Source organism: Motacilla alba, chromosome 10, assembly GCF_015832195.1.
Source record: "Motacilla alba alba isolate MOTALB_02 chromosome 10, Motacilla_alba_V1.0_pri, whole genome shotgun sequence".
NCBI lineage: Eukaryota > Metazoa > Chordata > Aves > Passeriformes > Motacillidae > Motacilla > Motacilla alba.
In genome coordinates, this window is record NC_052025.1 from 14,236,331 (window position 1) to 14,380,509 (window position 144,179).

General features: G+C 44.5%; 1 protein-coding gene across 4 annotated transcripts; it reads left to right on the plus strand.

The window, feature by feature from the left end:
- The first annotated feature begins 50,512 nt into the window (after positions 1 to 50,512).
- SV2B (synaptic vesicle glycoprotein 2B) lies at positions 50,513 to 111,303 on the plus strand. Of its 4 annotated transcripts, XM_038147057.1 has the most exons (15): positions 55,684 to 56,172; positions 60,898 to 62,960; positions 64,161 to 64,304; positions 83,513 to 84,360; positions 94,412 to 94,592; positions 95,203 to 95,354; positions 97,197 to 97,330; positions 98,063 to 98,152; positions 100,274 to 100,384; positions 101,484 to 101,572; positions 102,294 to 102,458; positions 104,985 to 105,118; positions 105,848 to 106,048; positions 108,306 to 108,465; positions 109,484 to 111,303. In XM_038147057.1, exons 4-15 carry the CDS (start codon positions 83,877 to 83,879, stop codon positions 109,665 to 109,667), a joined length of 2,085 nt encoding a protein of 694 aa, XP_038002985.1. In that variant the 5' UTR covers positions 55,684 to 56,172; positions 60,898 to 62,960; positions 64,161 to 64,304; positions 83,513 to 83,876; the 3' UTR covers positions 109,668 to 111,303. The 4 variants fall into 4 exon arrangements, with proteins under 4 accessions (XP_038002986.1, XP_038002985.1, XP_038002983.1 ...); XM_038147058.1 differs by lacking the exons at positions 55,684 to 56,172; positions 60,898 to 62,960; positions 64,161 to 64,304 and adding an exon at positions 50,513 to 50,682; XM_038147055.1 differs by lacking the exons at positions 60,898 to 62,960; positions 64,161 to 64,304.
- Positions 111,304 to 144,179: the final 32,876 nt, after the last annotated feature.

Consider the following 144,179-nt stretch of genomic DNA (forward strand, 5'->3'; position numbering starts at 1 on the left):
GATCAGAGCCATACCCATAAGAGTTTTAAATTTTACCACCACTTAGAGGCAAAGGCTTCCCCCCAGTCCCTCACGCATCTGCAAATCTGTACATTTTTGAAAAGCCTGAAGAACTAAAAAAACTCATACACCCTCCATCTATGAAGCTACTCAATTCCCTCTTGGATTACCAGCTGAACTCAGGCATTGAAAGGATTGTGAACTCCTCCACCCTCTGAAATGAAGTTCCTCAAAGGCAAAATTTTACATTTTACATACAAAAAAATAATAGCTACTTGGTAAGTTAAATTAGAGGTCACTTCATTACCAGGAACACTATATTCTTCTCCCCATTCCTTCCCATATTCATCAGCATCTGTTTTTTTCCAAGGCCTAAGCTTTATTTTTCAAAAAGTTAACACTGGCTCATAAAAAGACAATTAATTTGGAAGTACAAGGTTCCTGGCACCCAGACAAGTAGTTGATCATTCAGTTGTCACATCTAATGTGATAGAGCTTCATCTGAGTTGGAAAACTTTATAAAATAAGGGGCTTCTTCCTATCTAATTAACACAGCAATGAAATTTAACAGTCTGGCATGGAAATTTCTTTCCAGCATTATGTTTTTGAAATAACTCATCTACTCCCACAGTCTACAAGACCTTTTACAACACACTAAACAGTAATTTACCCTTTCCAGCTCAAAGGCTTAAATTTGAAATCCTCTGTATCAAACCAACCAGGGCAGCAAATATGCTGCACCACAAGACTGCAAACATCTACTCACCCTGCATGCTTTTGCATCTATTCTGTAACTGTAGCACTAAAATTTGTCCATTGCAACATTTATCCATTTTATCACTGACATAAATTTAAAAAGGTATTAATTAGGTGCAGAATGCTTTAAATTTAACAGGGAAATGGACAAAAAGTGCACAGGCTACATCCAAGTAGGTCTGTCTTTCAGGTCCCTGGGCTGGGAACTTGTGTTGTTTGTATACTATCTTGATTTACGTTTATTTAAATAATGCCAAATATTAGTTTTAAATTTACAGTGATTGCTTTATAAGATGTCTCAAATCCTACCAGGATAAAGAGCTTACACTAAACAAAACAGTTTGTTTATACTAGTAATGCATCTCATAGGAAATACTAAAATCCCACATGTTCAAAGCAGAACAAAATTACAGCCTATCTTTCCACAGAGAGTTGCTATCTCCTGCTACCAAGAGCCAGAAGGACCACGTGCAGATCACAAGGCCTCAAAGTTCCAATCGGGAGAGGCTGGTCAGTAAAGCTGAAAGTGAGTTTCAATGCTACCTTAACCATTCCCACATGCAAACCAATTACTGGTGCAGGTACTTAAGTGTGAAAGCAAAGGCAGAGCATACCTTGTCCTTCTCCGAAGTACACTAAATATTTAAACATTCCTATAAAGATGCCTCTGCATATCCAAGTCCTGTATTTTTCGCTCTGGAACTATGCTTGTACAAGGACTAGCAGAGCAGAGCCCTCCTCCTACAGCTGATGCTCTTTTGTGCTGGGATCACAACTTAAGAAGTGGAGGAGATAAATACTCAAAATCATGGATCCTTAGTGAAATCTCCTCAGCACACTTTACAGCCTCTCATGTCCAGTGACCGCACAAATTTTCTCCTCTCTCTATAGACTGAAAAAATATTCCCCCAGTTTGTACACAAATGACAGCAGGTCAGTTTTGAAGGGGAAAGAAGGAGAAAGGCAGCACTCAAAACTCTAAGGATTATTTACGAACAAGCTGAAGCCCTATAAACTTGGCTATTGAAGAAAGACAATCCTCTCTAGCTTATGCCAAGTGGGTCAGACAGAGGAAGAACCTCAGCAGTCTTCAAAGTCAAAGCAGATGGGGAAGTGAATAACTGCCCATGTGAGCAAAGAGGAAACAAGATTCTATTCATTTTAGCTTGTTTCAGAGCTTCAGTTTTCTAGATAACATTGACTGACACAAACAGCAGAGCTCACTTCTGTAACAAGTATTAGAACTGCAGAGTAATTACTTAAGACTGCTATAGATGAAAAAAAAAAATAATAAAGTCCCAGTGTGTGCAGATTGAGGATTGAGGATGTTGCTTAGCTCAGTAGGAGGGAAGGAGGTGAAGTGGAAGAAAGAGGCAGAGAATGGAAGAAATCTTCCTTGCTTTGTAGCTATGAAAAAAACCTCTTGGGATTCTTTATCATTAGTGTTTCAGTATCAGAGATATAAATATTTATGTAGCTGTAAAGTAGGTTCTACTTTAGAGCTAATTGTAGCTCTAATTAGTGTGTTTTTAAAAAAAAAAAACACATAAGCTTGCAAGTACATTTTTTTATCCTTTTTGAAATAAAAAAGCAGCAGTCCACACATGCCACAAAATGACCATACATCACATTCCTTAAAAAGCTGAAGCTGACCTCTTGCTCCTTTCTCAGGCTTTACATCACCAGACAAGATCTGGGCCAGGACCATTTCCATACACAGGGATGCATCTCTGTCTCAGGCTAACCTCATCATCCAAGTGGTGAAACCTAAAACCAGCTAATCTCCCCCAGGGTCATGATTGTGGAGCTGGGAATCCCTCCATCTGCCTCAGCAATATAAAAACATCACTGGCTGCAAAATAAACAGCACATGAACCACAGAACAATTGCCCCTCCAGTCAACGCTGTTCATGCCACCCACCAAGGGCTAATAATTTTTTAAGAGATCCCTCCCCCTAAAAAATACTTCATACTTTGAAGAAAGACCTTGCCCAAGCTGACAACATGCAACTTCTTTTCAATCCATCCAAAGGAAGGACTCCCTCTCCAAATTCCTGCAATCAGACAGAGCACACCTTGAAGGACCACAGAAATACTTTGAATGAAGAGCTTTTAAACTGAGCTGGGAACAGTGGAAGGAGTATTCAGTGCTGCAGCTTGCTAGGGAGACACAGAAGCCAAGGACATGCTGAGGAGATGCTCATCTTCCAAAGAAAATACTGAGAAGAGAAACAGGCATCCTTCCACCACTTATTTTAGGAGGTGGCTGCTGAGCTGCATCAGCTATTCCACTGGTGTCTCCGTGAGTGTTTTTTGTCCAAGACTTCTGCTGGAAGAGCCAGAGCTGCAAAACTTGTAAGAAAATTCAACAGAAAGAGGCACTGAGGGGTTGAACAACACCAACCCACTTTGGATGCACAAATCTTCACTTATGCAAACTCAAGTGATCTGATATCCAGGGTGGGTCATGTGGAGCACAGTCAAGATAGAAACATGTATATAAAGTCTTTGCTTGTTTTTCTGTGTTTGTAACTATACATTAAGAAATTTGCTAATATGAGAGGTATGAAGGAGAAGAGAGGCTGTGCTATGAGTAACAGCAAGCAGGGGGAACTCCAAACTACAAACTCTTTAGCTCTTTTCCTATTGCTTTTTATCATACATGCTGAAAAGTTAACTACCTTGCTTTAAGTAACTTTTTACCATGACAACTCTTCCTTTTAGCAAATATATCACCATTCTCACAGCAACTTCAGATGCTGTAAGATGCAAAGCAAGGACTCCCCCAAATCCCTCTCCCCACTAAAAGAGATCCAAACATATTAACCCTGAAGGACCATGCAAAGCTGCATTTGCTGAAGTCAAATCTTTCTCTGCATACTGGTGTAGTGTGAGGACAAAAAAAAAAAAAAATATATATATATATACAAGGTAATTGGCTGGCTTTTTAACAGCATCTGCAGAAAAAAGATTTTTTTTCTATGTGCCATGTACAGTTGACCTGGGTTAACACTGCAGTGTGGGGAGTTGAAAAGGGATCACCTGATGAAACAGAAATACCTCCCTCCAAACTATATTGCAGGAATTCCAGCCAAGCACCCCAACCACAGCAAACAGTAAGAGCTTTCTGGAACAGCACACGTTCTGTGTCAGCAAAGCAGCATTAATACAAAACTCAACTCAAATAAAGGAGCACTGACCCTTTGGAACGGGTGGGGCTTCATCAGGCTCCTACCACACCAAAGACCACCAAAGATACTCCAAGCATTGCAAAAAAATTATTATATCAAAAGGAGGAAAACAATGTCAGCCTTGTGCATGTTTTGTTGCTGAATAATGACAGTGTTTACCTTCCCAGCCTAACACATTACTGCTCTGGACCTAACTTTAAAACAGAGTACATGACAGAATTAATTATGCCCTTTCCTCTTAACTACCATTCCCTGGTTATTTATTAGCTCGGTGTGCACGTATTCATAGATGTGTCTAATATACAGTGTTAAAAGGACTTAAGACTGATGCCTAAATACTTCCCTGATTTGCAGACTCCTCTCCATCCTCTGGACAGGCAGTGGCATCGACAAACACAGCCTCAGGCTGCAAATTAGTCACTTCTCAAGCAGTTGAGACAGACACGGGGGAACCTCAAGCAAACTGCAATGGTATGTCTCAAGAGCAATACATTGCTGGATCCCAATCTATCTCAGACGTTCTCAGAGGGTTCTGATAAGGACTTTTCCACCTTTTTGGCTCACTCACAATTTGGAGTCCACCAGCCCATCCCCACGTGTTTCTGGAAAAGACAAAAGCTATGCCACACAAAGTATCCTGAGTTCAGCACCCTGGCAAAGGAATGGCAGATAGATAAACCCCGATGAGCTACCTAAAAGGAAAACTAAAGGGAACTCAAAAGCCTCTCTGTAGGCGTCTGTCTTCACTCTCCTAAAGTCCTCCCTGAAGAGGGACAAACACCAGGGAAAAGCAGATTTGGAGTAGACTTCTGGTTTAAGACAATCAATTTTATTTCACCGAGGTCCCTCATCCCAAGGAGAGAAGCTGCTGTGCTGACCCATTCACTGGAAGGAGATCAAAAGGAAGAGAGGGTGGGTACTGCAGAAAGCAGAGACAGGAGAAAAAAGAGAAGCCTTTCAGAGACACTTTGCAAAGAGCAGCAGCACTTCTGTCAGGGTAGATGTTAGAATACTATATTCCCACCTGAACACTGCAGGTGCTTTTGGCCTCCTCCGGGATCAACAAGCAACTCCAACAGATATATCAAATTAGCTGTATGTCTAGGGATTAACTTCTTGTCTTGCACCAGAGGTCAATCAAGTCTTCTCTCCACCACAAAGTAAAATACAATACATTTTGGTACAGCAGCACATTTAGCTCTTCCACCCATCATCCATGGCACCGTGGCACTGGATTTGTGCTCAGAATGCCCCAAAGATAGACAAAATTTAGAAATAGACAAGACCAGGTGCTTTCAATCAACACTCAGATCCTGTCAATGACCAATTATGTGGAATCTGCATTTTAGAGGTGGAGATGGGATTCAGTAGATCAAAGTGGGGTGTTAATTTTGTTCACGTTCTCCCCGTCTTTTGGGCTAAAAAATATAAAACTCTCAAGCTTTTTATGATTTTTCCATACCAGAAGCTCCTGCCTAAGGGTAAAGGGGAAGAGAAAGGGATGGAGGAAGAGCAACTGTATCTAAGAAACTGGAACCATGAAGGTTGCATTTCATGACAAAATGATGTCAAGTGATAGCAACAAGTTTACTTTCCAGTGGAAAAAAAAATGCAGAGCATCTCCTGAAAAAAAGTTATAAACTGATGAGATCATGCAGTAATATGCAGATATAACCTGTATTTCATTATTCTGCACGACGTCCACTTCATCTGATTTAATGAATAAATGAGGTCCTTATGTCACACTAGAGGCATTACCCCACTTTTGTTTACAACATCTTTCTAGCCTTTAACCACAGCACACGCAGCACAGCTGGCTGGCAGCTCAACATTACAACTGAACATGCAAAAGACGTTAAGATAGGGGAAGTGATTCTAAAAAAATCCACAGGAAAAAAAATCTTGCTTCACTTACCTAAGCAAAGTTGTCATTAGAGAGCTTTCCAGTAATAAAATCCAAGGGAAAAAAAAAAGCCTGAAAGAAAACACAGAACAAGGCAAAGGTTTAGTACATAGAATATTACTCTTACTCACATGTTTTTGTCTTGGGAATTGGAAAAGTCAGTGATTTAAAGAAAAAGTAACTTCACTCCATTAGTTGCCTTTCTGATAGTTATTTGTAACAAAAAGCTCCTCCTCAGACAGTGAATGTATCAGAAACAATAGGGCAGATTTTTCACTGCTGCTGCCAGCATTATACCAGTGCAATTCCCCAAATGTCAATCACGTCGGGCTGCAATAAAACTAGTGTTATCCAGCAGACGAGTCAGGCCTAAGGCAATTAGCTAAGCTGCCCCATTTAGATTTTCAGCCATCTCTCCCTCCCACTGAGCTGGATTATCAGAAAGTTTGGACCAAGTTGTGTGGTGGGAATCAAGGAGTCACCCATGTTCACATACAGAGTAAGGCTGAAGGTGGCCAGAAACAAAAATGCTGCTTATAAAAAAAATAGCCAAACCACCCCAAAGCTAATTGTAAAAGACTGAGGCAGAATAACACATACCAACATTAAGAAAGCTGGGAAATACAAGACCTCATTATAGGCATAAAAATCCAAAGCAAAGTACAGGTTACTGGCAAAAATGGCATGTGGCCATGACAAGTTTCACCAAAATCACTGCTACCAAAAAACCCAAAAGCTTGAGACTCATGAATGCAGACTGGAAGGAAAAAAAAAAAAAAGAAACCACACACCCAAACTAACTGAATATGGATGACTGCAAGCCTCCAAATCAAAGAGGGAGTTGACCACTGTTTAGGAGGAAGAAATCATTGCTTGTTCCAAGATTAAAAACTTATAATTCTGGCCCCAGCTGAAGCACTATCATTCACTAATCTGCTGCAATTTAGTCGGGCTGATCCCCCGCTCAGACAGACGGGGCATTATCAAAAGTTCCTCCATTCATTTCGCTTCCTGTTAGGCAGTGAAAGCCCCTTTCATACCCTCCTCCAGAGGCTGCTAAAGCCAGGGAAGACTTTCTGATAGAGAAGATAAGGTAGTTGGATTTATTCATGAGAGGAGGAAGGGAAGTTGTACAGGCTGATTACAGCTGCTCCAAAGCTGAAAACTAGAGGTTTGGAGAAGGGAGGTACAAGATGATGGATTTCTTATTAAATAAGCATTATACCACTGCCATTATTGTTAGAAGTAGCATGAACTCTCCTGATACTTAACTACAGAATTGAGATTTTACTCTGAACTTGGCATCATCAAATATGCACAGGTGGTTAAATAATTCAAAAATACATGGATGAGGCAGAATGTGGTATTTTTTAAGAGATTGATTAAATATTTTTTTTAAAAATAGAATACCTAAGAGCAAAGGATAAACTAGCCAGAGTCAGAGGGAAGACACTAGAAATGGTCTCCAGATTGAGACTGTTCACGTATCATTTTCGGGGTCAGATCTTGTTCTTATTGTCGACATGAGCACCCTCAGGCTTTAATGAGGTAGGATGGTGATTTCCACATTACTTAACATGTGTCAGCAATTTTCAACAGTTGCTTTGCAGATTCTTAGAGCAAACCAAGCAAAACCTCACCAGTGAGAGCCCAGTACAGCACTTGGCGGATGAAAAGCTGCCTGGAAACTCTATCAAGTCTCTGAAAAACATTCCCCCATTAATGTTCAAACAATCTGGTATAGTTAGAATAGTTTTTAAATGCAACAAGATGGAAATGCAAACAAAAACACATTTCTCAAGTTTAAAGAGGTCGAGCCAAAGCAGCAAAGCTCTACCAGAAGTTCGAACTAACAATGATGGTTACAGGGGTAAACCTGCCTCTTCCTTCCCCTCTCCCAGACTATTCTTCTCCAAATGAAGGAGCAAAATAAACAAGAATCAAAATATCCAGAGCAGAAAATCACAAACAGCTTTAAAAGAAAGAAAATAACTCAGCTATACCTCATCATTATTCCATCCAGTCCCAATACACATCAAGTCTTTAACTGTTTTCCCCTCTGACAATGCTAAATGAGATAAAAACAAGCAAAAATTACATATTTTTTTAATACACTCTTATGTGAGTGGGAAAACTTAAAGGCACCAGTTTGAATTAGACCAGGATGGAGTGTAAATCTCTGTTGGGCAGAAAGAGGGAATAAGCAAATCTAGAATGGCATGAAGACCCAACAGAGATGGTTCACAGGTCACCACAGGGAGGGAGAAGTATCAATGGTAAATGGGGACAAGGCTGACAAATTAACTCTTGCCTAATAGAATACTCATATGCAATCAAACAGCATCAAGCTACAACAAAATCCAGATCTTATTTTGATCAACCTCCTCCTTTAGGTTATTTTATATATACTAGACAAAACTTGAGTACAAACTGTACAGATCAGTTTGCCCAGTGGTCACATAATTTCTTCTCAGTGATCAAAGAATCAGGGAATGAGGAGACAGCAGCCTCCTTTCTATTCTCACCCCAGCCTGCATCTCTGCAGACACATCTGCAAACAGGCAAAGCTCAGCTGGCACCCCCTCTCCCCACTTTGTGCTGCAGTGGGATCTTGCCTGTTGTAACCATCAACTTCAATCATAAACTACAGCAAACTCTGCAAATGCTCAGATTAAATGGGTACCTCTGAAAAAGCTGCCAAGTCTCAGATTCCCCCTGTAATAAATAAGGTAATATTGCTCCTCTATCTTTACAAACACTTTGCAACACAAATCTGAAGGGACAACAAACTGTTATAAATCTCCAACACACAAAAGCAATTTTACATGTTAATGTGCAGTTTCACACTATGAATAAGGACAAATTTATCAAAGCACAAAGGGTGTTTCCTGCAGTGGGAATGTCATAATGGGATGACAAGACAGCCTGCTTGTTCTGCATGTTTGGTAAGATTGTTGGGTCTTGTCACAAACAACTCTTGTTACACCAACATTTAATTAAAACCAAGCAGAATCCACCCAAAATTTCCCACTTGTTTTCAGGTCCAAGGAACCCACAGTGGCAAGTTAGAGCTGATACTGCAGGACAAGGAAATGAAGAGGCATGAAGGAGATTTTCCTTGGTCTTTTCAGCTTAATAAAGACCCAACTGCAGCAATGTTCCAGCTGATGCAAAGGAATCAGACCAAGTCTGAAACCTTATGTTTCTCATGGGCCTGGGTATGGATATACAGATGCCCAGTTTCTAGCATCTGTACTGTCAGTAGTTACACTTGGACTAGCTGTGACTGAAGGTAATGGAAGATTTCAATAGTAGTTTCACTGTCACACAAGCCTGCAATTCCAGATTCCTGCACACATTGCATGTGGCATTACCATTGGCTGTTAAAGGCAGCTGCAGCAGAGTTTAGAGAGAAAAATCAGCAAAGAAATCCAAAATTTGGAAAGCAATCCTGCACATGAAATTCAGGCTTTGCAAACTCATGACGCACTGCAAGAGGAAGGATTTTCCATCTCAACTCCAAGCACACACTGCGGTGCCAGGAAGGTTAGAGGACTGCCAGAGCATGCACAGGAGGAGGTTTGTCTGCAAACAGAATAAACAGCCTTGACTAAATTCTTGTAACCAATTAAGCAACAATTCTCGACTGAGAAAACAGCATCTCCCAGCTCCCTGCCTAATCCTCAACTCCTGCTTCTTGAGCTGGCTTTAGATTTTTAAGTCTTCCATTTTTCTTCAGAAGCAGAAGACAAATGGGTGCCAGTTCTGCAGACATCGTGGTTGCAAGGCTTTCATTTGCCTTTTAAAGACCATCAGTACTCAGAAGTGACTTAACACTAATGAGCTTTCACCAGCAAGTCTGCAAACATTAATACATGTGAGTAGGCATGCTAAATCCACTCAAATTACCTATCTGCAAGGCTCTCCTCCAGCCTGGACTGGACTTCAAGCCAAGGAATGATGAAACCTGGAAGGTAACTACAGATTTTCTCTCATCTGCATCCCTTTGTTAAGCTACTCAGTGATGCTAAGCAGATGCATTTTGAATGTGCTGGTTCATCTCACGTAAAGGGGTGAGAAAAGGAAAAAGAGTCAAAATAGTACTTATCAGGAAAAAAAGCAAATATTTTAAACTAAGTACTGCTACTGTTTGTAGAATGGCCTGTAAGAAGAGATACAGCTGAAATTCCTTTAAATACCTGTGTTCAGTTTTTGAACTGCAAACAAGTCAATCTGACACACCAGCTCAGTTAGGATTGCTCCAACAAAGCCAAGGGTCTCGCCCCCCACCCTTTTCCTAAGTAAGCCAGCACAAGTTTCTGGCATAGGCACTGGTGTGTGAGATTTTAACATTCCCCTTTCCATAAACAGTCATACATCAAGCTCTAAAAATTTGCTTCACAGAAACATTTGCACAAGTAAAAGTCAATTATTCTAATATTTGTATGACACATGCAGGAGGGGTACATAAAAAGGTTATGGTGAGCTCATTTAAGAATTTAAACAAGAACTTGATAAAAAGGTTTTCAATTATTCACTCAGCTCAACTATTAAATCAGGCTTCCAAAGGAGTCTTTAAACAACAGCCCAGAAGACGCTGTATTTATAACAAAGAGGCAGCACTGAAGCCATCACACTGTCTCACAGCACAAACCATTCATAATTACACTGTAAATGCACACAGGCACACTATCGTGCCTTGGTCACAATCCTGCCAGATTAACTGGACACTTTAAACATTTATACAAATATTCCTGTCTGGAGAGGCAGTACCACTTCTGTCTAAATATCTTAAGTGCTGCCTTTTAGGCTAAGAAAGAGCAATTTCTTCAAGAACATCCAAAGCTGAAACACTCAGGAACAGTACTAAGCAAGACAGAGACAATCTTTCACAAGTATTTATTTACTTTTATACCAGTCCATTTGGGCTGGCACCAAGTATTTTGCTATGCCCCCCAAAGCCTCACAGCCAAACTCAAGTGAAGACATCACCATGCATCTCAGTTACAAACTTCCATGTTAAGTTTACACACAGCACAGCAATTTTTTCAATGCTAGCTGCTCACACACACACACGCCAAACCTTTTTTCCAAACCTCAGGGCCCACTTGAAATAATGGCCATTTATAGAGAGAGGAAAAACAGAGGGCTTGGAAGAGATAACTTAAGTGCTGCTTCACTTCTCTGGTACTCACATCCTCTCACCACCTGCTTCCTTTCTCCCCATCCCTTTTTTTCCACCTCGCAGGCTGCTCTTAGTAGTTCAGCTCCATGAACACGAGCCAAGATTTCCTCTCAAAATAACTACTCCAAGACCATTTCAACTATGAGCATCACCCTCAGAAACATTCCCTTCTGCATATCATCTTCTCTCCTTCATCAGTCTGCTCCCAAATGAATGCATGGGCTGGTGATACAAGGCCATGAAGTTGTGGAAAAAAAAGCAGGATACCCTCCCACTGCATCAACCATGCTCCCAGAGCAAGGGCAGATGAGTCAGACTCCCAATATAGCTGGTCTCAGGCTTTCTGGCAGCATTATTTTAATGACTATTTAATTTCCTTCAGCCATCTCATTGAGACAGCTCAAGTAAAGTATTAATGAAGTGCTTGAACACTCTCACTGTCTGGAGGAGACATGGGGTGTCACCTAACCAGCTGCTCAAGATTCACACTTAGCTGCTCTAGTCACCAACAGAGCCAAAAAAAAAGGATTTTTGCATCAAATGAGCTAAGGAAAGATTTGGGTGTGAGAAGCATGAGGCAAAACTACCACAGTAACAAACACCTCTGAGCCCTGAGCAGAACCAGCAGTACATCAATCTAAGAAAACCATAATCCATTAAAAACAAGTAAAAACCTAAGAGTATCTTGCTGTTTCTGAAGAAAGGGGGTTTGGATGGTTTTGTTTTGCTGTTACAAAGCCGAGCCATTGTAGCTGCCATCAGCAACACATCTCCTGAAACTTTTTTTGTTTTTCAAACCTTTAAATTCAAATCTGCTGATGTACTTTCCTTCAAACCTTCATCCCACCTCCTCACCCACATGTTCTTACAAATCTATCTATCTGAAGCACTGGTTTTCCTGGCTATAGGTAAGGCTCAACACCTGCACCACTGCAAATGTAATTATGGCAAAATACCATGCTATTTGCAGACTTCCTGTTCATCAAATAATATTAGTGTACCTTTGCCTTGAGCAATTATTTACAGAGCTGGAAATCCTGAAGCAACACTAGAGATCACAGAGGCATTCTGCTGTCCACCCCTCCATTATGCAATGATGCTTTGTGTTAGTTTTTGGAAGTACTCAGATGGGAAAATAAAATCATCAGAGTAATTCTTTATAAATCTATCCAATGAAAAGGAGAGGAAAAAAACATAATTCAGTTAAAACTCTGCATTAGCTTACTCCAGTTGAGACTGGGAGGCATTTTACACTTCAGCTGGATTGGCAGCTCAAATTCAACTTCAGGCTCCAATGCAAGCTTTAAGTCAAATTCCTCAGCAGAGTAAAACCCTTATTAGCCTGTCTTCACTGTAATTTTAATCTTACTTAATGCTGAGTATGTAATTTATGTTAGGAATAACCCACTTTTTTCAGAACGGGATATACTGCATGCAGAATTAGTCCCTGGCTAGCACAGTTAAGGTTTCCCTTAAAGAAATAATTTTTTACATATTGACAGCAAAGAAAAAAAACACTGAAAGCTTTAAAAAAAGCAGTTTTTATAAATGCATCACAGATGGCTGTATTAATTCACCTAATATACCCCTAAACCATCAAAACCTGGCCATGCAGCCTCACCTCAAACCAATGTTGTGTGCTAGAAAAATGTTTGATCTATTTAAAAATTGACACTTCTTTTTCACCACTCACACAAGGGGTGAGAGAGGGGAGAAAAAAATTTGGTCTTCCTACATTTCAAAAGGAACAAGAACATCCCTTTTCTTCTCCCATCCATCCTTTCCAATTTATGATTAAAAAAAAATATTTTTTTTAAATTGCCATGAAAACATCTTGTAAGGACATCTCAATTTCATGTTTCACCACCAGGAGAAAATTAATAACAACTTCTCTATTTGAAATGAAAACAACACCAACGCACTGTCTGAAATTTTCAAAGTAAGTTTTAGACTCCAAACTGTCAGTGAACCTGGTCCAGTTTCACAGCACCCACCCATACCAACACAAGCAGTATTTACATCCTGTAACCAACCTAAAGCTCAGAAGCCCAGTTACTATCTCTCCCAATCACAAAACATTCACTACGTATTTCCTGCATTATTTGCATGGTTACTTTACTATTTGCAGGGTTTTGGGGTTTTGTTTGCATTTTTTTTATGGCCACAAAGTAAAAACCTAGTACCATCTCCCACCTAAGCTCAGAGGAAACTCCAAGTGAATTACCAGGGTGGTTTCCCACCCTCCTTCTGCACTTGCTGCTGCAGTTTTGTGTTGTCCCCTTGCCTCCCATTCTTCTTTAAGAGGTAAAAAAATAGTTCAACCCCTATCACCCATCCCCCTGCCCGCAAACCAATAAATCCTTTTTACTGAACCTTACACCCTGCCACAGCCTACTTGTATAATCAGAATAGGAGAGACAGGGAATAGTTAAGCATTTGCCAAGTGAGTGATATGAGAGTGAAATGCAAGAGATGAACACACCAGAGGAGCTGGACTGTGCCAAGAGCACGAGCTCAGGTCTGTCCCACATCACAGGCTAGCATGAGAACAGCAGAAATCTGAATGACTTGCATTAAAATACCCACTATGGGAAAAGAAAAAAAAAAATCCCTTTACACGCTAGATTTTCCTCCATTTTGTGTGGTGCAGAGTTAAGGAGAGGGTTTGCAGGACTTTGCAGCACGTTCTGCAGCACTGTGCTGGAAGCAGGAGCTGTGTGAGGGAAGGGAGCAAGAGAGGCCCTGGACAGATGTTTCCATTCACCAACGCTGCCAAGGAGCAGGGAATGCCGAGTTCACTACCTTGGTGTTATTTACATTTCACAACATCCAGCAATAACCATGCCACAAGCAGTTTAGGAAAGGAAAAAACCAAGCAGCCAAGGAGTTTTATCGTCGTCTTCATGAAAAGGGTGAAAATTAAACTTTTTTATTCCAGCTCTGAAACTTTACCTGGATTCATTTTGCCAATGAAACAGGACACGAGTATCCCAAGCCTCATCCACTTTGAGATAATTACCAGCCACTGCCCTTTTGCACACATGATTGCTTCTGGCATATCAGAGATGGTTAACTGTGCCACCCCTGAACCACCTGGACATTTTCTTTCCATTTTCCAAAATAAACTGATTTTTGATCTAGCAGAGAGGAAAGCTTCTCCTTCAGCAACTGTGCCGGAAACCAAATGCTCCACAGACCAAACCTGAAAATAACCTTGGTGGAAGGATGCATTTCAGAGGCATTCATCCAAACCTCAATCCTGAGACCCAACATGTTTGATAATGAGCTGCCAGATCCAGTCTGGCAACTGGAACAGCTACTCCAAGTGCTGGCCCATCCACCTGAGCACACAGGAGTGTCAGACATGGACCACATGCAGCAATGTGCTCTGCATGTCCCAAGGTGCTCCCTGCAGCAAATGATAGGAAGGGTGATGGGGGAAACAGTTTTCACACAGTATTATGATCCTCCAAGTACTCTCTGAGCCAACAGCAGAGGGATAGAGAAAAGAAAAAGGCCAGTATTACCTGTTTCTAAAAATGTCAGTACTTTCTGGAGCTTTCAAAGGGGTTCTGTATCTCAGCAGAGACACTGTATCATGTTTTTCAGAGTTTCATGCTGGGGAACACTGCCCAGACAGGGCAACTTCACTGGGAGTGAGAGCAAGGCTCCCCTCCTGCCACTGCCACAACGGGACACCTTCCTTCCCAAAGTAAACCACACACTAATGCTATTTATGATCCTGCTGCAGAACCAGACAGGCTTCCCAGCCACTATTCATCAACGTGCAAATAGCTTTTATCCATGGCAGGCAGAAGAGATTTGAAAGAAAAGGTTCTAAAGTTTATTTTTTGAAAGAAATAAATATCTGAAGATTAGTTGGAAACTCAACAGAGAACAGTAACATCTGCAAATAAAGGCTGATCACAGATTCCATGGAGAACACGTTATTTTATAAAAAATTGGCAATTTCAAATTAGCTCCTAAAGGATTACTAAAGGAAAAAAACCATACATGGAAAAGGCAGCCAGTTGATGTACCAAAGGACAGACCCCCTAAGGAACATCAGCTCTATCAGTCCTCCATATCCAGAAGAATGGCAAGGAATATAACTGTGAAATCTTCCTTCCTTTGCACAAAAAGCACAACATCAGTTTCCAGAGACACAGAGATGAACAACATTCAGCAGCACTACTTTTAAACATGAACACAGCAGACTCCACCAACTTGTCTTCCCATGTCTTTGGGGTTTCAGTGGGAACTACAGCTTTGTTCTTACAAGCATTTTCCATGGAAGTACCTTTGCATTTAAAATGTCAACTATAAATGCATCTGCTATTCAGATAAAGCACCCACAAGCACTTAATTTCATATGCAACAAGTTTTACAAAGCTCTCAAAGAGCCCAAGGACATTTGGAAGGATAGATGCAAGTTCAGAATGAGTCTTAGCATATCATCAACCAAAAAAAAAATCTATTCTTAGATATCTCCCTTTGGTGATTCCTATAATCTTCCTTTTTTTTTCCTCCTACTCCTTTGAGAAAGTAAGTTGTTTGGTTATTCGAAAAAAAAAATGGAAGAACCTGTTTTGCAAGGCATACAAACAAAGCAGTATCTTCCAAAAAAAGAAAAGCTCATTCAAAAGTATGTAAATATTAGGGCTGGTAACACAAACAATAAAACCACAGGAAACACAAGAAATTAAGAATAGATCAGGACTCATTCAATTTCCTGGCTGCTGGATATATAAGCACTTTCCTGGGTTGGATGTATGAAACAAAATTTATTTTCTTAATAACAGACATTAGGGAGTTAATACAGATAATTTAAAGAGGCAAAGAGAAACGAGTGTGTGTTCTGATCCTCTGCTCCTTGGCAGGACAAGGACACTGACCAAGCCAGGTACACCCAGAACATCGCACATCAAGCACCAGGGGTTCAGCATCCTGCACTAAGCAGTGAATTCAACTTGCTTAAGTCACAAGGAAGGCAAAAACCAGGATTACTCCTGTGTCATCACAGGATGCTGCTGAGTACCCAATGCACACCCAAAAGGCTGCTCTTCAACAAGGGACAACTCGAAGCTGAGCATGAAGCAGAGGTGACAACTGGTTCCCAACGTGCAGGGTGGTCCCTGCCATCTCCACTCTGCAACTCTCCCTGGCTGGAAGGCACACTCAGAGCTTGACCCTGCATTCCAGCTCGGGTGTATTCCCAAATTGCTCACTGCTACTAGGCTTTCATCTAGCAGCATCCCAACAGTTCTTTCTCTCCTCTCCATCATGGGCATATTTTTTTTTCCCCAACCAGCCAGAAGCAACAAGGTCTCAAGCAGACAGAGTTGTACATCTCTTGTGTGGGAATTTAAAATGCTGCTCTGCCAACAATCATAGCCACATTAACACAACCACACTGCAACAGCTCCTGCCCCTCAGTCAACTTCCACCAAATATTAAACCAAGTCCCCATCACCAAGGTATCCAGTGGCTCAGACTTATCTAGGAATCAAAAAAAACCTGCAAGGAAACAATTTATTTCCTTCACTGCAAACACCAAGTGATGAACCTTTCCAAAGAAAAACTTCAACAAGACTTAGAGCACATTTCCTCCAAAATGGCCTAGGTTTCTCTTAGCACTGAGATATCACAAGCTCAAGGCATTAATACACACAGGTATTTATGCAAACACTATTATTCTTTCTTAATTAATATCAGTAGCACTAATCAGACTAGATTTTCAGTAAAAATTGGCAAAGATTTTACAAATTAGTTCTGGAGAGGGAGAGAGGTGGGAAAATCAGGACTCCTCTAAGCAGAGTATTAAAAAGCTAGATAAGTTTATACTCACTTGATACATTTTATCACAATGCTCAATCTTTTTATATAATGCAATTGTACAGTAACTGTTTGCCATTGATCTGCCATCTCATGGTATTAACTGATATCACAGAGGGGATGGGACCTGCAAATAATCCAGGAAAGAAAGGGTAAAAAGCAAATTCATGTTTTGTAGCTTCAGGAAGAGGTATACATTTCCAAGCACTTTCCTTGCCACAGGTTCTCCATCTTCCTCAAGGAGTTTTGAATTTTCATTTCAAAACTTGCTCTCCACACACTCAAGTGTTTTCTCTGCCTGCTGTAAGGTGTTGCTGGGATAGGATCTCTTATTAGTCTCCAAGAACCTGATGACTTCTGAACTTTGAGATTATAAAGCAAGAAAGTTACTGAACACTCATATGCAAGTCGATTGGCTAAGAAAAAGCAGCACAAAGTCCTGCCAAAATCCCAGCTAATCTGATAAAGGAAAAACCAGGGAGGTCTAAGCACTAAACCCCACAGTTTAAGTAGAACCAATTCCAGCTGCAGAAGGAAGCACATCAGATTCAGCAGAGCACCTTTTCTTCTGAAATGCCATCTGAAAATACAACATTTTACCACTTTACTGCCCATAGGTAAATTACAAAATTCCCAGAACACAGAAAAAAAATGTGTGAGACTGACAGGTAAATTTCATACTGATAACAAACACAACTTGAAACTTACCCATAACAAACACAACTTGAAACTGACTGGAAGGAGGGAGAAAGACATTTACAAGGCCCATGTGACACGAAGCCGGTTAGCACTTAAGTTCTTCTTTAATTCTCACATTTTCAATGCACTTCACAAAAAATTAATCCTCTTAACATCCATGCAAACATATTTATTATCCACAGTAGTAACTTGTAAGCTCTTCACGCAATGGTCTACTTCTTTTTCTAGCTTAATACACTGCCCATGAAAACAAGGATCAAAGCCCTGTTTTAACTGTGGGAGAGCTCTCAAGAAACCTGCTCCTATCATCCCGCTCCCATCAGCATCTTGCACCGGGACAAGAAAGGCACCCACTCACGAAAATGCATTTATATGCTAGTTAAAAGCATTTTATGCTATTAAAGTGCTCAGATCTCAGCCTCCATGCTACACACAAACTCTTCTTCAGGCTACATAACCAAAAGACTCTTCCAAAATTCATTAGTAGCTCTGGCCAGGGTGGAAAAGCAGCTCCAAATTTTGGAGACTCCCCACGGCACAAATGGATTCACACTCATGTGCCCAACTCAGCAGGAGCCACCAGCACTCAAATGCAGCCACACAGTGGGTACCAACATAACCCCCAGCATCCTCCCACAATGGGTCTGAGGACAAATGTGTATTTTCCTGTTGGCATCTGCACCACAATAGAGAAAAAACCTGCGGTTAACAAACATGTGCAGCAACCTTTCGCCTTGAATCACGCAAAAGTGTAAAGAGACACCTGGACCTTGTGAAATGAATGTTTATTACACAAGGCCTTCTTTTATGACAGTACATATAAAAAGGGTTTAGTCTTTATTTCTATACCCAGCTGAGACAACCTACTTTCTCTGCAGCTGCTAGGAGAAGAGAAACTATAAGCATTTACATTTAATGTAACAAAAGGTTTGCTCACCACCTCTTGTGTTCCACTGTGCTCTTTGACAATGATCACTCATCATAAAAATGGGTGGAGTGGCTGCAAAACACTCAGTGATGGAAAAACTGACTCCCATGTTCAAGAGAGGTTCCTGCACAGGCTGAAAACCCCACTGCGATGGAGTGCTGTCATTACTCCCAGGATGGGAAATCTTTGGGCATTGGATGCAAACACATCTACTACACAGCGCGTGAAGCAGCCTGTTTTATTTTATCTCAGAATCACCATCCGCACCAACTCAAAGACCTTCAGATCACACTACAGAAACTGTTTTAATCTAGGCCACAAGTAAACTCAATCAGCTCCAGTTTGGTTTTAAACAATTAAAAACCAGCACTCCCCAAGTACAAAGTGCAGACTTGAAGATGTCCAGTGCTGTCAGCACTGCAGCCCTGCTGCTGCAGTGAAAGATTTATGGTAACAGGGAACAAAACAACAGAATTCATCACGTAACACCAGAGGTACATCACGTAAACCTCACTCCTTGGCTGACTCACTAAGTGATATTAACTCAAAAAAAAAAAAAAAAAGCAAGTCCCAGTTTTGCTGCCATCTTACTTGCAGGTTCAGCAATTAGGAAGCGTGCTGTGCACAAGCTCATGAGCCAAAAGAAATTAGTCTGTATAAGAGGCAAATATGGTCAGGCCGTCCTCCCCTTCCCCCCAAAATAAATCACTTCCCCCCTTCCTTTAACACCTGCTTCCTCCATCCAAGCATTCATTGTCCCACAGCTATTATGAGAGCAAAGGCTTAAGCATCCCAGAGGAAACTCAGGAGGGAAAACAGCATGTGTAAAGTGACCAAGACTCATTCACTTCAGCAATCTCACCCCCACCATCCCTTATTTTCCCTCTTTTCCTATTGACAGCAAGTTTCAAGAGTTGGCAGGCTGTTGATAGCCACACGTGCTGGGAAGCCAAATGTGCCACACATCCTGGTATTGAACCCCACTGTGCCCACAGTCACTGGTGCGGACTATCCTTGCTCTCACAACACCCCCAAGAACCCACAACCAACACCATGGGGCAGGAAACAAGGCCAGACAACCCACGGCCCGACCCAGCACAGCTTTTTGTATTGCTGCCCTGAAGGGAGAGACTTCACACAAGCAGCCACTCTGTGCATCCCTAAAAAGCGGCAGAAGCAGAGCAACATCAGGCACATGGCAAAAGAAGCCTTTGGACAAACTCATCCTCAGCCAGAGGATCAACCTCCACCAGGGGCTTTTAACTGCAGGAGGTCACTGTGCACACTCCCACTCCTACTTCAGTCTTCCCTCCACTGGAAACAGGGATACCTGCAAGAACAGGATGACTCGGCCAGCATCCATGTGTGACATATGCCAGGTGTGTTAATCCATGGAACAAGAATGGGTGAGTCAGTAGTTTGAGTCTGAAGACAGTCCGGTTTAGAACAACTGCTCCGTGCCAGAATCTTTGTTTGTAATGGTTTTACTGAGTGTAGCATTCAGAACAGAACAGTTACACCACTGAGGGCAGAGACGCACTGGGAAAAAGATTTACTTTCCCAAGTGACTTTGCCAGGAACCTCAGATACGGTTTAGACGAAGATACAAATATGTCACAGATTTTAGCATAACTTGCTGCTCCAGTTTGCATTAGTCATGAGTGATAAAAAGCACAGAAGACTCCAAGATGACACATGGGGCACTTTCTCTCCACACGAAGTTTTGATCATCATCATCATCATCATCATCAAATGACCTTTAAGATGACCACCTTAAATCATGCTCACAGAGAAAAAAGTCTCACCAAAATTCAGCCTCATTTTTAAATGAATAATACGTCACTTATTTTCTTTTCCCTGCAGAAATAAAACCTGAAGGAGCTTGCTACAGAAGAAAATCCTTAAATCCTTCCTTTTACAGTGGATCAAGCTAATCTCAGAGGTGCTGCCACACTGTAAATAACATCTCACATTAAAAAACAATTTGGGGAGATGTCTCACCGTGTATTTTGCAAATGTAACATTAAAGTAAAAACAGTTCAGCAGTGAGACTAACAGGAAAGTTAGATCAGCCACCTGAAAGTAATCAAAAAATACAAAAAGAGACCAGAAGCAGTCAGAAGTTGTGGAAAATTTTGCATAGTCTATTAGAAAATGTCACAAGTGCTTGAAACAAAGACACAATGGATCAGGTGCCACCTGTGCTCATACATTTTAAATATTATCTCAGAAGAGCAGCTCCACAGAATCCAATTAGCAATCAGCCTACACCCCATGATTTTCAAGGAAATCAAAAGGTGATCGCATGAAAGGATCAAACCTACAAGAAAACTATGACAGTTCAGTTGCCACATTGACTGAACAAAATACTATGACCAGTTTTGGAAAGATAAGAGCGGCCAAACAGGAAAATTATTTATTATTAGTAACTTACAGAATCACAAAAATAAAAAAGAAGAAAAATTTGACTGAAGAGATTGGATCATTTAGAATATAAAAGCAAATTCACAGTCTTTATAAGGGGAAAGAGATTCAAGAAAAATCCAAGAGGTCCAGAGGAATTAACTTTGTCAAGAAAACCTACAGAATTATGAGGTCACTGGTGAAGAAGCACCACTCTGGATTCTGCAGCCAAGGCCACAGTCAAGGTCATCCACCAGCCATGGAAGCCCCTAAGGCCCATACCACCAGCAGACCTCACCCAGAGGCATCAAACCCAACCTCACACCCAAAACATGCTTGGAATATACTGTATTTCAAACCCTCAGCAAAAGTGCTATAGAAGGTGCTGATATTAGCTTCAGGGGTAATTTTTCCTTATGTTTTCTCCAATCATAGATTAAGTATTTGAGCATTTGGACTGTGAGAACTTCATTGCTATGCCAGCAAAGAATTCACCTTTTTCTCACGCATATTACAAACCACCCAATAAGGTCTTCAGCATCAGATTTGTAAGTTTCTTCTCAATATATATAAAACAATCTTGTTAGACTGCCTGACCATGTCACAACAATAGATCATGCGATCTATTACAGCTACAACAGAACTAAAGTTTACTTTTTCCAAGGTATCACACTTAGTACTTTTTAAAGACTGCTGACTACTTAAAAATATTTTTGATTGCACCTTCTTCCCCTGTTCCTCAACAACCTAGAAACCTATCTAAAGTGGTGATTTAAAAAATTTTAAAAAGTTATTAAAATGGCAGAACTTATTTTGCAGAGATTTCTCTTTGCTCTTGAAATGCTATCTTACACAACTTAAAAATTAAACACTTTGACTTTTAGTTCACTGGCTTATCTCAGAAACATCTATCTCCCATGTCATCTTCACATGCTATAAAAAAGGGATGGGCACCACAGTCAAATGCCTACTTTGCAAATGGAAAAGCACTTCCAAGAGTTTAGGTTTCTCCTGGTGGAAGCATCCAACCCTCTGCCACAGCAGCTGCTTGTGGTAACACAAAGGAACATGAGTCAGGTAAACGAACTTATTTTCTTAATTGATACAAGTTACGGATTGTATACACAAAAACCAATAATGTATTCTTATCTGGGATCCATTTCCCAGTCTGGTTTGCTGAACAGACCCAAAAAACCCCAGTAGGGCCCAGCTGGGGAACTGGAAGAGGCTGCTTATGCTACGCCAACACACAAAAGAGATGAGATGACAAAACTGCAGTTCAAGCTTAGCACGATACTGAAACTTTTACCTACTGCATGGCTCCACCAGCCGTCTCCAGGAGGACAATAAACTCTTTACGGGATTTGTGGCGTCACAGCTTATTTGTCCTGCAGACATTATGAGAGGAGTCACCCTGTTTCCCTGACAAAGCACTATAAATATACAGAGGTATATGGTTCTGAAAAAGATCTGTATAGCTTCACTGCAGCAACAAGTTCCCAGCATAGCTGCTTTTTCTGGAGCACTGCCATCATATTTTCTTATCAGTAACTGAAGTAACTAACCAGCTAACTCCCAGTGATGGGCTTTGCCTTCTAGATCTGCACAAAGGTCATTTGCAAAGGGAAAAAGGCAGGCTTGATAAATAAATAAATAAAAAGCCATTGTGCCACATCCACGGTTTTGTTTCCAAAAGCCACTAAGAAGAGCAATACCAGGCTGAAGTGTCTGACTATTCAGTAAGTACAAGGAGTGGCCGATTCCCTCCCCACAGTGAGATTGTTGACAGCTGTTTTAGAAGAGGGAAAAAAAAAGTGAGCATGACTAAGCTATTCATAAAAATCACATTATATCCAACACCCTAAAAACAAGTTTTGTTTTAGAAAAGGAGCAGGACTTCCTGGACGTGACTGACCAGGTGGTACATGCCAGCCCTAACCAGGCTCCCAGCTGGATTATATCCCCTGTGGCAAACCCCAGATCAGCAAAGAAGGACTCTACACCAGAGCTATCAGCTGCTTCAGAACGTCACTCATTACCTTTATCTGTCCTACAGGTGATCAATGCAAGCAAGCACATGAGCACTTGGCACCAAACAGCACTCAGTAATCACAAGGTGCAGGCTGCAAGGTGTTTTCCTCCCCAGCTTTCCACATCCAGCCTCTCAAGTGCCTGCAAACAGGAGTTACCCTCCAGCTGGAAACCACGCCAACTGCCAACTCCCTGTGCAGGAGACCGGTAAAACATGGGGCCACAATCACACAGGGAGGCCGTATCATGCCTTTATGGCCTCCTGGACTAGCCAGCCTTCTCCTCAAGTTTTTAACCTCTTAGCAGTGCCTTCCACCAGTAGAGGCAAGCCAAAACCAAAAAGTTCCTCCATACCAATCAGCTGTGTGGTTTAGCTGACTTCAGGCTATTTATTGCCTGTGTGGGGAACCCCTATAGAAATAGCATTTAACAGCACTCAAGTAGATTGCATAGATAACCAGATACAGTAATAAGCAGAAAAGCTTCCAAGCTGCTTCAAGGTCGGTTTTATTGGCGAGTGGATCACCACCAAATAGCAGGCAGAGAAAACTGATACGTTGGTGTCCTGGAAACAGTGGAAAAGAAATAGGTACCGCAGGCACTGCAGTTTCTACTGATGATTTTTTTGTTAAGTAGCCATTTATTAAAACTTACTATTCCAGCAGAAAATTATATGAAAGAACTCCACTGCTTTTGTAACACAGGAGCATGTGAACGCCACCAACAAACCTACCAATGTTTTTTTCCTCAAGGATAATTTATTGACTGCTGTTCTTAATTCATGCTTTGGATAGAATAACCAGATTCCTTTAACAGTACTTAATCCTCCTCTTAGCACAGGAGTGTACCCTAGACCAGAACACGGCTTACTCACAAGTATATCCTGCTGAGAGATTAGTGAGTTCTGCATATGCCTGAGTCTCAAAGCTGCGCTACACAGACTGTGTTTAAAAACATCCATCATCGCGTAGTACCTGGCAGAGCTCTGTTCCTTTGAGAAGCTTTGAGCTCTTAAATGTGTTTCCCTCCTTTGATGCAGCGAAGCTGTAAATCAGGAACATCGAGCTCCTGCCTTTCTCTCTGGCTGCAGTCCCTGGTTGGACTCTCTCCCTTCGGACACGTCGTGTCCTCACCTCTCGGGCTATGCCGGCCATCCGTGGCCGCCGGAGCTGGGCAGGAAATCCAGGCTGGAACGCTGTCACACAGCACAGCTCATCCACACTACCTGCGGGGGACTCGTCATTCAGGCTACCTACAAAACCTGTCTGCCTGGCAGAACTCAACACCCGTGCCCTTCTAGCAACAGCCCCAGGCTAGCCCGTCTGTCCAGCACTGGGCAGCGCTGCAAGGACAGACGGGCAACACAGAGGCTCAACCCATGAAATGGACAACAGGTACACACTTGAACTCCTGCCAAGGGAAAACACACGACCAGATGATCCTCACCTTGCCCAATGCACCTTTACTCTGCTACTAGGCTTGTAAAAAAGGCAACCAAAACAAAAAAAAAAACCAAACAAACCCAATTTCAAGTGTACGATCAAGACACTGTTACCATGTCCCAAAGCACAGCAAATGCCCCTCTACTACAGACAGCAGTTTTTATCCACAGGCAGGGATATTATGAGGTTAACATCAATCTACTACCACTGCTAAGGTATCTAGATATAGAAATGCATCTCCTCTAACACCACAATAAATGGCATCTTACCTTCAAGGACCCATGTGGAACTTGGTTCACCCTTACAATTCCACAACAGCTCACCAAGGGCGTGCAAAACATGAGAAACACACCCAACAAGGGACTCAAGGAGAATCACCACAAACAGAACTAATGTCGCTTGGCTCTTTAAAACCGATTAGATTACATTAGCCAAAACTCCCAGTACACAAGACATCCATAGATCTCAGACCAACTGTCTAAACTCAGCTCTGAAGCTACATGCTTTACATATTTCTACTGCATCGCATATCTCCATGAGTACCTAAAGTTTTACGGCTGACGGAGATTACAGAGAGCCACAGTGACCAACTGTCCTACAGCAGTGCAGGATTTCTAATCCCTTTATCGAATCCCTATCTGGTCATCCACAGCAGAACTTATGGTACAGCACACTCTTTAAAAAAATTAAATTTTTATAAATCACTTTTTTCCCACTTCCAGTCTCCAGCTAACATGAAGCCCTGTAAAGGACACTGGGGCAGAACCAATTCCAGAGGTCAGCAAAATCAGATTCTACAAATCCCCACTCCTCTATATGACTTGCGGTTACAACACAGTCACAGAATTAATAAACCCCAACAGTTTACAGGTTCAGAAAAACTACAATTTTGCAATCCTCATCCAGAAACTACTGCATTTGCTTCAGAAGAAGGGTCTGCACTAGAGAAGGAAAAAAAATAATTATATTTTCAAGCAACAGAGTGAACACATGAAATAGACTCCACGGCAATGACCCTCTGAGTGACACCAAAGGCCACTGAGACCCAAAGGTGACACACACCAACACCAGCGCGTTGCGGAGGGCTCTTCATAAGAAACCGCGGTGACTTTCCGTGCAATAAACTGAGATACAAAGTTGTGTCTGTGAGCCTGGAGGGGGGTTCCGACCAGGGTATCAGTATTGCAGTGTGGAGAGAGCTGGGGGCCAGGCGGGAGCGTGTTCCCGGCACACTCCAGGCACAGCGGGGCTCGTTCCCCCCGGCAGCGGGGCCGCCACCCCCGCCCGGCTGCGGGGGGACCGCGCCCGGCCCCGGCCCGCAGACAATAGCGGCGGGGAGCAGCCGCGCGAGAAAACACTGCAAATAAATGAAAAACTACCAAGAGCTCTAAAATGAAAAGGAATAAAGCCACGCGGAGGACAGAGGAGCCGCCCGGAGCGGCTCCACGCGAAGTTGCGCGGAGAAAAACCCCCCGAGAACGAGGAAGGGCGGGGGAAGCGTGCGAGGGAGCGGGAAGGGGCGGGGGGCTCCCGCACACCCCCGGCCCCGGGGAGCGCCCACCCCTCCGCCCCCGCCGGCGGCCTCCCCAAACTTTCCCACCCCTTCGCCCAACTCCGGCGGGGCAAACTCACCGCGGGGCCCGGCGGGCGGCTTCGCCCCTGGCAGCGGGGCCAGGAGGGAAGGGAGAGGGACGGGGACGGGGAGGGGGCGGAGGAGGCGGCCGGGCCGGTGCTCTCCGCCCGGGGAGGCGGGCAGGAAGGAGAGGAGGAGGGCTGGGGGCTGCCGCCTCGCAACCTGAGCCGCCGCCGCCGCGCCCGCCCGGCCCGGCCACCCCGCATGCGCCGCCCCGGCGGGGCCGCTCTGGGCCGGGCCGTGCGGGGCCGAGCGGGGCCGAGCGGGTCCGGGCCGGGCCGGGCCGGCGGTACTCGCTGGGGCTGAGATCCGGCCGTGCCTGCCGTGAGCAGCGCTGGGGAAAACCCCGCTCCCTGCCCCGGGGGCTTCTCCCTCGTCTGCGCCCCTTCCCGGTTGCTCGGCTGCTGAGGGAGAGGTGGTAACATGGTGGTGCGGGTGTGAGAGAGCGCCGGCAGCTGCTTAGGCTGCGGGTTTGTTTATATCGAAGGGGAACGTGGGGATTGCTTCATGCCTGGAAGAGTTCAAGGCCAGGCTGGATGGGGCTTTGAGCAGCCTGTGCTAGCGGGAGGTGTCCCTTCCCATGGCGGGGAGGTTGGAGCTGGATGGTGTTGGAGGTCCCTTCCAACCCAAGCCATTCCGGAATTTTAGGATCCTGCCTTCCCACGTGCTGAGCTCCGTCTGTAGGGCCTGTTCTGGTGGGTGTTGGAGTTCTGGCGTCCCCACTTCCAGCGGCTGAAGCCTCTCCTGTTGCCCAGAGCACGAGCTGTCCAGCTGTGAACGGAATCCACTGCACATCTGTACCTGTCACAAACCCAGCAGCTCCACCTGAGTCCCACAGCCCAGCCCGCGGCCTCATCCTGCTCCTCACCCTCTTTCCTGGTTTTCCCATGGCTGTGTAGGTTTGATGGAGGAACATCTCCCGTACGGTTCCCACGCCTTTCCCTGGAAAAGCAGTGGAAACGCACCCCACCATTAGCAAATGAGCTCATGTGGTCTGTGGTCCGTGTGCGGCTGGGCTGGAGGAGGCCCTGCAGAGTGAAGATGCCTGATCTCTTGTGGTGGTGACTTGCCTTCAGTTACCGTTTTTGTTGGAAGCTCTTTGGAAATGTGTACATGTGGTGGCCCAGCATTTCCACTTGGCTTTTTTCTACAGCACACGTGTGTGTCCCGCTAGCCCTGGCAGTGGCTGGATGATGATGTGCACAAAGGCAGTATCAGCACTGAGCTTAATATGTGTCACTTCATGAGAACCAGCCCAAAAGCACTTCTCAACACTTTCAAGAGATTTTGCTCCTGATCAGAGCACTGAGCGAAGGCTGCAGGTAATTCCCATACATGATGTTCTCTCTAAGTAGAACAGAAAAACCAGCACTGTGCATGGTGCAGAAGATTATCTCCTGAAAATCCTGCACATGAACTTGGCATTGGCTTCCAAAATATGCACTGTTGATTCAGCTGAAAGCAACTGAAACAATAAAAATGGTTCCAGTGCTTGTGCATTTTGGTCGTTTTGGAGACTGGAATGTACCAGCGTTGTACACCCTTAACAATAAAGCAGTAGTTTTTATCTTATATGGCTCCAATAAAATAAGGCACATGCGAGCAGGGGCTCTGGAAAAATAATTTCCTTTGCCTTGGTGTCATCTGTACAAGAAAGGCTTTTGGGGCAGATCACTTGGAAGTTCCCAGCTCCAAGAAGAGGGGTCAGACACAGCGATGGCTCAGCAAAGAGCACCATCTAGTGAAAGGCCACGTCTTGGAACTGTCCCCTCCAGGGCTCCCAGCAAACAATGTCTGACACAGCCCAGCCCAGCCTGCCTCATCGCGTCTGAAGCAATCACGAGTGAGGTAGCGTGGTAACAGATAACACCTGCCTAAAATTTTCCATAACAAGAACACCGGGATCTTTAGCTCTACCCTCTTGGTTGTCCATCAATGGAATATTCCTGTCAGCTCCATCCTGGCAAATCAATCTCTGTCTTCTGCTGCCTCACCTGGAGCTGACACAGCCCTGGTTTTGCTGTAGGTGCCCCCCTGTCACGTAGTGAGGGTCAGAAGTCCCAAAGCAGGGATTCCCTGAGTCTGTACCAGCTGTGTACATGCCTGTGTGCATGGGCTCATGTGCACTGCTCTTGCAAAGAGTTTGGAAATGCTTTTGGGGTGTAGAGTGTGAAGATCATCTGTCATCAAGGCTGCCCAGGAGCATTTAGCATAGTCATAATATTCCATACTGAGTGGCAAGAAAATTAGCATGGAAAATATTGAGAAAAGACAGTGCAGCAGCTTAGCACCAAACCAGGAGGATCAGCTGGTTGGTCCCATTCATGGAAGATCTTCTGGCCCATGCAGTCACAGAAGGTGAATCAAAACACAGGCAGAGATGGTGTAATTTTCCCTAAGAGAAATGCTCCTTGCCAAAGTGGGCTTCTCCAGCCTCCTACATATCCCTGGTGTGCCAGGGGCTGGTGGTAGCTCAGGAAAGGAATTAGCAGAGGTAGACAGCACTGTGGGATGGGTAGGCAGCTCCCCAGAGTGCCAAGGGATTGGACAGGATGCCAGTTTTGATTTGATCTCATGTCCCCCTGGCCTGTGGGCGGGCTCCTGATGCCCCAGGAGCAGAGACCACCGAGCATGTGCCACAAAAAGGCTGTATTGGCCACTTCAAATGCCCAGCCCTTGCTCTCAGCAGCAGTTAACACATCATTTTACCTTGCATTTCCCCAAGATTAGTCTGGACTGTACTTTAGTCTTTAAATTATCCACACCCAAATTGTCTATATCAAAATATCCTATCTGCAAACACATATCATCACAAGCCAAAACAGGGAGGCAGTAGATTAAGGGAAATTTGTGCAGGACTCTGTGGATGCCAACCTCCTGACAAATAATTTGCCTTCAAATCAACTCTGACACTAGCTCCCCTGGGTTCCATCCTCTGCTGTATGTCCAGGTCTGCTTTTCAAACCTTATGAAAAAATAATAAAATATATCAGATGTTCTTTCAGTGCCTCTTTCTAATTTTAATTTGTCACAAGCTTTGCTGCAGGGCTCCCTGCTTCTTGCTAGGGAACTGGATTGAAGTGCCAGTTGCACTCATGAATGAGACTGGAATTTGGTTGTGCACAACATAATCTGAACATTTGTGTGTAGTGGCATGAATTAGCAATATGAGCACATTGTTCCTGTTTGCTGGAAATGAGCTGCCCTTGCAACTGAATAGAAAACAGAGTGCAGTGCAATGATGGAAGCAGCAGCTATTAAAGATTTGTTTTCATCATATCCAAGCAGCTACAAAACTGAGACACTGAGCATTAGTGTGTGGTGTTTTCTTTGTGTCCCTGCTTGTTTGAAGCCAGTGCCTGGTAGCTGAGAATAACAGCAGCTACACCTGAAGAGACTTTCATATCATTTTCCTTCTTGAAACTCCACCATTGTAATCTCTAAAGTACAGTAAGAGGTGCAATATTTGCTGCAAAATTATGGACTGTAGCTGAAAGCAGCCTTCAGGAGAAGTTAACCCATTCCTGTGTACTGTATATATATCCCAGTTGAAATGTAAAAATTCTTAGTGTCTCACAATTTTCAGACATAAGAGTTCACCCTTGGCACAGGAGATGGTGTGGAATGGGTGGACTGCAATAAAACCCAGCCAAAACACAAACACCTAATGACCTGGAAAATTAAGTTAATGAATTAAAAGCAACTTCCCTGGGTTCTTCTGCCCCTCTGGGGAAAGTTTGGGGGGCTCTGCTGGGAAGAGAAGGAGTGCAGGCTTGCAGGTAGGTGTCACCCACCATGTACCCCAGCTGCTCATCACAGCTCTTTGTGATGATTTCTCAATTCTGAGAGGCAGTGCTTATCAGTTGCTCATGCAGATGTCATTTTAGTTGCTCAATTGGTGGGGCACATCTAGCAGGTCCACCTCTGCAGCTCACAGGGCCCCTCCATATGCTGATAAGCTGTGCTAACACCAAGCTCTCAAAACTCCCCTTTGCTTATATCACTGGAACCTCTGCCATAAATACTGGTTTTTCTTCTGGTCAAAACTTTCCAGTTACTATTGTCTAAAGGACATGCAAAGAGGTCAGGGACCATCTCTGCTGACAGCCCCAGCAGAAGCACAGCCACATGAATTTATGACAGGTACAAATCATCTTATTTCATGTCATCTTTACACATCCTCCAGACCAAAGAAATCTTCTGGTGAAGTCCATGTGGTACCTGTACCTGCTGCCTTGCTACATCTGTATGTGTAACTTCACTGAATCATCAAAAGTGCTGTGTTGGAATCATTGAGTCCAACTATCAGAATCATTGAGTCCAACTCCTGGCCCTGTGCAGGATACCCCCAGAATCCCACCATGGGCCTGAGAATGTTGTCCAAACACTCCTTGAACTCTTGGAGGCTTGGAACTGTAACACAGAAATAAGAAATTAAGAAATAAAAGCAAGCAAAGAACAAGAACTCCACAGTCACCTTTGCAATCCCACAGGGATAAGATCTGTGCAGGTGTGTTGCAAAAAAGGTGACATTTCATGCCCTCCTGCCTGGTCTAATAAATAATATCCAGATTGGATGGGGCCTTTGAGCAGCCTGGTCTAGTGGAATGTGTCCCTGCCCATAGCAGGGGGTGGGAGCTACATGGTCTTTAAGGTGCCTTCCAACACAAACCATTCTGTGATTCTGTGCTAACAGCAACTACAGAAGTCACTAACACAGCCTCCTTCTGCCTGTGCCAGACCTTTGAAGAACAGACAGTGTTTCTTTGTCCCAGAAGAGGCTCAAGATCTAACTGCAGGCTTGCCCTCCATTCAGCCCTGTGGGATGGATGGTAGATAGAGCAGAAGAAGGGATGAAAGGGGACTTGCAGACTGCAAAAACTGTCTTTAATCCTCCTGGGACAGTTTTCTCTTTCACTTGGGCTTTATACTTCATGCTTTGTCAAAGCACACTGTTTACAACAGTGGCTCTGGCCATCCTGTTCTTTTCAATACACCTTTTAATTTAATACAGATCTATTTCTGTCTTCAACAAGCGTTGTCCAGGTATGTGCAGAGCAAGGGATAGGCAAATCTGTGCCAAAAGGTTTTATTGAAGTATCAGAAAACATCCATTAAATCAGTTTATAAAACTGAATTATGTGGGACCCCAGGAGTGAAAAATGACAAACACAGAGAGTTATGTTGATAGCAGACTAGGATAAAAGCTTTTATCAACACAAGCTATAAAATTAATCAAATTCAGTATACTCCCAAAAAAATACTCCCTACACTCTAGTCAATTTCAGATCTAAATAGCATACAAAGTAGATTAAAATTAATCAATACAGCAGATCAGTAAAGCAACTAATCAAGAAAGCAACACGTGCATTTGCAACCAACTATTTATTGCTATCACCACGTGTGGCCAGGATATAAATGCATATGGCACCCCTGGCTTCTCTTGAATCCGTGCCAGAGCTGATGGGTGTATTTGTTTTTTGTGTGAGGCAGCAAGAGAAACTGTCAACATCTAGGTCACTTGACAATATTTGTTTGAGTCTTGTAACCATTATGAAGGGTGAAACAGGATGAAATTGAATGTACAATGTGGATGTGCAACAGTATCTTTTTCTCTGTCTAGGACCTGGGTGCCCCATCCTTGGCCTGTACTATGCAGATTTTCTCTGCAGCTGTTTATGGACTGGATGAGACCCCCCAAACTAGAGAATGTGAGAGAGGAGAGTCCTCCAGCTGCTGGGAACCGTGGGTGATGGCAAATATTTCCACCTGATCCAAACACGCAAGCACTTTCTCCCATTCATATCCTTGCATGAAATACCTGCCCAAACTTTTCCTATGGATCTTCACAAACCTGCCAAAGGAAAAATAAGTACCAAGAGAGATGCCTTCCTCAGGAAGGCAAAGAGGGACTGTATGTAATTCACAGAGATCCAAGTGTAGGGTGGAAACTCCCATCACAGACCATCCACTTCAGGCACATGAACAAAACCTATGGCTTGAACATGATCTGCTTTAAAAACTGCTCTGAATTTCCATCATCAGCCGCCCACCAACTGTTTTGCCAACACCTGTGTGTTACAACATGTACCTGTAGCAGACTGTTGTGGTTGGCTTCATATCTTGAAAAAAAAACCAGACTCCTTTTATAGAGATTTCCAGTGCTAGACAGCCAGAAAGTTCCTCAGCTCGTCTCATGAAGCCTCATTTTCTCACACATAAGTTCTGTATCCATTGCCAGTCAGCCCAGCTCTGCAAGCTGACATGCACCCACCAGATGGTCCTTGTACTTCTGCACCAGAACTGCTGATGTGCACAAGGGTCAGCAAAAATGCACCGTGGTTTTCCTCAGCTTAACACACTTTCAAGTCACAGAAAAGCACAAAAGGACATTGGGCATCTCTGTTCAGCAGCACAAACAGTTGGCCTGTCAACAAGTGCAGATCTCTTGTAGAAGTAGGTTAAAATAACCTCAGCTCTCAAGAGGTGAAAAGGAAGCTGCTTTATCATGTGCTGTATAAAAATGCAGTGTAGGTCCTGGGAAATCAAAGGTATGCTGGCACAAATCCTACTGTCAGGAAGGACAACAGAGATTTGGACATTTACTAGAGGCTGTGCATGTGTGTAGTGATGGAATATGGTTCAGCATAGCAGGCTCTGAAGAGTTAATTCTGAATATGCACATGTCTTTGGTAGGGTGGTAGTCCTTTGTGCCAAAGGAGGTTCTCAAAGAGAAACCAGGCCACAGACACTCATGTCTCCACATTCCCCAGACCAGGAGAGCCAGCATAAAAAGATAATTTCTCCATTTCTCTCTCTGCCTCCAGTTGCAATGGCTCTGGCTGCTGAGACAGCATGGGCTTGGCTGGCTATTTGCAGCAGCAAGCCTGTGGGACATGCTGTGAGATTGCCATGCTGCAGGGTTGGCATTTTGGCTGTCAGGGTCTCCCCTCACTCTGTAACACTAGATTGCCTCTCAATTATTTCTCAGGAGCTTGGGCTAAGAAGCCCATGTCAAGCATGGGGTATGGCATCTCTGGCATCCCAGGCTGAGCAAGTTGTGTTTTGCAGCACTGACGTGCTTTTGTGTGGAAGGGATCTCTTTCCCACTAAGCAGCCGTCACACGGTATTTTTGATCACCACCTGTAAATAAATCCAAGCACAGCTCATTCCAAGGTCAGCTGGGCATTTCTGCAGACTTATCTCCAGCCTTGCAGGCTGCAGAACAGGCCACTGCACTGGTCATTTAAACCTCTGATAGATCAAACAGAGACAGAACTGATCCAGACTGGCAAGAAAGAGATTAGGATCAAACAGCCTCCTCAGTCCCTGCAGCTCTTCATTGACAGGTGTCCAGGATGTCATTACAGTCAGCAGACAACTTCAGCTAATGAGGTCTTTGTCTTCACAACTATTTTATAATTATTTTTTTTTTTCTGGTCAACACAGAGCAGTTAACCCATCCTCAGACATCTCTGAGTTTGCTCTCAGTGAAGCTGATGCAGTGTACCATGGCATACCTGCCCTGGGTAGCAGGGGCTGTGGTTGTGGCTGTCTTGGGTAACCTGTTTGCCCAGAGAACTCATTTGTGACTGATTAAATGGCTGTGACATCTGAGAACTTCAGCAAAAGCTGTGTTTCCCTTTTTATTAACTTCTCCCTCCTCCCACTGCCTGCCTGGGTTAGCAAAAAGTCACTTGTGTGCTTACAGTAACAGATCAGAAAGTTGAGAGAGGCATCTCATCAAGCAAGATCACTTAACAAAATAGGAGATTAAATGCTTCACATAATTAAGGTCTTAAATATAAAAAATCTACCCTTTGATGCTACACAGATAGACCTAAGATTTGGTTCTCATCCATAACTATGTCCTTCAAAATCATTTCCGTTGATTTTGACTCTCTGTTTTGCACTAAGTTTTCAAATGTTGGCATCCATTTTCTCATGTTTGTCACAAGCCAAAGCATTGGTGCATGTATATAGTCAATTCCAAACCACATCTGAGGGATTAGTGTTACATGGGCAGAGAATCAAGTTAACATCCCTGAAAATAGCCCCTATTTATTGCACCAAGTTGGGAATAAAGGTGCCCATGGCAAACTTTGTCCTGCAAAGCATTAATTGTCTTGGAATGGTGTTAACATGACTGTTTCTCATTGAAGACATTAAACTTTTTAAACATTGGGAACAGTTTATTTGATTGGCTCATGAAAAATTGCTGAAAGCCTATATGAACATAGACAAACAGATCTCTCCCTCTATCATTAATCTGATTTACCTACTATTCCAAATAACAATAAAACTATTTGCAATTCCTTTACAACTGTGTAATTATTCAAACCACAGACACTCCTGCCACACAAAGTGTCTCATTTCAAAAATGAAACAGGAGGCTCATCCCTCTGTGCAAATGTAAGGCCCCATCAGGTTACTCCTGTAATCACATTCGGTTCCTTTTCCGAGCATCTCTAAAATAAAAAAAGGAACTGACTTACTCTTTCAGCTGTTGTAGTGGGCAGAAGAATAAAGCAAATATTGCAGCTTATGCTGAAATCACTGGGCAAAGAAAATAGCCTGGGGTCAGAAGTTTACAGCTGTGTATGAAGACATCTTGCTGTGCATATATGAGGCTATTTGGAAAAAAATCTGTAGTTTTAAAACAATTTTAAAGCTAAGAATTCATGGGCAGAATTTGCCTGCTCATTAACTGTGACTGTATACGCCATCTGATAGTTACTTCTGCAAATGTTTGTTTAAATATGTTTGTTCTCACACACAATTTAATTGTGTTTTCCCATCTCTCCTTGATTTCAGATAAATCGAGGCGATCCCCTCTTCCCATCTGTGGCCATTGCATCCTCTCAGCTACTGGCATCAGTCAGCACCAGTCTGGAGAATAACCTGTGCTGTTCCCTGCTCCTCAGACCTGAGCATGCTGCTTTCAGCACCCATCCGTTCTAGCACTGGCAGCAAGAACCTGGAAACTCAATGCCCTGCAGGCCCCTGAGGGGTTTTCCTACCAGCAGCAAACATCTAACTACTCACCCTGATATAATTAATCAGGAGTCTAGAAGAGAGAAGGAGAGGCAGAAACTTAATGGACTATGGAGGGGTTCATTCTTTGTGCATAATGCTTTGCTGTGCATTGGAACAGAGCACTGGGATGGTTATTATAAAAGTGAAAATGAAGATGTAGAGAATCACCTTCCCTTATCTAGAAAGGGTGTTGGTTGTTTTCAGGGGTTTACTGTATGTATGGTTTGTGCAATATGGCAGATGGAGAGTGTGCTGAGAGGCTGAGTGAGGAAGGGAGCTGGTTGTGTTTGACAGGGAGAGGCACATGATGTGTCTCATTACTATAGCTTTGTAGGATCACAGAAGTTAACATACATTAGATCACATATCAGGCTTTCCCACACCCTCACACTACTTCTACTTCAGTTAGCTCCCCAGCATCTATTTTTAGTGTTTTATCAGTTGAACTTGAAGTATCTCAAGCAATGAAGATTCCATTCTCTTTTCCCCTTGGAGATTTCTGCCATCTAACACCTTGCAGAGCTGTGTCTGACTCTCCTGCCTGAAACCCTTTTCTTCGACAGCCATTTGTGTGTGACCCACACTCACTAGATGGAGAGCAGCACTTTATTTTCTTTGCAGCCATTACTGGGCTCTTGTTTGGCTCTCAGCCCCCCAGGGCCAGTCACGATAAAGCCATTACCTCCACACACGTGCACACCACATGCATTCCCTGGGCAATTTCCACTCTAACTCTGCATCAGCAGCTTAACTCAATGGTTGAAACAAGTACAAGGAATTAAAAAAGTAGTGTTATTAGTCCCCCGGGGGTTTGCTGCCTCCCGAAGCACTAATTCCTAAAGCTTTTAGAGCAGATCTTGCTGCTGTTGCTTTTTTCTCCTCCCGCTGTCATAAGGATCCCAACATCTTCTGCACTTTTCCCATCAATTACTTATTGACCCCTGGACTCCTGTCCAACCAGCCATTGTCTCTCCTTGCCACTTGCCCTAGAAGGTTCTCTAAACCAAGCTTACACCCCACATTTGTGCCATCTTTTAGCAGTGCAGGTCAGAGGGATCCTCTCAATAAACTCTGGTTGAGTGTGCAGAGGCAGAAGGATTATCACTTCTGGTGCTTTGACGGAACAGAAGCAAAAGCCAGATCCAGTTCCATTTTATGGGTTAGAAGTAGCATTTTAAGGTTGTCTGAGCATTTCAGGCACAGCACGGAGGGTGTAGCATCAGTGATTAAGGTTAATTCTTCACTCAATACACCCACACCACTTCTTGATTCAAACTGGAAAAGCAGAGACTGCAAATACACAAATATTCACAAGGAGAAAAGTGTTGATAGTTATCTCTGGACCTAATTTCCTGTGACAGGGGACTGAAAGTTTGGACTTATTTGCAACACAGCATGCTGGGGATGAACGAGCTAGAGAACTCTTCCAGAAATGAGCTGCTTACACAAAACAATTGAACAGATAATGCTTGTGCTGCTGCACATGTCCTTTCTATTTAGGGATGGAAGGGAAAGTGATAATTGAGGATGGTTAGCTTCTGTGCTTGGCAGCACCTTGGCAGCAGGTTGTGAAGTCACACTTTCAGTTGTCAAACTGGGAACGAGACTATGCAGAGTCATAGTGAAATGAGCAGTGACCTATCTCTATTAATAGTAGTTAATTAATACTTGCATTCAGAAAGGTTGGAATAGCTAATCAAAGAGGGCAGAATTACTGAACAGATTGGTAGACTGACAGAAAGTCATAAACCTTATCCTCATTTAGATTGTGGCTCTATGTGTCCTACAAGTTTGGTCACAAAACTGAGACTACTCCAGGCTGGGCTGAATCTACACCCACATCTAACAGCTCCTTCGTTAGGCAACACTGCTAATTCCATGTCTGGATCCCAAGGGCCCGTTGGGAAGGCATCTCCCCCACACATACACACCCTGTGATGACTACATTTCCACTTGGAGAGCAAAAAGAGGTGTAACATCAGCTGGAACAAAGCTGAATGTGCTCAGCCACATTTCATTATGACCAAGACAGTCTGGGGCACATTTCCACCCAAGTACACTATGAGAGAGCACACTGTTCCCCCTGGTACTGGGAGTAACGAGATGATAAAACACAGGCACAAGGAGCAAGTTTGTCTTCATAAATCTGAAAAGCACACATTGAAAAAATGCCAGAATTCTGAAAAATTAACACCCTCTTTCATCCTCTAATGAAAAAGGCCCTCTGTCTCATAAAGAAAAAAAACCCAACCCTACTTCTTAAACCATTCTAAAATTTATTGAAAGCTCTTTAAAGAAATTAAGCTATTTTAGAAAGGACTGTTGACTTTACTGATGGTGCCCTACTTATTTTTCCACGTTGCTGCCTTTTTTAAGAGTAGTTACTGGCATTTATAGTCACCTCTCTGTTCATTTCACTAAAGGCACGGCTCAGCTTTTCACAGATCCAAGCCATTTCAAGCATCAAAGGCACCTCAAAGGCACCTGATGATATTGCTCCATCATCACGGGGAATGTACAAACAGACCTGAGCTGTGGAACTGCAGAAAGGCAGCGATACTTTTATGGATTTCATTGTTCAACCCAATTTGTATCACTTTTATATCACCTTGAGCAAACCCACACATGGAAAGTTAAAAGCTTTGGCAAGGGTCAGCCCAGAGCAACATCATCCCAGCTGGAAGGGCAGGTGCCAGGTACTCAGGAAGGAGAGCAGACCATGCCCTGGTGGAAAGTGGCCACAGTTTTGAGGTTACCATGTCTGAGAGGCTCCAGATTTCATTTTCCTTTCTTTCTCATTTAAAAAAAATAATAAAAATCTTTCTATCACACTGCCTTAAAGATATCTGGTTTGGCATGCAGTAACTCCTTGGGGAGCTGCATTTCCTAGCAGTGGTTTCTGATGCTCTGTCTGGTGACGATGGTGAGTTTGGGGGCGAGGAAGGGAGGGATGCAGACACTGACATCACCCCTTTGCAGAGAGCAGAAAGCATGGCTCTGACCCAGAGCTTTGCAACATGCCTGGGGATCCTGGAGCCAAGACATGACACCACAGGGAAGAGAAAAACACACTCTGGAGTGAGGAGCATGCCTGGGAGTGAAGGCCACATCAGAGATCTCAGCCTGGAGATATTTTTAAGCTTACAGCAGTGGCCTCTGCCGGCTCCAGTCAGGACATCAGCTGTGCTTCCTTTTCCTGCTTCTCTCCCTGCTCTAATAGGGATGCCTCAGCAGTGACCAGGGCACAGATCCCCATTTCCCAAGGGAAAAGCAAGACCCTGAAAAGAGTCAGTTTGCAGGATGCACAGTAGGACTCATTGGGATCCCAAAACTGGACTGAGAAGGGGATTTGCAAAGCTTGGTCCAAGTTCCTGAGTAGAGCCGGTGATGTGCTGCCTTTTGGGGCTGCACAGCCAGAACTGTGGCTCTGCAGTTTTCCTGTGTCTGAGCCCAGCCTGAGCCTTGCCAGTCAGGCCAGGATCAGCACTGTGCCTCAAGGCAGGGATGAGGATGCCAGCCCTGCTTCTTCCTTAATGTTCCTCCAGCCCATCTTTGGTAGGAGAGAGGCTCAGGTGGAGTGGAGTACAAGGGTTGTCCTCCTTCTGTCATCCCCACTGATGGATGAGGCTCTCAGGAGCTTCAGGACCTGGCTGGTCACACCTTGTCTCTGCTGGAGCTGCCCAGGGGGAGAGTGACAGGCCTGCCTGCTTTCACAGGGCAATGGGATGTGCGGGCAGGTGCTTTCACACACACATCTCCAATTTCAAGATCCATTTGTACTCAGAAGTATCACTCTGATTCACAGGTCCTTTGGCTACTGAATTTCAGATAGCTTTAAGAGCTGCTGTCAGTGACCTTCCTGGCCTCTTTCTGTGGTCCTCACAGGGAGCACCCCACACTGTGCTGTGTTTTGAGGAGAGGTACAGGCAGGCAAATGCCAGCTGCATCACCCAGGTTGGGTGGAAACAGCACCCAGAGCTCCCAGATCCCCTTTAGTGCCTTGGCTTCTCCTGCCACAATCCACTGTCACTGCTGTCACCCTCTCAGAAGCACAGACCAGGCACCTTCAGACAGCAGCTTCTCTTTTAAGCCCCGGTTTCTGCTGCATTTCTGTATTTATGATCAACAGCCCAGAGCTGCTGATAAACCCTAAAAGCAAGGGCTGTGGCAGACAGGCCATCACGTGTGGAAGGCTGCCTGCATCTGCTGTCCAGCTGCTCTCTGCCACAGGCCAGCCAGGAGGATATTGGCTAACGTGGCTAAAGGCTTGTGGGAGAGCTGCAGCAAAGCTTCCTCCTGTATTAAACAGCCTTTAATTTGGCCCTGGCTGGGAGGAAGTGACAAGGACAATGCAGAGATCAGACACTCAAAATTTTTGCGCTCAGTGTGAATATTTTACATGCTTGTCAAGCTGTGCAGTAAAGGATGAAGGGCTGTAGCCAGCTGTAATTTAACACAGTGGGATCAATCCAATATGAAGAGCAACAGACTGTATCTTTTCTCCATATGGACATCTAAACAAATGTTTTATTGATTTAAACATTTCTCATCATTTATGGGAACAATTGTCACCATGGTCTATTAAAGCATCCCACTTTGCACTTAAAGCTATAGATGTGTTCAAGCTTTTTCAACTTAAAATTATTTAAAATTGCAGCAAAAGAGTGGATGGCCCCATTCTGAGGGCATCTGCGTAATTATTGTTCTTGACTAGTTGCTTCACACTGAAGTTGCTTTTGGCGTTTGATAGGACAAAATTTGATGCAGCTCCAGATCCAAATAAGTTGCAATGGAAGCAGAAGAGCCAGAGCAGATCACCCGAGTGGGTCTGGGGGCTGCCACCTCTGGGGACATCTGTTCATCCCTCTGACAGTTTTGTAGGACTGCAACACATGGAGCAAGTGCTGCAAAAGGGAAGATGCTGATCCCTCTCCTCCTTCTTCTAGACCACTGATGCATCAATACCGTCCACCAGTCTCACCTTGGGACTAAAGCTTATCTACTGGGCCTAATTCCTTTTCTAGGGAGGCTCAGTTTTCACATTTTGAAGTTTAATGTTGGCTTCTTTACACAAAGTGTGCTTTGCCTTAGCTACTGAGCCCACATGTTCTCCCTTTGCTGATCTTTCTGACAGGATAAAGAAATGAAAACCCAAGTCTACTTTCCCTCTGCAGCATCTTCTCAGCTGAGACTAATTTTTTTAGCTCTTTAAGGGACTCCTTTAGTTGGTGACAAGTTCTGCCCTCCAAAATGTTCAAAACTCTTTCTCCAAATAAAATTGGCTTTAACAAATTACCAGATTTTAAGCAGATACTCTTATTTATTGTTTCTGTAGGTTTGAACCTGTCCAACTCAAAAGCTTTTCTTCTTAACAGTGAGGGATAAAAGCTGCTATTAAAATCAAAAGCTGAGTTGCCTGCTTAATCCCATGACTCCAGGAGTTGGGGCTTTAAGAAAGGAAAGCAAACTCTGTGGTGCTTTTGATAAGATTGCAGGAGTTGGCAACAGCACTGGTGCTTAACCGTGGGTGTTGCTGGGAATACTGGCTGCCATTCGGCTTTGTGCCTCGGCAGGGGATGGAAAATCCAGCAAAGCTCCTTTTTTAAAAAAAAATTTTATGCCTCTGTCTGTTGTTGCAGAAACAAAAGCATAAATCACAAGTCTTTGGCACCAAGTGGGATTTTGTGCTGCACTGGGTCCTGGTGCTAAGTTACATTCCCTCAGATCATTCGGTCCCTTGTTCATCAGCCAGCAAGAAACATGAGGCTGTGGAGGGTGTCTACACGTAGGAGTATGTGTCTGAGTGTGCCTGTGTTTGTCTTTGGTCCCACACCCAACATTATCAGGTCCAAAACATGTCAGAGGAGTGTTTAAAGATGGTATTGATCACACCTTTACAATAACACCAGTGTGAGGGAATGACAGCCTGCCAGTCCAACCAAGAGTTAAAACGTGATGCTGGAAAATTGGAGATAGGCAGCTGTGACCAGAGCTGGGACCCTCAGTGCTTTGTAGCTGTGCTGAACTACATCCAGACCCAACACAGATCACAGAATGATAGAATGGCTTGGGTTAGAAGGGACCCCAAAGATCATCTCAGTCCAACCCCCCACCATGGGCAGGGACATCTTTCACTACATCAGGTTGCTCAAAGCTCCATCCAGCCTGGCCTTGAACACTCTCAGCGATGTTCAGAGAGTGTCTGTGGTGTCCAACTAGTCTCTGTGCCAATTTCTAAAAATTACACTATCTCAAAACAATCACACTTGATGTTTCTCCTACTACAGCCTGCTTCCTCCAGGCAGGTTGAGGTCCCCTTGCCTGTCCCTGGCAGCATCCATGTGACATTTCTGTGGGCAGGCATCCTCCCTGTCAGGGACAGGCAGCTCCACGCCTGCAGCTCAGCCCTGTCTGGGTGGTGACAAAGCTACAGCTCTGACCCAGCCCCACTTTTACCCTGTTATTCGCTGTGCCCTTTTTGTCACTTTTGTGTTTGAGCTGCGCTTTGGTCCCTTTAACATCTGACCACCAGCCAGAGAAGTTGAAATCTAAAAAGGCTCTGCAAGAACCAACTCCAAACTGGAACCCACAGGGGTCCCTGTGCTTGAACCAGCTCTGTGCAAGGTTTTGAAGTAGCCACATTTCTTAGTCAAATGCCACTGAAGACCTGAAAGCTGAGGAAGGAGCTGGTGCAAGTCCCCCCCATGCATCTGTTCCCCTCTTAGCGGCAGCAGCAGCAGAGCAGCAGAGCAGGGTGAGCAGTGTGCAGCAGCAGTGGCCTGGACAGAGCACCCCAAATATCAGTGCTGGCTGGGGTGAGCCAGAAAATGCTCATCTGCCGACTTTGGTTGTCGTTTTGCTGTTCCTTCAGCTCACAGCCCAGCAGTGCCAGGCGTGTCCCATCGCTGGTGCAGGAGCACACCCAGCCACAGCAGGGAGCAGAACAGGAGCTTTGCCATGGGCAGGGAAAAGGCAGGCTCAGGGATGCCTGGGTGAGCAGAGAGCAGACCCCTGCACCTGCATTCTATGCCCCCAGGAAGAGGCTTTTTCAAACAAGAAAGGCTTGCCTAGTGCCATTTGAGCAAAATGAGGGGTGAATCCCATGTGTTTGATATCTCTGGCTGTTGTACCCTTCAGACACCAGCAGTAGCAAGTTTCAGGAGTTTTGGAGTTTAGGTAGCACAGCACAGCTTGTTGGGAGCCCATTCCAAAGTGATATCATTTAGCAACAATTCATCAGAAATAGGTCCCAACTAGCAGTGAGAAGTTGTGCCTGCAGGCAAACAGATGCTGGTTCAAGGCTGTTATCAGGTAAAATGAGTGGGTGAAAAACCTCTGAAGCTTGTCTGTTGCCATGAGAAGAAGCAAACAAAGCAAGGACAAGGCTGGACTCAGACAAATGAGGCTGCTGACTGGCTGGCACCTCATTCCTGCTAGAGATGAGGACGAGATGGCTCCTTCTGGTGAGGGCTGGGGCTGTGTGGCATCGAAGAGTCTCAGCTCTCAGCAGGCAGCTGCTCCAGCAAGAGGAGCAGAGCCAGGGAGGTAACTGGTGCTTAGATGCTTATAGAGAGAATGAAAAGAGAAAAGAAGTTGAGTTTAGATTTGCTTCACGTCTGTCTTCTCTCACACTGTGCACATGGAGCAGCAGCAGGAGCATTGGGCACTGCCTGTGGCGGACAGTGTCACCCATCTCTTCTGTGTCCCTGTTCTGCTCTGCAGCACCATTCCCGCCTCTCCGACCATTCATGCACTGGATTGCTTGAAGCTCAAAATAAGGCCAGAAATTAAATCTGCAGTGCCCTGGCAATCCCACCACACTCAGGTGGTACTGAGGCATATCTTTGCTACTCAGTTTAGGTTTCTGCACGTTGCTTAACAATTCCAGCTCTGTGTTTTCCACTGAACGCAGACACTTGGCTGTTGTTCCACAGTGGTGCTGCACAGCTGTGTTTAGAGAAGCCATCTATGTGAGCTTGGGCCAGGAGCAGTGGGCCATTGAATGCCCCAGGGGCTCAGAGCAGGACTGGGCCCTATCTCTAATGTGATTTCAGATTATGGGATATGAAAAAAAACCAATCTGGAAATCACATGAGAGCCAGTTTTCTCATGGGGCATCCAGTCACTCCTGCTTCCAGCTGGACAACACAAAAGCATCTTTATCAGCATCAAGCAAGCCTGTGTGCCCATCCCTACTGAGGTTAGCCAACCCCGTGTGTCTTTCCAGTGGTGTTTGAGGTCACATGCTGACCTGTCACACAGCCTGATGAGACCCTCTGACACTGTGCTTTTACATGTAGCTGCAGAGGACATAAACACGAGTCATGCAACTCCCAAAGTGTGTGTTTTCTCCATGAATTCAAGTAAAGAGCCATCAGACACTTTGCAAAGACAAAAGCTTGAGGGTTTCCTTGTTGTTTTACCCTGGGGCCTGTATGAAAGGGGGCTCTATCTAATCCCTTCTAGGGAAATTCCTGTTAGGAGGCAGACATGCATGTGCAACTGGCATTCAGCTGGATCCTGAGGAGAGGGAAAACATGAACTGGGAAAAGGGGAGTAAACTGTGGGGCTTTGGAGATCAGCAAATGGAGAATCGCATCTGTGACTTCCTGGAGGACCTGCAGGTAACAGGAATGCAGACATGAATACAGATGTATCATCATTATGTTTGTTGGTATGTAACATTGATATTATAGAGCATGAATCTTATGCCAAAATCAGACTGAAAGTAGGAAAGCAGATCTCCATTTTCTTCTTCAAAGTAGCTCATCTGCTGGCGCACACTTGCAGATGATCTCTAGGCAGCTTTGTGAAGGCAAATGCAGCTCCTCAGGGGTGAGCCCAGGGGGCTGTGACACCTGGGTGCTAGGACAGAACTACTGAAATAACTACAGGATAAAAAATAACCGCTTGTGCCTATCTGCTGCCTTGGTGGTGTGATGCCTCCAGCACTCCAGCCGCTGCCATCTCATCTCTTTACACCAAGTGCTCTGTAGATTTTGTGACTTTTTTGACTCTCTGCATTCTTTTTAACTTTTTGCTGGTAGACAGGAGTAGTTAGGAAGCTGACGAATTTCCCGAAGTCTGTGTGGAGTTCTGGATGCCGTGGCCACGGCAGGGGCCGTCCGTCTGTCCGTCCGTCTGTCCGTCCGGCTCCCTGCTGCCCCCTGCCGCAGGCGGCTCCGCACTGCAGCGCGGCCGATGGCAGGCGCCGGCTCCTCGCTCTCTCCCTGCCCTTTCAGAGCGATGCTCCTCTCTGCCTCCCCTCCTCCTCCTCTTCACTTCTGCTAGGGAAATGTTCCCCTTTCTCTCCATTTTTACACCTAGTTTCTGCCCAGTGACCGGCTCACATCGAGCCTCGGCGGTGGTGGATGATACCACAAGGTTACAACCCAGCGGTGCAAATACCTGAAATGTTTCAAGGATCGTCAGCAATTCTTTCTTTCCCCACACGATTCCCAGTTGCATTCTATGAAAACATCTCCCCATTCCTTCCCCACTGCAGATGCATTGCTGGAAAGCAGCCTGGCTGTGGTGCCTTCTGTCCTGTACACATTAAACTCACTAAAGTCCCTTCTGATCCAGCTTCGAGCAGCCTTGCGCATAAGGTGAGAAGCAAAGACAGTGAACAGCTAAGGTGACTTTGTTTGAAAATAACAAAGCTTCTTTTTTCTCTGCCTTTTATTGAAGGAGGGAGAGGCCCCTCTGCTTCCCTCAAGGAAATTCCCCAGAAAGCACAGCTTCAAGAATAAAGGCTCTTCCAGACGAGTAAGAAAAAAGCTGAAACCTGAGCCTTTGCATCTGAAATTACAGCTTTGTATTTAATTTCTCTGTAATGCAATATAGCACATTTTCTTATCCCTTAGATGCCCACATCTATCAGAGTGTTCCGAAAATTCACTCAGATCATATTGTACACCAGGCTTAGGCCATTTGTTATAGTTACAGAGTAATCATGGAAATATGGAAAGGTTTTGCTAGTGGAGCATTTATGGGCAATTTAAATTGAAGAACAGGCATAGCTCTGCTATCTGGAAAAACCCTGCTGATATCTGTTCTGTACAGGGGAGCAGGATGGAACCATCTGTAACTGACAGCTCTATCACAGTGGGTACAGAGGAAGAACAGATTTAAGATTAATATTTGTTTAATATTATATATAGACAATACATTTGTCTGTGTATATAAAAAAGTGCTAATGATGAAGGATTCACATCCTTATTTTACTTTGTAGTCCAACTTGTAGGAAATCTAGATAAAAGATGGGAGATAGACTGTGCTATGGATGTGCAAGGTTAATAAACCTAACAACTAATACCTAGACAATAAAGAAATCAGGTAATGCAAAAAGCCACAGCATTCCATTGCAGCAGTTCCTTGCATCTATTATACACATATATATGTATATAATGCAGAAATGCAGTTCCCTGACAACTGGGCTGCCACACATAAAAACAACATCTTTTCTACTTTCCATTTTCCACTCAGAGAAATCCCACAAATAATGCTTATTCAATTCCCAGCAGCTTCTGCTCTCCTGACTCAGCCCTCTCTGAAAAACAGCCAGGCATGTACATAACAAAGGACATTAAATATTAATGCTGAGGGGTTTGCTGATGATTGTGCTATTAACATGTAGGGAACCATTCATCCTTTCCACATAAATAAACTCTGACTGACTCATTAGAGCCCTGCAAAGTCAGAATTAACCTGACAATATATTCCTTCAGTTTGAAAGATGAAAACAGGAGAAGAAAAGAGATGTGTGTGAGCTGCTCTTTAATGGTTCACTGTGCTTGTACTTGGGATTTTCAACCTAGAAGAGAACCATTAGAGAAAGAGAGAGGGAAAGGGGGACAAAAAAAAAAAAAAAAAAGTAATATGTAGGGCAAACCTGGAGGATGTAGCTCTTAGGTATTTAGTCCAGTGCTGTCAGCACAGGTCCTGCTTTACTCATGCCCAAGTCCCCATGCTTTCTCACTCAGAACTGTCTTACAGAATGGTTTCTGCTGGATTGGAGACATTGAACCACTCACAGGCCACGATGCTGCTGATGGATGACAGCTGACATCGCATCTCCTGGCCTGTCACTGCACGTGCCTGTGGCACCTTTTAAGAGCGGTGGCTCTTTGGAAAATTGAAGTCTTTATGCCACAAATAGTTTTCAGCAAAGTGTTTACCACGATGTCAATTTCTTATTTTTCTGGTGTGGTGCAGCCTCTCCAGCTCAGCTTTCCAGCTCAGGTAAGTTGATATCACCACAGTGATATCAGGGCACTTTTGCCCTGAAATCACAACATCAGTGGTGTCGTGTGGGTTTTAGATAGTTCAGGAGCCCCTTTGGCTTGGAGGGCACAAATGCAGGTAGTGTTTTGCAGCCTGAACCACCTCTCTGAGAAGGCAATGGGGGCAGTGTTCAGAAGCACAGTTGGTGCAGGGATTTCCTGGCCTTCCAGGAGCTGTGCAGCCCTTTGGGTTGCCATGATAATCAGGAGCTCCAGTCAAGCAGAAAGTAACAGGCTAATTTAAGGAAAAAAAATATTATTATGCTTCATGGAAACAGAGCCTTAATCAGAAAAGCTCAGAATTTTGGAGGAAAATATGGAATGCATTGAGGTGTTTCCCCCCATTTCTGCTACGTTCAGTAACTGATCTCTCCTTTTATGCAGCTCATGGGTAACGTGGGTGGCAAGGCTGGTGCTGCAGGAGTGACAGCAGCCAGCAAGGGGCTGTGCTCCTGAGCAGCACTGAGCAGCAGGGCCCATCCAGGGGGGGCTGTGTGTGCATATCCACACACCCCGTCTGAACTGGGGGCGTGGAGACCTTTCACAGACCCAAACCCTGACCTCTGCAGATTTCACCTTGCAGTTCATTCAGTGTCAAACCCTTTTTTCCCCACTTCAAGCTGACTTTTTCCCCAGACCAGGCAGCAGCCATGTCCCTTTCTGGCAGGAGGCAATGAGGCATGTTGTGGCTTTGGCCCTTTGCCCCGTGCTCTCTCCTCTTAATTTGTTTTTGAGTCTTGCCAACACAATCCCTTCACAGCAAACCCACAGCACAGAGGACTGACAGCTATTTTTTTTGATATCCAGATTGATTCCATATGCATTTTATCTATATCTGCCAGTGATCAGGCAGCAATACCAATAATTACACTTAATACCTGTATAGCTCTTTACATTGTATTTGCTATCTGCATTACTAATCCTGCTTATCAGGTGTAATTGAAGGTGCAATCAAATATTGCCGGGGACTTTCCCTTCTATTAAGGCTAGATTCTGGCTTTTGTAAGCAATTTTCATTAGCAGAAGTGGTGGAGGGAGGGGGAGGTGAGGGCTGTTTCTGGCTGGACAGCTGTCACCAGTGGGGAGCAGCAGCCACCAGCCTGCTGTCACCGCACACCTTGGAGAGGTGGCACCGCCCAGCTCCTGCTGCCACCGCCCTGCAGCCGCCAGCCTCAAATCCTGACCCCTCTCAGACTTGTTTAACCCCTGACAGAGCTTAAAGCTGGCTCCTCCTGGCTGCTGCTGGGACATGGACACCTCCAAGGACAGGTCAGCTGGGGCTCCTCGTGCAGACTGTGTGGGAGGGCTCAGGGCTGGAGAGAGGGACCCTCGAGTGTGTGTGAGTGTCTGTGTGTGGAGGGAGCCCTGAAAACCACCCTGAAAGCTCTGAGTGACCTTCCCCTGGTCACACAGCACCCCGTGGCACCGAGTGCCTCTCACAGTAAGTGCCAGGCATGTAAGCCATGTAAGCTCTGGCAGAGCCATGAAATATGCATTGTTTGTGTATTTTTAGAGTCCTGCTTTCCCTCTAATTACCTTCCTTTCACTCCAAAGCCTGTGAGCCATCCTAGAGGGTGCTCCTTCATCACTTCTTGTTTTGCTTTGTACACCTTCCCCACAGCATCTGAGCGCTGCTGAAGGAGGGTACCCTGCTTTGCTCAGCTCTGCCCCTCAGTGCAAGGGTCCCTGATGTCTGGTTCATGCAAGGAGGCAAAAGAGAAACTGCTGAGGTGGGATAAAAGAGGAAAACGGCTTGATTTTGCCTCTGGGGCTCTGCTCCATTCACATGGATTGGCCAGATCTCCCATCCTACCCTGCTTCACAGTAGATCTGTGAACTTTCCAGTGTGCTCAGTGAGTTTATGGAATTAGATCAAGCTCTCTTTGCCTGTGTAGTTGTGTTGGTTAATACACCTTCATGATCAGCCTTTGCACAATTCCCTATTTCCCTGGGATATAAGAGCTTATATAATTCTGTCCATCTCCATGCCAGGTGCTTATTCATTGCAGCTCTGCTTTGTTTTCCATTTGCTCCTTGCAGCTCAGAGACAGTGGGATTGCTGCAGATTTCATTAATGTGCTCTTTTGAACAGAAAGATGTTAGGCCTTCCCATCCTGCTGCCTTGGATGTCAGGCAGCCCACGAGGGTCCCTGCTGGCACCATATGGCACCAGGGAAAATGGCTCTGTCTGGCTGAGGTACCTGGATACAGGCAGCAGTGATTAACACAGAGAGCACAGGAGGGTGCAGAGGTAATTAGAAACTCTGATAATCACAGTGCATTAGCAAAAAACACCTCCCAGGTTTATTGCCTCCCTCTCTGTTCATTCTGCAGTGAGGTTTAATGCAGGTTTACCTCAATTATATCTTTGCTGCATGGGAAACTGTAGGAAGATGCAGGGGAGTGGAGACAAGCCCCCAGTGTCCCTGCCATCTCTCTCCTCTCTTCCAGTCCCTCCTGCAAGTGGAAGGTGACCTGAGGCAGAGCAGCCTCCCTCCAACAGACCCTGGGATGGAGCTGGGACTGCCCCAAGCCCTTTCCAAGACAGCACAGCATGAAGGGTGCTGTGCTTCCTGAGCATGGATCTGACAGCTGCAAACAGAGCTCCTCTGATCAGAGGAATTTGAACTATTAATGAGCTGGAGGACTCAGAGAAGCAGTGACAGGCAAGCAAGCAGTGCTCAGTGGCATGGTGATAGACTGGCTCTTTTTTAGCTTTGCCAAGGCCTTGATACTTGGCCTGTAATGTGCAGGAGTTCTGGTAATAATTTGACTTCTGAATTGCTCCCACATCAAAGTGATCGGTGCACTGTACCAAACACAAAATGCAATTAAGCTAATGTACTGTGCAAGGGAGAATAAAGCTGAACCTCAGATTCGAGTTCCAATTTTTATGAGTGGGTGTAAAAAAAAAAAATCTGAATTAATCACCTACTGCGTTTTCCGTATGGCAGTGATGCCACCAGTGCAGTCACAGGAACTGTATCAGCAAGCCATCAGATAAACAGAGAATTTACAGGCCCAATTTGGAATGCTGTCAATTGGTACAAGCACAGCTGAGCTGGAGATTCAGATCAGGTGAGCTGAGGGGGTGCAGTAACATACAAGCCAGGGAGGAAAGGTGGAATATGTGTCTGGAGGAATCCTGGAAACAGGCAAAGGAGTGACAGTCTCTAGTGCTTATGCAGCCTGGTGGGGCCAGTAGTGCCAGTGCTGGCTTACAGGTGGGGAAACTGAGGCACAGAGTGGGAAAGTGGCTTTCCAGATGTCACCCACTGACAGATGCAAGGTGGCTGGCTGGGGTTTCCCTTCCACTTCTTTTCTCAAGTACAAGGAATTCATGCTGCCCTGTAAATCTGCCCCTGATTTGTTTCTGAAGAGCCTGTGGATCCATGCTGCCTTTCAGTTTTAGGTTAGGAGAAGCAGCAATGAAAATCTGTCAGTGAAAATATTGCTCTCATTATCTGGACTGATTTGGGCACCTCTGCATGGAGAGATGTTGCTGGGTGTGGACATGGCCCCCATGTGCACTGGGAAGGTTTTCTTAGGAGCTGCATGCTTTGCTCCTCAGTAAGACACCTCCTCATGTTACTGCTTATCTCTGTTAATAACACAGAATGGTGGGGATGGATTTCCAGGGCAGACTGTGTTCCACACTGCTGTGTCCACATGGTCTCTTTCCAGCACCAAATTGCATGGACAGTTGGATATTTCCTGCTACTCTTCTGGCAACGAGCTCACAAATTATAAACACAAGGGAATTTTAAACAGAACAGGCTTTCCCCAGGATTTTGTCTGAAACATGCCCCTTCCCTAGCCATCCCGGGGAGAGGGGTCTCAAATGTAGCAATGGTCTAATAATATATGAAGTGGAGAGATGAAGGATGCCCAGTCATGCTGGGATTCCCCTCAGCTTCCAGCCAGAAACATTCCTGTATGTCAGCAATTACACCAAAAAAGGAAAAAAAAAAAAATCCCTCATGTAATGAAGAACTCTGCTAGAGAGCTGCAACACTTAGACTCTGGGCTGGATTTTATTACCGTGATGAAATTACACAAGCATTGCCTCTCTCTCCCTGCCTGCTGTGCAGCTCCTCGCTCTCCGCGCTGCTCCCGGGCTGCCTCCGCACGCTCCCTCCCCGCTCGCTCCGCAGCCGGGAAGCAGGTAGGACACGCTGGGCTCCCTCCCAGCGCTGGGGCTCCTGGGCTGGCATCCCCGGGGCTGCATCATTGGCATGCGGCTCCTGGCAGGACTGCATCAGTGCTAGAGGAGATGCGAGCGCAGAGCCTCGCTGCCGCACCGCCCCGGCCGCCGCACCCGCGCACCCCCCGCGCCTCCCCGGGGCCGCACAAGGTAAGGGCCAGGCGCTCCCCCTGCCCCACGGGACACGGGGACAGCTGGCAGCCCGGAGGGGGCTCGGTGCCGGGCAGGGAAAAGAAACTAAAACAAAAGGTGCCGCGGAAAAAGAAGATGCGCAAGGGCGCGGAGTCGGCGGATGAGTTGGGATGGGTGGGATGGTCGGGGCTGGGTCAGTGCGGTCGGATTGGAGGGGTCGGGGCAGCTGGGGACGATTTAAAGCAGCTCCAGTTTAAAATCCTCAGATTTAACGCTGCCTTCGCTCTGTGCCGGGAGCCCCGGAGCTGCTGCGCTGGAGAGTTTGAACTTGGGCTGGAGCAGTTTGCACCGGAGCGCTCCCGGTGTGTGCTCCGTCCGGGGTGGGCTGGCAGGGAGAGGGGGAAGCCCTTTGCTCGGGGACAGAGGCTGAGGTGTCCCCACGGAGCCGTGCGGGGCTGTGGCGGTGGTGGCACCCGGGCTGTGCGAGTGTGCCGGTGCCTGCGCGCACCAAGCCGAGCTGTCCTGCACCCGCTGCCATTGTCCTCCCTTCACCGAGAGCCCAGCTGCAGCTGAAGAACAGAACTGCAGCCACTCTCCCCTCTTGGGAAGGGTTAAATGAAGCCACAGAGAGAAAGCAGTGACCCGGGAGCTGGCAGAGTGGCTGTGGCGGGATGCAGGTGCTGTGGTGACAAGTTCCCGTGCGTGTGTGCGTGCCCACAGCGCATCCTGTAACACATCCAGGCGCACATCTCTGCAGGGATTGTTTTTGGTTTGGAGGACAAGTGTTGTTCAAGGGAAAATTTTATTGCGTGTGTCCAGCTGCAGCAATATGATCCATGACACCAAGAGCCCATTAAAATAATGGGTAAAAAGTGGCCCTGCAAGGATATTGCTTGTCAGGGATGACCTCATCTCGAGAAAAAAAAAAAAAAAAAAGGAAAAGAGTAACAGCCTGATGGTGATAATGTTCAGGGGAGGAGCATGCAGTGCTCCGTGTGTGCTGAGGGGGATCCCTGACTGTGTTCAGGGTGGAAAATTGTAAGCACCCACTAGAGCTTTTGGGGGACTCCTGCCATGAGGAGTCAGAGTAGAAGTTTCTGGTAGGCTGAGAGAAAGTCAAGTGTCTGACGTGGCATAAAAACTGCTGTTTCATTTCTCCTCTGTGTCCCTGGTGTTATCACCTGGGGCAAGGGAGAGGAAAAGGGTTAATTCTCTGGTTTACTTAGCCAGATACTGAGCATACAACAGTTCTGCACTGATCATCCCAGGCACTGAGCCCAACCTCTGCTGCTCATTCGGGAATTCACCTTAGTGCCTCTGCCCTAAATGACACAGGGCCCTAACACTTCATGCAGTGGGATGTCTGTGGTCAGACTCCTACAGGACAACCTGGAGGAAGGAGTGGGAGCAGAGACAGCATCCATGGCTTCTTCTGATCCACAATAGAAAAGCCCTCTTCCATCAGAAAGAGGAAGGGAATTCTCCCTTCACTGTAAGAGAGCTACCACAGGTAGCAGCACCCAGACTGGGGCCCTGGGTCTCAAGAGTTCCAAGAGGTCCTAAATAACTCCTGTTGCTTCTCTTCCTTGTGGCCCTGCTGTCAAAAGCACGTCCACCACTGCTAGATGGACTCAGCTGGAGAACTGCAAGGACACCTTGGGTTTTCCTGACACAACTTTGCAGTTGTGTAATGTGGGTGCTGGGGAACCCTTTGGGAGCATCAAAGCCAGAATCAGAAAGCAGCTGACGTGAGACAGCCTTCCACTTCAGCTTGCCAAATTCTGAGAGGTCTGCCCCATGAAGCAGCTTTTTGCACCTATTTGTGTTCTGGAACATCTTTAAATGAAAGTGCCTGGTACCTGACAACTTCTGATTGAAGTATCTGAGCTGAGCTGGAGGTGGAAGCCCACTCAGGTTCTGAAGCAGCCCCCAACCTGCAAGCACAGAGCTGGATGCTTCCCTAAAGTCAGCCTTGCACCTGCAGATGATTTCTGCCATTCTGGCTGTGTGCCTGCAGGCAGGGTGTGGGCCCCCGCTTCTGTCAGGACAAAGTGTGAAAAATTCCATGAGGAGAGGAAGAGCACATGGGCAGGTACTTGGTACAGGAGGTGCAAGAGTCTAGTTTAGCCTGTAACTGCAGGGAAAAGGCAGGATACTTGAGATGCACCCCTTTCATGCTCTGAGCTGGGAGCACTGCTTTGGTGAAATGGATTATGAGGGATGAAAAAGGCAGGAAAATTCCCCATGACCCATGGTGATGCTGTCCCACCTGTACAGCACACTGTTGGGCAAAACCTGGTGAGCCAGGTCTGGTTTTGAGGCTCATTCTGCAGCTTCCACAGCTCCTTTCCTTGCCTGAGCCAAGTGACAGCCCCAGGTCCTGCCACCTCCCCTCAGAGCTGCTGTGGGTGGCCTTTTCCTGGCCACCAAGTCCCAGGGCTGATAACAGTCCTGCTGGGGAAGCCAGAGTCAGCCTTGAAAATCCTCTCCCTGCACCGTCAAGCTGGCAAATTGATTTTCCAGCTGAACCTCTGAAATTGTTCTCTTTTGAAGAGATTATGGAATTACTCCTGTGCTAATGAATGCTTTAATGTTACGGTGACTAAAGTCCCATAAGGACTTTAAGTGCCAAAAAAAAAAAAAAGGCATTGTAGGAAAGGAGAGACTGGGGTGGCTGGGTCAGACCTCATTTCACCATCTGGGGGAGAGGAGAGGAGGAAAATGAGAGGCAGGTGAGGAGACACGCTCAGGAAAAGAAGGAGAGAGAAAACGAGGAGAGAGGTGAGGCTTGCTATGGTCTCCCACGAAGCTGCTGAATCCATCAGGAATCCCTCCTGCATCAGTTTATCCCTCTATCTCTGAATGCCGGAAAAGTAACATGTTAACTATTCCCTTTTCACCATCTCTCTGGCTGTACCCTCTGGCAGCAGGGATAACCCAGCTCCTGGTGAGCCAGAGCCCACATCCTGGGGCAGCCTGCTGTAACCCCCATGGGATTATCCAAGTTTAGCACTTTGCTCTCCTGGTGCATTGCTGTCAGGCTCTGATGGAACCATGATACTGATTTCCAAATATACAGAAAGAAAGTATATTCCCTGACACCCCCCACAAAGGCGTTTGCCATTTATTAGGGAGAGAATGTGCTTCTGGGGATGAGTCTGCATTGATCCTGCTGCTGTTCACAGAACACAGTCTCACCTCTGCTTTACAAACCCCGGGTTTGTTTCACTGTAGCTCCATGGGTTAGCACCAGGTTGTCTCAGATTTAAGCAAGAGCAGAGTTAACCCCAAAGATGGGATGGGGAAGCAGTGCAGGGAAAACACCTCCATGCCACAGGAGCCTCAATGCAAGGGGAAGGCTGGTTTATATTTAGGTTAAGGGCTCTGCACAGAATGGGTAATCCTCTTTTCATGAATTATCCAGGGGATTAGACAGCTTTAAACTCCCCCAGGCCTCCCTGGCTGCAGCCAGGCTCGGTGGGAGCCAGGGGGGCCATGGCTGGAGGGAGGGAGATGCCAGCAGGTTGCTGATGACTCATTTGGCTGCTGCCAGCCCTGCCAAGCACTCCAAGAGGTCACCAGGGGCCCAGACACAGAGTGACACAGGAGTGACGTGCAAGGCAAAAGGGAACATCCCAATTAGGAAAGAACACGGGGCTTTATAAATAATTGCAGAGACAGGGAGCGTGGCAGCAGGTAGGAGGAGGGACAAGAGACCCGAGGCAGCAGTTTTCCAAAGTGTAATATCCTTGCTAGACTTTTCCAAGCTGTTCCTCTAACCAGAAGAAGGGATGCTTTTGGAACTGCAGCTGATCCATCTGAGGAGATGCTCCAAACCCACCTGCTTGGGCTGGCTTGGCAAACGCGAATCTGGGGATGCAAGTCAGGTTCATCTGTTTGGAGTGCGAATGGATCACTGTCAATACTCCATTAAAATGTTGAAGGGAGGCCAACAGCACAGCTCAGGGACAGCGAGGGGGTGGGGAAGAATGGGATGCAAACAGGGAGGCAGGCTAGATTGCACCAAAACCTGAATATTTCACTCCATTATGGAGCAAGTGCCCATAGCAGATTTCTGTTCTCTACCTAATGCTGCTAGAAAAAAAAGGAGTCCTGTCACTAATCCTGCCTTGGGGGCCCATTCATGCCACAGAAGAGATATTCTTGATCCTCTACATGTGGGTCTAGGGACAAAGTTTTGGTAGGGAGATGAATGAAAAAGGTTCAACTGTGCAGGCTGGGCTGTGGCTGACACCCAGCTCTGCAAGAATGACAAGGGGGTTCTTCCCCCTTGTGCCAAAGGCAGTGGAAAAAGCCAGCAGGGAGGACAAGTTCATGAAACAGGAACAGAGTCCTTGTGTCCTAGCTAGTTTTCTGTCCATGGGTTTGTGGTGGGGCCACTCTCTTCCTCCTCTAACCTCTAGAAGCTGGGGTCTAGCTCTAAGCCAGTGTGGTTTGCCTTACTTCACTCGATTTTCCAGGCTGTAACTAAGAAATCAGTGGGTTTTTTTCCCCTGTTTCTCTTCACATTTTACTGCTGCCTAGACATGCTGCCTTGCCCTGGAGTTACATCCCCCTGGACCTGTGGACCCTCACAGTACAGGTCTTATTCCCCAGACTCAGCCTGGTCACCCTTGTGTGGACTGTAGAAAAATCAGGTTTATTCATAGGAAGTTGACTGTATCAAGACACTTTATTTCCCCTGCATTTAAATCAATTTATTCCACTCTCTGCTGCTTATCCTACATAAGCTAAATCAGGATTTTGACCCTGTGTTTTCCCCTGCCCAGAACTGGGACAAATTGAAAGCTTTGTTCTCCCGTTCAGCATTCTCTCTTTTACACATATCATCTGGAGGATGCTGTTTAAATAATGTCAGGGGAGCCTGAGTTGAAGAGGGAATAAAAGAACAGTCTCCCAACTGGCTGCTAGGATGGTGAATTCGCTGGCTAGCCCTGCAGCTCCTGCCTTGCCCAGACACAGAGTCAGTATCAACCGTGGCTTGTTTCTGCTGGGAAAGGCAGAGCTCAAAATCACTGGAGAAAGCCTGGGTGAAAGAGGGAAAGCAAAGAAGGGAAAAACCATGGAAAGTCTTTGCCTTTAATGTGAGCTAATGTCTTTCCTCCTGCGTCGTCGAACATCCTCAATTTCCTGTTTAACTTGAAGTCAACACATCTGTCACGTTAGCATCGCTCGCTGCCTGGTTTCCCCAAGCCACCCCCTCCCATCTGCTCTCCTCCTCCCTCCCCTCCCCTCGCTCCGAGCCTGGGGGTGTGTGTGTGCCTGCGCTGGTGTTTTCTGCTGCCGAGGGACTTTTCCAGAGCTCCTGCAGCAGTACCTGGATGTGCTGGCAGCGGGATGATCGGCTTGGCTTGCAGAGCATTTCTTTCTAATCTCCGGCTTGTGGCGTCCCAGCAGAAAGGGGCAAACCTCTCAGGAGCGGCTCTGCGGGCTAGACAGAGGGGAAATGGCTGGTGAATGGATGTGGTGAGACATTTCCTAGTTCTGGTAAGCAATGATGCTTTTCTCTCTTTGGTCCCGTTCTGGGCGATCAGTGCAGGTGCAAAAGAAATAGGGTTTAACGGGGTAGGAAAGCAAAAGGAGGGAGCTGGAAAGAGACGGGAAAAAATACCAGTGGAGCTCATTTGGTTTGTAGTGAAGCTTTTCCAGGGGTCAGTGCTCATCAAAGCAAATCAATTACTGTTGAGAGGCTGGGAATCAGGCAGATCAGTGTGTGAGCCTGGGCAGTCAGACCAGTTCTCCCTCACAGACAGATCTGTTGCCCACCCTGTATCTTTTTTCCCTTGTGATTTCCAGCTTGGTCTGATGTTTTCCATGTAATCCTATATGAACTCCTACCTGAATGCTGCTTCTTCTGCCCTGTGCTTGTTATTGCAGGAGTTGTGGGAAGTCATTCATAAATTCTTGCCCCTGAGATGATGCATAAAGCCTCTCAACTTTGCTAGCTGATGAACTATCTCCATCCTAAAGCCTAACTGCATTTTTCACTGAAGCCAGTCCCCTAGGTTCTGCCAGAAGCTGATATAGAGAGAGGTGCAGATGAAGATGTTAGGAAGGAAGAGGGTCTCACTGGACACTCTAATGGGACTATGAGCTGTCTGATGTCCTGGACATGGGATTATTCCAAATGAGAGGTTTGCAAGTCAGTGTCTCACAGGATTCTCAAAATAGGTGTCCTGCATCTTAGTTGAGTGACAGCAGAGCTCTTATACCAGGGATGAATTTAGGACCCTTGTTTAAAGAGGATCAGGGAATAATAAACCTAAGAGCAGCCTTTGCAATCTGGCTGTATTGAGTCTGCAAAGGTCTGTACATAACAAAAAAAAAAGAAAAAAAGAGAAATGTAGTGGGGGAGCTTTGGCAATTTTTCTAACAGGTTCAGAAATATGACCTTCTTGACAGACCTGTGTTTTCCCCAAAAATTGGTGCAGAATTTGGGAGATACCAAAACATTTTTTTCTAGCAGAATTAAAGCTAGTTCTGGAGAACATTTCAGAGATGATTTGTTTATAAAAATATTCCTCTCATGATGTATTCATGCAGAAACCTCCACTTGCTAAAAACTCACACATTTCCTCCTCTTTGATGTTAGATGCTGTGGCACTGAGAGTAAGTCACTTTGGGGTTTGTGATTATTTTAGAGCAACCTAGACTTTTCAAGCACCAGTTATATTAAATTTAAAGAAAAAGATCCTCCTCTCTTCAGAAGCAGGTCTTGACTTGGAGTTTTGTTTCAAGTGTGTGCAGGGGGACAATCTTTTGACCAAATCTGTGTGGTAGGCAAAGGATGGAGAGAACATAGGGAACTGAAAGGGGCTTTGCTAAAATCACTTTGCTAAAAAAGTGACTAAATCCCAGCACAGGGCAAGAAGGAAAGAGTGCAGGTGCAGAAATTGCCCAATTTGTTGTCTTTGGGGGTTGATTTTTTGCCTCTGGGTCATGAAGAGGTTCAGACAGAGGAAGGAGAAGTAGGATTTCCATCCTTCCTGCAAGAGGAATTTAGCCCCTGCACTGGACTGCATTTATTTTAATACATAATCAACACTGAGAATTGATTTCTGGTTGTTTTATCTATAAACTAAGTCATGTGAGGAAATCATCTTAGAGAGGACAGCTTTTGTGTCCTATGACCAAAACACCATGGTTTGTTTCAAAAGGTTGAAATTCCTTCACGTTACCTGGAACATTGCTTCTGAACACCAGTAGGTCTATAAATTATTTTTCTTGTTGAAATATCTTGTAAAACCTGCAGTAATGTTGATGCCAGAGGATCTCTGCTGTCAGTTTGGTGTTGTGTGCACTTGTCCCACATTCAGTCTGAGGTGCTGGCCAATGGTGACTGTGCTTTCCTCCTGTCCCTCTGCAGTGCTGCCTGGCACAGTTAATTTCCCCTTGTTTAATTAATGGCTCTGTAATATTTATAAAGAAAAAAACTCATACCCATCTGTGATAACTTTGGTGCTTCTGCCAAGATGAAATTCTAGGGCCAAATGAATATTACAATATGCTGGATATAGAGATGTTTATAATGGTCCAAATTTCCTGAGCCATCCTGATTTGATAATGGGGAAGTGAAGGACTGATCCTAAAGTCTGTCTCTGGATAGAAACAGAATGGAATGTGGTACAGAATTAATGAATGTTATGACTTTAATTGAATTTTAGTCTTTTCTTATGGACATCTGGGTTAAAAAGGATGGATTTCCCTTGTGAAAAAAAATCCATTTGGTGAGGGCAGGGAGTCATATGGGATCTTAAATGAAGAATACTCCAGATCATTCCTGTGATGGCACTTGGCATCAGTCATCATCTCTTCAAGACAAGGCAATCAAGAAGATGGAAGATGAAACCTTTCCTCACCAGGGAGACTTCCACATTATTTGATTGAAATTGGAATCCTGTCACCTCATGCTTGTCTCTCCAGATTTTCCTTACCACATCTGCTAAATTCCCAGCAGCTATTTGTGTTTGAAGTGAGGCCTTCCTCCCTCACAGCCCATCTGCTCAGCCTGCTTGTTCTTCCCCTGCAGTCACGACTTAGTGAGCAGGGTTATGGCAGAGGAAACTCACTGGTGTTGGGGGGAGAAGGAAGGTGGGATGGATTGAGGTGGCCTGGCAGATTGCCTTGGCTGTGCTGAATTTGAAGGAGGAGCTGGGTTAAAACTGAGGGAAGAACCTCTTATGAATGAGATTTTAGTCAGAGAAAGGGAGCTGGGATCTCAGGCCACTTCGAGGACAATTCTTCTCTTTTTCTAGTACTGTCCCAGGGAATCTTTACAGATAGATGTCAGAGAATCTCCATTATCTAAGGTGACAACACACCTGGGCATGTTCTTGCCTGCACTAGTGCCAAGGAGGGAGAAGAAATTACAGCTTCTCTTGCTTGGAGGAGGTTGAAATCTGAGAGCATTGTAAGTATCTAAACTCCCTCATTAAAGCTGGAAGGGCTACAGGTCTTCAGAGATGTTTTTTGCTCACCTTCATGTGCCAAACCTGGATACATGACTGCAGATAAAGAGGGATGCAATCAAGATCTACAAAGGTGTGATGTGGAGGAGACAGTAGGGCTGCTGACTTCTCTTCTCAAATCCAAGACCCAGGCAACATCAGAATTGACTAAGAGAAGCCAGGTACAGCTCCAAGATGCCTCTTGGCAGGAGAACTGTGTCAGGTCTGATGCTGGGCAGGCTCCTCCAGGAGATGCTGCAGGACTGTGAGGGCTCAGCTCTCACTGATTCAGTGTTTCCAGTCAAACTCAGTGTTTTGCTGGGCTCCACAGCAGCTCTTGTGGAAGATGAGTTTGCAGGAAACTGTAATTCAGCAGCTCCTGACTGGGTGATGGATAGATTTGTTCAAGCCCAGCACAGCATCTGCCCCCTTGGCCTCCCACCCTCCCAGGCTGGGAGTAAGGCATGGTGTCCTCTGAGTAGCACTGTAACGTGGAGACTTTCCCAGTCCTGGCCTGGAGATAATCCCTGTGGGGTGTTCTGTAAAATGTGACAGGTGAACAGATCCCTGCAGGATGTTTTTCACCCTGGGGAAAGTGCTAAGGGAGCCAATCTGCTAGGCAGATAGGCTTCACACCCCTCCTGCTCTCGAGGTACTGCAGTGGTAAACTGAAGACAAGTCCTCAATCAGGACATGATGTCTCAGGGATTGCTCCCACCATATCCCTCCTGGCAGCAGGGAAAATCCTGTCTCCTGCAAGGGACACTTCTCTTGCCCTCTGTGGCAGGTGGTCAGGCTGCTGCAGATTAACTGCTGTAATTATTGCAGCTTACAGGTTTCTGACCTCCTGAACTTATATCCAAGCCCTTCTCAGGCATGTAGGACTCTCCTGGTGTCTCCTCTCTGCCTTGAGACTCCGAGGAGACCCCCGTAGGAGGAGGAGGTGGTGAATTTTTTGAGGAACCTCACTTATGTTGCAGTTCTTTAGGCAGTCATGGTCCTCCATCAAGCCCAGTTACACCTTGTTCTGCAGCTCCTGGGAGTCACACTCCCTGAGGGAGCAGCACATCTGGGGAATCAGGTTAGAGGCAGATTAGATTTGATGCCTCCAAGGGGATGATTGAGGGTTTGGGGGACGAGAATGGAAGCATGCAAAATTCTTCTCCAGCTGTACTTGGCACAGAAGGTGTGTTGCACAGATGGATGAAAGTTCCTGCTGGTGAATAAAAGTTCTTTTAGATTTATAAACTATCCTGGGTGGGTGGATCCTGATGTCATTCTCAGGGCTGTAAATCTATTAAATAAGTAAAATTTCTCTGGCCTTGTACCAAAATAAGAGATAGATGGGCTACTATGAGAGATATGGCACCTCATAATGCAGTAAAATAAAAAGTGATAATTCTGCTCTGTACACAAAGTCCAGGGCTCTCTCTGACCTGATAGATGGGAAGCAGGAGAAGATTTGTGGCCACAAGAGGTGTGGGCTTTTTACAAAATGGCAACTGGTTCTCAAATGTTTTCAGCACACTATAAAGGAGAAAATCTGACCCAAATTCCTCTCATCTGCCTCCACTGAAAGTGAGAGTGGGAGCCAGTGGGATCAGCCATTTCTTGGGGGAGTTCATTTGTCCTTCTACACACCCAAACCAATGCACTTATAGCCCAGTGCATTTCGGATGTTTTATCAGGACTGTTTCATTGCAGCAATCTAGTGTGCATTAATTATAAGCATGTGTAAATGAGGTGTTAAATGATTTATTCCTAGACCCAGATTGAAAAATCCCAGTGGTTTCTTCTCCATGTGCAGCTGCTGTTGAAAAAATCAGACTCCTGGCATTGAGGAGGACATGAGGAGTCCAATCACTTGCAATTCAGCCCCAGAATTGCTGGGCTTGGTGCAGTCTGAGCCTCCCAGGTGAGCCAAGGCAGGCTGTGGCCAGCATGGAAGGAGCAGGGAGCCCATCTCCAGTGGGGCCAGCACATGCATGACAAATCCTGCTGTCACCACTGCCAGTCACTGGCCCTCTGGGAGCTGTGGTGATGCCCTGATGTTGGGACACCCTTGGGAAGAGGGGAAAAGCCTTTTGCATTCTCAGAGCCAGAGGATGGGAATTAAGAGTCATTTTAATTAATCTTGTACTTATTATTTATCACTAATTGGATATGCTTTTGGTGCTCTTTTTTTCTTCTTTTAGATAAGGGTGTTTAGGGTTGGTTATTAGTATCTACTTTATAGTTCCAGCAAGAGAGGATCCTCTGTTCTTAGGAGGTAAGACAGTGCAAACCATCAGAGAATGCTGCTGTGCTGTGGCCATGCCTGGGGGTGCTGGGCAGCACAGACACCTCCAGCCCAGGGTGCCCAGCAGCAGGGGAGGGACAAACCAGAGCCTTGCAGAGATCAGGGGTTCTGATAGGAAATATTCATAGATCATTTCTGACCAGAAAGCATTTGGCGCTGTGACATGATTTTGGAAAGTCAGGCGTGACTAAAGCAGGTCACTTTGGGGTGTCTCCTTAAGGCTTTATTTCCAAACTATCCTCCTAAATCATATTGGCTACCAACAGAGTCTGTGCTGAATGCTGCGCAGCCACGACAGATGATGTCCTTTCAACTCCTCTAATCCCTCTGACACACACGGGACAGGCACTAAGGGAATGAGGAAAGATTAGGAAAAGCCTAATTTTACCCCCTCACACAGCCTGCAAATTCTGCAAAGCCTCGTCTGTAGCCACAGCTTACACCCTGCCTGCTTGAAAACCAGAAAGACACGGGAGAGAGCTCAAGTCCTGCTGACTCACAATTACAGGGTGCTGAGCACAGCAATTTCCCAGCCATCAGCAGGAAAGGAAGGAAGATTTACACCTGGGGAGCGTCAGGGAATTTGGAAGGGAGGAATGAAAAATAAGGTGTTTCAAATCCATGCTGTTTGAAAGCTGTCACAGCTAGAGCAGAAGGCTGAAACAGGGCTCACATTTGGCTTTCTCCGGAGCAAATGTGTAGAGGAGGCAAGTTCTCAGGATGGAGAGAGGCTTGGTGAGGGTGAGAGCCCTCATCCCCCCTCGCCCTCTCTGTGCCAGGCAGCTGCTGCTGGTCCCTGCTGTTCCAGGCCATGCAGCTGATTAAATATTGAAAGGGTTTCGTTGCTGCTGCTTGAAAAGCTTCTGTCTGGATGAAAATGAAGTTATGTGAGGACAAGTTTGTGCTGGTGAAATTAGTCTCTGTTTGAATACATCTGGCCGTACCATACAAACAGACCCAAAATAGTTTCATGGGTTTCAATGAAAAGGCTCCATCAGGACGTGGGTTTGGGTTCCTCATTTTCAGAGCCAAGGTGTGGGAGTGCTCAGGGAGGTGGGGATTGCAGATGGGGGTCAGGCTGAATTGTCAGAGTCCGTGTGGCATTCAGAGGCTGTTGCAGGTGCTCCAAGGCTGGTTGTGATGGGAGCCAACACCTGAGGTCCGTGTGAGCACACAGCAGCCCCAGGCTCAGCTCCCACACACCCCCAAAACCCTGGGACAGACAGGGATGGTGGAAGTGCAGGCAGAGAGAGGGAAGGGATTTGTGATGAGTTATAGGATAAAGGCAGAGGCAGGAGGAGAGCTGGGATTAGAAGTGTGAGAGATTGAGAGGGTTGATCTGTGGGCTGTGACTGCAGGGAGTGTCACAGCAGCACAGCTTGGCCTGAGACATTTTGTCACTTGATGCTGTCAGAAAATATATATTTCAGCAGGAAAACTACCATCATTGTGTGAGTGTCCAAAAGAGGCATGCAAATCTATCCTGTGATCAAAGGAAAACTTGGGGAAATGTCTCTGATCTCATTAGTGTAAGTATAAACAGAGAAAAGATATCAGCTTGATTAAAATGCTGCTGTAATCTGCAGAGATGTGGGATAATCTGTCCTGAAAGCACCAGGCCACCCTGGCAGGGAGGACATCCAACCCGGAGGAACAGGACAGGATGGGTAAAGAGCTGCTGGACCCTCTGGGTCATGAAGAGATTCAGACAGAGAAAGGAGAGACAGGATTTCCATCCTTCCTGCAAGGGGAATTTAGCCCTTCCACCGGACTGCATTTATTTTAATACATAATCATCTCTGGGAATTGATTTCTAGTTGTTTTATCTATAAATTAAGTCAAATTATGTCATAATTTTATGAAGTATTTCTAGAGTTTGATGGTTGCATCCTATGGGAGAGAAGTCTAGAAATGCCTGTGAGTAAACATGCCAGCAAAGCTTTGCTTACTCACAGCCTGAGTGAACTGGCCAACATTTGCTACACAAAACAAGGCATTTAGCAACTAATTTTTTTCCCCAATGGTAAGGAAAAAAGAAATATTTCTCTTCCTTGCTCAGACCCAGGTGATACGTCCACAGCAGAATCTGCGTTTTCATTATTCTTTGGACCTAACTGAAACTTGATTTCAAAAATTACATGAATCAGTTCAGTTTATGGGAGTCATTAAGCAGTTTGTAAGTGGTTTTTTTAGTGTTTCATGACAGTTGTTAATTGCATTTGATTAGAAGAACATAGTCACAGCAGGGCTGATGGATGGGTTCTCATCTGAGCAAATCTGGATTAATCTATAGCCCTAAGGTTGTGGTCCATAACATAATTGAAATCAAATTAAAAATCAAGACTGCTGTTAAAATGGGATGTGTGTTCATAGTGAAAGTCGTTTGCTATCGTTTTGGCATATTTTTCATTCTTTCAGAACATCTAGTGTAGCTCTTCAATTTCAATTATTTTTTCATAATTATACGAAAAGTTTTTGCACTGGGAAATATTCCAGCTGGAAGATTTCCAAAAGAAAATATTTCTTTTGACATTTAAAAATCAAATTCTGAAATGGTTTAGAATTCCTACTAGATTTAGATAAGCTATTTGATTAAAAAAACATCCAGAATTTCCAACTCCCAACAGTGTACTGAAAAATGCAGGACCTCATTGTAATTATTTAATTAACTATTGTTGAGGGTTTTTTCCCTCCTATGTGCTATGAAATAAAACCATGGTTTTTGGCAGGCTTACAGCATCTGAGGCCATGTGGCTCAGCAGAAATGCACAGCAAGTAAGGAAGAAAATGAAGTCTGAGCTGCACAGCTTTTCCCTCAAATGGGAAGGAATGCCCAGCCTGCCAACCCCCCGAGTTGGAATTAAGCCCCCCAGGTAAATAGGTCAGCTCAGGACAGACCTTCCCAGGAGGTTTAGATCTCCTGTACATCTTCCTGAATGAGAGGATTTTCCCCTTGGAGTGCTTTGGGAAGGCAGCAGCCCGAGGGCTGTGTGATGGGGGCTCAGGGCTCCAGCAGAGTCTGTGGCACCTGATTTATAGGAGAAAACCTTTGTCTTTTTCTAATTAATAAACGTAGCTCTTGTTCAGTTTCTTCCTTTAATCCCTCCTTTCTATCAGTGTCAAGTGTGTGGGAGGAACTGTCTGTGGAGGGATCTCCCCTGGATGGGAAAAACTCTTGGCTGCAGGAGTGGTGGGGCAGTGGAGCTCAGGGACACCCACCCACGGACACCCAGGGATATCCACAGCCACCCACAGACACCCAGGGAGCTGCAGGGGCTTCAGTGGCCTTTAGCAGCAGCAAAACCAGCAGCTCCTTGCCCTGCCTTACCAGCACGTGGGAGGTGGCAGCTGGTGGATTCCTGCCCTGTGGGGGTACAGGGGATAATGGAGCTGCTTCCCTGATTAACTCTGGCAGCGGCTGCTGAGTTAATTAGTGGGCAGATATAGGATACTAGGCATTACTAATTTGTCCACAGATGCAGCTTGGAGCTGAGTGGGTTTGGGATGAATTTCATCCCTGCTGTTAGCAAAAATAATTTTCAGTATCTGTTTTGAAATGTTTCAAATTCCTGTTTGAGCAGGAGATGCTTCTGCTGTTTCCACTGCGAGACTCCATCATGAGGTTCAATCTACATGAGATTTCAGTTCAGGATCTTCCTGCATGGCTGCATTTCACATCCATCTGGCCCTGCTTGCTCAGGTCTGGACGTGTGCCTTGCCCTTGACAGGCATGGTCATTCAGGTTTCATCTTCTCACTAGGAAGGGGAAATCTTGCTTGCTCCAAGTGAGGGAGATGCAGTTAAACACAAGAGGCTCCTGAGAGGTGCCTAGAAATAATTCATTTACTGTGGTTGCAGAAGCAGTGGCTTGTTCTGATCACTCATGTGTGTTTAAAATACATAAAGGCAGAGATCTCCCAGGATCCAGCTGATATAGAAAGGACAGGCAGGACCCTCAATCAAAGCCTTTAATAATTTCACAGGTTTGCATGAACTCAGGGCATCCCAGGGAGAATTCCTGTCCTCACAGCTAGAAAGGAGCTGTAACCAAATGTTCATTATAACAGTGGCCATGGCATGATCTGTGCATCAGCAACTCCATTTCCTGCCCGTTCCAGGTAGACAGATGTTTTCTTTGGGAGTGTTTTGGATTGGGATATTGTGCCTATGCTGCATCTGCTTTCATCAGATGCTTCTTCTATGGGACATCAGAGATAGCCTCCTCAGAGTGGGTGATGGAAAATAGGTGGAGTAAAAAGGGAGAAAGGTTGAAATGGAGTTACCTGTTAGTTACTACTCAATTACTCATCACAGAGGAGGGGTTTTATTTCTTTTTTCCTCAGTGATTGCTGCGTCAGATGTGCATATCACACTTTACCACACAAGCCTGTTCTGCACGCTTATGCAGAACATTTCTTGCTTGAAGATGGAGTCAATTACTGTGCATGTATTTACCCAGCCCAAGGAGCCTGCCAGGCTCCCATCTATATTTCATCAGCCTCAGCCCTCCCCGAGGCTTGCAGCACTTTGCTCTGCCTGCAGTGAAGGGCTCCTCCACTGCAAAAGCCACAATGACTCAAGAGAAACACACAGACAGATGAAGTTCCCTGGATTTAACATCTCCTGGCAGCCTTGGCCTTATCCCCTTAATGCTGGGTGGCATTTGGATGCTCTTTTCAGCATCCAGGTACCACCTGATGTTTAATCTACCTGCCACTGGCCTGATGTAGAGAATAAGCTGCTCCTCACACCCTGTGCAAGTTGGAAGCCAACAGCAGCACTGGCCCCCTCCTGCCATGCTGGGTTGCCTTTTCCATCTTTAATTCATAGAAGGGTTAAAGAAAAGTCTTTTAAAACTTCTGTGTTAGTGGTACAGCCAGAGCAGGCTCACACTCACAGGTTACTGCCAGCAGTTTGATTTTCAGCAGCCCTGCTGATGAGGTTTCTGTCTATCCCCTCAAGATGCTGTCCTTCAGTCCCAGAAATGTTGCTGTCAAGAAGCTTTGTCCAAACTTCAGCATCAGTTTGAATTTCAGGCTTTCACACCCGCTGCAAGTGTCCCAGTAGAGCTGGGTCCAGCTGGAGAGTCCTTTGTACCACCCAGTGAAGCCAATGGGTTCATGGAAAAGGGAAACTCCCCATCTCCCTTTGAAGAACGTGTTCCTTCCCCCTGGTCAAATAATGTTCATCCAAAAATTTTATTTTCAGAAGAAAAGGGATCTGCTCTGGACAAATTAGAAATGTTTGAGAAGCAAATGTTTGCCTTTGTCCATTTACACTAATAATTACTGAAGCCACTACAGAACTCTGAATCAGGAAAAACCAGCCAAATTTTCAAGAAAAACATTACCTATGTAAAGAAAAAGAATTATTACCACCTCCTTTTTTCATAGAAAACCAGTCTATTTTTTATGCTTTTTCCTATTTTATCTGCCTGATGAAACAACCAAACAACAAGTAGAAAACAGAGTGGTATTTTTAACCTTCAGAGTAATTCCCCTAATTTCTAATAGATTCCCCATTTTCTGGGCTCTTAGTCAGAATCACGTGGAAGAAACAATGTCTGTTCCTCTCAGCAGGGCTGTATTTTTAGAAGGGATGCAGAAAAGAGAGGTAAGGTGGTTTTTCTTCAAGTAACATATGGACTTTCCAATAGTGATCTCATTTTTTTACTATTTTGATTTTACTTTAGGATTGAAATACAGTGGGTCTTGATGGTATTTGACCCCATCTGTGCCCATGTGTGATTTCTTTACATTGCTTTTATCATGGAAAGAATAAATGACACATTAGAGTTAAATCTTCAGTCACTGATAGTGCAGTTCACTTTTCTTGCAGTTGGGCTCAAGCCAAAGGAATAATTGTGTGTATCTGTGCAATGCATATCTCTAAAATCTCCAGCTCACATTGCTCTGGGATCCCAACACAGGTGATTTTATTGCAGTTAATACCTGCTGTAATTAGAAACCTAATTAAATATCCTCTGATCTTACCCCTCTCAGAGTGAAACAGCTCAGGGGGCTGATTCAGATTCTCTAAGTCTCTCTTCACATGGTCTCCTACAGCAAAGCACAGGTGATTTTTAGCACCCTTTGAATATAGACACTGCTCAGGGGCAAACAGACCAGCAGCATGAGCCAAGTAAGTTCCTAAACTTAGTCGCTGGTAAGTTCCTAAAAAGTATATGGAATGTGTAAAAAAACAAAACCCACAGAACGACTGAGCTAGAAAGGAGCAGGGAGGGCAGGAATGCTGGAAACCATGGCCACGTTTAGCAGAGAAAGTCAGCAGTGCTGAGCCATCTGTGGCAGCACAGTGGGTGATTTGTCAGGTTAGAGTGGAAAGCAGCCTGAGAAGGAGCTGCTCTGTGGCTGGGGGCAGGTGCTGAGGGTGCTGTGCAGGAGGATCAGCAGCTTTGCCTTCACTTGGCAGCCGGGGTTACTCTACCAGAAGAAATCAGCCCTGTCTGTGAGCCAAGGGAGCTCTGTGCATGATGTCATGCTGCAGGGGAACCCCTTGCTGCAGAGACCACAGCCAGTGCTTCCCTCCTGCAAAGTGCCACGAATGGGAGAGGTGGGGAGAAAAGTCAGGCAAAACTTCCCTGCCTGTACCAGGGGGCTCAGAATGGCTTTTAGTTTGGCTGGGAGAGGTGGGTGCCCGAAATGAGCAGAGCAGAGGTGGCTGTTGGTTTGTAGGAACAGCACTGAGGCAGCCTTGGGGTTGTACAGGCAAATATCAGGGATGAACCTGGGCTCACAAAGCCCTGCTCTGTTTGCAATCCACGGTGGTGAGTGGCACCACTGTGCTGTCACCCAGCTCTGACCACAGGGGAGTTCCCCACAATTTGCAACATTCAGAGACAGCAACAGATTGGGAACCCTCAGGGAGAGACATTTTCTTTGTTTTCAGCAAGGGAGGAGAGGAGTTTCCAAACAATTAGGAGAGTTATTTCCCAGAGAAAATCCTGCCCATCTCACAGTAAATTTTCATGATACATTGCTTGCAGACAGCAAAGCTCTGCAATCCTCTCATGTCTGCATCAAACTCTGGTACCCCAAATTCAGGCACCATGCAGCTGGTGTTGAACAGAGACCCCTGCAGAATCTTGGAAGGAGAGCCTAGATGAGGACATCTGGACAGGGGACACTTAGGAAGCAGGTAAAGCTGTCACCGACACTCTGTAGAGGATGGCCAGACCTTTCAGACTCCAAATTTTATGATAAGGTCTTACTGATTTTTTTTTAAAACTGTGTTGGACCAAATGCCTCACCTGGCAATCTGTTGGCCATTCCCTGGCTCCCTGACAGGGAAGTGTGAGGTTACACTTTGATAAATAACTTCTGATCATCACCTCCTTGCCACTTTCTTCACCTGGGATATCCTATCCGTTTTCCTGTGAAGAGGCACTAACATTATCTGCCTTGATGTATTTGTTATCCCCTTGAAGTTTGCCAGCTAATCCCCCAGGCTTGTCATCTGGAGGACACCTGCTCTCACACTCCACTTCTTCCTGCCTTCTCCCATATATCATCCAGGACTGCTGCTTCTAGCCAAAGCCTTGAATTTATTTTGTCTTTACTCCAGGTGTGAGAGACTGTAATTCTCTGTTCCCTGTGGGGAGCAGAAGCCATTTGCTGAGATATCACTTTATCTTCTGGTGTCATTTCTGTGTCAATAGTCCCAGTGTAGCAGGTGAAGGGGAAAACATTCCACAGCCTTCCTATTACTGCTACCCAGGACTGGCAGCCCAGGGAAATATCGAGCTTGGGATGCCCTCTCTGACAGTTGGCACCAGCAAATATGGCCAAGAAGACTTCTTAGTGGATACTTACAGATCAGCCTAGACCAGAGTGAAGTTCTCTTGATGTTTGCCTCATGTCTTGAAGAGAACATTTCTCTCAGTAGGAAAAAAATGTTGTAGAAAAAGAAACTCAGATGAAACTGATCTTTTTTTCCCTCAAATACATCCAATCCCTGTTTTATAATGTTTCCAAGACTTTGCCTTTTATTCCCAGGAGCCCCACAGGTTAGTGTGTAAATAGGAATTTCCTTGTGCAAGATTTTAATCTCTTGCCTTTCAAATTTCTTTAATGTCCCTTTGTCTCCTATTATGAGACTGCAAGTCCATCTCATTTGCATTCTAAAGACAAAGAGACTGATTTTTTTTTCTTCCCCATTACAAGAGACATTTTCCCTGTCCCAAGACACGCTTGAAAACAGAGCCCACCCAGAGGGCTCCACACTGCATGGAGGCCCCTTAGAAGCTGCTGCCTTGTTGTGCCTTCCCTTCCAGCCAGCACAGGTCTTGGGTGTGTGCTAATCTGGCAGCCACTTGGTCACCAGACCCATCTGCCAGTGAGTGGCTTCTCTCAGTCCTGACAAGGAGCCTTGCAGGAGCCTTGCCAGCTGACTTGGGGCTGAAGGGAGCAGTGAAACCAGAGCTCTGTGCTGGGGCACAGGACAGGACCTCTGCAGCCCTGTGGGGAGGGACAGCATCAGCAGCAGGAGCAAGTATGACAACACATTTCAGGCTGCGCCACTGTTACTGTTGTAGTTTCTGGAAAAATTTCTTTGCCCGGCGTTTCTCTCCTGGGAAACTGAGAAGCTTCAGAGAAAAAGGAAACAATAATTATTTAATTTGCTTCTTCTGTATTTTGCTGTTTTGGAATGTGTTTGAACATTGTTTACCAACAGGTGGTTGTTTTATTGGTTTCGTGTGAATTGTTTTAACTTAATGGTTAATCACAGCCAAGCTGTGTCGGGGCTCTGGAAGGAGTCACGAGTTTTCATTAGTATTTTTTAGCTTTCTGTAAGTATCCTTTCTCTATTCTTTAGTATAGTTCAGTATAGTATTCTTTAATATAATATAGCACCTTAAAATAATAAATTAGCCTTCTAAGAACATAGATTCACAATTCCTTCCAACGACGGGAGTCTCAGAAAATACAACACACCACCTGCAGGTGCTGCCAAATTCAGGAACTCCTTGTGAGGCCTGGGAAAGCAGGGGCTAGAGGAAAGCCCAGGCTCCCTGATCCCACACATCTGCTCATCAGAGGCCGGCTGGAGGAGCACTGCTGGGGAGGGTTGGCAGTAGAGGGGCACTTGGAGCCCAAATCCTGGCAGCCAGTCCCTGACATGCTTTTCACGAGCAGCTCTTTGAGGCCTGTTGTGCCTGGCTCTGCAGCACACAGAGCACAGCCAGCTCTCCTGGAGCTCTGGACTATCAAAATGACAGTCAAAAGGACAGGCAGCCAAACCAGCCCTGAGGAGCTTGGCAAGGTTTGGTCTCAGCGTGTCAGGATGTGGGCTGGAAGTTGGGTAATGACACAGGGACAGATGAAATGCTCAGATGGGGCCAAATGCAGCTGCCCACCCCAGTCCCTCAATTCTCCTGCTGACACAAAGAGCTGTGTTCCAGCTGAGGTGTGGAGAGGGCTGAGGGAAAAGCTGCCTGGATACCAAACAAGAGTTTGCAAGCAGGCTCAGGCAAGTGGAGACCAGCCAATATGTACATGAGGTCAGTCCTAGACTCCCAGCAGGAAGGAAGATGATGATGGTCCTTGCTGCTTAAATTTTGCTGAAAGCCATATTCCTCCACTAAACTCACTTCCAGGGAGTCCACAGCTGGCATTTCTGCTGTACAGCTCCTTGAGATGGGTTTTGGGAACAGGTAGAGGGATGCCCCTCACTTCAGTATCTGCAGGAAGGAGCACACTTGGACAAGGGATAGTGGGCACAGGTCAAAAAATACCTGCCCCCCACTTCTGAAAGCCAGAGTGTCTCCTTTGCATGGAATGCTTGAGCTTCAGGATCTCTCTCGGTTGCCTTCTCATTTTTAGGGAGTCTGATGACTCTCAGAGTCCTTACATGTCTTCTCTGGCCAGGGCTGAAATGAGAGGAACAGGAGAGCTATGAAACATGCTGCAAATATTCTCAATTCTGATCAGAAACAACACACTCAAGGTCATTCCCAGGAGACTCTGAGCTTGTGAGCATAATTTCAACATCACAGTGGTCTTGGCAAGGACAATCTGAAGTCCAGAAGGGTGAACTTTTGAGCTTTTCACCAGTAGCTACAAGATTCTCTTTGCAGTTATGCCTGTGTTTTCTCTAGACAATCTGTGACAGGTAGAGAAACAAGTTATTACAGCTATTTTGCAGAAAAAGAACTAAACCTAAGGGTAGCTAAATGCCTTGCCTTAGGTTGATTGAGCCATTTGTGGCATTAGAGAAAACTGTACAGAGTTCTTGATGTTGCCCATGTCACAAAGCCATCTCTCCTCTAACCAAACCTGTGTGAGTCCTAACAAATATCTGCATAGGCATGTATTTTTCAATTTTTTTCTTACTCTTTTCATATTTTATAGAGAAATTCCAGGTAGAACATAAGCAGAAGTTGCCTGAATTCAACTCTCCTGGCATAAATTCCCCTGCTGGCAGTCTGATTTTAACTCCCATCTGTACTGTCGCGCCCCTACCCACAGGCATGAGTCACACTGAGCAATAAATAACAGCTAAATCCTTCTTCTGCCTCGACAGGTGATGCTGAGGATTTTCTCTCTGCGTACACACAGGGTATGATGATGTATTGTGGCTATTAATTTGGGGAGATGAAGCTTTTTCATCATTAATGTCCAACCCGAATGCAGGAATTTATTTGTGTGTTTGGGAAGCACATGCAGAGCCTTCTCACTGCTATGAAGTGCTGAGCCTAACTGGGTTTATTTTGTTTGTTCTTCTTCTTTTTACTGGCTCAAGGCAGCATTAGTTTCTGAGACTGATACTGTTATGCCTTTTTCTCTCCCTGCCTTTCTGGCCTTCACCATCCCCTGCCTTGTCCTGCCTCCTTTCCTATATCTCATGCCCTGCTGTTGCTTCCCCTCATTCTTTGGCTTCTGCAGTATCTTCTCCTTGTTTCAGTTTTTCCTCCTTTCCTTCTCTATTGCACAGAGGCACAAAGATCATTTCAGAAGGCTGTGAGACAGCAAAGGCCCCATGGTACAGCTGAAAGCCCCATGATATTGGGTTGTCAGAATATTGGCCAAGCTTAAGGCTCTGTGTAAATGAGCTCCTCTTGCAAAGAGCCATCCTAAAGGCTCCTGCAGGAACAAAAAAGGAATGAGGGAGGCTTAGGAAAAACCACTGCCAGGCAATCCAACTTTCCAAAATGTTAAGGGGCCCATTGCACATGCTTAAATTATCAAGTCTTCTCTTCTGCAAGTGCAAAAATACTGCTGGGTGCTCTTTTGAGTCAAAATCCTTCATGAGTATAGAAACATAAGTATAAATGTGGAGTTGCTATGTGTAAGGTTGCTGGTAAGTCAATGCCAACGTATTTCAGGCCCTATGGCAAATTTTTATCACTTTCTTCAAGATGCTGGTTTCAAAAGCAGGTTCTTCAAAGATCTGAGAGTCTGAGATATTCAAGGTACAGCTCAGACAGGCTTTGCAAATTGTCTCCTTACAGAAGAAGATATCACTCTGTGGGTGTGTTTTGTTTGTGCTGCAGTGATACAGGGGCACATAGTGAATTTGATAGCAAGATAATGGAATCTGTTGAATGATCATGGCTGCTACAAGGTTCAGGTCTTCTCAGCAGTATCTCATATTAAAAAAAAAAAGGTTAAATTAATCAAAATGCCATGAACAGGAATGGAGCAAAAGGCAATGCTCCAGTATTTTCCCTGCCACTTAACCTTGAAAGGAGTCTCTTTAAATTTGCTTCTGCTTGCACTTGTGTTTTTCTACAGGCAAGGTGCATAATGAACAGTACATTTGCAATTTTGAAAGCCCTTGAGGCCACAATACAATTGTTTTGGAGGTCTTATGCAGAGAAGAAAGAGGCTAGATTTGGTCTGAGAACCACCCTTTTTATCTGATCTCATAATAACTGAGCCCCTTTAGCCTTGATCACTGGGCAGCCCCGAAGGGAAACGCAGGGATCAAGCCTGTTAAAGGGCAGGATGGAAGCATAAGGTTGGCTGTGTCTGTGACAGGCTACAGGGGATTTCTGGGAACGGGAGAGAATTCTGGCATGGCCACTGCATCTGTACACTTCACTGGGGCTGGCGAGCAGCAGTCTGGGAGACTCAGACTCAGACTCAGACTGATGCCTGAGTATCCTGGGCTGGGAAAGAGCTGTTCCTGATGGCAGGAGTGCCTTCCAGCCTGTGGAAATGTCTCTGCTAGAGCTCTCTCTCAACATGCTCCACTACCACAGAAAACAGGAGATAACAACCCTGCAAAGGCTGCTGTGAGGTGCAGTAAATTATTTTGTCCCCAGGACTGGGGAGGTTGGTTGGTCCCCCAGCAATGGGAAGGTGATCATGGGCAATAACTGATAGGTTTTTATCAGCACCTGAAACACCAAAGTCACCTCCCATCTGAGACTGGGGATGATGAGGCACCCTGGCCACAGCAGTGTGGGAGCACTGGGCAAAGGGTCACTTTGTGGCACAACACTCTGAAGATCTGCCTGGATCCAAAGAAAAGGGGGGGAGCAAAGCAAAAGGAGGAAAGGACAAGAGCATGGAGTGCTGGGGGCAAACAGACACAGTCGACCTCAAGGCTGCTCTCTTAGGTAGAGGCAGGAAAAAGAAGGAGAGGGGTGTTTAATAAGGATATCTGCTCAAAATAAATCCCTCCTGAAAGAAAGCAGTACTTAGAAATCACTCGGGGGTTTTCTGCTTTCATGGCTCTGTCACTGCAGCAAATCTATTCATCACAGCCATGTATTAATGAATTAGTTAATTAAGCAGCTCATTATTTAATAACTCAGGTTGCAAGTGTGATGAAATAAAAATCCCCTTTGTAGCCAGAGGCACATCTTTGCCAATAAGCTAAGCAGTTTATAGTTAATCAGGGATGTTTGCTGTCTGACACAGGCAGAATCTGCTGAATTGCAAACAGTTTCCTTCCAAGGTTATTGCTTGGAGTCCTCTCTGGGAGCTCGTCAGGCCCCCAGGCCCAGTCAGGTTAAACCTAATAAGCTGTCCAAGGGCAAACACACGTAGAAATGCTCAAATTCATGAAAGGGCACCAGGGCACTGTTGTTTCTGAATAAACATCCAATTTCCCATTGGTTTACACTGCCAGGTGCAATGCTGATAGAGAGGCTGGTTTAATAATGAGCTGTAAACTCTCAAAGATTCTAGCTCATTATGATATTTTATAAGACAAAGAAATAGAAACATGTGCTGTTTGTTTGGCTCTGATATGTCTCCCCCAGGTGATTTTGGGAAAGCTCCTTTATTTGCATCTACATTGGGACACCTCTAATTATTACTTGGTGTCCAGGTTGGGGTTTGTGCCTCAGCTCCACATGAAGGAAAATGTTTGTGGGGCAGCAAAGCTCACCTTTATCTTGGTCATCATGTGGAGGATAGCTGGGTTTGAAGATGGGAATAAATCCTTACTTTGCTTGTCCACAGGGTCCCTGGAATATGGGGGACAGCACACAGCATTTCCATTTCCATGCTCAGACACTGTTTTAGTCTCTCTCTGCCTCAAGTCATGATGTGCAAAACAAACCTGAGAATTTTTCCCAGCCTTTGATGAGACCTGGGAGCACTGTAGGCTACTTAGATGCTGTGGTTATGGGAGAGGAGGAGAAGAGGAAATAGATACCTAGAAGAAGTTTAGAGACTGTGAGTAATTTCTCAGCTAAAAATTGTAAAACTCAATAAAATGGCCAAATTCCACCTCGGGCATATGCATTTCTAAGTTTTCTTTGGGTAAATTATTATTTCCACAAAACTCTGGAACGTAAAAGCAGACACTCCTCTCCCACCAGCCCTCCTGCTGTGATTCTCCTCCATCCTCCCTGGTTTTGTTCTTTTCCCCTTCACCACCTCCCTTCTGACTAAGCTCACTGCCGTGTTTGCTCCTTGAAGCGAGTCTGTTCATTATTTATTAGCTCCCATACTCTTACACCATCTGTCTCAACTCATTATCCATATTCAGCTTGTCAAATTGACCTTTTGTGGCCTTTCTCTGGAATCCTAATGTGTAGTCTGTCCCTCCTTATATAGATATGTGCTGCTAAGCTGTTGCTTTCCAACTCCTACTGTTGAACACTCCTCTCTGTATCTATCTCATGAACACCCAACTTGCTAGTCTGTGCCCCTAACTTCAGAAAAGCTGTTTATTCTGCTTGACTGATGCTTGTTCCTTGTTTCATCTGCTGCATGTTTGCTGTGCCAGCTTGCTGTAGCACATACTGTCTTAGATATGACCTTTAAAGCATCTGCACCAGCAAAGTATCAGACTTTAGAGTATAATCTCCTTCTAGCAGTCTGGGGGACTTTCTGTCCCTTAGTTCATAACATCACATAGTGGATTACAAGCTGAATTCTGCCCACAGCCACTTTGCTGTGCTTCACCACCACCACCACCACAGGCAATGGCATTTTAGTGTGCAATGTGCTGGAAACCAGAGATCTCCCCCAGTGGGATGGGTGAGAATGAAAAAATGTAAAGGCACTGGAGCAGCCAGATTCTTACTCAGCATAAATCAGGTCAGTTCAATCAAACTACTGAACTATTTGTGTTCATGCCCCCTCCATCTCTGCTTCCAAATCCAAGGGCTACTGTAAATGCTTCAGCTTCAAAGACAAGAATTTCTCCTTACAGAACATTCTGTAATGCAGGACTGTAGGATCAAATAATGCAATAAGTATTTTCTCCTGGTGGAACAAACATACACAGTGTGCACCTGCCTGGGAATGTGTAAAACCCACCACAGATCAATAGAGATTATCCAGAAACTGTAGGAGAACTTCAATAAACTCTGTAGCAGAGAATTTTGAACTAAAATGCTTTCTCTAAATAATTAATCAGGGCTGCTAGTAACTCACTAAATACTCCAGCTCTGGTTTCCCTGCATTTCTTGATATACCAGGACTGCATCTGCACCAACCTTTTCCAGCCTACAGTGTGGGAGCAGTGAATAAATGAGTCCTGTCCCAGAGACCCTGGCAGCATCTTTGAGCAAATCAATGTTTTTTACACTGCACAGAGGACTTTTACCCTACCTGTCCTACCTCTGCTGAAGGGGAGCAATCAGTGGGTGCCATCTGTACTACTGAAAGGCAGATCTTTGAAGCAGATGATTTCAAGTCAATGACTTTCAAATATTTTTCTCTTCTTTACAGAATCTGTGGCACAGATAGCTTGCTTAACGAGCTCCATGGAGAGTTTTTGAACCTGTGTTACATATCTATCAAACAATTTCTTAATAATAAAAAAAGTTTCAGGAGAAACTAGTTTTCTCCTTAGCTTTCACTTAATACAGTGCTCTTCTCTGAAGCAACAACAAAAGACACCTCTTTTTCCACAGTTCAAAGCAAATTCTTTTAAAAGGTAGGCTCTGCAACAGACTTTGATTTTTAAATCTCTTGCTGCCCAGACACAGTTAGCCTCCTGTGTTTGCAGCCACAGTTGATTGTTGTAGCCATTAACACATAATTTTACACCTGAAAAACATATATTGGCATGCCCTTGTGTGTAATTTTGTCATCTTTGATGGCAAAGCAGCTCCTTTTTGCTTCCAGCTACCATGTCACTGAGTAAGAAAATGAAACTCATATAGCTTCCTTGGTTATCTTGTCCATCTGGAACAAGAGCAGAAAAGAGACCTCAGAAATTATATTGGATCTGATGTTGCTCCAGTTGCAATGGGTTTTCAACCTGAGGCTGTGATATGCTCCTCCTTCAGAAATGCTTGGTGACCATGGTTTCTTTTGGACATTAATTGTAAAGACAAATTTTACTTCCAATCTTGTGAGACTGGAGAGGAATCAGAAGGGATTTTTTTTTTCCTAGTGATACATAAAATGTTCCTTTACCTTTCTAGAATCCTGTAGAAACTTGCATCCCAAGGGCTGATCTGTGTTTTGAAAAAAAAGAGACCAGATCATCAGCTGATTAAATCACGCTGATTCACTGGCCAGTGTTCAGATCTGAGAACATCCTCCTGGAAATTCCCCAGGGACACACTGCTCTTCACCACCATTGATGAGGGTATTTGATAGAAAGGCAAAGGAAGAAAAATGACTGATCAAGACCTGCAAGAGATGTGATCTATTTTGATACAATCATCCCCTAAAATAATATTCCACCACCATTGGTGTGGGTTGGGTTGGGTTGGGTTGGATTGGGTTGGGTTGGGTTGGGTTGGGTTGTTTTTTTTTGACTGAGTGATGTCTTCCACAACCAATTTCTTCCAAAAGTGTTTCAGAGCCCTGTGCTCTGAGACTTTTCTCCTGCTATTTTGGCAGTGAAAGAGGGATGCAAAAAGTTAAGAAAGAATAAGGCTTAGGGCTGATCTCTAACAGAAATGGCACCAGATGCATTTATAATCCTTGGATATGAAGGCAAGAGCTACTGTTATTACAACACATTTTTTTCCACAGTTTGTGGTCAGAAATATGTCTGGGCTTCCATCTTTCCCTGGCCATTTCCTCCTTTATTCTGAGTATAGTTTGCACCATTAATCCCTGTCCTTGCTCCTTGACTTCCAATTTCATTTGGTTTCTACCTTTTTGTACTCAAAACCCCCTCATTTCCTTTTTCTACCTTCCTTCACATATAAATTCTCTTCAGATCCTGCTGCTTTTCCCTCTGCAGGATCCTTGCCAAGAACCCAGCCTTGCCATCTGTCCAGGAGAATGATGATATTGCTCAGCTCTCTTCTGGATGTTGAATTGTGTGGCTGCAGCAGCAATTTTAATGTTAGCCAAAAAAACAAAAAAAAAAAACCCCAAAAAATCCCCCACAATAATCAGAACCCTGTGGAAGAAAAACACTTTCATCCTCACAGAGGTCAAATACTTTTAGTCATATGCATATAAATAGCAGGATTACTTTTCCTATATCATATTTCTCTATATTGTCTTCTTAAAGGTGCACCTGAGATAATTTTACATCCATGAGAGCATAATAAAAGTTCCTGATACAATTTTTGTTGGTAAAAACAGACCATTTTTCCAAACCTGAATAATTTAGGGAGGAAAAAAGTCTGTTTCAATGAATGTTTCTAATAAAAAATGGATCAAGCAGTTGACAGGATGGCATTTCTTTAATGAAATATTTTTTTTCAGTTTGAAACAAATCTCCATGCACCTCTTTTTTATGCTAATGAAAAGGGCAACTTTCTACAGTATAAGATGAAGAATTTATAATGATCTGAAAGCATTTTTATTGTGAATTATGGGGTTGCAGTCTATTTTTTAGATTTAAAAAATTTATTATTATTATTTATGCTAGTTGAAAAGAGGGAAATTTTCAAAGTTATCCTGAGGTAAAACAGCATTTTTCTTAGTTAAAAAAAATTAAAATGCTAGACTACAAGACTTCACTGAAAACCTGACAAAGACCTGGGAACACTTTTCCTGACAGCTCCTCAGCTGTGAAGCTGGGAGCACAGAGACCTCTTTTTCCCCATATTCTGGTGTATTTAAGGTTTAAGGTTTTGAGGACACAAGTTGCCCATATATTAATATATTCATATATTCATATAACCACAGCTGCGAGGGATCTGCACTCCCCACCAGGGGAAAGCTGTGCTGTCCTGATGTGGGGGGTGGAGGGACACAGAGATGCCAAGAAGCCAAGGGACAGAGCTCAACCTGCAGCATTTCATCCAGCAGCTCAGTGATCCCTCATTGCTCCAGTGCTCAGCCTGTCTGATTATGTTGCTGTCACTGCTGCCTGCCTGGAATCCAGGATGGTGCTCCCCTGGGAGCTGTGATTTCTTAGGCACCTCAAAAATCTGTCCCTTCATGTGTACCAGGAGATCCATTAATTGCAACCTCACTAGGCATCTGAGATTGGAACTTCACAGAAGCCTCTCTACATAATCATCTTTCTCCTTTCAGTGAGGAAAATTTCTTCTCAGGAATTTTTTACAGTCAGCTTTGTGACTGCAGAATGTCCTTCTGGTCACTGTAGGCTTTGGGCACCTTCCCATTGCTGTCAGCAGAAAGCAGCTCTGGGGGTGAGGATGTTCTGCAGGAGGAGTCGTCCTTCAGGCAGAATATTAAACTGCTCTGCCATCTGTTTTACAGGGATTATTCTGGTGAATGCTAAAAATCCCTTGAAAGCATTTTTATGGTGTCCCTGTCATGCTCCTTCTCCTTAGTGTTCAAATAACCTCTCCTCCTGCTGTTGATTTGGAGTGTTCTCCCTTTCTGAGCATGCAGAAAGGCCCTGGGAGGCAGCTCCCAGCCTTGGCTCTCTCTCTCCCTGCTGGATCCACACCATGGATGTGCATTATGCATTTATGTGTGTGCACCCACGGCTCGTGCTCCCACAAAGCATCATCCTCACTCTCTTTGCTTTTCCAGAAACTCCATCATGCCCCAAGATGCAATATTTCATGGAAAACCCTTCTTATATCTACCCTATGCACTAATTTGACTTGATTTCTGCCCTCTGATAGAGCTCAGCTCTCTGACAAGCCCTGGGCTCTCTTCATTTAGTGCCAGGCACAAGAAAATCACCCTTCTCTGCATCCCCTCCAAGCTCTGCTGCCCTCCAGCCCCCAGTTTATCACCTCAGCCTGCCAAACTTACCTCTCTGCCCTCTCAGAGAAGCAAATGCAGGTGTTGATCTGCTTTTTTTAAACATCCTTTTTCCTAGACTAGATACCATTTCTATTATGAGGATATCCAAGACTTTAGGTTCCTATTTTAAGTTGCAGAGCTCAAATGACTGAATTCCTGGCTAAGTATGCAACATCTGAGCTAACTAAAGAGCTAAAGAGTACAAGAAATCTGCAAGGTGCACAGTGTATTTTAAGGAAATGAGGAAAGGACCTGGATTCTGATGTATCCCAGGTTTCTGTGTCCAACACTCAATTTAATGTGCTGTTTTGGGCAGACCCAGAATGAGGCTTTCCTGCCTGTGCCTTCCTGCCCCTGCAGACTCTGCCTAATGGAGCCTGACATTTGTTGTGTCTTTAAAGCTCACTTGTGTGTCTCAGAAAGGGAACTGGCAGTTTAAAAGGGCCAAGGGTTGTAATTAGAATCATTTAGATTGGAAAAGAACTGTAAGGTCATTAAGTCCAACCATTGACCCAGCAGTGCCAAGCCCAGCACTAAACCATGTCCCCAAGAGCCACATCTACATGTCTGCTCAATACCTCCAGGGGTGGTGACTCCACCACTGCCCTGGGCAGAGTGTTCCAATGCTTGACAACCATTTGATGATGCAATTTTCCTAATATCCTGTCTGAAACTTCCCTGGCACAACTTGAGGCCGTTTCCTGTTGTGCTGTTATCTGGGAGAAGAGACTGACACCCACCCTGCTACAATAGGCTTGGTGAGATGTGTATATTTGTCTCAAGCCTCATGCATCACTGTGAAGGGTAATTATAGCAACCCAAGCCTGCCATCTTTATGACACATCATGATTTCGCATCTAAATGCTAAATGGGGCTGTTAATGAGTGAGTGCAGCTCAGCTTGAGTGAAAGGGTGTTAAAGAAGCAGGTCTGGAGTGAATCAGCCTGTGCATATGTGGCAAAGAAAGAAAACAAGTGGTGTGAAATATAGAAAGTGTAGCATTCTGAAGTTATAGCCTGCTTCTCTGCACTGCCCCTTCTCCTAGGGTGATCCCAGAAAATATCCATCCTACAAACTGAATGGGAAACCAGTCACTGTTTTTTGCCACGACCTTTTTCTCTGAATTACTTGTTCTTCCCCATACAGGTGACTCTCACTGGTCTGTGAGACTCATCAGCTCATGTCATTATTTCTTAGGCTGCCCGAGATGTGATTCCATCTGGTAAATGCCAGACTTTGTGTGTCAGTGAAAGAGCATGGATGCTTCAATAGGTCTTTTCTAAGTTTGTGATCTTTGGTTCTGTTGTTGTGGGAGGCAAAGAGCCCAGCTTTAAGCCTCAGCAGCTTTTAAATAGAGAACAAAAAGATTTCCAGCACTAGGTCTTTAAGAACATACTTTTACCTTTTGAAAAGAGAGATAAGGTCTGTGGAGACTCAGAGACTGATCAGTTCTGCTATTGATCATTAGTGTTATTGTTACTTTGTTTCCTAAAACGAGTTTTCAGTTCAGTTCTGTAGCAACCAGAAAGGGACAAACACAGTGAGGTCACTGTGCTTCCTGCTCCAACATTTGAGGTCGCTTTGAAGCATGACCTGTCAGCAGATGATTCTTAAAGACTTCCAAAGCAAGGCCTAATGTTCCTTTGCACATATTGTTCTTTTGTTTTTTCTCTTTAAATAAAAGGCTCCTTCCCTTACTTTTCAAAAGAAAATATGTCTCTGTGGAACTACATTTTACCGCCTTGGAGGACACGATGTTCAGTCATGACACAAATCTTTGTGTAATCAAGAAAGTTACTTCAGGACTGGGAGAGAGTTCTGAGACTCAAAAGTAATTTTGGACTTTTTTAACCATTAAAGGTAACTCCAGCACTGAAACAAGAGCTGTAGAACTCACTTAAGTGCTTCTGGTGGCTGTCAGATGTATTAACTCCCCTGCACATTAACAGCTCTGGTGCCTATGCAAATACTTCTCTTTACCCCTCCCTGCACTGTAGACTCCTGATCATTATAACCTGAATGCATTTGGCATTTTTAAATCTTTTTTTTCTATTGCTTTATTGATCACTCTTTTTGAGCCCTGGAAGAACGCCATGTTGCCTTTTTCACTTGATGCAAAATGTACAATGTGATTCAGCATAAAGAAAGGGAAGAGGAAACACGTTGAATGTAGTGACAAATAGCAGAGGAAAGGAAGAGGTTCTGGCAGGTTCTGCAGAGGCTGTGTTGTAATTATGGGCCACAAATATGCAGGTAGATAAACGGAAGGGCAGAGGAAACTTTTATGAAGTTCCTTGGAGCAGTTCCATGAGCAGCACAGGCAAGGCATGGCCATTAATCCATGCAGAGAAGTCAGGCCTCCGCTCCTTTCTTACCCTGAGCATTTGGGCTGCCAGAAAATCACAGCATTTGCAGCAGGGGTGATGCCCTTCTGAGTATTTCATTATAGAGAGTGCTACTGAATTTCTCCTCTGAAGTTATTTCAGCTGCATATAGCGCTGTTATTTACAATGTGTGCATTTGCGTGCTCTTCTATAGGTCAACTGACTGTGTAGGTAACAGCACCCACACATCCTCAGGCTTGTGCCTGCCCATGTCAATCCATACCTCATTTACACTTTATTTAGGCACGTAGCTCAAAGCTTAAAGCAAAGTCCACGTTCTGTGCATGCCTACGCTGTGCTGGCTGCTCTGGCGTGACTCCACTCCCTTTCCCATGTGCTTCTCCTTCCAAACTCTGTGTCTACAGCTGTGTGAGGCAGGGGAACACTGCAGAGCCAGCTGGCTGGAAACTGCCCGGAAAATAATGGAAATCAGGTGTCCAGAAGGAGTATGTGTTTGGATGTGTCTTGATTTTTCTTGGTTTTCCCTGCAGACAGCAGTGATTCTGTATTAGCTTTGGTTTTTTTGCTCTCTGTGAAAATCATCCCCTCTTGATGTTTAGATATGGGGAGCACAGAGCTTGGTGTGACTTTTGGTGACTTGGCAGACTCTGTATGCCAGTTGTGCATCTGGGATACAGATGGAGAGACACTAGGGAAAAGAAGAAGCCAGTAAATAAAATTAATGTGGGGATCTGGATGAAAAAGAAAACCAAGATCATATTTTGTCCTGTTGTGATGCTAGCCAGTTGTACGGACCAGGGATGAGTGTACTCTGAGAAGATAGATGGAAACATATTTTGCAACCTTAGAGCTCTGTTCCAGTAACCCAGCCCAGTGTTGCTCTGCTCTCCATGGAAAACAGGCCCACATACGGGAGGCAGGACTTCCAGGAATGACAGAAATTGGGACCACATGGTACTTTACATTCTACTTTGGGTTCCCACTGAACTTGGTACATTTTTTTTCTGTTTTTTTCTGAGGCTTTGGGTTTTAATGATGCAAAAGCATTCCTCTGTTGCCATATTTTTTTTCAAAGGAAAAGCACATATTCCAAATGTTGGGCAGCAAACTCAGTGCATGTGTGCTTGCAAGCTTACTGCTGTCTCATTGCTATTGTTTCCTCTTTCTCAGGACGTGACCTTCAGCACCACAATGAATCAGGAAAAACCTGTCAAATCCTCCTAGCTTCCCGGCTGTGCAATTTGCTGTTCCCTCGCTGTTCCCCAGACAGCAGCTTTTCTCACCCAAAGCACAGGAGCCAGCAAGTCACAAATGACAGCTGAAAAGTGAAGCATTACCAAAAGCTGAGTGAGGCTCTGTCAAAGAGAACCTTTATATATAATTCTCCTTCCGAGCCTGGGAAGCTGTGCATCCCATCAGCTCCAAAGAACGGAGAGAAGATATGTTCGAGTAACCAACACCAGGAGCTGCACTGATCCATACCCATTTTACAATATCTACAGTGACCTGCAGCATTTAGAACTCTCTGTTCAGAATGGATGATGGATATAGAAACACAAACCAGGTCTCAGATGACTACAGGTACCAGGATGGCAACTACAACGCACCCAATGACGGCTACTACCGGGGCGGGGATGAGCCCACGCAGGAAGAGGATGCCCAGAGTGATGTCACAGAAGGCCACGACGAGGATGATGAGGTCTATGAGGGGGAGTACCAAGGGATCCCGCACCCAGATGACATTAAAGAGAAGCAGAAGAAGCGAGCCCCTGCAGTGGATGATGAGTACAGAGACCGTGCTGACCTTATGGCCGAGAGGATGGAGGACGAGGAGCAGCTTGCCCACCAGTATGAGAACATCATTGAGGAGTGTGGCCACGGACGCTTCCAGTGGACTCTCTTCTTTGTTTTAGGGTTGGCACTGATGGCAGATGGGGTGGAGGTGTTTGTGGTTGGATTTGTTCTTCCCAGTGCTGAGAAGGATATGTGCTTGTCCAGTTCCAACAAAGGGATGCTGGGTAAGTGCCACTGGCAAACAGCTCTTCTAATGCAGCTAGAAGCAGCTGGACACCTTTTTCTGGTGACCAGCTGATTTCAGGATCTTCTGACGACTTTCTTCTTGTGTTGTATGCCGTGCATAGTCATGCCTGGGTGGATCTGACTCAGGAGGGGTTCACATGCTGATGAGCAGCAGAACTGTACCAGAATGTGCTGTGGCCCCAGTGCAAGTCTGGTCAGTGTGGGCTGACCTGGGCAAGGCAGCTCACAGTCTGCAGGTCCACAGGGCAAAACTCCAAGGGGTGTCCAAGGATAAATAAGTGAAAAGTTAAAGGTGGATCTAGTGACTCAAAATTCAAAGCTGTTAGAAACTACAGGTTTCTCTTTTCTTCAGCCCAAAGTCCCCACAGGCAAATCAACTGTACAGTCAGTTCTTTCTGCCTGCTAACTTCTCAGTTTGCTCATATGTCCTGGATCAAATGTAGTCAATGGAGGTTTCTTTTTAGGTCTGTGGAATGCAATTAAAGTGCAACATGAAGATTAAAGTTGAGGCTACTGGCAGCATCCCTTTTGCATCCCTACCGACATCACCCTGAGGTCAAAATACAAGGCTTAGTTATTTCTTGGGACCGAGACTGGGTGGAAAGGTTTGGATGAACAATTTTTTCCCTTGAACAATAGGCAAGCCAAATTCCATCAGCCAAAACAGCAAAGCCTCCCAGATCTCCAAGAATCCAGCACGGTCTGTAGTGAGAGCCAGCCACGCAATAGGACAGAGCATCTGGAAGGGAAATAAAATAGCTCTTGGAATAACTGCTGGGGGAGGGAGAGAATGTGTCTTGAAGGACATGTGCTGGGATTGCAGGGAGTCATCAGGGACTCTAGGTCATACATGCTGGCCCAGAAGCCCTGCCTGATGCCAGGAAAATGCAGATTTGGGACTAGACCCCAGCCATTGACTTCATTCTATTGACATTATTTTCATGTGACAAAGGCAATAGATAATTATCCCTATATAAACTCTCCTCTTGGTGTACTGAGGTCATATTCACTTTTCTGTTTCTCCCTTTTTTTCTTTGAACTTGAGGATCGGGATGTTTCTTTCTATAGTTAGCCTGGTTTGTACTGACTTTCATGCCTTAAAGAATTCAGTAACTTTTTTTGCTTCCCAAACCCATTAAAATTTCTAGCTTGAAATATCTCCGGTCAGATATCTAAAAGCAAACCTCTCACAATTAGATCCTGATTTCAAAGGGACTTTGGAATTCACCAGCTCCCTGTGGGACACAAGGCTTGGTGTCTTTTTAGTGATGAGACCTTTTTTGAAAAGCAGGTCATTTATTTTGGTGACTCTATGAAAGCTGAGATTTTCTGAAACTCTGACCCCATAAATATCTACCTCTGTATAGCTCAAGCTCTGGCAGGCTCCTGAATGAGAAAACTTCAAATGTCACAAGGAAATCTATCTTTGACGTATTTCTGGCCCAACCACAGGTAAAAATGAACACGAAATCTCCCCAGAGAGCGTGTTCTGCTTTTTCCAGCTCAGTATTTGCAAGGCTGAAAGTTCAGGGTGTTCTGATAAGCTCTGAATAAGCAAGGAGACATTTGGGTCCGTATCCAATCCCGGCTCCAGCCTCCTGCGCACTAACAGAGCTAATCTGGGACTGCTAATGAGGGGAAGAGAGCTCTTCTTGCTGCCTTTCCTGCCCACTTTCAAACGCAGCTTGTGAGAACCTGATTTTGCAGAACAATTTCTCCTGTCCTTAGCTTGTTTGTTTGGGGGATCTGCCGTCAATCTGCTTGTATTCAAACTATTTCATGACTTCATTACGGGAGGAAAAAAAAGAATTTTTCTCAAAACAATAAAAGCTGGTTCATCTTAGTTTGGGGCAAGGAGGAGAGTGGGTGGTTGTGGTAGCATGCAGTTGTTATTGACTGGTGGTGTACATAGGGCAGGTCTCTGATTTGGTCCATCTTATTTGTTGAACACCCTTCCTTGTCTGCTGGACATTTCTCTGCTGCTGGGTCTGTGAGATAGCTTTGTGAAAATGAATTGAGCATGGCTTGGAAAGCCTCACATTGCCCAGCAGTGCTCTGATGTGAGTAATGAGTCCCACGGCATCGAGAAAAGAGAGGGTGATGAGTCTGGGGTGGGTAGGGAGCTGCTGGAGGGTATAAGAAGGGATCAGTGCAGATCTCTGGGTCTGGAGAGGGGAAGGAGACCTTTCTGCCAAAGGAAGGGTGGCAGCAGCAGGGAAGAGGATTGACAGGCAGCAGGGCAGTGCAGGGACATGAGGTGTGGGTGCAGCCCTGCCTCTAGCACAGCCTCCTGTCCCAAATACTGCCCCTGCAAGAAGGTTTCATCTCTTTTCTCAGCAGCTGTGGCATAAGGACAGCAGATATCAGCTTCTCAAGGGGAAGATGAGGAAGTGCTATTGATGGAGACAAGAACAAAATCATCAAAATCTTTCTTAGGATACCTGCAGCTCCCATCCACCTGCAGCTAGAAAAAAATCTATCTCCCACAAAGTTCAGAGCGTCCAAGACAAGCTCATGCCCCTCTGTGAATCCATTGCCTAAGCGGGCTATGGCAGTGCATGTTGATCAGGGTTCAATTACACTTGGAGATTGATTTGGTGGCAATCAAAGAGCCTTCACCTCAATTTCTAATGTTCACCCTGTGCACGAGAGAGTCTGCACAGGATGAACAGAGGGGTGATTAGAGCAGGCACAGCTTTCCCTCAAGTTATCCCACAGTTTTAGGGAAGCAGGGATATTATCCACACATAAGCTTCTGCCCCTTGCCTTATCCCCATGTACCAATAAACATCCACAGATAAGCTCGTGTTTATTCCCAAGGAACCGATTATCTCCCCAGTTTTTTTGCTAAGGAAACATAACCAGGTTTTCCCAGGAGCAGTTAAGGTCACTCCCAGGCAGCTGCTAACATTTAAACACACAAGGGCTCAGCCATAACAAGAGAGGCCAGGAGGGAAAAACAAGGAAATATGTCAGGTGAATAATCAAACTCCAGCAGAAATAGGAAGGGACAAATACGAGTGATAAAGCAGATGCCTCCTAAAGACCAATTTAGTGAAGTTCAGCTTCTGCTAAAAGGACATTTTGCATTAAACACTCTGCATATTGCATATTTTTTCTCCCTTGGAAGGCAGTCATGGGAAAATAGCAAGCAAACTATGGCCAAATTATGCAAAAATTGCAAATAAACAGATGCCCACGGTGTTTCATGAAATGTGTGAAATGGATATGACACATCTTAGAAAACGTTTATATTTCATTCTGAAAATAAACATCTCACCATCAGATGCAAATTAACAGCTATTTTAGCCCTAAATATCCCAAGTGGGACAAAATACGTATTTGGAGTTTTTCAGTTATGAGAAATTCTATTTTAAAGATGATTTCATGGGTATTACAAAAATAAAACACAAAAACAAAAAGAAGAAACAACAGTATACATATTTTAGCAGTTTGATTTAATCAACTTATAACATAAGTTGTTAAGAATAAGTTTGGTAACATGTAACAACTTTATTTTACATATTTATTTGAGAGATCAGCTTTGCTGAGCTTTCATCAGCAGTAGTCAATATAATAATTCAATTCTTAAATTTACTGGGACAGAATATTCCTTCTCAGTATGATACAGCCTATTGAAAACAATTTTTTAATATGCTGAGGATAATCAAAAGAGCAATAAAATTTGTATTTTTATATTTGCTGAAAGGCACGCAATATAATTATTTGGAGAAATATCTTATAAATATATATCTTTACATGCTACAAATCACTTCTGAGAGGACTAAATATTATGTTTGCAAGAGCAGTAAGTACACAAGTATAAAAGATAATGACATAGTAATGTTTTAAACTTCTTCACATCCTGCATATAAAAAACTCAAGGCACAGCTAAAGCATCAGCCCTCCCAGATCCCAGAGCTGCAGTTGTGTTATCTTCATTTCACAGTTCACTAAACTGAGACAAGGAAATTTTTAAGGGCTTTGCCCATAACTGTAAAACAGCTACACCAAGGCTGGGAATAAAATTGCTTTTTCAGGCTCCCTTCTCCTTTTTGTGATTTATTAATAATTTTTAAAGGAAAATATAATATTATGGACTCTTAACCTCACAATGGCGGATTAAAAAAAACTAGTAAAAAAGATCCTATTAGTAATTATGCTTTTATGTAGCAACTCAAGCTTGGCTGTGTGAGCCAGGTTAAATAGAATGTGTACAACATGCCTGCTTTTAGTTGTGTGAAGAGGATGTTTTATTATCAGCTGAGATATAATCTGGTCGCAGCTTCTCATTGCCCTGAATTCACCTGATATGACAGTAAATCCTAATCCCCTCTGCAGAGCTCGATGGCTTTTCTCCACTTCATTTTTTTTTCCCCTCTGGCTGAGCACAGACAAGCCCAGCCATGGCTCCCTTGCTCTGCCACAGTTATTTGCTGCCTCTTTTGCTCCTCCATGGCCATGGACCCCCAACACAGGGGCCACCACACCCTGATGAGACCTGCCCATGTCAGGCACGGATTCTTGGCTGCAAATTTGCTCTCAGTTGGAAATGCTCAGCCCAAGAAGTGTCATCACCGTGAGCAGTAGGGAAAAAATAAAGGTATTTTGGTTTTGACATTTGAGAACACCCCACATTTTGTGTAGGTCTGATATGGGGATGAATGGCTGCGTCCCCATCTGTAAACACTGTGGGAATTTCATCTGATGCGTTCCAGCGTGAAAACGTGGTTTTTTTGGTTTTTTTTTTTTTGACGGGAAAGGATTTTTGGCCTCCTCTGTTGAAATCTTTGCTGTAGCAGAAGGGTTGGGTGGGGAGAACCAGATGGTCCCACGAATACTGTGGTGCTGGACAAGTCCCATGGGGAGATGTGCAGCCAGCTGAGTGTAAGCACCACCCACGCCCTGCTGGCAGCGCCGAGCCCGGCTGTGCCTCGCCTCACCCGCGCTGTGCCACAGCCCCACGGGCCCACCCACCCTCCCCAGCTCCAGCTGCACAACCCCCTCCATCCCAGCGGCCAGATATGCCCAATATCCACGCACAGATCTCCCAAAATAGAGTGCTGCCTTCCCCATGGGAGATTCCCTTCTCGGTGCCAGAGGCGCGGGCTGTGGAAGGAGTCTCCCTGCTTGTATTAACCAACAAGGAGAGTGCAATGGGACGAGCCTTTCCCTTGAGTTCCATTTAAAAGGTCAAGTTGATTCATGGGGAAAGCATTAATAAATCTTCCAGGAAGAGCAGATTGAAAATTTCAGGAAAAAGAAAAGCACCCCCAGCCTTCAGCTCATCCTCTGTCAAGACCCTCCCATCACTATGGTACAAGAGAGTCAGCACAATCACTACTTTATCTCTCTTTTAATTACTTACAATTGGATCCTCTGCCTTGCCACATCCATCTCCCAAATTGCCCAGATCTGACTCACAAAGTTTTCTTTGTGTCCATAAGGTGTATCCCTAACAGATTCTACACCAGTAACAGTATTTTAATTCTGTTTTTATTACAATTTGAATTACAATACATATAAGGTCCTAATAATTTACTGTTGTCCAAATGCTTTCCCTCTTCAAGAGCCTCTTTTTTTTACTGTAGGGCTGTACTGGTGTTGGCCTGGGATTGGAAGGAAGGTAGGAGCTTTCCCATTCCTGTGGTTACTGGCTCCATGCAAGCCAGAGACAGCCCTGGGCCCAGGCAGCTTCCTGACCTCCCTGACAGCCCCAAGGCTGTCTCTTCTCTTCTGTTCTTCAATTCTTCTCAGTGAGCTATTTGGCTCAAATAGCTCAAATGTTCTATTTATTCCACAAGTCTCTGTCCTGTCTTTAAAGGGATTATTTTTAGATGTGCCTCTTTTTTAAGAACCTTAATCCCATTAACTAACAATAAGAAAAATTCACACTTGTGATGCAGATTTAGGTAAACCTTGAATTTTTTGTTTGGTTTTTTTTTTTTTCTGAAACCCTTAGAAGTCTAGTTTTAACTATACTGAATCAGTAAAAATACAGTTGAGAACACCCAGAGCCATACACTGTATCTGCAGTATATTCCTTTCCTTTTTCCTAGAGCTTCAGCTTTTAACTTCAAATTCCTGTCTAATACAGAGCAAACAATTTCAGTAAAGGCTAATAAATTTCTTGGTGTGAAAATGCTAAATATGTTACCCCTTTTCTAGTGGGAATAAGCCCAGTCAGTGGTCACATATTTTCCTTATAACTTCAGCAATGGATGAGTCATAACCCAAAATTTATTCATAGAATTTCAGCTCTTTGGTTTTCCACCACATTTATGGGAGGCTGTTGCAGACTTTCCCACAGGCATTCATTATACTCCAGGACTTGTGGAATAGCCTGCAAATAATGGCTTATTCAGAGTTGCCTTTAACATTTCATCTGAGCACCTTATGTGTCAATTGGGAAGCTGATCCCTCCTAGCACAGTCTAAGTCTGTGTGGTTTGAAGCCAAGTTTAGAAGTCAAGGTTCTGGTGCAGACCATTGTAATATTGTACTGTAGAATATTTGATGGACAGAACTAGCCCAGCAAAATAAATACCACTTTTCTTGGTCCAACTCTCCTTAAAATTTTAGTTTCCTTGACATGAGCTGGATCTTTTTCAGAGGTAGCAACCATCTCTGTGTTCTCTGGAAGATTGTCTCCCTGCAAAGAGGCTGTTTGAGTAACTATTCCACTCCTCCCTGGGTCCCTGCCACCTTGTTGTCAATCCAGGGCACAGCAATCTGCAAAGCAGACGTTGTTCTGCACCCTGGGTCCCAAGATCCATCAGCTGACAGAGTGTTCTATAGCAGCTACCCCAAAATTTTAATTACATTGGCCAGAACATGCAGTCTTCACCAAAAAAAGACCTCTCCATGATAAGGAAGTGTTCTGTTGATTTTGTTTCTACCCTGAAGCACAAATTTCCATAACCAGGATCCTCCCCTTAAAACTTGGCTAAGTAGACAGTCTCTGGTTGTCTCTTTCCTTTTCTACAGATTTTTATTGTTTTAAATTTCTGGGGGATCATGCATCAATTGATTTATCATATACAATAACTAATTAAAGCAACATTCTCTAGATGAGTTTGTGACATTATCAGCTCTGCTGTGGTTTATCTGCTCACTGTGTGATGGATGCTGTGTTGCAGAGATCCAATCTTCCTTTCCATCCTAAGTTTGGGCTCCTTAGTCAGAACCTGCAGAGGTTTGCTTACAAAAGCAGCTCCACTTGATGTTGGATTTCAAGCACTGCCACATCCCACACTGAGCCCACTCTTCTGGCCAGACAATAGGCTGCCCCTCACCAGTGACTGCAGTAAAACACCAGCCAGAAGACAGTAACAATCTCCTCCACCTCCTCCTGACCTGGGACATTTTCCATTACTAAGAGGATTTGGATGAACATCTGCCATTCAGGGATTTTCTCCGGAAAAAAAAAAAAAAAAAAAGAAAAAAAAAAGAAAAAAAAAAAGTAAAGAAAAGTTTGGCAGATCATTTTTTCTTCCTCACCAGGGTCTGGCAGTGCTGGCAGGGCTCACTGTCAGATGTGTGGCTGTGATGCACTAGTGAGTAGATACAGGGCTTATCATCATTTTCTTCCGCTGGCTGGCATCAGAGTTGCTCCATTAAATGTGGCTCAGGAGCCAGGGTAAAAGCATTGAGCCATCCAGCACTGCATTAAGATCCTTCCTTCAGGAAGTTTTTGGACTGTTTTTGCTTTGGCTCACCCTTGTAATTTGCACTTCAGTGAACAAGCTGGAGGTCAAAGTTAATAGAAATAGAGATCCCAGACTCTGAGATGTGTCTGTATCTTCTCTTGAGATCAGTACCTGAAACCTTTACACAACTTCAGACCTCCTCACCAGGACAGCTTGGGTCAGGAGGGGAGGGCATGGAGTGCAAGGATGGGTTGCACAGAGCCATGTGCTCATGGTGGAGGTACAATTGGCCAAATCAGGCTCCACAATTCTGGTACAAAGGCTTTTAATAGACAAGAACAGATTTTTTTTTTTTTTGCCTTTGACACACAAGGCATCATGTGGATTGAAAAGAATCACTCACAGATAGGTGACCCCACTGTGGAATAGGGAGATTTAAGAAATCCAAACTTTTCCCCATCTGATCGATGTGATGCAAGTGTCCTTCAAATGCTGCAATGGATCTCTGCTGCATAGCTTTTAATTTAGTAATGCATTTTAAATCAAGTGAAGGCATTTGCAATCAAAAGGAAGACAGGATCAGCTGCCAGATAACTCTGCATTAGCTCTTAGCTGGCTTTGCTGGATGGCACAGAGCTGCCTTCAGCCACCAGACTGATTGTTTTGTTTAAACATTAATAAATTACAAGAACATTCATTGCCACCTTGTTTTCCAAGTGTATTTGACAGAACAGGACCTAGGGAAGGCATTGGCTCTCAAGAGAAGCCAAGCTTCGTTCAAGGTGAGGAATGAATCTCCAAAGAGCCAACCATGCCTGAAAAATGTTTCTTTTAGCTGTATTTCTTCAATCAGTGACTAGGAATGTTTCCCATTAAGGCAGTGCATTTACTTGCTCAGCATCCAATGCCTTCACTTGGGGCCAGGGATGCAGGGAACACTGCTGCTTTCCTTCAACCCCTGCTCAACTGGGTCTTGAACCTGACATGTCCACAGTTTCCAAACATCTCAAGCATCATCCTTTTCCTTCAAGAACTCCCTGCACTGCAGGGAAAGCAGAAAGTTCTGCTTTTCCAGCAAGCAGATGTTCTCCATCCTGAAATAGCTCATCCCATCTGGACCCCATCCAGCTGTGGTCAGGCCCCATCAGGGTCTCCACAGCAGGACTGTGCAGCCTATGGACACAGGCTGCAATCCTGTCAATGGGGTTTGATACTGTGCAGGAGATATTCTTGGGAGCAGCCTCTTGTACCTCTGTGCTCCCCAGGAAAAGCTGTGGTTGCAACCAATTTCTTCTGAACTACATCTGGAAAGTAGATAAAATAAATGAAGAAACATACTTCTGAACCTTTGAGCATTATGAACTGATGTTATTCACAGTGGTACCTGCATAAAAAAAGGCAATAAAATCTGTGGCCCTTCTGCAGCAGTGGCAGTAGAAGAGCAAAGGACTGCTGCCATGTTCTCCAGGAGAGTGGCAAGCACAAACTGAGCAGGGTACAGGGAGACTACCCAGGGTGGAAACCCATTCTCTCCTATTCAGCCTGGCACTAAATGAGTAGTTGAGACTGTCTTTGAGGACCCCATAGTAGAAAATCTAGTGAAGTCAGGTTAAAAAGAAGAATCCATCTTTCTTAACAATGTTAGAGAGATAACTTTATAGAGCAAACTGTCCAGACAAGCCTTAGATTCTCCCTTCTCCTGAAATTTTCAGATCAAGACTGCACTCTTGAATAAGCTGTCCTTTAGTTAGACACCAGATCTTGGCTCAGTAACGAAGGAAGTAGCTGAGCTGCACGACGTGAGTCTGGGTAACAGACTGATCCTTTCAGATACAGCTGGGAAAAGCAGAGAGTGAAAGAGACGAAACACTGCAAAGAGATTTAGCCATGCTTCATCAGTCTCTCTGCTCTCACAGCTTTCTGAGCATAAACAGCAGCCTGACAGAGCCTCTCCCTACACATCCTCCATCCCACTGCACTCAGGGGGGTCAGAGGAGTTAAGACATCAGACTTCTGTTGTATTGTTGGTGGCACATAGCTGGGACACGTGCGTCCTAAGCTGCTTATGCCTGGCCATTGCTTACGTGCAGGGGATATGTGAGCAGCGAGGTTGGGAAGGAAAGATGTGGGTCTGGTCAAATGAGGGTATGTCCATATTGCCTGAAGTGATGCAAGCTCTCAGGCGTGAGATAGGAAAATTACTGTCCTGCCAATGGGCAGAGTTTCTGGTGTCTGAGATTTGGGGTGGTTAGGAGTATCTCTACTTTATTGCACAGCGTGCCAGGATGACATCAGCTGCCACTTGGGCACTTTCAAATCTGCTTCTATGCTGTGTACTATTTCCACCCTGTTAACAAGCTGATTGTCTCTCTCCCTTCCAGGCTTGATAGTCTACTTAGGAATGATGGTGGGGGCTGTCTTGCTGGGTGGCCTCGCTGACAAACTGGGAAGAAAGCAATGCCTCATCATATCACTTGCAATCAATGCTGCCTTCGCGTTCCTCTCCTCCTTCGTCCAGGGATACGGATTCTTCCTCTTCTGCCGCCTTATCTCAGGCCTCGGGTGGGTACCTGGTGAATCTGGCCTGGAGGAGCCCCAGCACAGCTGGGCAGTGTGGCTGTGTGGGGTGGGACAAAGAAAGGTGCTCAGGACATGCATCCCTGGTGCCCAGCCAGGATGGCATTGCCATTTAGCACGTGTGGCTGTGTTACCTCACTCTTGACCCTTAGAGCTCTGATGGTGGGGAAGTTTGGTCATTGATGTTCTTCTGGTACTGACCAAATTGTGCAGTAATGTGGGTGAGGGCTGAAAAATGCCCTCCTTCAAGGCCTCCAATGAGACTCTCAGCAGTTCCCACTGGCTGCCTGTATTTTTCCTCCCTAAAATGAGTGATCATGAAATAACAAGAGGAGGTGTTTAAGCGAAGAGCAGGGTATTACTCTGGGTTTGTACAACCTACAGAAAATTCAGCTTTTAGAGCATGAGAAGGATCTTGTTCATCTTTGATGTCTAAGACCAGTGCAGCCAAAGAGAGATCTGCATTTTTCCTCCAAGTCTCACTTCTGAGCAGCCCATCTGTGAGTGTGACCTTCCCTCATTAAACATGCAATCCCAACCACAAAGACATTGAAGCAGACTCTCATTTTTCTAATGTGCTGTTTTTTCTCCTCAGTATTGGGGGCACCCTCCCCATCGTGTTTGCCTATTTCTCTGAATTCCTGTCTCGTGAGAAGAGGGGGGAACACCTGAGCTGGCTTTGCATGTTCTGGATGATTGGTGGCATTTATGCTTCAGCAATGGCTTGGAGCATCATCCCACATTACGGTAATTTGTGCTTTTGAATTTCTACACCACCACATTCCTACACCACCCCAAACCCTTGCACAGGTAGTGACAGTTCTTACACATCCCAGCATAAATATCACTGAGAATAATAGATACCTGAAGTGCTCACAGAAGGTCTCATAAATTGACTGCATGATTGACTGATGGATACTATGCTGCAGACAGGACTGAATGGGGTTGCTTTCTATCTAAAGTCTCAAATACATCCCTTGAATTACACTGCTGGAGCCTGAGCTCTTAATCTAAATGTCAGCTCATTCAGGGAAAAAAAAAATTGACTGAGATTATATTGCAAAAATTGATCCAGTTATCAAAAATAAGCAACTTTAATTAGGGAATTACTAGATGCTGTGAATGACAGCAGTGAGGACAGCACATGTGCTTTCCCTTAGCCAAGTGTCCACACTGTCAGGGCTGTGTACCTGGTGACCCATCTGCCCAGCATGTGATGGGCTGAAGTCACTTCTGACTTCACCTAAATGGATGCAGGAGTGAAATGGGTTCCCTGCCCTCAGCTGGAAGTGGGAATGAAAAAGTAGATGGCTGTAAACTGAAATTTACTTGTGCTCTGAGAAGCAAAAGTCTGCATGTTGCATGGAATTCCTTGTAACTTGTATATATAACTTAGGAAAACACCAGAAGCAAATATCTACTGGAAAAGATTAATACCCCCAGTATTCAGTGACACCAGCTGTTTGCAAAATCCTGTTTGAGGAAAGTAGGACAGTTCACAAAACCCACAAAGGAAACCACTAACATTGACCTATCCATCATTTCATTTTTAGCACATTTAAATCACATTCAGCATAAAGAAATATTCATGCTTTTGATTGACATGACAGAGATGTTGGAAGAAATAGGTAAACTTACTGGAGTGCTTTCAGGTAGAAATAATTCTTTTAACTGCAACAATATTTGCTTTTAAAAGCTCTTAGTTATTTACATTACAATTATTTTTCAGATGACTTTTTGATATTGTGTTTTTGTAGCTTCTTTTTTTATTTCTAATGTTCCACCTCCTCTTTTGGAACTTTGTGAAATCATTAGAGCACCATGACTGGCTCAGATGAGACCACTGCAAAACCCATTGCTTGATGATTTCCTTATTATGTGAATAAAATTTTTATAGAAAAAAAATTATTTTAACACTCATGAGATTTGAGCCTAGGGAGAGTGAATGGAGCAATGTAAGAGAATGAGGCTATACTTTCCAGTTTTTAGCAGGGGAATACCTAACTTGGTCATACACCAGGAAAAAAAAGCAGGAGAAGGGTATCCCAAAGGCAGGATTAGGATTTTGATGTTTTTGAGTTTGAACCCCAGCTCAGGTTTTTGTAGGTCTGGAAAAAAATAAATTTGCTTTTCTCGCTCACTTCCATGAAATGTGAAAAACATATGTGATGTAGGAGATGGAAAGAAGCCATCTCTACTGTGCCTCTCAGATCAGAGATTTAACCTTTGTATAGCTTCCCTAACATCACTGAGAAGCAATCAATTATGGCTCTTATTCCTGCACCATTTTCCAGCCTTACTTGCCTGTGGCTGCTCTGAGCTGTTCCTATCACTAGGTTATTTCTAAACTCAAAGATAAAAGAAGGTTTTTAAAAGGCAGAGCCTGAGCATGCTCCAATTTCTGCAATGAACATGAACTTGCTGCTATCTACTGAGCATGCTGTCGAGCCTCCAAGAGCCACCAGTACTAAGAATAGCAAACTTTCAACCTGTCCTCATGTCATACAGAGCTGCAAAGTTCTGCACGAGCAGAGCAAAACTCAGAATTCCTGGTCAGTATTTTTACTTGCTGACTCTTGCTGTTTGCAGGCTGGGGGTTCAGTATGGGAACCAAGTACCACTTCCACAGCTGGAGAGTCTTTGTGCTCGTGTGTGCTCTGCCCTGTATCGCCTCCCTGGTGGCGCTGAAATTCATGCCTGAAAGCCCACGTTTTTTGCTGGAGGTAAGATGATTCATCTCTGATATCTGCAGAGGATGACAGGTCCCTAATGTGTCACTGTCTGTCTTTCTTTGTCCCATCAAACGCACAGAGGCAAAGCCAGTCCTGTGTGTCTACCCCAGCTCCACAGACTGCTTGAACCCCAAAGATTGCAGACTGTGGGGTCAATCACTGATGATTAGCGTGTCACTGCCAGATGGGGTACAGAAAGAAGGTAGTGAGAGATGGGAATTTTATGTCCAACAAAGGCACTTTGAAAACATCTCACAGAGTTTGGGCATGGAACTACTGAATCCTGGTGGTAGAGCAAAAGGTAGAGTACATTTTACTGAGTAAAATACTTAAACCTCAGAAATCTTAAGCAAGTTTCTGTATCTCCACTTCACAGGTAGGAAATGCAGTAATACATAGTTCAAGCCTGCAAGTCTTTAGCAGAGCTGGGATGAGAGTCCAGTTCTCCTCATACATCTCCTCTTCTTTCATATGTTTTTAAAGCTCTATCCCTGACCCTTTTTATGCCTCAGGCAGTTTTAGGACAATGCCTTTCTCCAGCACAGATATGCTGCACTCTGTGAATACCAACCATGCCTTCAGCTCTTCGTGTTTCATGCAGCTCAGGCTGTCTGTGTGCTTCTCTACTATGCTGCACCTCTAGAATTGCTTTCTCTCTGTGCTTTGATAAATTACAGAGCTGGGAGCTTGAACACTTTCTTTCCTTCTCTTTGGTGCTTTCAGATTGGTAAACATGATGAAGCTTGGATGATTCTCAAGCAAGTCCATGACACCAACATGCGGGCCAAGGGCGAGCCAGAGAGGGTGTTTACGGTGAGCTGAGCAAAGCCATTGGTTGAGAAAAGCTGGACATACCCTCCTTAGTGCAGCACAGCATGACTTTATTTCTCCTCAGGACTCTTTCAATGTAATCTCTCCCCCAGCAACCAGAAAAAGGACTGTGAGAAACATTTTGTGGGTTTAAACTTAGATGCTAGTCTGTTTTTCCAAGAATTAGTCAAGTCTGTCAGTTGCAGCAAGTACTCTTCGTTCCTGGTGTTACTCTACATCTTTTAGATCAGTGATTTCTCAATTATGCACGTGTTTAATTGGCTTGCTCTAAGAAACTAATACAAAATAAGAGACATATTAGCCATGTGGGAGACCTGAGTCACTCCTTTCTCCATTCTGGCTTCTAATCAAAGTCTGATTAAACTTCACGTACTTTCTAATGAGCTTTCCAAACTCCACCTGCCTCATATCCAGTCTTTAATCTCTCCAAGGGAAAGTGGGATGAGTGGCTATTACTCATTGGTCTGCTGCGTTTTGTGAAAAAGGTCACACCAGCAGAGTCGTTAACAGTAAAATCAGAGGAAAGGTTTATGCTGGGGTTAGCTGCAAATTACTATAATTCAGTGTTAAAATCCTGGTGAGCCAGCCAGGGAAGAAGTCTTGGTTTGTTCTTTTAAAGATGACAGCACACATGCTTTTAAAGAATGGGAAAAAAGGAGATACACTTATGGGTGAAACATGTATTTTTGATCAAGAGGGAAAGCAATGTTCCATGTTCAGAAGGGTTGTCAGGAGACTGTGCCCCTCCTGAGTGATCCTTCAAGGAAAATAAAATTTCATATCTGAGCATGACAATTGCATGGAGGTTGATGTAGGATCTTAATGAGCATGTGTTATTTTTAGGCTACCAACCACTTGAGTAATGCAAGCCCTGATAGCAAAGGTGAGAGAGACGTTTTCTTCAAATCCATCACCGGCTTTGCTGGAACGCTGAGCTGGGAAATGAGCTCAAATATAAATATATATAAATTTATATATATATATATATCTCACAAAGTAGGGCACTATGAGAGTCTGAGCTGCATAGGAGAATGAAGGAGCAGCTGTACAGCCTCCATTAGTGCTCGTTACTCCATGCCAGAGTCATGACTGCAGTGGAGGAGCCGAGCTCGGCGTCGCACCTCGAGGCGCCGGCTGAGCCGAGATGTGCTGACACCCACTGGCACAGGAGGGTGATCAGTGCTCCTGGTGGGGCACAAACTGTCAGGGTTTGTGCTTTTCTGACAGGCCAGAAGTCGTCGGTTTGTGGTGAGTCAGCCTGTATGGGACAGCTCCCAGATCTGACATTTAATGGGTGCCAGGAAGAGGAATGTGGAGACTCCAAAGCTGAGCCAAGGCACTCGTTCACACTCAGAAATTTATTCAGCAGATTTTCGCCTCCTCCATGTGTTTACAAACAGCTCTGTTTTCCTTGAATATGTCCTTTAATTAAATTTACTAAGCAAATACTTACTGGGATCCATTTGTAAGATTTCCTGAGCAGTCCAGTTCAGGTATTCAGCAGTGAAAATTCAGATTCTTTTGGTGGAGCAAACTGCATTGCGTGGGCTCACTTGATGGCAGGATACATTTTCAGCTGCAAAGATTCCCATCTACACATTCATTTGTCATAGAAGTTCTGTCAGTGGTATTTGAAAGATGTTGAATGAGAAATATTCCTGCTAGTTGTCTTAGAACAATGAAATCCTGAGGACACAGTTTGGGTACAAGTGGCTGATCTTGGAGACAATTTTTACTGTACTTTCTGAGTAGTAATTTGTAGTGGGAATCTGAAGATAGAGAAACAAGGCAGTAAACAGGTACATTAGCCAGCAAATGAAAGATTAAAGTGGATATGATGTACTTAAAATATTTCATGGAAGAAGAGAGAGAAAGAAGATGAAGGGATAGATGAAAAGAAGGAAGCAAGGCCTACTTCTGTTAATAGTCTCTTACTGTAATTAAATCAATGAGCTCAATTGCTAATGCTAAGTTTCAAGGAAAAAATAATAGGGGTTATTAGGTGGAAACATTGCCCATAAAACAGTGGAATTTAAATCCACCCAAGATCAATTCTAGAAACTGCAGTCCAATTTTTTTAAATTTTTTTTTTAATTCCTCCAGGTTTCTTATATCAAAACTCCAAAGCAAGTTGATGAATTTATTGAAATCCAGAGCTCAACAGGGACCTGGTACCAGCGGTGGCTGGTCAGAATCACAACTACTTTAAAACAGGTAAAGAGAAGAACAAAACTTCAGACAGTGGTCCAGATCCTCTTTACTTCAGGTCATTGTACGTTGCAACCCTGACTCCCACCTCAGAAAATCTGGTTTTTGCAAAGAGCTGTACTCAGACTGCACTTTCTGTGCAGATGTGTGCACCTGCAAGCTGCCATGCTGCCAGGCAAGCCCTAAAAGGCCCCTGTGAGCATCACTGTCATCCAGCAGTGCAGAGCTTCCAGGAGCAGCCACAGCCCCAAGCACTTGGCTCTCCTCCTGAGCAGATAAATATTGATTCTCTCTCCTCAAGCCTAAGTGAAATTACCACCTGCAAGTGGAGGCGGAAAGTGCTTGCTCTTTGTTCCTGCTGAGACCAAGTTTCTAAGAATGTTATAATGTCTCCTAGGCTAATTTAACCTTTCCCACCTGCTATGCTGCTCACCTAATGCCCATGTAGGACTGTGGAAACCCTTGCTAAAACTTCTAGTCTTGAAGGATGAGCTGAAAATAAAGGAAAGTTCTTCTTAATAGTAATGCAGGTGCTATACTATTACTATACTTACATGTCAAGGTAAGAGCTTGAGGAGTTGCATCTCCTCATGTTCTTGGCAGCATTTTCTGCAGTGAGTCAAAAGTAGATCTTGGTTTGCTTCCTGCTTGGCTTCATCCCTACCTGATTTCATCTTCTACCTCCTAAAGTGCCAGCTGTGTTTGGGCTTTTGCTCTTCAGAGAGCTTTCGATCTCAGTTTGAAAGCACTCCTGACACCATACATGTATTTGAAAAGATAAAGTTGTCAGAGGGTCTGAGAGCAATCTCATATCCACATTTGCTGATATAACCTGAGAGAGACACTGCCTCACACCCAGCCCTGATCATGCACTCCAGCTCATTACAGAGGGCTCAGATCAAGTCCTCTGGCACTGAGCTGATTTTTTGTACGCCATTTACTCGATAAATATAATTTTGAAAAAACACTGAATGTAAGCCATAGGTCTGACCTTCCTCTAATGAACCCATTTTTCTGACATTAGGTTTATGATGCACTCAGAAATTAAGCTGTTAAGTGCCTGCTGGGGTGTCCTGGCTGCTAATTCCTTCTTGTGGATTTGTAGGTCTGGGACAACGTGCTATATTGTTTAACAGCCCAGTACAGGATGAACACACTGATGCTGGCTGTGGTTTGGTTTACAATGGCCTTAAGGTAAGGAAGATACTTCTTTATATTTTTCAGGAAACTAAAGCACTATTCAGAGTCTGAATAGTTATTTACACATGTAAATAAACTATTACAAAATTAATCCTGGTCTTATTTTAAAGAGTCTTTGTGAACTAAGCCTTGCTCTCCTACAAATATTGATCGATCTGACTGCTTTATATGAAGTACAAGGTGCTTTGAACAAATCAGGACTTGAGAAGTAGTTGGTAGCACAGTAATAGATTGACTTTCTCACCTTTAGACCTTTCACTTGGCCTTGTCCACACACACAGAAAAAAGACACAACCCTACCAGACTCTCAGCTGCTCCTTAGTCTAGATCAACACCACTCAGGGGAGTCTAAATCTAAACTACAGGTGAATTTTGTCTAACTCTCACTTGAACTGCACACTTACAGAAATCAGCCCAGTTTGGTTTTTTTTCTGCTAATTTAATGGGTAGCAAGGTTGGTACATTTCTGCATTCCCCAGCCAAGGGGAACTGAAATGAATTGTCCTGCTTCAAGTGAAGGAGAATGGACCAAGATGCTTCTGAGATCAGCAGGGTGCTTAGAGAGCAGAAACACTCTGCTCACTCCTATGTGAGAACTGAGCAAGAATTTGTGTCAGAGATGCATTCACATTTGGAGTTTAACAAGTTTACAAGCTGTGAAGTGGATCTTTGGAAGAATCCTTTGTCCCTGATGTGTCTCCCAATCCTGCTGCAGTTACTATGGCCTTATTGTCTGGTTCCCTGACATGATCCGCTATTTCCAAGACGAGGCATATGAATCCCGAGTGAAGATCTTTGATGAGGAAGAAGTGTCCCATTTCACCTTTAATTTCACCCTGGAAAACCAGATCCATAGAAATGGGGAATACAGGAATGACAAGTAAGTGAATAGAATTTGCTTTGATATATTCAAACTGAAATAAATTTCTAGAAAACTCTTTCTTTCTTTTCCATTTTCCACCAACTTGAACTTCTCTGTTGCTCTTTTGGACACTCAAACTAAATCTCTCAAGTCCCAGAGGCAGTTTTTGACAGGTAAAAGATCATTTCAATCCTTTTTTCCACCTACTTTGCCTCTGTCACTGACTTCTGCAGAACCCAGGGGATGCCTGTGAGGAGTCCTGCTTCCAGCAGCCCTGTGTTGGGATCAGGGCAGCACCTGGCCGTGCTGGGCAGCCCTGGATGCAGAGGTGACTTCTTTTTCCTTAGCCCACACTGACATCTACTGGGCTTGAGCAGCCACTGGTATTGAAATTGCCGCTGTAGTTCCAAAATAAAAAGCTATTTCTTCCTGAAGTCCTCTATATGAATTACCCCAGTCTCCATCCTGCAGCCCGTTAGTGCAAGCTGGGCCATGCCCATCCTGGGGTGCTTCTCCCACTGCAGTCACTTCCTCCCCACAGATGAGTGAGTCACCTTCTCTTTCAGTGTTTTGAAGTCAGTGCATCTGCTCCAGCAGAACATCATTGCTTTCCTTCCTTTTTTTCCTCCTATTTGGGCTGGCCTTGTTTTTTCTTCTGCATCCATCCTGGACCCCAGTCACTCTATGTTTCACGGCAGTGTAAATCCTACTCATTCCATTACTACTATTCAAAATCCCAATAAAAATGAAAAATATCCCTTTGTAATTTTAATTTCTGTGATCTCATTGCCCCAGGTAGACCTAACAGGATGCTGCTCCAGCTGCCTTGCTGGAGGGAGCTCCTCCCCATGTTCAGTGTTACACAGAACACTCGTTGTTTTAATCTTCACAGCTGAAACATCTCATTGCCCAGCCAGGTTGTTCCAATCCCCTCAGAAACCATTTCCTTGTTATATATTTGATAGACATTGGTGGGGGACCCCAACACATGTCCTTATGTCCTTCCATACACCTCCCCTGCAGCAAGGGGCTGAGCTTGAGATGGAAACCTAGCCCCACAATTCCTGTTCCCCAGAACAACATGGTTAGAAGTGGATGTTGGTCAAATGTAGGGACTGGGGACATTTTTCTTATGCCTAGAGGAGGTGCTGAATTTTCACTAACTCCATTGAGAATTAAGGATACTCAGCACTTGGCTGGATGAAGACATAAAACTGTGATGTAAATCACTATTCTCCCACCTTGGCCCTCTCCATTTCAAATACTCAAAACCTCATCAAGCTAAATTGCAGTAATGCCCAGGAGTTATCTCAGAATGGTTTACAGCTGTGTTTACTCTGCAGCTGTGAGCTAAAACTCCATGGATCACCAGGCCATTGCTCTCTGACTCTTCTAAAGTTGGGTGTTAAGAAAGCAAACTGCAGGGGGAAAATGGGTTTTTACAGCTTTTAGGAGTAAATACATCACAGGTAAATACATCACTGAGAAAACGCAGAACAGCTTAAATTTTGCTGTAACCTGTGAGACCCTCTGCATGGAGCAAAACACTTGAATAATCTTCTTGCAGTATTTTGTGCATTAATAATTTCTGTTAGTAGGCTCAGTCAAGAAGCCCTGCAGTGCTCATTTAAAGGTGTAAACAACCATCACGTTACGCCGTGTTAAAAGTGCTCAATTCAATTAAGCTGCAGAGTATATGTTAGAAGGCTTTTTTTCATCTGGTGACAGTCATGGCCTCTTTAACTGGAGCAATAATGCTTGTTCTTAATAGCTCCTTACATCTTCTAAACGTGGCTGTGCATTACCTAATACATCTTCTCAGTGTTCCTGCAAAATCTCACAGGTAAATCAATATTGTGTCATCCTTCAGGCAGCCAGGTCAGATATGTCACGCTTCCCATCAGAGGAGAAATCAATCACCTGACACAGTTTATTATTTTTAGTGAAATCTGTTTTCATTACATTATAAGTAATAAACCTCGAACAGAGATGGTTACAAGCAGAACTCAGATAATCTTCCCACTCTCTCCAGAATCCCTACTGCATTTTCACTTAAAACATCACTTTGAGTTTAAACAACTGTCAGAAACCTTTCACCAAGTGCCTCAATGGGCTCCTGATAATGTCTGGTTTTATTTATGATGGAGGAAGGGGGAGACTAAGGAAGGCAGCAAGGTCAGCTCATGAAGGAAATGCTCTGCATTGACTCAAATTCTGTCTTCTTCAGACAGATTAGGGCTGAACACAAGAGGATTTCTGTCCCCTCAGCTTTAGAAGCACATTTTCTCAGATGTGATTATTTTGAGGAAAAGAAAAACTGCACAAATCCTAAAAGATCCATGTCTCTTTTAAAAAAATACTCTTCAGACTCTTCTAATAAAACACAGATGGACTGGAGGGAGTAACACATTCAAGCAACACCTTTTCTGTAAATGACACTAGAAATTAGAATTAGTGCTCTGTTTCTTGAAACAGCCACTGCACACTATGCAGTGTAGAAAACATCTTAAAGCACAGAGTGAAGTTCTGTTTCCTGCCCCACAGATTTATTGGCATGAAATTCAAGGAAGTGAGATTTGAGGATTCATTATTTGAGGATTGCTACTTTGAAGATGTGAGATCCACTGAGACCTTCTTTGAAAACTGCACCATCATCTCTACTGTCTTTTATAACACTGGTAATGGGATTCCTGCTGCAGTGTCATCTCTGTAACTAGGAATTTTTTTTATCAGAAAACTATTTTATTAGAACTATTTTATCTGCTTTCTGGGAGAAAGGATGGTAGGGATCTGTGTGTTTGAGTGAGTGCTGGGTAATGAGAGTGATGCTGGAGGAAAAGAGTGTGATGCATTTGGAAGGAGACCTCAGGTGGCTCCATCAGTGATTTTAACCCCATGGCTTCTGCTGTCTCTGGGTGCTGTATGGGAAATGCCAAATTCTGTGCTCAGGCCCTGACAGGTTAAAGTAATGGCAAAATTCTCAGCACTTTGCAGCTCTACTCAGTAAAACTGGCGTAAAATATCATTTCAAGCCACCAGCAGCTGAAGATCATCAGCAGTAAAATATTCACTAATTTATACCAAAGAAAGCTCTTAACTTCTACTCTAAGAACAAATGATATTGCTATGAGAACCAGAGCCTGCATTGCCCTGTCCTTGTGGCATGGGGATACTGGTTCAGTACACTGAGTACACTCCGCAAATAAAAGGAGTGTATGAGCTTGCATCTGCCAGGAGCCGAAGACTCAGCTAGAGTTTGCCACTCTAATAAATTTCCACTGAAATCAATATTCCCTGGCCATTTCCACTGGATGAGAAACTTCTCTCTGGTCTTTGGTTTGGTCCTTGCTGTTGTATGAGGAGAGTTCAGCCAAGCAGGGTCAAGCCTTTGCCTCTTTCCCTCACAGATCTCTACGAACACAAATTCATCAACTGCAGGCTCATCAACAGCACGTTCATGAAGGAGAAGGAAGGCTGCCACATCGACTTTGAGGAGGACAATGATTTTCTGATCTACCTGGTCAGCTTCCTGGGCAGCCTGTCTGTGCTGCCAGGCAACATCATCTCTGCTCTGCTCATGGACAAAATCGGGAGGATAAAGATGATTGGTGAGTGGGGATGGTGGGTGATGGGTGATGGGGCAGGACAGGGTGGAGCTCAGCCCTGCAAACAGCCCTGCTCAGTGTGACTGCACACTGGCATGGCTCTGGTGGGAGTCATCCCCAAAACAAAAGGAGCAGAAGGATAAAGACTAGAGAGTCAGGCAGGTGATCCATGGCAGTAAGTGACCTACTCCCTGCCTCCTCACCCTGCTTCTCTGTGTGTCTGTAACTTTTTTTTTTTTTTAATTCATTTTGCCTTTTGTGTCAAATCTTGCATGTTTTTGCAGTGTTCAGCAAATCAGGGTCAGAGCTAGAAAAGGAGCTCTTGGTCCTGTTGAGTTGCTGCTGAAGTCCAGAGCCTCTGTATAAATAAATGAACATTTTGCTTGTAGCAATGAATATTCACAAAGGTTATTTGATGTGGCAGCTCGACAGCCTAGGAGTTCCCTCCTTTGGTTTTTTATCTGATTTTCAAATGATTGCACAAGCAGCTTCAGAGACCATATGGTAAATTAACTGACCATGTCACAGCCAAGAAAGGAGCCACCCTTAAGCATCATGGGAGTAAGTTATCAAGTTATCACCTTATCAGCTTTATGAATACTTTGGGAATTGCTGGTGTTGCAGCCTCCAGGGTTCAGACCTTGCTCTCATCCCATGATATGGGAATCATGGCCTGAGGGACAGCCACAGGAAGGTAATAAAAACAGGAATGTGGCTCAGGGGTAAGGGATGAATCACTCTCTTGAGCTCTTCTTTCTCCTCTGAGAACAGAGGGAAGGTTTAGCTCAGCCTCACCTCCAGACAGGTTAAAGTAGAGCAAGATGACTGTCTCAGGAATTTACACTGAATGAAAATGAGCATTCATGTGGTGAATTTGAAAGAGACCCAAACAAACCAGAGGGTCTGTGAGAAATAAATTAGAGGAAGCTCAGTGAGAATCAGATTGTCCATCCTGCAAACATGTCAGCACGTCAGCATTTTCATCTGGAATTGAGATGACAGCTTGAGCCCTAAATGCTTATTTCTCCTGCAAAAAGAAGAGAACAGGACAAAAATTAGTGATGACATGCTGAAATGTTTCACTGTGGAATTTCCAATTGAAAGAGCCTTCTGGCGTCCCACCTGTATCACTCTGTCTAACATATTATTTCTGGTCAGCTTAACAGGAAAACTGAATTTCTCCTTTGCGTTTTGTGCGTCGCTGGGGCTTCAATTCATTTTTATCACATCCTGCCAAACCTTCTCTTGTACAAAACAGCAGATCTCGTGGTGTCCTCACCTGTGCTGGGCTGGGCTTTTGCAGCAGGGGGAATATCCACACCACACTGCGGGGATGTAGTCTGGCCTTGTACCATGGAGGAGAAGTGGACGTGGAGTCCTGCACAGCAGCTTTTCAAAGGCAGGCCACTGCAGTGGCAAGAGACAACATAATGTCCAAATTGAAGCATTTTAGTTACACTTCAGCATCCAAATTATTTTGGATGACACTAAATTGACTCCAAAACCACCAAACAACAGAGAAAATTGTTTGCTTTCCTGGTAATCAATGGAGATATTTCAGTGATAACAGAACATTCTGGTGAAAAATAGTTTGATTTTTCCCAAATTTCATCTTTTAGTTGAAAATTCCCAATGGGGTAGAAAGCAGTGATGTAGCTATTAATATTTCTGAATCTGAACTGTGCCTAACTGAGCATGAATGCTCTCACTTTCTCCCTCGGTGATGTTCATAAAATTATGGCTCCTGTGCAAATGTGCCATGAAATCTAATGATGTTCTTATAATTAAAAGAGACCTCAAGTGCTTCATACAAGTGACTGTAAATTATCCTAATTGGGACTAGAAATGTGTCAAGTGATACGATATGAAATGCACAAGCTTATCACTTGAAACTCAAGTTGAAAAACCTTCACAATGATGCTTCCTCCTCATTGACTTTTATGTTTACTTGTCTCTGCTCTTCTTGGGTCCATCTGGAAGCCTGAGATGCTGGAAGCCTGCCTGGAAAAGCCTGTCTTCACAGTCTTTGTAGAGCAGGACTATCAGCGAGATCAGGTGGACATTGAGAACATTTCCAGTCTGGCTTCCAGCATCAGAGAATGACAGATAGGCAGCATCAAGGTGTTTTTGGATCCTCATAGATTTAATACTTATTGAGATGAAATGCCATCACTTGAAAGCCATCTTTAACAAATGTATTTGCTCAGCTGTGGACAGGGGAAGCTGGTGCCAGGGTTTTTCTGTTGGTTTGCCCCTGCAGGCGGCTCGATGCTGATCTCAGCCGTGTGCTGCTTCTTCCTGTTCTTCGGGAACAGCGAGTCGGCGATGATCGGCTGGCAGTGCCTCTTCTGCGGGGCCAGCATCGCCGCCTGGAACGCCCTGGATGTCATCACCGTGGAGCTCTACCCCACGGACAAAAGGTGCTCAGAACATTTCTCCTTTTAGTCTCCACCCTCTACCTAGTCCTCTTGTTTCCCAACGAAAAAGCCACTCTAGAGACCTGTAGGTGGGGGAGCTGTATATTTTTATTTATTTTACTTTCACCAGTCCTTCAGGGCTGTGTAATCCTGGGTCAGAACAGATATTTGCAAGCATAGTTCTGCATGTATGACAGGTTGAACACAGGACATCACGTGGACAAATGGAAATTATAAATTTCCATTTATAAATATAAATCAAAGAATCATAGAACCATGATATCACAGAACGGAAGGGGCCTTAAAGATCAACTAGTTCTAAAGCACCAAATGAATGAAGTACTCTGTCATTTCCATGGATGCGCATGGAGGTCTGACCTTTCACACTTCATCCTCATCCTCTCATCATGGCCCATGACTGGGGCAAACCTCCCATCCAAAACCTGGAGAAAACCATGCACACAGAGTGATCTGGGACATGGGGAAGAGCAGAGGACTTTGGGACAATGTCCTGTGGATTAAATCTTTCCTTACATCATTATAAGCTCCTTTTTGCCTTTTTCAGACTGTTGGGGGAAGCCAGAAATGAAGGAGAGGGACTGTACATTAAAAGTAGTGGGCTTTTAGCTGCTGGGTGGACTGGGATTTAGAGGAGAGCTGTGGTTGCTTCTTTGATGACAATCCAGTCCAGGCAGCCATTGGAAGGGTTTTGAGGAGATCTACAGCAGATTTTGTCCTGCTGTCTTTGGGAAGGGCAGAGGCTGACAGAGAGGGCCATTCTGGGGCTAGGGAGAAGGCAAGATGAAAAGGAGAAATGAGTGCACACAGACATTCTCTTCATTCACACAGACACGCAAAACAGCTGCATCTATTTATCTACTTATTTATTCTGCCCAGTTTTACTTGCTAGAAGCGTAGCCTGAGCAACATAAGAGCATTCACAAAATTACCCATCCAAACCTTCTGTAGCTGTGCCAGAACCTGCTTCCTAACCATTGTTTTCTGCTTTTCCTCCCCACAGGGCAACAGCCTTTGGCATCCTCAATGGTCTTTGCAAGTTTGGTGCCATCCTGGGGAACTCTATCTTCTCCTCCTTCGTTGGGATAACTAAGGTGGTTCCCATCCTTCTGGCCTCCTCCGCTCTGGTTGGAGGTGGCCTGCTCGCTCTGCGCCTGCCAGAGACTCGAGAACAGGTCCTGATGTGAGCAACAGAGGCCCTGGGGGCTTGTGGGGGGGCAGATGTAGAAGAAGAACAAAAAAGAGCCATGTGTGGAAAACCCAAAACGTTCATTCTATACTGTTCTGTCGATACCTCAAAGCGAGACGGCAGAGGGACAGAGGAACTCGCAGGAATTTAAACAAAACCATCGTTCCTGACCTTGTTACAGCCACGACTGGTGCATGCAGCCCCCACACACCCCTTGCAGAGCTTGGGTTCCACCCTGCCTATGCTGGGAGCCCCCCCCGTCCCTGTCCATCCCCCTGCAAGGACACCAGACGCAGACAGCGGCTCCGTGCGTGCGTGGGTGTGACATGGGAGGACAGACCCGACCCTCCTGCCTCTGCCCAGCTGGGAGACCCTGCCCTGCCTGGCCATCCACCTCAGCTGTGCTCAGACACGCAGAGCATCCAGGGAGGGCAGGTAACCAGCCTGCTCTAGGTGAGCTCCAGCAATAGGGCTAACAGTTGCAGATGTGGCCACGGGCCCCAGCTGACTTGATTTTGGGATTACCACTCCACCCACCTGCAAGAGTGAGAATCCTGATTTCTCAAGGATGTGAGGGTGGGTGCTCAGCTGTCTCAGAAGACTCAGAGCTTCAAAGCCCTTTACTGTCTTCACCTGGGCACAGGAAATCACTAGACACCTTCTTGCTGTGGAAGAGAAATATCTAAATAATTATATATATATATATGTATTTACACCTACTTGCAAACATGCATACACCCATTGAAGTGATCAGCTATTAAAAATTAGGATTTCTAATTTCTGCACCCTTTAGAGGATTTTAAGAGTGGCACCAAAAGCAAATCCCAGTAATTCAAGTTTATCAGACCAAGTTTATCATGACTTATCAAGTTTATCAACTTAGTGACACTTTGTCCTTTACATCCAGATACCAAATATTTAAATGTATTAGTGGCTGGGAATATATATTTCTACAATGATTAAGAGAGTTTTTTTCCTTACAGCTTTCACAGAGGAGAAATTGATATGATATTGGAGCATTCCACAAACCAAATGTGTACATATTATCCAGTGTAAATAGGGGATTTTTGCCTAATACCTAGAGAATGGTAACTGTGAATTTACCAGCATTTTAGCCATATTATTTGAAGAATATGATGCTTGATTTTCTAATATACTTGGGTCTCATTGAAACACTGTAAGCACAGTTACTTAAAGCCATTTAACTTGTTACACAGGGAATGCACACAGCAAGCTTTCACTGTACAGGACATTAAATTCCCCATTAAGTGGCACAGTTTAGCTTGATATCCTGTGGAGAACATTTCTGAAATTCGTGTGCCCTTTTTATCATACAAGTTTAGTCCTGTTGCACCCAGAGGCAAAGTGAGTTGTGTATTTTGGGGTGTGTTTTTTTGGGAAGCCAGAACGAAAAGCACCCTGTTCAATAACACATCAGTGCTCACAATGAATGAGATAACACTAATTGTACCCTTTCAACAAGCTCAGCAACAGACCAGAATTGATCTGAAACCACCACATAGTGCAGCTAATTTGTCAAACCAGAATATTTTCTGACATGAAAAGTTCTTTTGTACTTTTGCTGGTGATCTTCTCATTTACCTTTTGTTGGATCTTCTTTGCTGGTTTTTGTTTGTTTTCAGCTTTTTGGTGTTTTTTGGGTTTTTTTTTTTTGGGGGGGGGGGGGGGTTGTTTGTTTTTTTTTTAAGCAAACCAAGCAAGGCTAGGCTGAAATCCTGCAGGAGTGATGTCTCACACCCCTGCCTTTGGCTGCACAGGCACAGCCCCTGCACTTAGGCACCAGGGCCAGCCCAGGCTGCAGCTGTGGGACTCAGCGTGGTGCTGCTGCAGGGGCAGCTGAAGGACACAGCAGGGTTAGGTCACAAGCAGCAAATCCTAGCCAATGAGGCAAAAGCCTCTAATGAGCATCACTTTTATCATTGTGTCAATCAGGGATAAACACTCACGGATCAGCTAGGCTACAATGGGCTCTTTGAGATTTTTGACCTTTATTCTGAAGTTCATGAAATTGAGGAAATCACAAGCTGCCGTAATAACCGAGCTTATTATGCCTCATTTCTTTTATTTTATGGGTAGCTTAGGGCTTTTTTTATTATTCTTTATTTTATTTGTCTTCAAAACAGCAAGGTTCCTTCTCTAAGGTAGGAGTGAATGTAATTATGTCCTTTGGCAGCAGTTCATAGCTTCTGTTCAGAATCACAGCCTAGAATGTGGGTTTTTTCTCTAAGAATATTTGGTCCTTTTGCATGATGAGAAACAGTTTAAATATGTATTTTAACACAAAAGGTCACCATGACCTTTAGGTTTCCATTTTGTTGGGCTGTGCTTGCCAATTACCACATTGCAACTGGACAGAGGGGGAGAAATTTTGTTTCATTTTCTGGACTGTTCATTTGTGCAGCTCTGAGGAGCTAGAAACTATTTGTCTAAATATTTATTTTGCATAACATTCCTATTTACATGTCACCCAATGCTCACAGCAAACCTGACTATTTGTGCTCTCCACTGACATTTTGCAGTGACATTAATGACATCATTTATTTTGCAAAACTTCCCTGTTAATTTCCAGAGAAGGAAGAAACTGAAGTCATGAGGAGATAGAAATGGCAAGGTAATATTAGGGAATATTATCTGATATTAGAAACCTTTTTTCCTTACAAAATGGCTCTTTCACAGGCTGCTAAACCTCACCTCACTGACCAGCTGGGACAAGGTAAAGTATAATGGGATCTCAATGTCACCTGGAAATTCTTTGCACCCTAAAATCCATGGGCCAGTCACTTGAGGGCTAAGGGATATTGCACGTGTTGGGACAAGGCTCCTGTCCCTGGCTTGACCAGGGAGTTTGTGACCTAACAGGGGAGAGCAAACACACAGCACAGCTGGCATATGAGAGATAATGGAGAGCCTGAGATAAAGGACAACAGTGAGCAGAGAAGGAAGAAATGAAGGGCTGAAGAGAGCTCCCATCACCTAGCTGAGACACCTAGGGTTGGACTGAACAGATTGCCATTATTCTCAGCTGAAAGGCAGAGAAAATGTGTGGGACCCTGCCCAGGCCCTTTGCTGAGCTGGAGATTGCTTGCCCTGGACAGTCCTGCTTTTCCAGGGACAGAGAGATCCAGGGCAGCAGCTCCAGCTCAGGCATTGCATTTGTGGCAACTGGGCTGACATGTCCCACCCAGTTCAGTGGGGACAGGCTTAGTCAATATTCCCAAAGTGTTTATTTGCTGTCCTTGCCACAGTGTAAATTAGTGTAGGTGTCACACTGCTGCTCTCCCAGAGCACAACAGCAGCTGGGTGCAGACCCCTCTTCATTGGCTGGGGTTTGTTTTGGGCTCAGTTTCAAGGCTTGGCCACCTGCTAGGCTTAGCCTCAGTCAGGGATCCTTGAACCTCAAGCAAAGGAAGATTTCTCCTCAGGCACCTCCTCTGATGGCTGTAAAATCAGCATTGCTCCTGCTGTTCAAGGGCCAGCACATCTCCTCCCTCAGTTCCCCTGCCCACATCTGCCATGCTGGACTGTCTCTGTCTTGGATACACTGGACCATCCACAGAGAAATCTGCTGACCACAGGTCCCCGATGGTCTCTGCACCATTTCCATGGACTTGTGAACTTCACTGCAACAGGGACACAGAGGACCAAGGCAGGGGACTTGCCTTAAATCCCAAAGATCTCTTCTAGAGGACAGCTGGATCTCCTCATGCACGTGTGGCACAGCAGGACAGCCACTTAGCCAGGGACATTGTGACATGGGAAAGGCGAGTCTAGGGAACCCAAAGTGGCCTGCTGTGGCTTTGTGATTTCAGCTCTACAGCACTGTAGTGGGAGGAGCCCATTGCTGAACTTCTGAGCATGCAGACACGGGCTTTTATAGGAACACCACGCGCTGTTGATACTATTATTAAAGACCAGTGGTATTACAATAAGAGTTCTGCCTCCTTGTATTCCCCGTTGATTTAACAGGTTGTGGTATTGTGATTTATTTACTCCAGTTGTGCAGGACAGCTCCTGTTACTGCCTTTGGCTCTGCTACATCCTAGAGGTGGTGGCTGCAGCTTGTGCTGGGGGGGTGGTCCCCTCCTTGCCCATATCAACATCACTCTTCAAAATTCCTTGAAATGCTATGGGACTTACAAATCGTGGTGTATGGGATCTTCTGGACTATGAAGGGGATCAGTCTTGGAAAACCCATATCCAGTGCCAGAGGTTTGCACACTGGGAAGTGCTCAGGCATCCTGATGTCCTTCAGTGATGCTGGAGAGGCACTGAGGGATGTTCCCTGAGCCTGGGAGTGGTCCAGCCCCAAGGCTGCCTTCACACAAGGGCACAGAGCAGGACTGCATGGAGCTGAGCTTTCTGCAGATTCCAGGTCCCTTCCAGGTCCTGCTTTGAGACCTCCAACAGCAGAGTATACTCTGATGCTCTTAAGGAGGCCCTAGGTCCTTTTATATTCCCTGCTTATGTCCTTTGGCTTTCCAAAGGAGTCACAAAACCTGAGAGGATATTTTTAGGTTTATGTAGACTTGAGCCCTATGTATTTTATTTTGCATTAAGTTTCTCCCTCAGTTTCTTACCCTTATATTAGCAAATGCTGCTTTTAGGAAGAACCAAACCTGGGAACTGTGAAGGAAACAAAATGAAATTAATTTCTTTGCTGTATGTGATGCTAGTGCTGTATAAATGTACACACACTGCAAGTTCCACTGTAAATAACACCTGGTGTCGTGCTTTAATGGAAAGTTTCATTTAGATGTTCTGTCAACTCTGTGTGTGAAATAGCCAATTCCAGTCCCTTGCTTCCTTTTCTTCATTTAAAACCTTCTTTTATTTTTTTATTTGATCTGTGTCTGGTCATCACTGGAAATTGCAGCTGTTCCAATGGATTTGTTTTTGTTCTCTCTGTCACATTAAAAGGCTGGAAGAAAAAGAATGGCTCTTGTAGTGTTTGTGTTTAATGAACATTTTGAGCCTTTTCACAAGGGCTCTACTGGGTAACTTTGTACCCTGACACTGTAGGGGCTTTCTTTGATGTTTGCTACTTGTTCATCCTCCTTCTTTCATACAATCCCAACTTAATTATGTCTGCCTTCTATCACAATCCTTTCACACCATGGACAACCAAACGCAGGACGCAAGAAAATCTTTACCCTGAAAAATTTTCTGGTAGGAGGAAGCACAAAATATCTTCAAATGCTGTGGAAGACCAAAAAGCTAAACTCTGCTTTGTAACAAGAATGCCTCCCCAAAGAAGTACTGCTTTTGAGGCTTGGCACACCCTCTGACCACAGTACACTCCCTTCTCAGATGCATTTCCAGGGATGTGAGCTCTTTCTTTCTATTTGCAGCTCTTTGTATACATCTAACTGTCCAGGCCATGCTTTCAGAGCAATGATACAGACAGCAGCAACTGCATAGGAAAAGAGCTCATGGCACAAGCAGTGGAGGCTGGCTGCCAGACTACGGGGCTTATGCAAGAATTTCTTTATGTAAAACATTAAATGCAGTAATCTCACTTGTCCTAGGCCCACTGGAGGGTTTTGATTTGAGTCAGCTGTGGCTTGTTAAAAAATTTAAGTGCTGAAAAGTTGTTGGGTAAATCAGGGATTAGTCCTCTCATCACATCCACTGTGCAAGCAACATGCTAAAAGTAATATTTAAGTGAGAGATAAAGAGCCAGAGAGATTGGAAATGTAATAAGGAAACCCTGAAGGTATTTCCATCATCAGGGGACTAAACCAGCATTTTCCCTCAGCTTGGGCTCAGCTGGGTCCCATAGGACCTGTTTGGGCTGGGGTTCCACGGGGTGAATCAGAGCCAGCGGCAGTCTGGGGTTGGTAAGGGCTGGCCTCAGGTGGGAATCAGCAAGGATTGGTCTCAGGTGGGAATCAGCAAGGACTGGTCTCAGGTGGGAACAGGTAAGGGCTGGTCTCAGGTGGGAATCAGTAAGGGCTGGTCTCAGGTGGGAATCAGTAAGGGCTGGTCTCAGGTGGGAATCAGTAAGGGCTGGTCTCAGGTGGGAATCAGTAAGGATTGGTCTCAGGTGGGAACAGGTAAGGGCTGGTCTCAGGTGGGATCAGTAAGGATTGGTCTCAGTTGGGAATCAGTAAGGACTGGTCTCAGGTGGGAGCTGCCAGCTGTGAATTTTGCCATGCTCCTGTCCAACTGCAGAGTGCAGAGCTATGGAGTCTCCCTTCCCTAAGCTCTTCTGTGTGTTTGGCCTGTAGGAAAATGTGCATCAGCAAACACCATCAGAAAGCATTTTCTACAAAGTGAGTTCTTAGATAAAGGTCAGAGATTTGCACTGAAAGCCTTGCAGGTGTTTTTGAGTCTTTCTTACTCCAGGCTAGTTGACATTCTGCATAAGGCTGAAGTCTCAGTAAGCAGAAAAATCCCATATTTGAATGTTCAGAGAGGGTTGGTTACAAAAACAGTGCATAAAAACCCCTGACTAATTTTAAAGTAGGGCACAGGGAATTTAAAAGCAGGATTACATGACACATCTGCCTGAGATCACACAGGATGGACTGGTTGGTAAGAAAACCTTTGCAAATCTGTGTTCCTGCTTTTCCATATTGATGTTCCTGCCCTGACCATCATCATGTGGATTTTCTGGCACAGATTCTCGTTGCTGCTAATAAATGACCCAGATTCCCTGGATGTGCAAGTTCATCCAAGCTGTCACAGAAGGTTACCCCGTGGAGGAAGAAGGCTGGGGATGATGGCATTCTTAGCAGCCACAAAGTAAATCCAGCAATAGGTCTGAGTGATGCTCCTGAATTGTGAAGTGACTTCATATTAGAAATGTGATTTGAGTCAGATTATGGTAAAATGGCAAATCAGTGCTCCTGTATTTCAGATCCTAATTTGGGGACTTTAAAAGTAGAGACCAAACTTGGTAATCCGAGTTCACATTTGTGGAAAAGACAAGGGAAGGGCAAAACTTGGCCAGGTCCATGTGGATGGGAAATGGAGCCCTGTTTTTTTCAGCTTGGGGCAGAAATTGCTGGACACTGAGCGCTCTGCCAATGCACAAACCATGGTAGGATTTTGGGGCTGATACTGAGTCTGTCCTTCTCAGACAAGATTTTTTGTGAGCAGGTGATTATAAACCAGAAAAAAACTATCAAAATATTTTTTTTTATCATTCTCAGTGCACAAGGAGAATTAGCTGAAGCGCTTTCAGCTACCGTGGCCAATGCAAACAGGGGATTATGTACCATTTTTAACATTTTAATTGTACAGAGTTATAACTGCACTGTCCCACATAGTACTATTTGAAAATAATAAAGAGTCAGATTTAAAGATATTGTTCAGCACTTTTTTCACCTATAAAAATATGTGTGCATACACATACATGCACACATATGCACTTATATGTAAAACTAAATTATTGCACTTGACCTTGCTGAGGATGCCCAAGTCTTTTGGGGGATTGAAAGACCAGGAGATGGCAGCAGTTGCCCACAACATTGACTGGTCTCTGCTCACCAGTAACTGCTGGAGGCTGTGCCCAGGACCCCCATCAGACAGAGAAGGTGCTGCAGCAGTGCCATCAGATACAGCTCACAGGGCTCTAAACCTCAGCGAAATCAGGGAAAAGGAGGTAAGAAAGAAAGCAGTGACTCAAAAGTTTAGGGAACAAACAGCGCTGACTAATGCCAAAGCTTTTGGAATTCAAGTTGTGCAAAGCTGAAGCAAAGCAAATGTAATTATGGGGGAGAAAATAAGGATTTCTGCTTCAGCAGGCTAGTGCAATGGTTTTCAAGCTTTCTCAGCCTGCACATCCTGAGTGCTCTCCAGGGGAGATGTAGATTCGTTGTAATAATGTGGAGAGACTGCAGTTAGAGGAGAAAAGCTGTGGACTGGGCAGTGCCTTACCTGCAGGGCTCTGAGCAGGGCTGCACCAGTGGTGCCTCCTGGGGCAGCCTGCTGAGACCCTCTAGGGATGGGCTTTGTACATAAGGTTTCCAGCCCAGCTAACCATGACAAGGTGTCACCAACACTGTCTCATAAGTTCCTCCTTCTCTAGGAGGCAGAACCTTCTGCAGTTAAAATTTGGGCTATTAAAAGGAGAAGTCTCACCACAGAGTGGTTTGGGGAACCCCTCCCATATCTCTGTATGAGGAATGTAAGGCAGGGGACAACAACAGGTGCTTTGCTTTGCTAAGTGCTTTGGTTATCAGCTCAAAACAACCTGAGGCCACAAACCCTTGATGCTTTCCCTATATGGATGATTCAGATCAGAATTCTGATCCTGCTGGGAATTAACCAACTAAAATCAACATTGCAGCTGTCCTGACCACAGCCTCCAGAACCCACAGAGCCCAGCCTGAGGCTTGTGATCCCCTCAAGCAGGGCTTTACCCCAGCCTTAGGAGCTCACTCCCACCACACCTGGATACAGCTGAGGTCCACCATGGATTTTGTGTTGATGTTTTCTCTCTGAGAACCACAAATTTAGAACTCCCTGCAAAGTTTTTTCCTTTGCTATAGAAAATAAACAAAAGAGCTACTCAGTAAATACAAACAGAGCTAATAGCAAGGAAACCAAAGCCAGATCTCAAGTGGCTTCACTCCTTGCTTTTGTTACCCTGGCACTGTAAAGGGACACTCCAGGGAGGACGTGACTTCCCAGGGCTGCAGCCTGTCCAGCAGTGGAGAGCCATGGGCAGGGCAGGAGCAGGATCCACTCCTGTCCTGGGGTTTCAAAAGCTGGTAAGATTTCTCCAGAGGGAGCCCTTTCTTAGCCTTGAAATCGTCTGCTTCAGAATGGGAAAAGAATAGTTTACTCAGTCCTTCAAAACCCATCTTTGAATGATAAACTCAGCTCTTTCATCCTTTGTTATTTAGGATAAGAGCTTTGAAATCTGCCCAGGAGCCCTGTTCCTTCCCTTAGACCCCTGAACAACAAACTGCTCTGAAGAAACCAGCCTGGTACTGAGCCCTTAGGCCTATAAATATTTCAGAACAACTATTTACAGCCCTCTTTTGACCCTATCCAAAGAGGCCACAGAGCATTCTGAGCAGCCATGGCTTGGCACAGCTGTGGGACCCTGCTAAGCTACTTTGTCCCCTTTTGCATCCCACCTGGAAGAGGACAGGAGTAGTGTTGGTCTCTGGGACAGATCTCTTGCTCTGTGTGGGATGACCCCTACTTTAGGGGCTCAAGAGACCTCCTCAGACAGATTTTCTGAGGTTTTGGGTTTGGAGTGCCGGTTACTATTTCATGTCCTTGCTGACACTTATCTCTGGTATTGCAGAATGTCCTTCCTCCAGGTCAGTTAAAGCAGCATTTCCTTGTAAATGCTACACATTTGCTTCCAAATAACCACTTTCCCTGTCTCCTCAGGTCAAGGTTCAGTATAAAACTCGTGGGAAGAAAATCTCACTAAAGAGAAAAAAAAAGAGGTAACCCTGGGTGAATGTCACATCAACCACAGAAGAGTTCAAGGGTGAAGTTAAGTGTACCCCTAAATCATGAACATGATTATTGCAACCTTCCAGTGTCCACTGGGGATGAAATACTGCCTTGATAAACCTTAGAGACAGGATTTCTAAAGAGGAAATCTAGATGGGAAAATTAAGCCGGGGAATGTTAAAATTCAATCTAAAACGTGCCCCAAATTCAAACCCTTTTCTGCCCATTATCTCGTGTTAAACAGGGATACCTCCCACTAGAGTAGGTTGTTTAAAGCCCCATCCAGCCCCCTCCCAGTACCACACTGGCCACAGTGCACAGGCAGAGGCCTCAGCCCAGATCTCTGCCATGTGTGCAAGCCCCAGGCTCGTGCAGGTGTGGGTGGCAAGTTCTCTGAATGAAAATTAGGGTGGTGGCATGGCTCACTGGAAAGCTGACAGTTCCTTCTCACTTTAGGAGAAGACTTTCTGAACTAGATCTCTGAGGTGTCTCACAGCACAGAAAAATCTGGGAAAATCACCTTCTGTCTCCTTTTCTGTCGGGGTTTTCTTTTTTTCTCATCAGGTATGACTTCCTCAAGCCCCCTACCTTGCTTGATGCAGTTGGAGTCTGGTGACATGATGCAAAAGAAATGCTGATTTTTAAGCAAGATTGTGTAAATCAAATACGTTCAGCCACTGTAGTCCTGGGAATTCCCTTATCAGCAACATAATCATTGGGAATGCGTTCCCCCAGTCTGTGAGATAATGGCAGGGAAGGAGTGAGGGCTGAGCTAATCACCAGGCATTACTCAGCCAGGGCTTCCTCCTACATGACAAGGAATGAGCACAAGGTGAAATGTTTGTCCCACACACATTTCCAGTGCAATGACCCTGCTCTCAACAGGCCTCTTGAATAACTGCACAAGGCATTAAAGCCAGTGTGGAGGACAATCTCCATCTTTCTGTTTGAACATAGAGATCCTGGTCTAGTTTGACGTCTGCCCTTGTGCTGATTGAAGAATAAAGCACTAAAATTTTCTGTCCTGAGCTGTTCAGTGGTCATAGACCTGAGCTATTAGTTCTTGTGCTCCCCTTTGTCTCTGTAGCAAGAATGTGCTGTGTGGCATTACATTTATGAGCAAAGTCCTTGGGTGGTGGCCTGATTAATTTGGTTCCAAAATGAGACATGGGGGATAATGCTGCCTACTTATTTTATGTCCTTGCTACCTTCTTACTACCAATCTTTGCTAGCACAACTCACAAGTGACTACTTTGTTTTCCTCTGGGCATGATTTAGCTTTATTTATTGACATCGTTGTTATTACTATTCATAAAAGAAATTATCAGGGTAACCTGGCAGGTGGACTGCCAAGCATTTGGTAATGACTTCTGCAAATCATGAAGAAAAATGTACCTTCAAAACTGAGGACATAAGCAAAAGCAGGGCGAGGGGATGATGAGCTTTAAAGAATAGGTGTCCTTTCAAGCCAAAGATTAATTCCAGATTGAAATTATCAGACAGTAAATAACACACCTGAGTCTTCGTCAATAGGAAGCAAATTTACCCTGTTGCAAATATACTAATCACTAGCCTAGCAACTCCCATTATTAGCTGAGAATAATTATTCTCTCCAAGGAGAGTACAGACCTTCAAAGGAGATAACATCTTAAATCACAGCAAATTTTAATTTAAATTCAAAGTGTAGGAATGCACACAATACCCCATCTCTCTCTTATCCATCCAGGATGGTGTCATTACAGTGTTTTAAAGACAGCCCCAATCATTGGACTAAATACCTGCAGCCTAACACTTTGCAATTTCATTTTCTCCTTGTCAGACTGTGTAATTGATATTTGTACTGGAGGTAACAAAACAGAAAATGTGAAGGTGTTGGTAACTGTGCCATTACTGACTCCTAAACTGCCTGAGAGGAGTGGAGGGCTGGGTGACAGTGAGGAACTGGTGCCTTTAACTGGGCACAAAACCATTCCCCTGGCCTAAGGCTGCAGCCAGTCCTGCTTGGACTGGGACAGGTGTGAGGTCACCTGTCACAACACCTGGTGTGACTGTTTCTGCTGGAAGCCAAGTCCTGGAAAGAACCAAGTTCATTGATTTCAGCAAGATCCCAGCTGGCTGCAGGACATGACTGGGGATGTGGAGAGTCAGGCCCTGGGAGGTGGCAGGAGATGGGGCTCTCCAGTGCACCTGCAGGGACAGATGGAGGCAGCTGAAATGTTCACTGTTGACTTTGCTGCCTGACTTTCATGATTCATGCAGTCTTGAGGACTGACAGCTCCCACATAAAGTCATATCCAGAGATGTGACCAATTCTGTTCCCTTTGTTCCCAGCTCAAGGACAGGGTAATGGGATCTGTTTCATGGGCTTTTTGCTGAGAGTGAATTCACCAGGTGAATTACAGTGATTTTTCTGCCTGTGTGGGAGTTTGTTTTCTCCTCCAAATGCCTTGGGTTCAGTAAGAGCTCTTCTTCTATAGAAGATAGCTCAGAAGTGTCAAACTATGATGAGGGCCAGGTAATTGCAAAACTTTTCTCTGAAGAAGGCTCACAGACTCCTGTCTTTCCAGGTGCCACAGGAACCTTTTCCTTGGCCATCACAGCTCTGAGGCTATGTAAATGCCCAAATCTTCTCCACTGATTTCTAAGTCTTTTCATGTTTTGCTTTCAAGATTGTGCAACACAAAGCCCAACAGAGCTGATGGGTTGGGGAGATGTAAACGCCCTGCAGAAGTGACCCTGAGTCTGAAGCCTTCAAAAACCAGGACCTTTGGGTTGAAATTGTTAATCAGGTAAACAAAATAAAAGAAACCACTGTCCCAACACTCTTCAAATGTGAATAATTTCTGGAGAGTATCTTCCAGGGTGATAGATAGTTGTATCTGTTCCGCCTCCAAAGCAGCTCAAATCAGCCCAGTGACATTTGTCACAAGTGGAGGCAGTTATTAATAGGCTGCATACTTATAAAACTTCTTTACAATGCAAATTGCTTCTTACTGCCTTTATCCCAGCTTTGGGGATGTTTTATCCATGTATTCCTGACTTCTGACTCCTAAGTCAAATCTAAATATCCTTAAAGGAAAGAGGATAGTTGACTCCAAAGCTTTGGACAGCACCAGGAGTCCTGGAGATGTGTCCAGGGGGATGTAGGACACTGGTCCAGCAGGAGTAAAAGACTGTGATGCTGCCCTTACAAGTAAAAAGCCTACCAGAATAAATCCCAGAATACAGCCAATTTACTTGCTCACCACTGGAGCTGCTTGTACCCATCCACTTGGAAACGCTGATTGAATAAGAAGTTTAATTTATTTGGATTTCAGAGATGCTTTGGCAAACATAGAGTGGGGATCACCCTGTCTTCTTTCCAGCATTACATGAAATGTGTATTTTTAGCACTTGAGCTCAGAACTATTTTTTCAGGAATTTCACAGCTTAAGCCTCTTGTTTTGGAAAATAATCAGTGAAACATTAGGAAAGGCTGAAGGTAATGGGGATGGGGCCAGCTGTGAGCCCTTGCTGATGTCCCACGTTGATTGCTGTTTTTATCCTCAGTGTCAGGAACAAAAACAGGAGCAAGAAAATACAATGCAAACTCCAAGCAGAATATGTAAATATAAATCATCATATAATAGTAGCAGTGACCCAGGGGCAAGCAGCTGCTGGAGAGGAGAGGCTTTCAGACTCTCAGATGAGATTTAAAATCAAAGTCCTGAGCTCTCCTTGTCAATAACGGATTAATGACATGAACAGACACAATGTGCATACTATGGGAAGATGTCAGAAAATTAAGTACTGAAATCCTGCCTGTATTTTTGTGTGCAGCACAGTAGACTGAGTCGCTGTAAGAACTGAATTCTTTCTTCTTTGAAAATGTGTCCCCATACTGAAAAAAAATGCCCTTATATTTATATATAGATGAACTTAGAGTTACTGCAATGTGTATATTATATAAACAGATTCCAGTAGCTCTTGGGGTCAGATATGATTTAGAAATGCAGATTACTGTTATTATTAATAATTATGATCATGACCAGCTGGGGTTTATAACTCAGGACATACTAGCCATGGCAGTCTATTACTAATGTATGTGTCCTGATCATTATCTTATAAAACAGCCAATCAAAATGCTATACTGTGTATAGGAAATCATCCCCTCTGCACTGCTAAGTGAGCTAAACACATAGGTACCATTAGTCTTCCATTATATACTCTTCCAAGTACAATTAAGTGCAGACAGGGTCTAAAACTGGTGCCTGTTGTTTTTCCCCTGTGCATCATGTAGGTGGAGTTGGTTTATTACAACCATTTCAGTTCTTGTTTTTTAAAAAAAGAAAAAAAAGCTAAATGGTCTCATTAAAACCTCATAGAGGAAATTTATTCATCCTACTGAAATATTTTTGGGCTCTTCCGAAACCAGTAATCAGCATCTGAAGACAGTCATCTGCCTTGCTAATGGACCACAGTTACATGTGTAATTGATTAATTAAGGAACGAAAATCACTGCTGAGACTAAGGGAGACATCCACAGCTTCAGCAGGCATCGAAGTGAAATAGCAGCTCCTCCTGGGCAAAGCAGATGAGATTGTTTCAGGTATTTTTGTCCATTTTAAACCGCTCTATCTTCTCTATACAGGTTGTTGTTTGGTATCCCAGACTTATCTGTGGGGGTAAGAAACAAGGAAAACAAGAAACACTCCAGCCCTCCTTTTCCAGCTGGCAGAAGGAGCAGAGTGTGGTTGGGTTGGAGCATGTGTGTGTTTATGCCCGTGCAGTCGCTCATTGGCTTTGTGTGCATGAGCAATCACCTACGTGGAAAAAGGCAATGGAGGCAACTCAAACAAACGAGCTCTTTGGCAAGCTCTGGGTGAGCATGGTGGCGTCTGCTACTCTTTACAAGCTGTGTTGTCACGATTTCCCTCCTGTGGAGGTTGTGCCTCCTGTCTCACCACTCATTTCACCGGTTTGGAGCTTCACTGATGCTTTGCAGCAAAGCTCTTTACAGGGTCCTGGCTGAGGAGAGGTTTCACATGCAGGCAGAGCCAAATATAAACATCTCAGCAGGTATTTTGAACAAGGGAAATTGTGCAGAGTCACCTCTGCTGAGCTCATGGTGAGCGTACTGCTAGGCAGAGGAGCTGTGCTCCACTGGAGCTCTTTCAAGGCATAAATTCCTTCAAGAGCAGGAAGAAGTGGGACCTGAGGGGTTCTGCCTGCAGACAGCAAGGCTGGTGCTGAGGTCTTGCTTCTTCCATTTAATACCTGACCTGAGAGATTCCAGATTCCAGAACTTCTGGATGTTTCCAGTGAGATCAGTACTGGGGGCTGCATCTAAGAGAAAATAAAAGATAGGCTTAAATACTTCCCATCACTAAATCTGTTGTTTTTCTGTGGCTCTCATTGCTTTAGTTTGATCATCACAGAGCTCCAGGCAGATCCAAAGATCAGGCAGATTTTATAGTGGGTTAGAAAGAACCAAAGTATTGAAATTTGACAAAAAGCCCTAAACCTATTTTTAGATAAGCATCTTGAGCCCTCTAATAGCTGAACCTTTGGCAGTTCAGCCAGGCAGCCCAAGCAAAGCCAGTCTTTAACAGTCAGAGACTGAGCTGTTTAGCTTGCTCTCTTCATCTGCCCATTAAACACCTCCCATTAAGCATTGCCACTCCAGTTGTGCACTGGTCAACAAACTCTTGGGGAACAGATGGCTCAGACAGATTTTCTGTAGAGCAGAGTCAGGCAGTTTCAGTGCCTTTGTGTTCTTGAGGATATGGATGGTGTAGGTACAGCTTTGGACTCCTCACTCCCTGTTCTCTGCCATAAATCCTCTCGTAGCCAGCCCACTGCACACCCTCCAGGGGGCTGTTTCTGCTGATGTTGATGTGCACATGCACTGTTTGTGTTAGTGATAAGTTATCTCAGTTGGTCATGAAAAGTCAGGAACATAACTGAGACGCTGAATGGTTTCCACTCAAATCATTTTATTAGATGATGAATTTCCAAGTGCAGGAAATTGTAGGTAGGCAGCTACAAGCGAGCATCCCCAAGTTACCTTCAAATTCTGTAACATGTGAATTTAGTTTTTCGGCAGCTAAAATGAAGTATATGGAAATTTTCTGGCTTTTATGGCAGCTGTGAATGATTGCTAACCTCAAAATTTTAAAAGCAGCATTTCTGTGCATTTATTCCTCAGAGTTTATGTCACATTTGGAGAACAAATTGAACATTCTCCTCTCAGCTTCCTTGAGCTGTTGCTTGTGAGTGGCAAAGATCTGAAGCTGGGTACATTTCTTTAACTGCACCTTAAAGTATTTGCCTCTAACTGCTATAAACAGCTATAATGAGCAGCCTTTTGGAGGTCACTTAAGCCTGCATTGCTATCCAGTGCCAAATAATGATTTGGCAAAGCACTACACAACTGGGCTGAATTTTAAGTATGGCATTAACTGTGTTTAACTCTGCTTGGTGTCAGTGGGGCTTACAATGAGTTTTAAATGTTTCACTGAACAAGGATGAATTCAAGCAGGTGCTTATTACAAAAAGCATCACAAAAGCACCTGAGTGATTCAGGACCTAAGAGAGATGAATGGTGAGAGCTACAGAGCAGCTGGTGTCCCTGCCTTCCCAGCAGCGCATTTCCATCCAGGGAGCAGGTGAGAATGGAAGGGAAAGAGAAAAGCTATTTTAAATTAAAGAAGGGAGAAAAATATGTGTTGGTTCACTGTGGGTATGTTTGGAGTGATGTGTTTACTCTGTCTGACAGACTCCTGGGTATGGATGTGTCCTTTCTTTGTGAGGGCACTCTGTCTGCTGGTTAGGCGTGATGGCCAAATGGAAGAATCATCAGAACAAGTGCAATCTTATTCATAGTCCATAAAATAGCAGGAGAGAAGCTCCTGGTCTTCTCATCTATGTCAGCTTTGAGACCAAGCCAGAAAACCTGTTATTATGGAACAACTTTGTATGCGTGTGCATGTACGCTGTGTGCCTGTGTATGCAAAACCTGTCATTGTCAGACACAATAATGGCATTTTACTGGACAGAAATGGAACTCTCCTTGTCTTTTTGGGTTTTGATTATGAGAGGAACTGAGAGACCTGCTGACCCCTCAGCTTCACTGACTTATGATTGAAGCTTATTTTAGTGTAGATTTTGTTTTCTTACACATTCAGATGATAACATGGTTCAGCAGGGAGAGCATGAGTGACACCCAGAATTCCTCAGTTTTCTTAAGGTTTATGTTGTCTGTTGTCTGATCTCTCTAAGACAATTTAACTTTCATCATTGATTTCTACTTTATTTATAAAATAGATATTTCTGTACCTACTTAAGAGACCCCATATAATCACAGACTGATTTGGGTTGGAGAGGACATTCTAAGATTATCTAGTCCAAACCTTCTGCCGTGGGCAGGGACATCCAGCCTGACTTTGAACAATTCCAAAGGTTGGGTAGCCACAGTTTCCCTGAGCAAACTGTTCCCATGTTGCACATAGGGCAATTTTGTGGTTTTCCTGTGTCTCCAGGACTATAACAGTAGCTCTGTATTGAACTCTCACTTCCCCCTTATCTAGATGGAAATCTATTTTCCACTCACACACCACTCAGTACCATGTTTTCATCTCTTGGGAATATTTAGTCTTCTCATGAAACCCAACCCAACACAAAGAAATCAATTAATTCCAACTCGTGAAGACAATGATACTGTAGAAGGAAAATAGATGAGTAGAGGATGTTTAGTCTAATGGATGATGAAAAGCTAATGTGTTTTAAACACTGATTTATTACCACTGAGACCAACAACAGGACTTAGAGAGAAGAAGAACTGCAGCTCCTCATTTTGCTGGCACCTCCATTTTCCAGGTTGGAGGCAAAGTTGTGTCCCAGCTGGTTAACAGGGACAGTTCCTGTGAGGGACAGCAGGTATCCTGCAGGGTAGGGTGGCTATTTCAATTCAGGGACCACATTCTACCCTCATCCAAGGAGAAGAAAGGTGGCAAGAAAGTGCTCATGACTGCAGACTAAATCAAGAGAAAACAGAATGGAGGATAAATAAACATTGAAGTGACAGCAGTGAACAGGACAGGCAAGGACATCTGCAGAGCAGCCTCTCAGTCCTGATTTGCAGAGGGCAATGATGGCAAGCTCTCAGTTCCTCCTCGTGTAATTCAGATCTGCTACAATAGAAGGAGTCTATAGTATCCTTGGAGCTGTTCCAGCTGTCAGAGACCAGCCTGGTAGCATCTCACATGTGTTTGATCCAATGTGGAATTGTCTGAGTTTCAGGGAAAAGGGAGGGTGGGTGAATCCTAGGCTGAACTTGAGGGAAGTGCTCATTGCTAGCACAGATACAGCTGCTGCAGCTTCCCCTGGTAAACTGCACTTTTAGGAGCATGTCTCCTTCCACCTGCTCTGCAGTGGTAAATGCAGAGGCTTTCTGGCATCACTCTGTCTCCTGTACAGGGTTATAAAAGTGCAGTTAAGCACTGAACCATTTTACAGCCCTGACCACCCCAGCTACAATGAAATAGATTAACAACGCTCCTTGTGGATCACTTCCAAAGCAGGACATTCTATTATTCTTCCAGTCTTCATTTAAGCCCCAAAAAGAACAGAGAACAGTCTCCTTTGTGGCCCTGCCTCTGCTCAGTGGATTTAGGGGAGAGATCCAACAAACTTGAGCTCCACAAAGGAGCCTGACGCAGATGAAGCAGGGACACAGATGACAAGGTTGATGGCTCCAATCACCATTTGATTCTTTATTTGCTGCTGCCAGAGAAATTATGCTGTTGAAGAGTATTTATATGTTGATGATAACCATCAAAGGCAGAGAGTCTATGAAATAATTAAATTGGTAATTACTTACTGCAGTAAAATGCAGTAAAATGCCCCATTCTCCTCTAAGAACTTTCTCCCTTCTCTGTACCTTGCTCACCATCCTGCAAAGCACAGGAAATTAGCAGCTGAAGGGGTTGGATTGTAAGAATATCCCAGTGAAGAAAACCCTAAGGCAGTTGGTAACGTTAATGTAGATACCTGGATTTGAGCATGGGCTCCTGCCTACTGCAAATACAATCTTATATTTACTTGACACCTGCAAAAAAAAAAAAAAATCTAGATGACATGCTTACCTTCTTAAAGGATTTCTTTAGATAATGTCAACTCTTTCTCTCCTCCCTTTCCTTATGTCCCTCCCAAAGTCATTCTCTATAGAGACAGATTATTACTCCCCAGGCAGGAACCAGCCAAAAAGTTTTTTAAAGATGTCTTTGGCAAATTTAGCTGTTTTTTTTTTTTTTTTTTTTAATAGAGAGGTTTGGGCTAGGAACTACCAGTGAGGACACATATTTATGTGCTCCTTTCTTCTGTGAAATGTGCAGGAGTCAGTGCTGGGGGGCTGACAGGCAGAGCTGCTCCCACTGAGCTGTGCCTCACAAAGGGGGCTGTTTCCCCCCAGGAGCATTCCTGCTCCTTCCAGGTGTGTGGCTCAGTTACTATGCCAAAAAGCAGTCCTCAATGATGGCACAGGAACAAAATGCTCACATGTCATGAAATGCATTATTAAATTTCAGTTCTCAGCTTGAAGCCTGATGCTGGTGTTGCTGCCTTCAAACATGCTCCTTCTTCATCCCCTTCTTTAATTGCTCCACAGTCAGCTGGTCTGGAGCTGACTTGGATCATCAGGGACCACAATCACTGCTGCTGCACCAAAATCAGCTAAATTTGGCTGGTTTACCTCACTGGAGGCTCAGGTCACCTCTTCCATTTGTCCCAAATCAGGCAGGGTTTCTGTATGCTTTCTGAATTGACATCTGCCCTCTGAAGTGCACTCAGTGCCTGCAAACTGAGCTCCTGAAGAGGTACATTCATCTGACAAACATAATATTTAGTGTCTGCTAAGACAGAGGCTCACCAGAACAGACCATCCACTTAAGCAGAGAAAATATAAGAGATTGTGTTCAATGTACTGTATGCAGGAGTCCCTTTTTCAGCATATACCCTATTAAATTAACTGGAAATGAGTGTTCATCAGTCTCTAAGGGAAAGACCCTGAAGCCTTTTCTTTTCTCTTCACATCAGACATTCATCAGGCCTTTGATCTTACTGCTCATGACTATGTTGGCTTACAGAAAAGGTCAGGAAACAGCTCTGCAAATACAAGTAGGTTTTCCAAGGGCTAAATCCCTTAGTTCATAGGTGGGAATTTTTCAATAACATAATGGTCAAATGCAGCAGGTCAATCGTGTTCTTTTTATTCAGTCAGGGTGTTGAGATTGTATGGAGATTTCAAATTCCCCATTGCTTCTCTCCAGAAGAAGGATGAATTCAGAGTCAGGGTAAAGTTACATTAGTTTTGCATGCTCAAAAACCTTCAGGTCTTTCTACTTACTCCAGGCATCCTCTTCAAGAAAATTCATGCTGATGACTGTCAAATAATCTTCCAGGTTTTGGCAAACAGCTCAGTATTTAGGGAAAATGGCCTCAGCTATTTTTCTGAATGTTTCTTTTTACTTCTGGTGGGGCATGAATATCTCCTCTGCTTTGGTGAGGAGGTTAGAGATACATCTAAAATCATTTGCTCTCACTCAAACTGCTTAAATGCATGGAGATAAAGCACAGGTTTGTTTTTGTTTGAGTGTCTCATTCTAGTGCTTCTTCTTATATAATAATAACTACAGGGAACAAAACAGATGGTTTTTGTCATAAAATTCTGCTCCGAGACAGATGAATCAGGTGAATCTCACACAATTCCTTGCTGAATTGGGTTGCAGAGTCCCTCTGTAGAAAGCAGCCCAACTCTTCCACTTTTCTTCTCTGATTTTATTTCTAAAATACACTGAAACAAACTCCTGAACTCAGGCTCTGGAGAGAAGTTTAAAGCCTCACTTGCAATCTGCACTTCCCCCTTGGAGAGGGAGAGCCATCGTGCAGGCTCCCTGACAGATGACATCTCCTGCAGTTATGACTCCATAAAGGGGCCCTTCTTGTGCTTTGTGAAGCTTTTCCAAGTGATAAATGGTGTTTTCCTGTCTCTCCATATCCATCAAAACCTCTTCATGAATTTGATTGCACTCTGAAAGTGCACCCTTGCCATAGAAATGAATTAATATCAAGGGGAAAAGTCAGTTTTCTGCTAATTCACATCATTTTTTTCATTTGTCACATTATCTCCTCGGCTTTAAAATCCCTAATGCTCTGGGTATAAGCTACTGATTAATGACACAAACTTTCACCACTCATCTCTGCACTTGTGTAAAGCATGAAAAAATGCAGGGGGAAATCAGCCCATCCACAGATCTTCTCTGCCCTGTCCTTGAGTCTCTGTGGTGACCTGCTCCAGCAGATGCACGTGGAGGGATGTCACGGGTAAATTAACAAGTCTGAGTGATTTCAAGCAAAAAGCTGTCAGGAAGCTGAGGGAGGAGAGGAGCACTGCATTGTCAACTCTTCCTTCAGAGAGAGGATGATCTAGCCCAGTTTTCCTTAGAGAACACAATCCTGGCAGTGCAGCTCAGGGAAGGAAGCTTGTTGAAGGTTGGCTTTTGACCTGAAGGTTTGCTGTAAAGAGTTTGAAATGCTGGAAGCCTTGGCTGGAGAAGCAAATCCTCTGGTAAATGCGTATTTGCATGAGCTTTTGCGATGGCTTTTTTATCTCACTAACTTCTTGCATGCAGAAATCTGACCAAATGTTTGCAGAAATCAAATCCAAAGGAATGCAAGCACCAAAATGGCCACTTCTTCCTAGGAAAGGGAGCAGAATTTCCCAGACTCCATCCAGGAGCAGTGTGTAAAAGCATCTATAACAGCCCAGGATTCTGCTGCTTCTTCATAGTTAATGTACTCAGAACAACATCCAGATTTTGAGTCACTGCAGGCCACCTTATTGCAGGGCCATACTGCTTTTAGGGAAAACTGAAAGCAGAGATACTTGGTCCCTTTATCAGATGCCTCGTTGCTAAACTGACCTGTCTTTCTTAACTGCTCTAAATTATACTTCTGTTCTGTCACGTTGACTAATGGGCACTATGGCTGCTATTTTCTTTCTTAAACTAGAGCCAAACTGAAGTCTCCATGGAGGAATAAATGAATTAATTTATTTTATTGCAGTACTCAGTCCTCAATAAAATGTCAGAGGTAAAGTGGGGTTATTTTTTTTTTATGTTCTTGGATGGGAATATTCTGAGCACATGCTGCACACACGCTTCCTGGGGAAATTAATTATTGTTATTTTATTATTAGAACCGTTGAACACTTGTATGGAGTTTTACATCTTCAAAGCACTTTGCAAACATTTAGCTAATTAATTAAAGTGCATTTCATGCAAATCCATTTCCATCTGGATTTACAATCAGCCCTCCTTTATGGGGAAATTATGTCACACATAAACTAAACGGAACCGAGGCGGCTGTGGCTGTGAGCGGGAGCAGTGGGAGGTGGGCAGTGATGGTGCCTCTACAGCTGTCACCCTCAGCTGAGGTCTGGCAGCTGCAGGGCCCCTCACTGCTCCAGACAGCCCCTAATACCCAGAGACCTGCAGCTCCCAGCACCACACACACCCACAGCAGGATTTAGAGGCAGCCCAGTGGCCTCATTTCAGAGGAGAGCTTTGGAAGTGCTGGCGGCTGCCTGTTGTTAGCAGCGTTCCTCCGTCCTGTTTTCATCATGGGGTTGACAGGAGTTATTTCAGCCTTACCCCCAGCCAGAGCGATGGCAGTGACATCCTCTAAACGTCTCTGTCCTGCAGAAGAAGATCACATTCGTCACAGAGACTTTTTTACCCCTGCTGGAGTTCAATGAGGCTTGAAAGACAGTGAGTGCGAGTGACTAAATGGGAACATTGCTTTTGACGTTGTGGCACGGGGGAACCTATGGCTTCTTGGTCAGCCTTCTCCAGCCCCTGTGACAGGGCTGGCTCTGCCTGCCAGCCCAGCTGCCTCCCACATCGAGCTCTTGAAGGCAGAGATGTGCTCGGCCACTTGGATCGGGAAGAAGGAGTCCTTGATGTACTCAGAGATGCCTTTGCTGCCTCACAAAGGATCAGTCTTGGTGCCTCCAGAAGATATTTTGCCAATGATTTTGAAATTATCTGCAGCATTTACTCAATGACCAGCACAATTCAGTGGTACCAGACACAGCTCAGCAGAGGTAAATAGGATCCTAAAATTGAGGAGCTCCTGCTGTCACAAGTAGATGAGGCCAGAGCCACCACCCAAAAGCCTTGGCTAAGGGCATCTCACTGGCAGCCAGCTGCCCAAAACTAAACATATAGAATGTATATATGCACGTTATATATACACACAGTGTTACATGGGAAAAATAAGAGGTGTGATCAGGCATCCCATCAAGAATGGTGAAAAACTGCTTGAGAATGAAAAGACCAAAGGGGAAAAACCACAGCTGTCAGAACTCAGAAATTTTAAAATATATTAAGACCAAAAGGAAGATTTACAATACAGATGGCTCCTAGATTTGTGTGTGGTTCTGGGGAAAATATTTTAAAAATTAATGTAAAAATGCTAAAAGAATCAATCTGAATGCAAGACTAAAACTTTTAAACAGGAAGAATGCTTAAGCACCAAAATAATTAGTGTCATGGTTGTCCCATCTTCCATGTTCATAAAAAAACCCTGTATGTTCTATCAAAAGTTTCACATAAGCTGAATAGTTTGTATGCCCAGTCCAGCTTAACTGGATGAAGCTTAGAGAAGTTTGAAACGAGAAATTTGATGAGAATATTAAATGTTTTATCCTTGAACTCTGTAAATAGCAGAGTGGAGGACACCTTCACCTACAAACTGATGTAAAAGCTGCCTCAGAAAGAGATCAGCACTGGTGGGAGGACTCCCAGCTGACAGCACAACAGAGCTGCTGCCCCAAATCAGCAGCCTCTGGGGCTTTGCCAGGCTGCTGCTGCATCAAGGGACAGTGGAGTTAAAACTGCAGAGGTGGGAAATTCCAGGGAAAGAGCAGAAATGGGAAGGGATGTCCTAGAGAAGTCAAGGAAGAAAAGAAAACAAATGTAGCTTGTAGCAGTGACCTGGTAAAGATGACACAGAGGAAGAGGAAAAGATTTCACCAAACATTTTAATTTCTTTTTCCTATTCTGTATGAAGCTGAGATTTTGGCACTTTGGCCAGTATTTTCCAGCTGAAAATTAAAATATTCTCCTTTAGGACTCCAACTATTTTTTATAATGTGCCCAGACTTTAAGAAAAATGGATAGGTCTTTAACATTTTTTCCTCCAGTGAAAATGAATGTTCTCTTAAAAATGGGCTTTAATGAAATGCATTGATTGCTATAAGAATCTGTAGAGTCACAGTAACATAAGAAGCATGGTAAAATTGTATCTATATTACTTTAGAGCTATTCCTTTTCTCTGCTTGTGTCACTGCTATTGGTCTGTGTGGTCATACACAGTAGAACTGTGGCCCAAGTCCATAAAAATCCTGATCTTTCACTTAAGCAAGAGCGGAAAACATTATTGACCCCTGGTGCAGTCAAGAGAGCTGTGTTTTCCTTTACAACCTGTTAAAGATGAGTAAGACCTAAGAAGAGAGAAGCAGGGAGAAAGAGATCTCAGAAAAGGCAGAAGCTCATGGCTGTGTTTGCTTTCTGAATTCTAACATAGAAATTGCAACATTAAATTCTAATGCACATTTTTCTGGAAGGGAAGAAGGATCAGGTGAAAGTTAGCTCTGAAATAGGCATTTTCAGCATCATGGCTGCATTCCAAAGGGAAGCCTCCCCCTCCTTCTAATGATGCCCTTTGGCTCTTTATGTTATATCTATCTTGGTTTTCCACTTTGATGATCATTTCTAAATTGTTGCTTGTTATCGTAATATTGGTTCTTTGCAGAACGCTTCAAGCAAAACGTTTTAAAATACAATGCATAAATACTGTTGTAACTACTACTGATAATCTCTACCATGCCTGCAAGAGCTTTCCCAGCGAAGGGAGGAAATCCCAAAGCTCCTGCAGGGGGCTGAACTCAGAGTTTCTCTTGTTTGAATATTTTTGAGTGCAGGAAAGACAAAAATCTTATGTCTTCATAGGACAAAATAGAACTCTTCATACTCAGACATGAACTGACTCCAAGGACCACACAGAGCCATGGCCTCGGCTCCTGGAGAGCAGTAACTGTTCCAAGATAGGTGACAGCCCTAAAGCAGCCTATAGACAATCCCACTTTGGCTGGGGTCTCTGCCAACACATTGGGAGCTGTTTATCTTCAATCCATTCCCTCCTCAGCCCCAGTGATAAGTGAGCACCTGCTCCTGGTAGGTGAACATCTTCGTGGCATCACACTACCATGCACTGACCATTGTCCTCAGAACCTCTGCTGTGTGCAAAGCATGGCCCAGGCTGAGTTTCCTTTCCCCCAAGGAGGGAAGGGCTCCCCCTGCTACCAGAACAGCCAGCAGGATTAGTCATGAAAGAAATTCCTCAGCAATATAGTTCATACTTGGCTGCTGGGTGCTGGGGTTTCAAAGTCTGGCCCCCAGTGACTCCCTTTCCAAAGCAAAGGAGGCAGAGTTATGCATGGATTATCTCTTGGCAAACACTGGCTTTAGCTACAGGAATCTAAAGGGAAGTTATTTAAGAAAATTATTTTCTTTTCCCTTTATGCCTTGCTGCTTTCTTGCCTTCCCGAGACTCAATTTCAGTAGCTGAGCTTCAATTTTCAGCTCTGTGTCACCTCTCTGAACTAAAGATTGAATTTAGTGCAATCAAATCACTGAAGATATTGACCCATCAAATTCAGATCTCGCTCTAACTTCATGCTTCATACTGCTCATGTGTTTTGGGGTAGCTTGATAGTCAAAATGCCTGGTTAATTTTCAGATTGTCAGAGTGAAGTCCAAGAGGCTTCTTGCTCCTTCCCCCTCCTTTTCCTGCTTTTCAAGTCAGCGTCCAGCCAAGGAAGTTCTTATGCATGTTGTTCCATGGCCAAATGATCCCAATGAAGAGGTCTTTTTTCCCCAACAACATGATATCTTCCTAATCTGATGGAATCAGCTTACTGATCTGGAAGGATCACTCTGGAAGTTTGAGGTTGCAGCAGGTTTGGAGGGACAGATCTAAGCAGGCCACCAACATGACCTTCTGCTTTGTCCCCATCCCCTTAGTCTTTATTACTGAATACTGAATTGAGCAGCCCATGTACCTTGCTCACATTTGTCCCCTCTCTAAACTGCTGGGAGAGGCAGCAAACAAAGGCTCCAGTGGACCACACTCTGCTTTTATGTGATGAACAGACAACACGTGGAACAGTCTTCAGAGACTGATTCCATGGCTGGCTGGGATCAGCTATACAGATGCACCTTTCAAGGCATCCTTTGAAAAAGGGACTTCATAAATCATTCAGTCATCACCATCTTGAGAGTGCTCACACCCCCTGACCACAGAGCAGGAGCACAGCAGCTCAGGGGATGCAGAATGTCTTGATTCAGGGGGTTATTTTCATTTCTTTAGGCGGCCAATATCCTGTAACATTTCAACAGCCAAAGAACTATTTGTTCTTGGGCACCATTTTCTGAACAGGGAATCTGTCAAGCACATTTGCATGATTTAATTTCAGAGGCTCTGTTTGTTTAAGCCCTGATCCTCTACAGGTTTTGAAAAGTCAGTTTTTCCCTGCATTTGGTAAAGGCTGATTTCTTCCATCCCTCAAAAAACCCTATGAAGCTTAAAATGAGCCTTCCTTTCCAATCCAAACCAAACAAACAAAGTTTGTGTCCTTCCACACTCAGCTGCCTCCCGTGTTCTTGGAAGCAGGTCTGTTGGCTTGCTCACACTCCCAGCCTGGCTGCCTCTCCTCCTCTGGCACACACCAAGTGTGGGCACAGGGTCTTCAGGCTGGCACGAACAGCCTTCCTGGCAGGACTTCTTGGGGAGAGATGTGGGGAAAAAACCCACATGAATTCACGAAACCTCTTTCCTGCCATTTTGTGTCTGGTATTTGGATTATCCCAGGTTTAATCGTCTGGATTGGAGCTGAATATGAGCTGGCAGTGTGCCCAGGTGGCCAAAAAGGCTGACAGCATCCTGGCTTGTGTGAGCAGCAGTGTGGCCAGCAGGACAAGAGCAGTGATTGTCCCTCTGTACTTGGCACTGGTGAGGCTGCACCTCGAATCCTGGGGTCGGTTCTGGGCCCTGCACTACAAGAAGGACATTGGGGGCCTGGAGAATCTCCAGAGAAAATGGAGCTGGTGAAGGAACTGGAGCATGAGTCTGATGAGGAGCAGCTGAGGGAGCTGGGGGAGTTCAGCCTGGAGAAAAGGAGGCTCTGGAGTGACCTTTTGGTGCCACAACTCCCAGAATGGAGGGTGTAGCCATGTGGGGGTCAGCCTCTCCTCCCACGTAACAAGGGACAGGACAAGAAGAAATAGCTTCATGTTGTGCCAGGAGGGGTTTAGATTGGATATGAGGAAAAATTTCTTCACCAAAGGTTGTGAAGCACTGCAACAGGCTGCCCACAGCCATGGTGAAGTCACCAACCCTGCAGGTATTGAGAAGATGTGTAGATGTGGCACTTGAGGACATGGGTTAGTGATGAGCTTGGCAGTGCTGGGATGTTAATGATATGTCTAATGTTGGTTCTCTAGTGTCTCATAAGGAATGTGAGTCCATTCCTAGTATCAGCCTGAACATAGACACAGACACTTTTCTACCTGCTGGCCTATTTCCTTCTGGGAACTTAAAATCTTTCAGATTATTCAGGTATCTCATTGGAATCAGCCAGTGGACACCATGATTTTTACAGAGGCAGAGGCAGACAGTTGCATGCACAGCGTGGATCACATAAACCTCATTTTCCCAGGTACACTGTCAGCAGAATAATCCAGCAGTCACTGCCTTTTTCCACCACAGCTGTGGCGAGGAAGGGCTGTGCTTAAACCACCTCACTTCTGTCCATCCACATCTATATCTACCGACCCATTGTAGTCCTAAAGGATGAGAACCCCTGGCTCCCTTTTCCTTTGGTCTGTGTTTCTAATTCATTCTTGGAACAGCAGCAAATCCCACCCTCCTCAGCCCCCCAGGTCCCAGAGGAGCAGAATGCTGTTAATTAATTCTAATGAACATCAGACAGCCACTCTCTCCCTACACTGGGACAGGGGTTACTTTTATCTTCATCGTTTGCCTTCCTTGATCTGATTTCCCCCCAGCTAAATTAAATCTCTGTCTTCTGTTTCAATTGATTTTTCTTTTCCTGCTCTCTTTTTAACTGAAGTAAGTTTACATAAATGTAAAAGTAACAAGACAAGGTCTTGGAACAGGCACGTCAGCTATTTAATATGGCACAGGCTGTTGTAAAGCAATAGTAATGTAATTTAATTTGTATTTTCATAACTCATTCAGTTTCCCCTCCCCTCTTCCCTCCTTACCCTGAAAGCTAAATTATATTTAAATGTCATGGGGTGCTGGGAGATTGGCTGAAGCTGCCTGACCCATTGGACCATTCATTTGATGCAAGAGCCATGAAAGACTCAGACTTATGTCACAGAAGCAATATTTCTTGTATTAGCTATTTATGGATTTACACATATTTTCATTTTGCAACAGTAAATAAAATAAATAACAGGCACCAAAACGCTGGCAGCGTGACAGGGACCTTTATAAGATGCAGAACAAGGACAAAATTAAAAGCAGAGAGACAGTAAATAATTCTGTGGACCTGATTTGTGACACGTGCATGGGTAATTGCTGCACTCTGTGTTTTAAAGTCATCATTATATCTGTGTGGGGTCAGAGAAGCTGGTGTTCTTCAGAGAGAAAGAGGCTTTTTTTGTAACATGAGACCACCCTTGCATGGGAATCTGGCATGGGCAACAACCTGGGGATAAGACAGGAAATAGCTGGAGAACTAATGGGCACCTCTGCTTATGAAAGCTATTTCTTGGAAATTGTAAATCTAATAAACTTGGAAAGACTTGGCTTCACAGAGGCAAATGTGATGGCTGCCAACAGAACACAGGCTTAATTATTTCATGAAAAAAAAATCAAAACCCACAACATATCAGGGGTTATGGATAATGAGGGGCAATATTTGTATCTATTTGGACAAAAACATAATGCAACAAGCCTTCTGGATGGCAGGCAAAATTTAAAAGTATTTACTCTGTCTGTTGGGTATTACTTGGAGATGGCCAAGGAGAACCCTGACTTGGGGGAGACCCTGTAGGATACAGCGGCTCCAAGGATTTGGCCCTGTTTGCCTGGGAAGCTGTGATGAAGGGTCACAACTTGCACTCCTTTTCCCTGATGATCTGATGGATCTCCTGGCTTTCTGACTGTCGTTGTCCTCCCAGTTTTAATTGGATAAGAAGGTTCCCATCGAGAAGCAAGCTTAAGCATGTGCTTAGCTTTCACTCCATTCAGCCTAACTCCGTGGTCTTAAATCACTGCAGCTTCTGGCATTGACCTGTGGGATTTAGGCCTAAAGCCAGGACAGATGTGTGCACACAAACAAATATATATATTTAAACCATATAACATTTGCTGTCATGGTAGCAGCGGGGTGTCTGTGTGCTGCTGCTGCCTTGGTAACAGTGTCTGTGTTTGTCTGCCCGAGTATCCTGAGCTGCCATGGGATGGGGTGTGGGATATATGTAAAGGAAATAAGTTTTTTAAAAGTGCAGGAATAAGAAAACCTATCAAGACTTCTGTCTGTTAAATCATGATCCCTTTTACACACCTCCTTACAGCCCTTACATGCAATTCTGCTCTTTGTTATAAATAAGGAAGACTGAAGTCTCCAGAGTATTTTTTTTCCTATTTTCCTGTGCTTGTCCTCAAAGGCCCACATATACTAGACAAAGGATGGATAAAATTTAGGGGAAAAAATAACAGCACTACAACACAATGAAATGTGGACATCAGGGAAAACTGTTCTATTTGGTGAATTACTTTTTTCTCTGAAGAATGAGTGCAACAGAGCACCATCAATAACACACCAGGGAAAAGGAGAGTGGTGTGAAGTCAAACACATCTGCCTCGGTAAAAATCATGGTCTAGTCCTTTCTCCACAGCAACCACTAATAATTGGAGAGATTTCTGAGTCCCCAATTTTCTAATATAATAGTTAACAGCACAAAGCATTGATATATAACTGTTGCAGTAAGATTAATAAATTTGTTGGGTGCCTGCAGAACAGAAATAAGTCAGCCTGCTCAAACTCATAGCCAGAATTCAAGGGAGTCATTACCACATTGGCCCTTTTCTGAAAGCTGTCTTGAATAATTAGATTTATGTGTAGCCATAAGTTATCTTGAAACTAATAGTTCTTCAGATTTCAGGATAAAAATCCCAAATCCTAGGCAATAAACATCAATCCATTATAAAGAAGGAATGTAGGACCACTGTAACTGTGTGAGGGTCATGAGAACTCTGCTTAGATCAGAAGAAATCAAAGCTATTTCTTCCATCTCATGCAATCATGCCCATGAACTGAGAGATCCTTGAAATTTCCCTCCTGCATTTTTCTTGCATTGGTTTTACAAATCATTCTCACTGGTTTTATTAAACTGGAAGTGTAAATCCTGGTCTGACTGCCATTGCACCCCAGTCAGTAGGGAATTTTATTTATCTGTTGTGAAATTAATGCTTGAAAGGACACAATAAACCACAAAGAAGAGTAGGAGAAAGAACAGGGAAGGGAAAAAAGACCAAAAACCCCATGAGACAGGGTTGCATTAGGCTGTGGTTGATTGCAAATACCTCTCTGATGGCAGCACTCTGCATATTGTTCTTCAAGTACTCATGCAAACAAAATGTGGGAACTCTCCCTTTGGAATGGGGATGAACTCTTCTGCAGGGCTGTCTTCAGCTGCATATGAAATGGATTTTTTCCAGATTTCAAAAAGTTTGGTTAATTGCGCCTGCCTTCACATCCTTGCTCATACCAGTGATGGTGTTTTACAGGCTGGTTTGCTGGTGGACTTGGCCAAGAAGAGCTGCAGACTCACTCCACATGGGCTGGTCAGTCCCCAAAATACCATTTTCTTTACCATTCCAGTTCTTGTCAAACACCAGATTTCTATAGAGAACCATGTGTGATACCAGCTCCTGGATGCCTTTTCCTGCATCTTGTACCAGTAACACAGCAGAGCTGGGTTTCACCAAAGCCTGGTTTCACCAGCCTCATCTATAGTAGAATTGTATATTTACAAGGAATCTGATTTTAAAATCAATGTATAGATATATGAGCATGAAGAAATTCTTTTAAGAATGGCTGATTTCTGCAAACTTCTTCAGCCTTTATGGAAAAATTCTATAGAAATCCAGGGGGGAAAAATGAACATCTCTGAAGAAGTTTGGGGTGAGAAGGTTAATAGAAAAATCATATCTCTGGTGTGGAATTCATTTTTTTTTCAGTGCACCTCGGTATAGCATTCTGTAGGCAGCTAAAAGGAAAAAAAAAAATCTATCAGCAAGTAACATTTTCTAATCTAGTTGGCTGTAGTGCAGCCCTGCAAAGAAATAAAGACTCTCTCATCCCAGGAATCTAGCAAGTGTGAAAAGCAGATAGGAAATAATTTGTCAATAGATTTGCAGATATCAAATGGATGCGAGAGGTTAGAGCAAGCACAAACCTCTGCACAGAGCTACAACTTGTCTAACATTTTCTTCAGCAGCTCAGGGAAAGTAAATAGTTTTCCATGAACCTTTTCAGTGGAGGGCAATAAAGAAGCAGTCCCTCAGCAGCTGCTGCCTTTAATTGCTTTTCAGGTGTTCTCAGCACTGGCACCTCTCCCCTGCTGCATGGACCAAAATCCAAAGGAAGAATTCAAGTAAGATACCATGGAAAAAATCTCCTGGGTTTAGAAGTCTGTTCAGTAGGTTTCTTGCTGAAAACAGAGTGTACTTTTTAAAAGTTTGCATTTGTAAGGCAAATGTGGGCACCCTGATGACCAAAATAAGTCAGTGTGGGCACTTAATTCCTTTGGCCCCTTGCAAATTCACGCTAAGATCGCTGATCCAACAACAAAAGGAAGGCTGGGAGCTGGTCCAAGCAAAGCTCTGATTTAAGCTCCTATACACCAAATCAGAGCAAACACTCCAGTGATTTCATCTGCTGGGAAAAGAAAGCCCTAAACATCAGTAAATGCACCAGAAATTAGCTTTCCCTGGCAGTAAGGTTTTGTGGGTTTATTTATAGCCTATTAGTGCTCATGGAAGGCAAGGAACAATAATCTAAACCAGAGTCAGCAGTTCTGCTGCTAGTTAGAAAATATGCCATTTTAACAACGCTGTTTGCTCCTGGTCCAAAACCCCTTTGCCTTTTCCTGCTCTCCTGCCTGTTCACCCTCACATCCTTCACACCATTTTCATCTGGGCTAAGGGGTCCAGGCTCCAGGAATTTGCCTCACTGCTGAGCAATTTTAACCACAACACAGAGAGGACAGAACTACTGAGAGCACCCAGAAGATTGTTCTCTCCCACAAAAACTCTGGTAGAAGTAACTTCTTTTTTTTTTTTTTTCTTTCCCTTTCGGATCCAACTTTGCCTCGCAAAACCTTCAACATTTTAGGTGAAAAGTGTTCTCTTTCCATAAAAAGGCCTGGTCTATCAGAAAAAGCCTCCTGAGAGAAAAGAGACAGGCTCTAAGATATATTCTCAGGGTATGACACAATATTATCAGAACCCCCCATCCCAGCCCCTACCTAAAGAACTCCCTTTCTCCATGCAGCAGCCTCCAGCTTGTTCCTTGCTATGCCTGTGAGAGAGAGCAGGGGGATGTAGCTAAGATATAAACAAAGCTACAACAGGTAGCACCAGCCTTTTCACCATGGGATGAAAGAAGGATGCAGTTCTTCTTGGTTACTAATGGAATAACTGAATTACAGGGGCACCAGAAACCAAAGGGCTGGATTAAATGGTGCCCAGGTCTGCGTAGGAGTTTTCTCCTCTTCTCTTCTCTTCTCTTCTCTTCTCTTCTCTTCTCTTCTCTTCTCTTCTCTTCTCTTCTCTTCTCTTCTCTTCTCTTCTCTTCTCTTCTCTTCTCTTCTCTTCTCTTCTCTTCTCTTCTCTTCTCTTCTCTTCTCTTCTCTTCTCTTCTCTTCTCTCCTCTCCTCTCCTCTCCTCTCCTCTCCTCTCCTCTCCTCTCCTCTCCTCTCCTCTCCTCTCCTCTCCTCTCCTCTCCTCTCCTCTCCTCTCCTCTCCTCTCCTCTCCTCTCCTCTCCTCTCCTCTCCTCTCCTCTCCTCTCCTCTCCTCTCCTCTCCTCTCCTCTCCTCTCCTCTCCTCTCCTCTCCTCTCCTCTCCTCTCCTCTCCTCTCCTCTCCCTGTTGAAGAAGCTGCTGGATGAGAGGAGTGTCAGGGTGTGTGAGGAGAGGAGGCTGCTGGTGGAAGGTGGGCTTCAGGATCTCATCCATGAGTGTGGATTGACAGGAAGGGGCTGAATTATAAGACCACTCCAGTTTAAACAAGAGTAGTCAAATGGAGTGATTCTCTCCTTAGACCCCACTTTAGGAAACTGTAAGTGGAAAAACTCCTCCAAGACATAAGAAATGTTTCAAATTCCTGCCAAGCAAACCTGCTTTGAGCATGTAAAGCTCCAGGCTCCAAAGACAAAGGCTGACACAAATTACCTGCTGTACAGCAAAGAAAGCTGCTGTAGTCACCCTGTGTTGCCAACAGGGTTGCAGAACCATATTCCCAGAAAAGAGTGGAGTAAATATGAACTGTGCATGTGTAGATCCATCACAGCACGTGAATTCATGGGACAGGACAGACATGGGGGTTTTATGTGTTGGGAGGGGGAAGGAGGCCTGCAGGAGAGCAGACTTGATTATTAAAGAAGGGATCAGAGGCCCTGAGGTACAAACCACTATCAGGTAGTGCTTTCACTATGAGGTACAAACTTCAGCCTCTGTAAAATCCATCCCATGCATACCTGGGCTCCAGTGCAGTCCCCAGTAAGCAATGTCTCCCTCCGTGAATTCCAGCAGAGGCAGGAGCACACATCACATACCAAGGCCCAGAGGCTCAGCTGTGTGCCAGAAGACATTTATACTACATGCCAAGGCCTCCAAAGTCTTGCTGTCAACCTCAAACTAACCTCTTCCCTCTCCTCTAGTGGGAATAGCACTGGGTAGGTTCTCTTTTGTACACATGATTTTTTCTTTGCTGGAAGTCTCAGGTTTGAATTGTTCTGGAGCTCTAAGCTATCTGGCACGTTTAATCATTGGCTATGCCACATGTGAGAGGATAATTCTGAAAAGGGCGCCTGGGACCCAAATTCTGGTGATCAGTGTGTTGTCTGTGTGGCCCACAGAAGAAAATGGTTTGGCTGCTCCCATTTAAGCAGCAGCGAGCAGCAGAGCATAAGGAAAGGAAATGCAAGGTCTTAAATGAATCCAATTACTCATGCCATTAATTTAGATTTACTTGAGTAGTTAGAGCATGCTAAATAAACAAAAATTGATTAGTTAGATCATGTTCATTTGAAATTTGACCATGAGTGGATGGATATTTATTTTCCAGTCTAATGGTAAAGGTTTGCCAATATGTTTCTGTGGTATTTAAAAGGAGGCCACTTGATTTTATTCATCTTGGATTTGCAGTTTTTCCCAGGATCATTTTCATCTGCAAGCCTTTTTTTCTTAGATAAATGCTGTGCTGATGACAGGTATAGGTGATGCTTTTTTGCATGTTTCAATCAAGCTAGACACTCTTACAAAAGAGTGTGTGTGGAATGAACCCTAAGGTTTGCCTCTAGCTCATGTGAAAATCTGCTAGTGCCCACAGGAGTCAGCTCTGATTTTTACTCTTGAGGGAAAACAGCAAAATATGATTTGAAACCTGAATCAGTTCCAGAACTATAGCACAGGGAGAATAGAGTCTGAATGGGCTTTGAAATTAAATCAAGCCAAGAAAGTGCTTGAGTAGCAGACATGCATGCTGAGGCAGCTGAAGAGCAATATTTCACATTGACTACATCCCATGCATTAGGAGATGGGAGAAAAATGAATGTTTCTATTTAGAAACAAGGAATATTTCCCTAACTCCCATTTCCTCTTGATAAAATCACTGTTGTCCCTGTAACTTAAACATATCTGGAGGTGGGGAC

Bases quoted from the DNA above. Each gene is read 5' to 3' on its own strand.
- SV2B (XM_038147058.1), top strand. From the start codon at position 83,877: ATGGATGATGGATATAGAAACACAAACCAGGTCTCAGATGACTACAGG. The intron at 100,385-101,483 runs GTAAAGAGAAGA...GTGGATTTGTAG, and splicing joins TCACAACTACTTTAAAACAG to GTCTGGGACAACGTGCTATA. The intron at 102,459-104,984 runs GTAAGTGAATAG...CCTGCCCCACAG, and splicing joins GGGGAATACAGGAATGACAA to ATTTATTGGCATGAAATTCA.